The sequence below is a fragment of the Myotis daubentonii genome, chromosome 3 (assembly GCF_963259705.1).
Source record: "Myotis daubentonii chromosome 3, mMyoDau2.1, whole genome shotgun sequence".
Taxonomy (NCBI): domain Eukaryota; kingdom Metazoa; phylum Chordata; class Mammalia; order Chiroptera; family Vespertilionidae; genus Myotis; species Myotis daubentonii.
In genome coordinates this window covers 205,225,782-205,360,781 of record NC_081842.1, presented here as the reverse complement: position 1 = coordinate 205,360,781, position 135,000 = coordinate 205,225,782, and the positions used below count along the sequence as shown (strand labels likewise).

Genomic DNA, 135,000 nt, shown 5'->3' with positions numbered 1-135,000 from the left:
GTGCACATGAGAGATACACGTTAATAAAGTTATATTTCTTCATCTCTTGTTAATCTGTCTCATATCACAGAGCCCCAGCTGAGTACTTAAAATAGATATAGGAAAAAAAAAATTTTTTTCCCTCTACCCAACATCTGAAATCCACAATGTGGTATTTGAATCACACAAGCACAAAATGATATTTGCCTGCTCTTGCTTTATTGAACATTCTTCTGAATTTATTGAGACATATATTTTATGCTCTAAATCTTTCATGACTTAGATTTTAAAATTCAACACCCTCCCCCTTCTCTCTCACTTTTCTTTTTTCAAATATGGTCTCACCATAAATTTCAAACACCCTCCCCCTTCTCTCTCACTTTTCTTTTTTCAAATATGGTCTCACCATAAATTTCAAACTCAGAAGGACTCTCTTTGTTCTGCCGTATCTTCCATGGCTTCCTGGGAGGGTGCGCTTCACATGTCCTAGCTGCTTCCTGAGGAGGGGGAGGATTCAGGAGCAAAATCCACATTGGTGACGTTGTGAAATAGTATCCTGCACATGGTTACAGCTGTCTGTTTGTTTTTGTTTTTGTTCTGTTTGTTTTGTTCATCCTTACCCAAGGATACCTTTCCCATTGTTTTTTCTTTTCTTTTCTTTTCTTTTCTTTTTTTTTTTTTTTAGAGAGAGTGGAAGGGAGAGGGAGAGAGAAAGAGAGAAACATTGATATGTGAGAGACATATTGATTGTTGCCTCCAGCACGCACCCTGAAGGGGCCCCGGGATCAAGCCTGCAACCCAGGTATGTGACCTTGACTGGACACAAACCCAAGACCCTTCAGTCCGAGCGCCGCTGCACTAACCACCGACCCAAACCAGCTGGGGCTATAGCTGTTTATTTACATAGGCCTGGGAGCCCACAGTGGAACAACTTGAACTTTGCTCTCATCTGGGGATAGAATTTACTTGAGCATATTTGGTGAGGGGAGTAGGGTGGGATGGGTGTGGGGAGGGTGGATCCTTCCAAGCGCAAATGTAGGTGGATTGTGTTCCAGGGAGGAGCGACAGTGGGGAAGAAGGAATCTGGCCACTGTGAGCTCAGACACGGGGACTTGGGTGGGATGTGAGCAGTGGCTCTCTCAGTGGGTGAGGCTGTAACTGGGACGCCGTGATGGTGGCTCGTGGTTACCCTGGGGAAGGAGCATGCTCTGGGCACAAAAGCTGAGAGTTGTGGCTTCTGGAGCCCAAGCAACAGAGACAGTTGAGTCCTTCCCCTGTGTCAATATAAGAAACATTCAAACAAGGAGGGGATTTGTGGTCTCCACCCTGGTGCATTGGCTGTGCCCTTGAAGGGCCTGGAAAAAAGGGAAGTTACCCTGACTTTCCAAAGGTATGTTATTGTAGATGCAAAAAGACAATAGGCTCGCCGAAACCGGTTTGGCTCAGTGGATAGAGCGTCGGCCTGCAGACTGAAAGGTCCCGGGTTCGATTCCGGTCAAGGGCATGTAACTGGGTTGCGTACACATTCCCAGTGGGAGATGTGCAGGAGGCAGCTGATCGATGTTTCTAACTCTCTATTTCTCTCCCTTCCTCTCTGTAAAAAATCAATAAAATATATTTAAAAAAACAAACAAAGAAACAAAGAAACAAACAAACAAACAAACAAAAAGACAATAGGCTCAATGAAGGTGAGAGTTGACCTTTGTCAGGGAAAATTCTAGCCTAGGACATGACTACCCACCATAAACTGCTTTTGGTTAATCCTTTGTGGTTGCTTTAGGTCTCTGAGTTTGTAAGGCCACTCTGCAGGCCTCCCCTGAGCTTGTCAGGGTTAGTATGTGACTCTTTTCATCCAGACCTGCCAACAACAGACAGGGGAGCATCGGAGTCAGATATATAAGTGGCAAGTCATGGTGGTGCCATTGGCTGCTGGTGGGAAAGCGTAGAGGTTGGCGGCAAGTAGGCAAGTAGTGGAGGTAAGCTCAGTAGCTCAAGGGTGAGGATCTGGGTGATGGGTAGTGAGAATTGCAAGAACTCCGGGCACTTGACACTCCATTGAAACCCCTGCACTGAGAGACTTGACCCACCCTACCATGGCTTCTAGCAGTGTAAGGCGGTGGCCCTGGGAACACCCAGCCCCTTTTTGAGTTCTAATCTTCTAAAGCTCAGGGTTGTCAAAAGAATGTACTGTTTGTTCTAGCCAACAGTTGACAGAGGCTCTGACTTCTTTCCCTTAGATCAGCGGTTCTCACCCTGTGAGCCGAGACCCCTTTGGGGGTCGCCTAAGACCATTGAAAAACACATGTATAATTACACTAGAGGCCCATTGCATGAAGAGATTCGTGCAATAGGCCTTCCTTTCCCCTGGCTGCTGGCACTGGTTTTCCTCCGGCACCCAGGACCCAGGCCTTCACTCTGGCTGGGCTCCGGCCGGAGCTGTGAGGCTTTGCTGCTCTGGCGGCCCCGGGGCCATCAGGCTTCACTCCACTGCTTGGAGCCTATGTATGCAAATTAACCACCATCTTTGTTAGGTTAATTTGCATACTCTCCTGATTGGCTGGTTAGTGTAGTGAAGATACAGTCAATTTACATGTTTGTCTATTATTAGGTAAGACTAGAGGCCCGTTGCACAAAAATTTGTGCACTCGGGGATAGGGGGTTCCTCAGCCCGGCCTGTGCCCTCTCGCAGTCTGGGACCCCTTGGGGGATGACCACTTGCTGGCTTAGGCCCGCTCCCCGGGAGATTGGGCCTAAACTGGCAATCAGACATCCCTCTGGCAGCCCGGCAGCCCTTGGGGGATGCCCACTTGCCAGCAGGGAGCAGACCTAAGCTGCAGTCGGACATCCTTAGTGCTGCTGAGGAGGCAGGGGAGGCTCCCACCACCACCGCTGTACTGGCAGCCATCAGCCTGGCTTGTGGCTGAGCAGAGCTCCCCGCTGTGAGAGCGACTGACCACCAGAGGGTAGCTCCTGCATTGAGGGTCTTCCCCCTGGTGGTCAGTGTGTGTCATAGTGACCAGTCATTCCCGGTCTTTCTGCTGTTAGGGTCAGTTTGCATATTATCCTTTTACTATATAGGATAGAGGCATGGTGCATGTGTGGGGTATGGCTGGTTTGCCCTGAAGGGTGATCTGGATCAGGGTGGGGGTCCCACTTGGGTGCCTGGCCAGCCTGGATGATGGGCTGATGGCTGTTTGCAGCTGGTCATACCCCCTTCAGGGTGGGGGTCTCCACTTGGGTGCCTGGCCAGTCTGGGTGAGGGGCTGAGGGCTGTTTTCAGGCTGGTGGGCGACTGAAGCTCCCAGCCTCTCCTTTTTTCTTTTTTTTTGTTCTGGGATTTATTTACCTTCTATAGCTGTCACTGGAGCTGAGAGCCGGCTCCAGCTCTGAGGCTGTGGCTGGCTGAAAGCAGGTATCTGGATTTGTTTAGCTTCTATAATTGAAACTCTGTTGCCATCACTGGTACTCTAAGCTCTGAGCCTGCTGGCGGCTGAAAGCAGGTTTCTGGATTTGTTTAGCTTCTATAATTGCAACATTGTTGCATCTGGAGCTCAGAGCTGGGCTGCGGCAGGCGGGGAACCTTGGCTTTCTCCGTCACTGGAGCAAGCAAGCCTCCTGTTCGCTTCAGCTGCGTGGCTGCTGGCCACCATCTTGGTTGGCAGTTAATTTGTATATCTTGCTGATTAGCCAATGGGAAGGGTAGCGAAGTTACGGTTAATTACCATGTTTCTCTATTATTAGGATGTTGTTTTGTGATTCATCACTATGCTTTAATTATGTTCAATTTGTAACAATGAAAATACATTCTGCATATCAGATATTTACATTATGATTCATAACAGTAGCAATATTACAGTTATGAAGTAGCAACAAAAATAATTTCATGGTTGGGGGTCATCACAACATGAGGAACTGTATTAAAGGGTCGAGGCATTAGGAAGGTTGAGAACCACCGCCTTAGAGCATTTACTAGAAAAGGCTTACTGCCCCTTCCCCTGTCCCTTTGGGATTTACATACACCTGCAACTCAGGGGGGTCTTTCCCAAGGACCCGAGAGCCGTCAGGAAGGACAGGGCCAAGGTCTCCCAGTTTCTTCCTTGCCCTGCTCTCTCATTCTCCTTTAAAATTGCCCTTTACAAATTGTAATGGAACTCAGCAATTTCCTAACCATCAGTAGTTACTGAGTAAGATCTATTTTTGCTGTTTTAAATCATGTCCAGCTTTGTTTATCTTTGAGAGTTGCTAAGGAGTTGGCCTCGGGGAGCTACTCAAAGCTGCAGCCTGGACGAGGGGCAAGCACAGTGAGCTGTGTGTCCAAATATGTGATGATGACTGCACTGGGGGAGGAGAGGTAGCCAATGGGACCGGTGCCTTGCGGCAAGAGTGGTTTGAGAAGCACTTGAAGGTACATAGTGTGGACAAAAGGGGCCACATGCTAACCTGACAAGCTCAGGGAAGGCCTGCATGACTGTCTTGCAAACTCAGAGACCTAAAGTAACCACAAAGGATGGTCTGAAATTAAACTTTAACTAAAAGCAGTTATGCTGGGTAGTCACCTCCTAGGCCGGTATCTTCTCAGACAAGGGCAATCTTTACCTTAACTGAGCTTATTGTCTTTTTGCATCTTCTAAGATAACATACCTGTGAAATGTCACAGTAACTTATAACTTCTCTCCCATCCCACCCCTGGGGCAAAACCAAATGCACCTGGGTGCCAAGACAGAGACATAAATTCATTCACAGTTATTGTTATCATGTTAATTGTTGGCTGTTAACTATCCTGCACCCCCCCCCCTAAGTAAAAGAAGTGTGTCTATCCCTGACTGGTTTGGCTTATAGTGGGTAGAGCATTGGCCTGCGGACTCAAGGGTCCCAGGTTTGATTCTGGTCAAGGGCATGTACCTTGGTTGCGGGCACATCCCCAGCAGGAGGCAGCTGATCGATGTTTCTAACTCTCTCTTCCTCTCTGTAAAAAAAATCAAATATATATATAAAAGAAAGAAGTATGTGTCTATCATTTTACTTTTTATCCAATCCCAGAGGTTCCCCCACTTTGCTTTCTCCCGCCTCCCTAATCTATCACCAATGGATTTCTTGTAGCCCACTTATGTCTTCTCCTTTGATTGTAATGTATAAAAATAGGTAAAAACAGAAACAAAAATAAAAAGGCTATTCTTTGGAGCATTATCCCAATCCATTGAGATTCTGCTTTCCAGCAATTGTCGACAGTTTGGCGCAAATAAACTCACAACAATTCTTTACAGGTTTGAATGGTTTTTTTTTTTGCGTTAACAATAGAGACCACTACAGGGTCACAGGGGGCTTTGGTCCAAAGGGGCAACAAAATGCATAGTCCGGGCAGAGAACATGGGAGACTCCCCTCTTGTCACTGTTGTCATTAGCTAGTTATTAATATTAACAATAGGAAGAAGGCAAGGGGAGGCCAGGCATTCTAAGCATGGTCATCTTGTTACAGAAGAGCAAAGAAATGCCAAGCCTGCTTCCTAGAGAAAGGGAGGGACCCATTTATTAACACCAGTGACTAGTGGACTCCAGGAATAATTTCCAAATCAGAGTGAGTAACATACAGAGGCTTCGCTTTTTATAATCTTCTGGGGTCTTTGTCTTGCAGATATGGTTTCTCGCCTTGTGGGCTTACAGGAAGGCCCCCAGGTGTTGGGGGTTCCCAGGTCATATCCGATGATCTTCCTGGGGCCAGCGATAACACCCCCCCCACCCCCCTCCCCCTCCAGCAGTGCATTGTTCAGTTTTTATGTCCTGACAGGCCTTGCAAGACCAGTTTCCTCCTCAATCTGGGCAGCTTTGCCAGGAAGCTGCAAGTTTCACACCGCCCAGGGATCCACCGGTCCCTTCCCTGCCAATCACAGGGGAAAGGGATCAAACAAAGGGGAAGGTGGGTGCATGAACAGTGAGCCCGGGGGGACGCAGAGAAGGTGCTTTCCTGTCGGTCCGGCCTGGGGAACAAAGATCATTGAAGAACAGCTGGACCACCTACAAGAAGCCTGTGTCTATCATTTTACTTTTACCCAATCCCAGAGGTTTCCCCTCTTTGCTTCCTCCCACCTCCCCAATCTATCACCAGTGTCCCAGCAGCCCGGGCGCAATAACCCAGGCCCTCCCACCCTCCACCCTGCGGGCTCGGCCCGGGAGCCATGGTATATGTAGGTCGCTGTGCAGGTGGCCGGCGTGACCGAGTTACCGAGCTGGGGCTGCGGGCCAGGTCCCTGTGTCTCCCTACCTGTGGGGACAAGACAGAGCCCTCCCCGATGCTGCCGCTTCCACACCCACCTCGGGGTGCAGCACCTGCTCCCAGCCCAGCCCAGTGCCTCTGGCCTTTGCACGGTGTGCCCATGTGTTGGGTGAGAAATGGAGTGTCAGTTTCAGTTGCATTCGTGTTGTTGGGAACGACAAGGAGCCACTGGACTGTGTGTTCTTGGAAGAATGAGCCCGACCTCTCGTCCAACATCCACCGGAACACCCAGCACCAGCTTTGGGAGGCGCCTAGTGAGACCCATCGCATACCGCCCTCCCCTCCCTCCCCTCCGCCTCGGTGGCTCCCTCTGGAGGAGGAGGAAGCACACAGCACGGGAGACCCGCTGAGGCCGGCTTACCTGCTCCGGTTTGGTGTCTGATGGGGTGGCCCAGGGGGCTTGGCCGATGCCAGCGTGAGCTAGTCAGCCTGAGCCACGGCGATCCTATGGGCGCCGTCTCAGCACCCGGGCCCCTCCCCGCCCAGGCCGGTGTCCCTCTCCTCTGAGCGGGGTATCGTGGGCGCCTGCCAGGCCGTGTAGACCCTGGAACCTTCGTGTGGCCCCAACCTCAGCCCCTGTGCTCACCACCACCTTTGTCATCTCAGAGGTGACCTCGCGCAGGGCGCACGCTGCCTCCGCTGTCGGAAGCCGGTGGCTGAGGGTTGGAAATACACAGACATTTTTAATGGAAGCAAAATTGGGCAAGGGCGTCCCGGCCATCCGGGATGGAGCTCAGGTGAGGCAGGGCGGGCGCTGTGCCCATGTCATGGCAGCCACAGCAGCCTGGAGGCAGGTGGGCGGCCTGGCCATGGGAGGCCTGCGAGGGGCCCAGGCTGCCAGCTTCATCCCTGGGCAGGAGCAGGGGCTCTGGCCCAGCTGGTTCTGTGAACACCCCAAGGGCGGGCACCTAGCAGCACCCAGAGCCTCCTCAGCTGCACCTAGCGGCTCCCAGAGCCTGGTCAGCTGACTTACTTAATCACACACCGCGAGTCCTCAATCACCAGCCAGTATTTAACCAAGCACAGCCCGGCCCTGGGAGCGGGGCGAGCCGGGGAGGCTTGGGGCGAGCGCGGGGAGGCTTGGGGGCTGCTGACGGATGTTTCTCACTCTCTATCCCTCTCCTTTACTCTCTGTAAAAAAATCAATGAAAAATATATATTTTATTTATTTATTTATTATTATTATTATTATTATTATTTTTTAACTTTTAAACTAAAAGCAGTTTATGGCAGGTAGTCATGTCTTAGGCTAGAAGAAAAATATATATTTTAAAAATACAAACAAACCAACAAACAAAGACCACAGAAAACCCTAGAAAATCATCGAGGCTGTCCAGGGTGCAATTATTTTTTTCCCCTGGATGGACTGAAGTCAGGGGTCTGGATTTTGCACCCCTTCCGGTCCCAGCCTTGCAAAGGGAGGCTGTGGCTGCTGCAGTGACATGGGGAAGCTGTGCGTTCACTAATTCAGTCCGTAACCTCGAGGCTGCCATTATTGAGCAGTCAGTCCTGGGGAGGCCGCCAGGACCGGACAGGTCACCTTTACTGAGGCAGCCAGTCGGCTGGAGGCCGTTGTGATTGCGGCAGCCAGTCCCGTGGATGGCACCATTATGGAGGCAGCCAGTCTGTCCAGCGAGGTGCAGGGGTATCGGGAGAAGGTGTTATTCCCACTAGACTCAGCGGCCTCTGGAGAGGCCTCCTTTACTGAGGCACCCAGTATCCTGGAGGCTGCAATGATCGATGCAATCAGTAGCCGAGAGGTGGGTATTAGTGAGGCAGTCCTTACCCTGTAGGCTGCTATTATTGATGCAGTCAGTACCAGGGAGGCTGTCGTTGTTGATGGCACCTCCAGATGCAGGGTTATCATGGGAATGTGTTAGTACCACGAGAAAAAAATTCACTGTAAAGTTTTTGTTGAAACACAGTGAGTTTTTTAAAACTATTTTTTTAAAATTGATTTTAGAGATGAAGGGAGAGGAAAGGAAGGAGGGAGGGAGGGAGGAAGGGAGGGAGATGGAAACATCAATTATGAGAGAGAATCATGGATCAGCTGCCTCCTGTCCCCCCGCCCCCGCCCCCCCCCCCCCCCCCCCCCGGGGATTGAGCCCACAAGCAGGGCATGTGCCCTGATTGGGACTTGAACCAGGGACCTTTCATTTCTTAGGCCGTCGCTCTACTCACAGCGGCCAGGACTACAGTGTGTTTTTTAGAAATATATATTTGTTCTATTTAAGAAAGGAAGAGAGAAACATGAATGATGAGTGATCATCATAGATTGACTGCCTTCCTTCTGCGAGAAGAAAGAGTGACATGTGTTCTCATCTGCTAAGAGGAAGGAATAGGCCCTGGCCAGTGTTGCTCGCTGGTTAGAAGTTCAGATGCCCAGGGAAGGGTCTCTGGTGGTATTCCTGGTCCAGAGCACATACCTGGGATGCATGTTTCATCGCCTGCCCGGGTCTGGGCTCCTGTGGGAGCCCACGATCCATGTGTCTGTTGCACACTCATGTTTGCTTGTTTTCTCTCTCTCCTCCCCCTCTCTCCCTTCCACGCTCTCTAAAAAAATGAATGGGAAAAAGATATCCTGTGTAAAGAATTAATGAAAACATACACACGAAAAAAGTACAAAGAAGGAAAAGATTTGGAGGGTGTGAGAAAGCAGCATACCCGTAAAGAAAGGCACCATGATGAGCAGAGCATCTAGCTACGCTGTTTTTCCATGCGGTGTGTCTATAAGACAAAAATGGAATGTCCGAGTGTCCCTCAGCTGCCAAGTTCCTGACACAACAGGACGAGGCCACTCTAGCATGGTCTGGGCAGGGTCTCCCAAGCCATCATGTCAGGGGCGAGGCTCTGGGGGGCGAGGCTGGGAGGAGCAGGGGAAAGCGAGGTGTGAAGGAGGTGGGAAATGGACAGAGGAGGGTCCTGCATGTGCCCCCCTACTGCCTTGCGTCGCAGCTCCGAGAGTAACCCCCACTGAGAAGATGCGAGTGTACTTAGCTGGTGTCGGTGACCAAGGGACACACAGACCTAGGGACACACAGACGGAGGGCCAGACACACCATGGAGGCCACAGAGGCCTGGAGAGGTGACATCCGGGAACCTGTGGCCAGGGTCCTGGTTCCTTGTATCCTCCCCGAGGTACCTTGTCAGTGATTTTTGACTCCCGAAGCCTGTATTGCATTTCCACACGTAGCACCTACTTCATGGTGACTCTGTGTAAGACATAAGATCTCTTTGGACAACCATGCACACGACAGTTGTTTGGAAAGTGATGTCAAACTTGTTCTATGTAGTTATCATCTGAAAAACAACTCATAGCCAAGCAGTTATCTGTTTGATGTTTAATACATCTGTATTATACATCCACTGTATTTTAGGAAATGACATTTCTCGTACAAAGTTGCCTTCCAAAGTGTCATTAAATGAGCATGTTAAAAAGTTAAAAAAAAAAGAAGAAGAACAGCTGGACCTCAGATGAGGGCACCCAGCTCTGATTCTGCATGTTCCTGCCACATCATCCGCTCAGCAAAGATTGTGTTGAGCGGACGCAGAGCCGGTGAATCATTGGGATGTGTCATAAAAACGAAACAAAACACCACAACCATTACGTGATAATGATTTCTTGTAAGGCATCGACATTCCCATTCATTGTAATTAGGGCGGCTGAAAAATAACAGGCTGTATAAATTGCCTGCAAAAGAGGAGCTTCGTGCTCGCTTGTTTGTGTCTAATGTCCTTGACTAATTGCTGGATATGGAACTAAAATGACTCCAGATGAAAAGTCAGCTGAGGACTGGTTTCCCATGGAGTCTTTAAAATGATCTATTATTTTTAAAATTTCAAATGTAAACAAAAGTAGAGAGAATGGTAGTCTGAACCCCCATCCATCCACCACTCAGCTTCAAGAATTATCCATATTTTGCTAACTTATTCATTTATCTCCCTCCTATCCCCCCCCCCCCCTCCCCAACGGGAGTATTTTAAAGCAAATGCAAAGACTCATTTCACCATGAACACTTCTATAAACGGAATGAAAAGACTTCTGTGTGGCCCGGAGTTTCTCTTTCCTCAGATCTGCCGGCACAGGAAGCGATGATATAAAAGTCAGCCCGGGGGCGCAGGGCTTTCTGGGAGGCCAGAAGAGGAGAGGCACATCCCTTGCCGGCTGTGCAATTTGTTTTGCTCTCAACCCAGGCCACTTCTTGGCTGAAACTCCTCTGGCCTCGGGATTTACACTTTTCTCAAATACTGGAAGGCAAAAACCTGGCTTCCTTCCTCTAGCTAGAGACAGCTGGGGAGTGCTGCTTCTGAAACTATTTTTGGCACGAACATGTCACCCAAGTTGTTTGAAATGAGTTGGAAATTTTAAGGTATGGAAAGCATCTGACTAGAGCTCGGCTGAGGCTGAGTGGATAGAGGTTATTACACAGGCCAGTCATTTTCCATCAGGGTTCCTGCTTCTTATATTTCCCCTATTTCCTGCTCTCCATGCTTTACGCCAGTGACGGCGAACCTATGACACGTGAACTCATTTTTTTGGTTGATTTTTCTTTTTTTTAAAAAAAATATATTTTATTGATATTTTACAGAGAGGAAGGGAGAGGGATAGAGAGCCAGAAACATCAATGAGAGAGAAACATCGATCAGCTGCCTCCTGCACACCCCCCACTGGGGATGTGCCCGCAACCCGGGTACATGCCCTTGACCGGAATCGAACCTGGGACCCTTCAGTTCGCAGGCCGACGCTCTATCCACTGAGCCAAACTGGTTAGGGCTGGTTGATTTTTCTTTGTTAAATGGCATTTAAATATATAAAATAAATATCAAAAATATAAGTCTTTGTTTTACTATGGTTGCAAATATCAAAAAATTTCTATATGTGACACGGCACCAGAGTTAAGTTAGGGTTTTTCAAAATGCTGACACGCCGAGCTCAAAAGGTTCGCCATCGCTGCTTTAGGCTAAGGATTGCAGGTATTTGAAAGGGGCTGGTCTCTGAAAGTGGCAGAAGGGTGTCGGGGAGGAGTGGCCGGTGGTGTGATACAGGAGGAAGCCACTGGCTGTCTGTCCTTCCTTCAGCCTGCACACCCTACCTGGCTCCCTGGAGTCCGGCGTGCCCGGAGGTCCATGGAGGGTTCCTGCAGAATGTTGGGACTGTGTGTTTGCTCCACTAGGTAAGGGAGACAAAGTTCCTGACCTTCTGAGTTCCATGCAGGGTGCCAGGGGTCAGGCTAGCCCCACTGAGACGTTTCCCAGGGCGAGCCAGGAGAAGAATGATACAGGAGCAATTGGGAGTTATAGCTAGGCAGGAGCCAGAGGGGCCCAGCAAGCCGGGTGCTGGGAGTGGGGAGGCCATGGGCAGGAGTGGAGGCCATCGGGAACGGGTTGGGAAGAGGAGAATAATGTGAAGGGTGGCAGGTCAAGCTGTAGAGTGTGAATGAGGTGAAGCTGCGGAGTCTGGCTTCATTGGGTGATAATGGCGGGCCAGCGCCACCTACCCTGGGCTCAGGAGATAGAGTAGGTGAGATGGGGGAGACCCCCACGGGAAGGTGGTTGAGTGACAACTCTGAACCTGTGCTGGTTCACAGCACTTCTGACATCAAATGTGTGGGTTTTCCCACACCAACAACCAGTTCTCCAAATCCCCAGATGCTAATTGGGTGCCCTACTACGTAATTTAATTCTGACACTAACTACCCAGAGTTAAGTGTCCCGATTCCCCAGGTTTAAGGGCTCAACCCCCACAAGATCGCCCTCACTTCAGACACCAGTCGCAAGTCCCAGCTTGCCCCCTGTACTTCTGACCAACCAACTATAAATTGAGGGTTCCCATGACTTCCTCCTCAGACTCGATAATTTGCTAGAACAGCTCACAAAACTCAGGTAAACATTTTAATTCCATTGACTGGTTTATTATAAAGAATACAGGTGAATGGCCAAGGGAAGAGGTGCATAGGGCAAGAATATGTGTGTCGTTGCCATACCCTCTCTGGGTGTACCACCCTCCCAGCACTTTGATGTGTCCACAAACCCGGAATCTCATCATTAGGGGTTTAAGGAAGTTTCATTACTGTGGCATGATTGATCAAACCATTGGCCATTGGTGATTAAGTCGATCTCCTGTCCTTCTCCCCTCCCTGGAAGTTAGAGGGTGGGACAGAAAGTCCCAACCCTATGAGCATGCCTTGGGCTTTCTGGAGACAGGCGCCCACCCTAAAGCTATCTAAGAGCTCCAGTAAGAAGTCATCTCATTAGCATGCAAAAGACACTCTTAGCACCCTGAGACTCCATAGGTCAGGAGCTGTGTGTCAGGAACCAAGGATAAAGACCAAATATTTATTTATCCTATAGAGTAAAAGGCTAATATGCAAATCAACCAAACAGTGGAACGACTGGCTGCTATGATGCACACTGACTACCAGGGGGCAGACGCTCAATGCAGGAGCTGCCCTCTGGTGGTCAGAGCACCCCCACAAGGGGAGCGCCACTCAGCCAGAAGCTGGGCTCACAGCTGGCTAGCGCAGTGGTGGTAGCGGGAGCCTCTCCTGCCTCTGCGGCAGCGCTAAGGATGTCCAACTGACGGCTTAGGCCCGCTCCCGGACTGTGAGAGGGCACAGGCCAGGCTGAGGGACCGCCCCCCCCTCCAGTGTACGAATCTCGTGCACCAGGCCTCTAGTTTTATTATATCACAATATCCGTTAGCAAGGTTCGTTCCCCTTTCTCCCATCTGAGTGGACTGAGGTTTCATTGGGATTAAGTGGGACGAACTGAGAGAGAACAATGAAAGGTCTACTTCCATCCCCATTGCCCCACTCTTGGGACCTGCCCTGTCCACAGTCTTCCTGGGTGGGACGCCAATGGAGAAACCAGCTGCGCCTGGGCTCCGTGAGATGGAAGCAGGAAAAAGAGCAGAGCACACAAGGGTGATGGGGATCCCAGTCTGCAGGAAGCCTGCTCAAGGATGCTGCTCTGAGGACTCTATCCAGGGAGATTGGACAAAGACAGACTGTCCATATACAGCACAACAGGGCTCAGCTCTAGTTCCCCAACTATTTGTTACCAAATCACAGTTCACAGCCCCAGGATGCAAGGCTTCTGAGCTTCTTAGCATGCAATCCCGCTCCCCACCAACAGGGGGCCCTGCTCCATCAGGGCCAACAGGAGGGATAAATGTTACTCAGAGAACAACTCATGACAAATTGCTCTGGACCACGGTCCCCACCCAGCCCCACTCCTTCCATGGAGAAAATGTTATCCTTCTGGACAATGGCGACTTCCACTTACACATCTGCTCACTGATTTGCTCATTCACTACTTTGGCAATTCTCACGTGTTTATTAAGAACTATCATTGCTTCACCTCTGGGCTCCATATACCGGTCTGCTCGGCTCAGGGGCAAATGTGGCAGAGCAGAATGTCTCTGAACCAGGATCCAGGGACCCTTGTTCTTGTCCTTGACCTGACCCTGCCACTTACCATTTAGATCCTCAACTGCCATATCTGTAAAAAGGGGGCCCCTGATGCCATCCCATTGAACTGATGAACTCTGCGGTATGAGAATGCTTTAAAACCTCCTAAGTGTTGTGCCTCTGTGATATATTGTCGTCATCAAGACCTCTGCCTACCTCCCTGTGTTCGGTGACGATCACGTGAAGGAGAGGGAGGGTGCTGTGTGTGAAGATGAAGTACATATGGATGCATATCCGGACTGCTGCTAGGGATAGGGTGCATGGGTACTGTGCTGATTTTTTTGAAATTGGTGACATTTTTCATTGACACGTGTAAGAAGCCAAGTCTCTCCTCTGAGATGCCAAGTACGAGAGTGGGAGGGAGGGTGGGGATGGGCCTTTTTCTTCATCAGATCATCATGAGACCAGAAAAGCAGAGGAGGATTGAGTTTTGGGAAGTAATATCAGTGTCAGCTGAAAGGGCCCTCAAAAATGATCTTTCAGTCTTCCTTTTTTTTTCTTTTAAATTCTCATCCGATGATATTTTTTCCATTGATGTGGGGAGAGAGAGCAAGAGAAACATTGATATGAGACACATGGATTGGTTGCCTCCTGCCCCTGCCCCCAATCAGGGTGAGGGATCAAACCTGTGACTGAGGTACATGCCCTTGACTGGGAATTAAACCTGAGACCCTTCAGTCTGCGGGCTGATGCTCAACCACTTAGCAAATGGGCCAGGGCAGCATTCTTTCTGTTTGTTTGTTTGTTTTTATAGGTGGTAAATCAAGGCCCAGAGAAAGGAAAAGAATTGCCCAAAATGTGTTTGCCTCCAAGACCTGCACAATTCCCCATACTCATTCCTGGCCAGGGCATGTTCAAGTCCTCCTGCCCCTCCCCTCCCCTGAACACCTGGCATGACTGAACCATGAGCCCAGAACCTGGGCTGGGGGATATGTTACCCACCATTCCTGATGCATGTGCAGGTGGTAGATGTAGGAATGATTCATTTTATCCTTAAGTTCAGAAGTCATTTCAGAAAACAGAGGTGAGTTATCTTCTGGTGTTGGAATTATAGGTGATTTTTATTTTCTTTTTTATAATTTTCACTAGAGGCCCTGTGCATGAAATTCGTGCACTTGGGGGGGGGGTCCCTCAGCCTGGCCTGTACCCTCTTGCAGTCTGGGAGCCCTCAGGGGATGTCTGACTGACGGCTTAGGCTGTCAGTTGGACATCCTTAGCGCTGCTGCGGAGGCAGGAGAGGCTTCTGCCACCACTGCTGTGCTCGCCAGCCATGAGCCCAGCTCAGGGCTTCTGGCTGAGCAGCGCTCCCTCTGTGGGAGCACACTGACCACCCAGGGGCAGTTCCTGTGTTGAGCATCTGCCCCCCTGGTGGTCAGTGCACGTCATAGCAAGCAGTTGGGTGGCCTTAGCATATCATTAGCATATTACTCCTTGATTGGTTGAACGGACACTTAGCATATTAGGCTTTTATTATATAGGATGGTTTTCTAAATTTTTACAACAAACATCTATAACCTTATAAACCCCACCCAATCCAAATCTTATTTTTAAAAAGAAGCCCTAGCCAGTTTTTCTCAGTGGATAGAGCATCGGCCCATGGGCTGAAGAGTCACGGGTTCGATTGCAGCCCAGAGCACATACCTTGGTTGCAGAAACCATCTCCAGCCCTGGTCAGGGCATGTGCATGAGGCAACCAATCGATGTGATGTGTCTCTCTCACATTGATGCTTCTCTCTGTCTCCCCTCCTCCCCTCACTCTCTCTAAAAATCAGTGGAAAAAATAAGGAAATTGGAGAGTGGTGAAATGCCCAGCTCTGACTTGAGGTCCATCAAGCAAGGCCAACTGGTATCCGTCATAGCAGGTAGAGCCCTGAGCTTGAAGACGTCCTGAAGGTCATCCAGCTCACCAGCCTGGCATCCAATGCCATCCAGGCAGCATCACCCACCTCCTCGCCTTTGCTCCCACCACGACCCACTCCTGAAATGTCCTCCTCACATCACCACCACCAAATTGGACTCATGTTTCAGGGTCCAACACAATTCTGCTAGTTCCGTGAAGATGTCTGAAAGCCCCCCTTCTCCAATTGGGACGGACGTCTGTCTCTCTCCTTTGACCATGAGTGGCACTTTACTTGCACTTTTATAATCTTATCATCTGCCTTGTCCTGGTGTCATTTGTACCCGGGTCTGACTCTCCCCAATGGACTGAAGCCTCCTGGCAGCAGGGCCTGAATAGTATTTATCTTTATGCTCCCAATGCCATCCTCAGCCTGGCACATGCTAGACTTCAAATGAATGTTTGTTGAACTTACGTGAATAGAAAATATAGTATCCTAGAAGAGGGATATTGTGACATATCACTTTATGGCAGGGCTAGCCAACCTTGGCACCATTGACATTTGGGGTTGAATAATTCCATGTGGTGTGGAGCTATGGTGCTTAGCAACACCCTGACCTTTACCGATAGACACTTTTTCCAATAGACACCTCCAGTTGTGACAACCAAAAACTTGGACATTGTCTTTTGTGGAGGACCACTGGTATCTATATATATAAAAGCCTAATATGCTAAGTGTCCGACTGAATGGTCGACTGCTCGACCAGACGCTATGACACATACCACCAGGGGTCAGACACTCTGACCCGTAGGTTAGCTTGCTGCTGGGGTCCGGCCGATTGGGACTGGGTGAGACAGGCCAGACATGCCCAGGAGCCAATCTCCCGCGGTCCCTCCCCGGCCTCTAAAATATTTCTTCTAATTAATTTCCTTTCAATGTGCACGAGTTTGTGCACTGGGCCTCTAGCATGGTTTATAAAAGGGTTTTCATAAACAATCCCTAGGAGTAGGAATTCCTGTTTGATTGACGAGAAAGGCAAGGCTGATGGAGACTGTAGAGCTGAAATTGGGTCTTGCTCAGAGGTGTCTTTTTCCAAGTCCAGGGCTGATCCTACTCTCCTGGAGGGGACCCCACCCTGGTCTTTGTTGCTCCACCCTGGTGTATCCACCCACCCCACCCGCTCTCCTGGCTGTGTCTGATCACTTCTTCTCCAGCACCTTGAGCTCCTCCCCGTGCTTGAACACGCTGATGGTGACCTGGCCTGTCTCGGAGCCATACTTGTTCTTGACAAAGACGCCGTAGCGCCCGCTGTCCTCACTGTTGACCCTCTCGATGGTGATGGTGACCTCTGACCCCCTAACCTCCATGTGGTAGCGGTCAAGGAAGGTGACAGGCTGGTCATTTTTCAGCCAAGAAATTTCAGGGGCGGGGTCTCCTGAGATGACGCAGGTCAGGCACAGGGTCTGGAAAGACAGGAAGGGAACGCTTGATCAGCTCCTTGTAGTAACCCCGGGCATTTGCCGTCACTCCCCCAGAGAGCTCCCGGCGCAAGTTGCTCCTTGTGATAAATTCATTCTGTGCATTTTAGTGTATCACTAAAGGGATAACATTAAAGGGAGAGACATTTTACTTTAACCCCACGTCCTCCATCCTCAACTTTCCTTCATCCTCCACTTTTCCACAAGAATAATTACTAGTTAGGCAGCGGTTCTCAACCTGTGGGTCGCGACCCCTTTGGCGGTCGAACAACCCTTTCACAGGGGTCGCCTAAGACCATCCCGCATATCAGATATTTACATGATGATTCATGACAGTAGCAACATTACAGTTATGAAGTAGCAACGACAATAATTTTTTTTTTTTTTTTTTTTTGCAACGAAAATAATTTTATGGTTGGGTCACAACATGAGGAACTGTATTTAAAGGGCCAGAAGGTTGAGAACCACTGAGTTAGGGTTTTAGATCATTATTCTGCCAATTATCTGCCCCAGAACGGCCTGAACTCTGCTTTATTGCTTTTTGTGCTATATATGTCACTATGACATATGCAAATAAGGCTATCTTGCTTTAATACAAAGATTTATAAATTGCGTTTGAAAATTCTTAAATAAGCTCTGAATCAGAGCCGTATAATGTGATGGTCAAACACTCAGCTCTGCCCCTTCAAGCTGTGTGACCTTAGGCGAGTCCTTTAACCTCTCTGGGCCTCAGTTTTCTCAGCTATAAAGTGTGACTAGTAATAATATCCCATTCCATGTGGTTGCCTTGATGGTTAAGCAAGCTAAAATATGTAACACATATGCAATAGTGCCTGGCACAGAGTAAGCACCGTAATAACAGTGCTGTCATTTTCTAGAATACTAGACTTGCATAACTGCAGCCCTGGAAGGGCTTTTAGGGGTCATCTAACTGAACTCCGAAAGGAAACTGAAGTTCACAGAGGAAGTTCATGACACCCAGGGCCGGTAGAGCGAGCTGGCAGAGCTGGGGCGAGCACCCCCGTGGGTCTGACCCCAGGCTTAGACGCTTCCTTTATACTACATGTGGCCATGAGGTGGTGTCACTCGGCCAGGCGCTGGAATCCACAGTGCTACAGGGTGTCTTGATTTTTGTTGTTGTTAATCCTCACCCATGGATATTTTTTCCATTGATTTTTAGAAGTGGAAAGGAGGGAGGGAGGGAGTGAGGGAGAGAAACATTGATGGGAGAGAGACACATCCATTGGTGGCCTTGTGCACACGCCCTGACCAGGGCCAGAGATTGAACCTGAAACCGAGGTATGTGCCCTTGACTGGGAATTGAAACTGTGACCCTTCGGTATGTGGGCCAACGCTCTAATCACTGAGCCACACCGGCCAGGGCTGTGCCATGATTTTTGATGGACACGTGAGGGAACACAGCATGGGACTGCTGGCCCTGGGCTGGGGACGGTCTGTACCTTATCCTCCATGATGGTGGCCACATCTGGCAGGCCCCTCACCACTTTGGCACGATCTGCAAGGAAAAAGGGAGACCCCGGTGATGAATGTTTTCCTGCAGATGGCGTCCCAGAAGCAAGTTTCCATAGAGCTGAGCTATGCTCCTGTTTTCTATTTTCATCATTTCAGGGACGGAAATCTTTAAATTTGTATCACGTGTTTCCTTGCCTTTATAAACAGAAAGTAGGGGACATAATGTGTTTCTGTTATTGACTTGAAGTCTTCGTCGTGATTGGTGGTACCTGGAGGGGGCAATGGGATGCCCCTCCCTCAAGAACTGGGAAAGACGGTACATAAGATGGCTCTGAGCCTTAAACTGGCAAAAGCACACAGTAGGTGTTGATGAACCAGAGACTGGGGGGGGGGGGGGGGGGGCGGGGGGAGGGGAGGGAGGGGGCACAAGGAAAAATGGGACAAAAGCTTTTGGGACACTGGCTCTGGTCAAGGAGGGGACCTGGTGGCCATTGTGGGTGGGCAAGGGGAGTGGTTGCACACCCCTCAGCAGGAAATATATATTCCTTAGGCTGCAGGTGAGGCTGTGGGAGCAGGAGGGGTGGGAGCGTGGGCCCTAGAGCACGGACCAGGATGTGCAAAGAGCCTGAGTGGCGGGTGTCAGTCCGATGGCTGTCAGGGGAGCAGGACCCTGGATCGGGGTGGGGGAGAAGGCCCCAGAGATGGATGCTGTGGAACGGTGGCCAGGCCCTTCACAGCTGGTGAAAGGGTCCACTTCCCTGGACTCTGGATTCCACAAGCCCAGCAACCGTGTGTGGCGAATTCAGCTCCCTCTGTTAGTGTCCCGGACGGGTGTCCTGCCCAGGGACACGCATCCCAGGATGGGAGGGATGCTCGTGCTGGGTCAGTGAGTGGATGGCGGTGTGACGGGCTTGCGAGCCTCCTGATCATGGCGGCACCTCCTGGCAAGGCGCAGGCTGAGGGGGGTCTCGGGCTGCACTCTCGCCACCTAAGAGGCCACGCCCCTGAAGGACTCCCCACTGCCTGGCCACGGGGACCCCCACTTCCCAGTTACCTTAATGAATGCTGAGGCCCGCACTTCCCGCCAAGTGGGGAGACTCAGGGACAATGTCCCTATGGAGGGAGAATCCCCTCTCCCACCGGTGACCCCAGCTAGCAGTTTTGAGCTCTCGCTTCTGTTTCTCAGAGTCATTCAGTTTCTTCCCTGGTTGTCGCGTTGTCGGGGGCTGCTTTATGAGGCCACCAGAAGTCTTTTCCTCACTGAAATTCCTACTCTGATCTGCCGGGTCAGTGGGACCACACAGGCAGCCTCCTAGAACGGGGTGGTCCAGCCCTGGCTGGGGCAGACCTGACGAAGTTCAGGTGCATGGACCAGGGGGTGGACGCCCCAGGCAGCACAGACACGGCGCCACCTCCCTCTGGGTTTGGGGCTGGGCCCTCATGAGATGAGGCTCCAGAACCAGCCAGAACCAGCTTCAGCTCTAAAGTCTCCCCCTCCCTACACCGCACGTGGAGAAAGCCAGCCCAGCCTGTTCTTGTCTGTCCCCTATCTGTCGGGTTCCACCTGACCTTGCACTTGACATTGCCCATGGGCTTGCTGGGCACTTGGTCCATGCTGGGCGCCTCCACGCCCACAGTCTCAGGGACCCTCAGAGTCCTTACCCATCTGTCTTCACGCCGTCACCGCCCAGGTGTCCCTGGCAGCTCCATGACAGCTCAGAGCCACGCAGACCCCACTGGGACCTGCACAGCCTCGCAGGGGCCATAAGCTCCCTAGAAGCGCCCCAACCCCGGAAATGAAAACAATGGAAATGTCGGTGGACTTACTCTTCTCGATGATGGCCAAGGCTCTGAAACACAGAAATGGGAAAAGGCTCAGGGCTCCACTTGCTAACGGACAGGGTGCGCGGGTGGGGGTGAGGGGCGAGGAGTGAAAGGAAGAGCTGGCCGGCTCCCAGAAAGGGGTCCTGTGCACAGTTCATGCAGGACCCTCGGGGCTGTGATTTTCACAGAAACACACAGGAACTTACTTCAGTCTCTGGTGCTCAGCCATGGCGTCGTCAAAAGCTTGAGAAGGAAATAGGGAAGGGGAAGGGGGTGTGAGGGCGCCTGCCCCTGTGACCCGCAGGTGCAGGGCTCGGGCGCCACCAGCCCTCCACCCTTTCCCCTACCAGACCATTTTCTCTTGGGGCAATGCCAGGCTGGGTGGGGATGGGCACCCCCCCCCCAAAGACCATGGGGCTGTCACTGGGGACAGACAGGCGGGCAGCTCACCTTGCCCCGATAGGTCGGTTGAGAGCTGCCGGACTTCCTTCCCGGCTGCTATCTCCAGGGTGTACCTGCCCTTGTCTGAGTCTTTGGGATCCAGGATGTGGAGCCAGATCTCATCCAGCGTGGTGCCAGCCCTCGCCCGGTCCCCACTCTCCAGGCGCTTCTCTCTGAATGTGGGGCAGAGGAATGGTCAACACGGCGCAGCCCACCCGTGCTGCTCAGGACAGGCTTCTGTCTGCAGGTCTACAGACTCCCCCAGCCCCAAACCCTCTCCCGGGGTTTTGTTTCCAGATTCCTGAGCTGAAGGTGGTGAGCATCCATGAGACATTCCATAACTGTTCATCCACCCATCCATCATCCATCCATCCATCCATCATCCACCCATCCATCCATCATCCACCCACCCATCCATCATCCATCCATCATCCATCCATCATCCATCCATCATCCATCCATCCATCCATCCATCCAACCATCATCCACCCATCCATCCATCATCCATCCATCCATCCATCATCCAGCCACCCATCCACCCATCCATCCATCATCCACCCACCCATCCATCATCCATCCATCATCCACCCACCCACCCATCTTCCACCCATCCATTCATCATCCACCCATCCATCCATCATCCACCCACCCATCCATCATCCATCCATCATCCACCCACCCATCTTCCACCCATCCATCCATCATCCACCCATCCATCCATCATCCACCCACCCATCCATCATCCATCCATCATCCATCCATCATCCATCCATCCATCCATCAACCACCCATCCAACCATCATCCACCCATCTATCCATCATCCATCCATCCATCCATCATCCAGCCACCCATCCACCCATCCATCCATCATCCACCCACCCATCCATCATCCATCCATCATCCATCCATCCATCATCCATCCACCCATCCATCCATCATCCACCCATCCATCATCCATCCATCCATCCATCATCCATCCACCCATCCATCCATCATCCACCCATCCATCATCCATCCATCCATCCACCATCCATCCACCCATCCATCCATCATCCATCCATCCATCATCCACCCATCCATCATCCATCCATCCATCCATCATCCATCCACCCATCCATCCATCATCCACCCATCCATCATCCATCCATCCATCCATCCATCCATCATCCACCCATCCATCATCCATCCATTAAACCCTGTGGCACATCAACTATGTGCCACTGCTGAGTGTGTTGTGCCATGTCCTGCAGGCTGGGAATCGGAGGAAGTAGTGCTTCAGGTCAGTGACCACCAGTCACTCCCTCGCCTCTTCATTCTCCTCCTCTTTAATCCTCCCAGGGCTTTTTCCACAATCACTCTCCCCTCGCCCTTAGGAAGAAACCATTTAAACTTCTTTTTGTTGCTGTTTTTTTTGTTTTGTTAATCCTCACCCAAGGATATTTTTTTCATTGATTTTTAGAGAGAGCAGAAGGGATGGAGGGGGAGAGACAGAGAGAGAGAAACATCTATTGGTTGCCTCCCAAACACAACCTGACCTGAGCTGGGGATTGGCCTGCAACTCAGGTTCATGCCCTTGACTGGGAATTGAACCCACAACCCTTAGGTGTGTAGGCCAACAATGCAACTACTGAGACACATTGGATTGGCCAGGGCTAAACTTTTATTAAAAAAATATTTTTATTGATTTCAGAGAGGAAGAGAGAGGGGAAGAGAGAGATAGAAACATCAATAATGAGAGAGAATCATTGATGGGCTTGCCCCCTATTGGGGATCAAGCCCGTAACCTGGGCACATACCCTTGAATGGAATTGAAACCAGACCGTTCAGTCCACAGGCCAATGCTCTATCCACGGAGCCAAACTGGCTAGGGCTAACCTTTTTTTGTTTTTGTTTTTAACTTAAAATTCATCCTGAAAACACCTGGCCCATGTCCCAGTGTTGTGTTGCAGAAGTTGTGTTCCTAATTCCTGTGTCTGGGCTTAGTCACAGGGCTTAGAAACGCTAGAGTAGGACCTCCATTATCCTGGAATTCAACTTGGCCTCAGCTCTCACTCATTTGACAAACCTGACCACGTCGGTATAGTCTTCCTCACAGAAATGGTGCAGCAATGTCTGCTCCACAAGGCTGAGGAGTGCAAATGACGAGACGCGCCAGAAAAATTCTGCTCTCATACAATCTGGGGTTACTTAGTTCGCAGTCAAATCTTCGTGGATACCTTATCTGTCCTACCTTCAAGCCCTGGCCCTCAGTTAGCTGTCAGCCCCACAGGCCCTTCTGCTTGCGCCTGAGTTTGCTAAGGCTGCAGAGACCCACAAGGGCACCATGACCCCCTCCTCCACCTGGCTGTCTGCTTTGCCCTGGTTCCTGCACCCTTCCCTCCCTCAGTTCCAGAGGCTGCCCTAAGCTGGTCCTACCACCAGGCTACCCAGCTGCCCTGGGGGGATGATCTCCCTTCTGCTCCCAATTCCTGACTCCCTCTGTGGACAACAGGACCAGTGGGAGACCCTGTCTGCCGACCCCTGGGGACTGGGCTAGGGCTCCAGGGTAAAGCCGACCTACTTGTGGAACCAGGTGGTTTTCATGTACTCCCCGTTGTAGTACTTGACCTTGCTGAAGATCCGGATCCCCTCTTCCGTCCCCTGGACTTCCAGCGGGGTGGCAGAGAGCACTGGGGAGGAGAGGAGAGGCCTGAGTCTCCCCCGAGCTCCTTCGGGCAGCACATTTTGGGGCCCGCCAGCTTGTCCCTGCTCTCGGGGTGCGGGGGGAGGATGCAGTGGTGTGAGGAGGCAGGAGCTTCTCCCCCCTCCGGCCCCTGTCCTTGGGTTTGGAGACTAAGCCCGCCCCCAGGGGCCAAGGCTGGTTGCAGCTCCCTGGAGGTGACTTGGCATCAGGGAGGGTGGGGCAGAGAGGGGCCTACTTACCACCAATCCTGCCCAGCTCCGTGAAGACGGCGTCCAGGGCTGGGGGAGACAGAGAGAGCGGTCAGCGGATGTCCGACTCCCCCGTGGATGCACCAGGAGGGGGACATCCTTAGAAAGGCTGGAGGAGCTCACGAGCAGCTCTCGGGGCACAGGGAGCCCTGCAGGATGCCTGCCACAGTCAGGCGGGAGGGAGCCTGGGGCACTCAGTGACGGATAAGGCAGGGGCACCACGGGTGGAGGCCAACTGGGCTGATCTGACAATGCTCTTGCCAGCTGCGCCAACAGCTGGACGAGGAGCCAGGGGCCCCTGTGGGGCGGAGGAGTGAACCTGGGCTGGGAGTCTTGAAGCCTGGGCTCACTGTGGAATGTTTCAGTGAACATGGGCATCAGTGTCACGCAGACCAGGCCCCTGCCACTGACTAGCTGTGCAGCTTTGGGCCCGTCGCTTAACCTCTCTGGGCCTCAGTTGCCCCAAGTGCTATGGGGCTCCAGACCACTGTCTCTTGGTTCAGTGTGCTCTCCCCCTGGCCCTCCTGGCCCACCTCCAACATCGCCTGTGAGCTCCTACCTTCCCCTGTGAGGTCCAGTATGGTGTCATCCTGCCCTCGGTCATCAGAAACCACCGCTCTGTAAATTCCCATGTCCTCCTTGGACAGCTGGAAAGAAGTGAGTGAAGGCAGGGTCAGCTGGGCTCCAGGCCGGGCCTCGCTCTCTGTGTGATCTCAGGCAAGACCCATCTCCTCCCCGGGACTCAGTTTACCCATCTGGAATGGGTGCGCTCTAAGGCTCCCTCCAGCTCCAGAGCCCCCTGATTCCAACTCAGGGCTGGTCTGGGCCTGAGGGTGTGGTGGGCAGACAGTCGAGAGCAGCTGCTCCAAGCAGAGCGAGTGGCCCTTCCCTGTGGAGCCTGTCCCAGCACCATTCCCCCCCCCCCCCACCCGGCTGCCTGCTTCCGGGGGCCCTGGAAGGAGGGATCCCTGCAGCTCTCAGAAGGAAGTGTGTTCCTTCCCTCAGGAATAGGGGGTCCTCTCTGGCACATGCTCATTAACCCCAAAATGAAGCCTGAAGCAACACATAAGTAAACCATTAACTTGTGTGGATATATATATATATATATATATATATATATATATATATATATATATATATTTGATTTCAGAGAAGAAAGGAGAGGGAGAGAGAGATAGAAACATCAATAATGAGAGGGAATCATGGATTGGCTGCCTGCTGCAAGCCCCACACTAGGGATCGAGCCCGAAACCCAGGCACATGCCCTGACCAGGAATTGAACCATGACCTCCTGGTTCATAGGTCAATGGTCAACCACTGAGCCACACTGGCCTGGCTGGGTAGTACTTTTTAAAAAAATATTTTTATTGATTTCAGAGAAGAAGGGAAAGAGACAGAGAGATAGAAACATCAATGATGAGAGAGAGTCATTGATTGGCTGCCTCCGGCACACTCCCTACTGGGGTGGGGTGGGGGGGTGGGGGGGTGGGGGGGGTGGGGGGGGTGGGATCTAGCCTGCATCCCAGGCATGTGCCCTTGGCTGGAATGGAACCTTGGACCCTTTAGTCCGCAGGTTGATGCTGTATCCACTGAGCCAAACCGGCCAGGGCTGAGTGGTACTTTTCAAACAAGGTCCACAGGTCAGATGGGACTTCTCATTACCCAGCATCTCCCTCAGGGCCTGGGGAGCGATGTTTGCCTCCCTGTCCCCTCAGCCCCACCATTTCTACATCGTGTGCTGTGAGGCAGCGGCCAAGGCAGAGGCAGCTCCTCACCTGGGGGCCAAAGGGCCAAACCCCAAGAGTCCTCTCCTAGCCCTTCCCTCCCCCCGCCCCCCAAGTGAAGGCTTCACAGCCCCCGCCCCCCACTCACCGGGGAAGGTGACTGCAGTGACTTCTGACCCTGTCTAGCCTTGGGCCTTTGCACTTAAACCCTCTGAGCCTCGGTTTACTCATCTAAGACGGTGGCAGAATCCTGGCCTGGCTCTGTGGTGGCCGTGCTGTGAGGAGCAGGGAGGTACCTCTTCGGAAGCCAGAAAGTTTTGCACTAAGGGGGCTGGATGATTATAAGACTCAGTAGCTATTAAGCATCTACTCAGTGCCAAGCCCTGTGTGAGGAGCTTGCACCATGAGGACAAAGGCCAACTTGGCATCGTCCCGGCCGGGATGTGGGCAAAGACCCTGAATCATCATTTCCTTCCTTGCCAGCAGGTGCGTGCTGCTCCAGGCCCCCTGGGCACCCAGTGCAGCCGCAGGAATCAGCAGCAGGGCAGAAACACACGTGTGGGGTGCGGGTACGGTGTTTTGGCCCGGTTCAAGCCTCGGACTAATGAAAGGACAGGGTCCTCTCATTGCCACGTGCAAGTCCCAGCTGGAGGGCAGGGCCTCCCAGCACAATCATAGCCAACGGCTGTGGCTGTAAGCTTGAACCTATGGTCCGAACACGTAGCCCAGGGGTGGGCAAACTTTTTGACTCGAGGGCCACAATGGGTTCTTAAACTGGACCGGAGGGCCGGAACAAAATCATGGATGGAGTGTTTGTGTGAACTAATATAAATTCAAAGTAAACATCATTACATAAAAGGGTACGGTCTTTTTTTTTTTAGTTTTATTCATTTCAAACGGGCGGATCCGGCCAGCAGGCCGTAGTTTGCCCACGGCTGACGTAGCCCCACGTGCCTTGTGCTAGAGTTCAGGTGCATGTAGTTGAGTGAGGTTGAAACTCACGAGAAGGCTGTAAACAACGTGATCACGCCCCTACTTTGCCTCGTGGCATCTGCTATAAAATAAAGACACGGCTTGTGGGCGCTGGCGCCTCATCAGGGAGCAGCGTCCCACCGAGACCCAGCTTTCATTCTCTTGTCTGTCTTTTCTCAATCCTTTCACCCCCCGACTCAGGTCACTGAACCAGGCTGAGCTGGCCTGGCACATAAGGCGCCCTGGGGCTGAGTATGCCATGGCCGTGCCGGTTCCCCCCACACACGAATGTTTGAGAACAAGACTTGCGTTTCTATCTTAACCAGGTCACCTCCTCAGAGGCCACGGGGGACGTGGGTGGGTGAACTGAGTCCTGGGCCTGGTGCCCGGCCTTCACACCCTAAAACCCTAGCCTGTCAGGGCAGGAAGGAATCTGAGAGAGCATCCCTTCCCACCATGAAAACTGAGGTCAGAGGGGAACAGTGACTAGCCCAAGGCCACACAGGGGCAGGGCCAGGACTGGAGTCCACACAAAAGGGAAAATCAGTATTACTGATCCTCTCTTTATTTAAAATCTTGGTATTGTTTCCCCCATGCCTCCCCTGGCCCCATTATTTGTATTTTAAAAAATATTGTATGAAATATCTATCTTTTGTTGTTAATCCTCACTGGAGGATATTTTTTCTACGGATTTTTAGAGAGAATGGAAGGCAGGGGAAGAGAGAGAGAGAGAGAGAGAGAGAGAGAGAGAGAGAGAGAGAGAGAGAGAGAGAGAGAGAGAGAGAGACACGTTGATGTGAGAGAGACACATCGATTGGTTGCCTCCTGAACGTGCCCTGCCCAGGGCTGGGGAGGAGCCTGCAACCGAGGTATGTGTCCTTGACTGGAATTGAACCCAGGACCCTTCAGCCCGTGGGCCGATGCCCTATCCACTGAGTCAAACCGGCAAGGGCTGAAATACTATTTATCTTGATTACTGAGTTTTAGTGCCCCCTTACATTTGTACCTGTGGCGACTGGCTCACCGGCCTCACCCTAGCCCTGGCCTGCTCCTGACTCGGCACCCGGAGCTCCTGGCACTGCCCGGAGCTGCACTTACCTCCTCGATGCAGAGGAGCCCTGCTCCGGTCTGCGGGTCGTACTGACCGTCCGGCGTCTCCTTGTTCCGGAAGAGCCACTGGAAGCGGGTTTCATTCTTGGTGTTGGTCACCTGGGGAAAGTGGAGGCTGGCTCCATCAGGCTTCCTCTTTTTAAGTAAAAACTCAGCTCAGCAGAACTTTTTCTTTTTCTTTCTTTTTTTTTTTTTTTTTTATAAATGTGACAATTTCCCCTGCACACACACCCCCTCACGGTAAGTCCCAGCCACCTTCTTCCTCACACCCATGTCTCTGCTGGCTTCTGGACTCAGGACTTTTGCTAATGCTGTTCCCTCTGCCTCTCGATCCCTTTGCTGCTCTATTTTCCTTGTAAACACCCCTGCATCTTAGCCTTGTCAATTGTCACCTCCCTCAGGAAGCCTTCCTTGAAGCCCCCCAGCATGCACACGAGTCTTGGTCACAGCTGGAGACACGCTGTTTTCCAAGGATCCTGATTCAGACCGTGGGCTCCTAAGGAGGCCACTTCTTCCTCCTTGTGTGCCCAGTGCCTTGCAGAGTGTCTGGCGCACAGCAGGTGCTTTGAGTTTGCTGAACGGATAGGCTCTGGGAGAGTACCCCCCCCCCCCAGCTCCCTAAAGAGGCCGCAGGGTGCTGGGAAGGAGCACCACTCGGAGTCAGACAGACTCTCGGCTCCACCTGTTGATTTTGAGTGACTTCCCTGTTTGCTTTCCCAGGGGGTGAAAGTGGGGGTGGTAATGCCTAACTCACAGATGCTCGTGAGGCAGATGAAATAAAATCATGCTCTGAAGCACCAAGCAGAGCGTCTGGCAAGGCGGCCGGTAGATACCAGGGAACCTGCTCAACGCATAGACCCCTCACTTGCTCTCAGACCCCAGGCCCCAAAGAACCCCTACCCTGTGCAGCTTGGAGACCTAGTTCCAGGCTGACCCAACTCACCCTACTTCTGCTCCCTGGGCTCTGCGAAGGGCGGCTTTGCTTTCTGGTTAAATGCAGTCTCCCTGGGCTACTTTGCAGGTGTGGGATCAACCAGGCACAGGGGATGGATTTTGTGGGAGCAGAGCAAATGCAGCCACCAGGCTTGGGGACAAGCCACAGATAGAGGCCCAGGGGGCCTCGGGGCAGGGCTGGAGGCAGGGGCAGGGACTTGCCTTGCACGTCAGCAACACTTGGCAGTCCTCCGTGACCTTCCACTGTAAGAACTCCTCAAAGTAGGGACCTGCAAGTGCAAAACAAACACGCCCACCCGTCAGAGCTCCAGGCTCGGCCAGGGCGCCACCTGGTGGCGAGACCAGGGAAGCCAGCTGGGGTCGGGGCAGCTAGCGACCACGGGTCCCCTTAGATTCTGCCCCCACCAGAACGGCAGAGGCTAGGGTGAGGCAAGGGAGGTGCCTAGGGTGCAAAATTTAAGGAGGGCTCACTCTCCTCGTGGGGAAAGCGCTGTTTCGTTCTGGCACAGGGACAGAGCTGGACTGAATTGCAGTGGCCTCCCTGGGGGCCCAGCAGGGCTGAGGGATCTATTCACCTAATAGTCCAGAGTTCCCCAGTCCTGACCCCTGGCCCCGTGGCCGAGGCCTTTGAAATTCACCCCAGTAACTCTTACCCTGTTTTCTCTTCCAGTCTCTTCTCTTAGCATCTGCCTTCCTCAGAAGTTTGTCAAAATCTGTGAACACATAGGGAGGGGCTGGCATGAGCCGAGAGGAACACCGGTCCACAGAGGGGCATCAGGGTGGACAGAAGACCCCAGAGCTGCGAGCTGAGGCCGGGTGCATGGGCGGGGTGGGCAGGGCGCGGCTGACCGTCGTCCACCAGGGCCAGGGTGATCTGGTTTTTGGCTTTTCCGTCTTGGAGCTGAGCTGTGTACGACCCTTTGTCCTCCTCACACAAGTTCTGGATGATCACTTCCACCAGGCCCTTCTCTCGCTCAAAATTGATTTTGCGGTCCTGGGGAGAACAAACCCGAGAATCACCTTTGCCCTTTTCCAGTCGCAGGGCATTTGCATTATGGGCACATACGTGCAGTTAGACCTGGAGAGAGGGATGTGCAGAGTAGACGCTGTCAGAGATGGGGAGGGAGCCCTGGATAACCCTCTACTGCTTATGGTGTGGGGTTCTCCCCCCACTCAGCCTCCAAGAACACCCCTGAGGTCTGGCAGGCACAGGGATGAGTCTTGGTGCTTGAATTAATTGCAATTAATAATAAGCTCCAACCCCTATTGTGCCATTTTTTTTTTCTTTTTTACTTCTTTTACAATTCTCCACAAAAGTATAAAGGATAATATTTAAAAAACCTGTGCACTTGCTATCCAGAATTAACACTCGTTTGTATTTTGTCATATTCTAACAGTTTTAAAAGTTTTCTTTTCCACATTTATTTTATTTTTTAATGTATTTTTATTGATTTCAGAGAGGAAGAGAGAGAGAGGAACATCAATGATGAGAGAGAAACATTGATCGGCTGCCTCCTGCATGCCCCACACTGGGGATTGAGACCGTAACCCAGGCATGTGCCCTGACTGGGAATCGAACCGTGACCTCATTCATAGGTCGACGCTCAACTGATGAGCCACGCAGGCTGGGTTCTTTTCCACATTTAGAACCTCATTCCCTCTGGTCTTATTTGTATGTGTGGTTTGAGGGAGCCATCCAGTTTTATTTTATATTTCTAGCAGGGCCAGTGATAGTCTAGACTTTGTGACACTTCCTCTGCCATGTGCCAAGTTCATACTTGATCGTTAAGCAGAACATTCAAACCTATTTCCTCATTTGCTCCTCCTGATGCTGGGACAACCAGCCCCATTGCACAGATGCGGAAACAGAGGCATATAGAGGGGAAGGGTCTTGTCCAAGGGCACACAACCGATGGGGATGATATATGAGTCCTGTGACATCTAACCCTGAGCTCTTTCTCGTCTCTCTACAACACATAGTTTCTGGTGGTGATAAAATTCACAAATAATATGATCTCATAATTAAATCTGCCATGAGATTGAAATTGTCTTTGTAAGTAAAAACAGTTGAATATGGGCAACTCGTGTGTCAACTATAAAAGGCAATGGAATACTACAAGTGCAATAGGAAGAAGAAATAAAAGCAATTTCAGGAAATAAAAGTAATATCAGGTACACTCTCATGCTGCACTGATTTATAATGAATTGGTTTGAACTTAAGAAAAGCAAAAAGATACAAAATTATTCTGTCCAAGAACAGGAAAATGAATGAAAGGGCATATGTGAAGTGTCTACTTGAATAAAAACTCTATTCAGTGTATGTTAAAACTGTGAAAATTCTCTGTATATCTCAGAGTTAGGTCTAGGCTTGGATCATTATCAGTATGAATGTGGGTTTTTCATCTGAAGAATGTCTGGCGGGACATTCAAATGTTGTAGGGGGTGTGGGGAATGCTTTGTGGGATTTGCATTGGCGGGCATCTACCATCCCTGCCATCGGCCCTCCAGGTACTGAAAACCAGGTGTCCCCATCCCCACCCCACCACTGTGACCGTTTCCGATATGTCCGCTAGGGGGCGCTGCCGACCAGTGGGAGCCACTGCCAGGGGAAGCCAGGAGCTGGGCAGGGGACCTCAGTGAGGAAGGAATCTGAGTTCCAGTTACCGGTGAGCTGAAGATCTCCTTCTCGTTGAAGATCAGATGCAGCTCAGCGGCCGGAGATAACTTTTCCACTTCTAGCCAAAGCCGCACCTCTCCTCGCTCGAGGATGTCAATGTTCCAGCCCGAGATCAGCTTGATCACTGCGAGGCAGGCAGAAGGCAGGACGGAGTGGGGTGGGCCTGGGCCCCTCCTCCCCTCCCTACTCGGCACCAGCCCCACCCTGAGCATGTTGCGTACTGCGCTTGCGTGTCTGAAGGAGACACACTGGGGTGGGGCTCGCTCTAGAGTGAGCTCATTTTAAGGAAGTGTTTCCTCTTCCCACACCTCGGAGGCTGTGCCTCTCACCCTGGCGGACCCCAAGGACTTTCAGAAACATCAATGTCCAGGCTCTGATTGTCTGGGGCGTGGCCTGGGCATTGGGATTTTGCAAAGCTCCTGGGGTGATTCCAATGTGCACCCAAGTGTATGACCCTGCTCGCTACTAGCCAGCGGAGGTAAGCAGAGGTTCCCATGATGCAAAACCCACCTCAGAAGAAACATCCCCCCTGCCCTCCTTGCACTCCCTTTCTACCTGGCTTCCACTGCTGACACCCCAGGTCTCTGCCCTCCAGCCCCATGATGCCCCCATCCCCTGCCCACCCCCCACCACTAGTTTTTTGCTTTTGCTGATCCAACTCTGCTCCAAATACCCCAGGAGGTGCCTGAGGATTGCTTACCTGGGTTTCTGATCTCATGGCTCAACTTCTTCAGCTTGTCCAGCTCTGGGACAGGGAAGAGCAAGGAAGAAATCAAAGAGAATGAGATACTGGGACCAGTGGGTCCAGGGCAGCCATCCTAGGGCCCCTGCTGGGTGAAAGTCCCAGAGAAACACCCCTCAACCTGGGGTCACTTGCCACACAGGCGTTGAAGATGAGCACTGTGGGTCTTAGCCCTGGGGCAACAGAGGGGGATGCAGAGGGCGATGCGGGTCACCTTGAGATCAAGTACCACCTCCCTTGAGAAGTGCCTACTATGTGCCGGGTGCTTTTATCTCAGAGGTCCTCACACACTGCTGTGGGGTGAGCATTATTGTCCACCTCTGACCGCTCCAGGCCCACTGGGTTCTGAGCCCTGTTCTTAACCCCCTGTGATATGCTGCCCTGGTCTCTGAGGGCTGTCTGGCCCCAACACAGCACTTCAGTCTAGAAGTCTCCAGGGCAGCTCTGCCGAGTGCTGCCTCATTTGCTAACTGCCTCTTTGTTAGGCTTTCTCTCCTGCAAAGCAGAGCTCTGAGTCTACATGAGTGTCTGCCACACAGTAGGTACCTAATAAACATGTGTCGCATGATGACTTGGCAGCGGCAGAGCCCAGTCTCCTTTCCCCTTGTGAGCTCCAGAGACTTCAGCATGAGTCTGGACTCACAGCAAGAATACTGTGAGAACAAAACATAACGAAAAGCCCATCCCTTTTGTTGATGGCTTTAGTTTGCATAGAATCATCTAAATGTTTCTGCATGACATTGTTTCAGTTGCGGCCCCGAGAGGTGACATGACTTGCTCAAGTCAAACAGCCAGAAAACTGTGGAATTGTAATTGGGTCTGTCTGGCTTCTGCTTCTTAACAAAATCAAAGGACCTCCTGTGCCATCAACAGGGCTGTCCCCCAGTTGCTATGGAGACAGAAGAGAGTGAGTCTTATCTGTCATTAGCACTGATTTCAGTTCTGTTTTTATTTATTTATTTATATTTTTATTGATTTCAGAGAGGAAGGAAGAGGCAGAGCGATAGAAACATCAATGATGAGAGAGAATCATTGATTCGCTGCCTCCTGTACACCCCCTATTGGGGATTGAGCCTGCAACTCGGGCATGTTTCCTTGATCAGAATCAAACCCGGGACCCTTCAGTCTGTAGGCTGAGGCTCTCTCCACTGAGCCAAACCGGCCAGGGCTCAGTTCTGTTTAAATCATCCAACATGGATGACCTTTCTATTCTCCGGGTTGTCATAGTCCCCACTGCTCCCTATTGCTATTCTCATTTCTCTGACGAAATGTTTTGTGTGTGTGTGTGTGTGTGTGTGTGTGTGCTTTTTAAGGCTATAGAAGGAAGGGAAATAATTCTAGTACCTTTGCTTATATCCAAATTAGAAAAAGGAAAGAGAGACAAGAAGAATACGAACTCCACCAGGCAGGGATTTTTGCCCGTTGAGTTCACGGATATAATCCTAGGACAGTACCTGGCGTATGGAAGGTGCTCACTAGATATTTACTAGTTGACTGGCTGACTGACTGGGTGGGTGAGGACCCACTTCTCTGGAAATCGCTGCTTTACAAACTTTTGTTGCTTTTTGCCGGCCTCTGAGGGACTTGATCTGGGCCTGTCTCTCTGGGCAGGTGGCAGGGGAGCAGGGACTTACCTGCCTCAGTCAGCGTGTGGCTCGCTGAGAGGTCTTCATCGGCATCGGTGACCACCACCGAGTAGGTGCCCAAGTCCTCGAGGCCAGGGTCTCTCAGGATGACCTTGGACCTGGCAGAGAGAAGAGAGCAGGTGCTCCACGCGGGGCCTGGCGCACTAGAGGCCTGGGGGCTGGAGAGCCTCGGTGAGCTTTGGAGACTTGCAGCCCAACTGCAGACCCCGGCCAGGCTGGGGAGCAGGGTGGCTGCCTCCTCACACTTGGTCCTCTGCCCAGGGCAGCTCAGGCCTGGCACCTTCAGTGGCCCCCGTTAGAGGGCTGGCCGGCACAGGGTCTCACTGGTTGCATGGCCCAACTCCCCCTATAGGGCTCAAGTCATCAGCATTACCTCCTGCTGGACAGGGCCGAGGCCACGAGCTGCTGGGGTGGAGGCATTTGACAGGGACATTTGGTCATCTGTTCCCAACCCCTCTTTTTATTTATTTATTTGTTTACTTATTTATTTATTTATATTTCAGAGAGGAAGGGGGGGGGGAGAGATAGAGAGAGGGAGAGAGAGAGAGAGAGAGAGAGAGAGAGAGAGAGAGAGAAACATCAATGCCTCCTGCTTGCCCCCTACTGGGGATCGAGCCAACAACTCGGGCATGTGCCCTTGACTGGAATTGAACATAGGACCCTTCAGTCCAACCGCTGACGCTCTATCCACTGAGGCAAACTGGCTAGGGCCCAACCCCTCTTTTTTACAAATGAGATGACACGGAGCCCAGAGATGCTCCAAGAACAAGTCACTGGCTCCCAGGATAGAAAGGGAGTCCTGTGCAGTTGCTTACAGAAAAACGCTCCAAATGAATGCTGTCATTTCAGCCTTAAATGCCCTGTTCCTCCATTTCTCCCTAAGGTGGCAGTCAGCATCCTTAGTGAGAGACAAGCATCCCTTCTCAGGCCCATTCACTCATTCATTCATTCATTCATTCATTCATTATCTGTGGGTCCTGCTGGGGGGTCTCAGCCAGGAGCTTCTGCCAACTCATTTGACAACACGCGGGACCCATGGGCTAGCTGTGCCACCCTTCCCCTCACTCACTTGTTAGCTTCCTCCTCGATCTTGACCCTCTGGGGGTCCGGCGGGCCCTTGTAGTCCTTGGACCACTGGAACTCTGAGTCGTCGGGGGCCCCGGGGGCTTCGAAAGCCAAGTAGATGAAGCCCTCCTCATCCACACCAACCTTGATCTCCGGGGCATCTGAGGGCGGGGTCCAACAGAGGGCGCCGATGTTTACAAATAATAACCAGGTCACAACCCCCCCTGCTAAACCCTCCAATGGCTGCCTATTGCACTTGCATAAAACAACAACCCCGGACTCCTGCTGTGGCCTCCAAGGCCTTGCAAATGTCACCTCCTCAGAGAGGCCCTCCCTGCGCACCCCGTTAAAGTGACCCTCACCCCGCCATATCACCCCGTTGCATTTCCCTTATAGCATTTATCGCTGTCTCCTTCACGGAACTGGATCTTGTTTACCATCCATCTGTGCTGTTGACCTCCCCCCTAGCCCCCCCCCCCCACACACACACACTAGAGCGGGGACCTTGCTTTCTCATCCCTGCTGTACCCCCAGTGTGATGTGGGAGTCACCAAATATTTGCTGAATGAGTGAATAATTAAAAGATGGAAGGAGATATGCCTTATAGAGAGGAGAGCTGAGTGACTCCGTCATGTCCTAGCTGTGCGACCTGATCATTTCACCTCTCGGAGCTACAATAACTTCCATTCTAAACTGGTTCCTGGGGTGGCTGGTTGGGAGGGCCAGGGCAGGGTAAGAACCTGGCACAGCGTGGGAGGGGACCTCAGGAGCTGTGACTGCAGGATAGGCAAAGCCTCGCGTGGCACCTGAAATAATACTTGGGCCTGGAGTTGGGTGTTATTTCCAGTCTCCATGAAGCGTTGTGTGAGTTTATGAACGTGGCATGTGAAAGCACGGGAGATCCCTTCAAACAGAAGATGTGCTCATAACTTGGGATTCCACAGAAATAGACGGAATGGGGGATGGAGAGAGAAACAGCAGGAAGAAGGAACGCTGGAAGAAGTGTGGAGTGCTGGGGGGCTGGGGTGGGGGTGGGAGGGTTGGACAGAAGTCCTGTCCTGCAATTCCACATGCTCCTCCCGACCCCCCTCTGAGCCCCTCCTCGACGGCCCAGCCCATCCCTCCGCCTGCCCTCACCTGGCCTGTCCTCCAGGAGCACGGGGTCGGTGGGCATGGACGGCTGCCCAGGACCAGCTGAATTCACAGCCTGTACCTGGAACGCGTACCGCTTCCCCGGCTGCAAGTCAGAAATCTGGGGGTGGGAGTGGGGGAGGGAGGCGAGAGTGAGCACCAAGGACAGCAAAGACCACCCTTCCCGAAACCACGGCCACGGGGTCCTGGGAACCTCGCATGTGTGGAACCCCGGGAAGGCACAGGCTGCCCTGGGGGTGGGGACGGGCGGGCTAGGAGCACATCGCTCTCCTGACTTCCAGTTTTTAGTAGGTTCCCCAGTGGGATGATCTCCATGCCCGTGGCACCTGAAACCCCATTGGCTCGCAGCTTAACTCATCATCCATCTCCCTGTGAGGATCCCTCTCCCTTCCTGCACCCTGTCTCTCCTCCATGTATTGCCCCAGGGAGCAGCCTTCAACACCTTTTTCTTAAGACCCACACATGCGATCACCAAGCCCCCATTTCATTTCCCCAGCGTGTCTCCACTGCGGCCGTGTTCCTCCAACAGCGCCCCCAGTGGCATCTCCGCCCAGACCCACTTCCCGGCCTATCTTTCCTCTGCCCGTCTCTCCAGGATGCCAGTCGGATTATGCTTAGATCTGTCAGTGGTCTTCAGGGTCAAGTTCAGATTTTGAGGTTTAGTACCGAGACTCCCCCTAATGTGACCTTGGCCCCTGTCCTCTTCTCCTCTCTGTGCCCCCTTCATTCCATGACCCTTCAGGGGCCCCGCGTTTGTCAAGTCCTTTCATGCCTTCCTGACTGCCTCCACCGAGCCCTCTGCTTGGAGCTCTCCCCCACCCCCTTTCCCAGCTCATCCTTGACCTCCCAGATCTCAGAATCCCTCAGACACCCCTCTGTTGTACAATACACAGTATTGTAATTGCCTGTCACCCAAGGATGGCTCCATGTAGGACCTGCTTCCAGATCTGGCACTAAGTAGGTGTCAAGAAGTATTTAGTGAATGAAGAAATGGTGCCAAGTCACTGAGGCCTGCCCACTCTGTCCTGGGCCAACTTATGGGCGGGGGCGGGGGGGGGTGACGCAGAGAGACCATCCATTTCGAGTGGCTCTCGGGCCAGCTGTCCAGCACTGGCCGACTCTACGCAGGGAGCTGGCCTCGTGGAGGCGGCGACTGCAGTCTAGAGCCTTCCCCAGGCCGGGCTTGTCCCCCTGACTCTGTCTTAGGTGGCCTTAATGTTATTTTTTCAAATAAAAGTATTTTTTTTTCTGGTTACAAAAGAAACACACTTGTTAGGGAAAATATTAAAGCAATTGAGAATATAAAAGGAAGGATTAAAACTCTCCCAGCGGTCCCATCCCCAGAGACAACCAGAATCAAGTTTTGTAATAATCCGTTTAGCCTTTAAATGCACACCATTCGTGTAGAAACATGACATGCGCCGTTTTGGTTTTTTTACTGTCTTATTCTTTCCACTCTGTGTTGGCTCCTTCAGCCTGTCTTTCCTCCTGGTGCTAACGAACCGAATGCTTATGTGTGGACTTGAAAGCCCCACCCTCCTGCCTGCTGGTGAAAGACACCTTCAGGAAAGTGAGTTGGAGAAAATACCCCTCTTTCCCGAGACCCAGAAAAAAACCCTAATCCACATCCCAGAACTGTGCCTTAAACAAGGGAGGCCTGTGAGACCTGCAGCTTCAGAGCTGGCGGCTGTGACCCAGGGGCCTGGAGTCTGGGGTTCTCCATGATTGTCTAAGTCGCTCACTTGTGTCTGTGAAGAATGCTTCCATGGACGCCTGAGTTTCCTCACCTGCAAAATAGCTGTGAAGTGTCTTTGTTATGCTGGGGGATTGTTCGTGCTTTCCTTTCTCCTACAACCACCACAGGTGAATACAGCCACTGATTCTGCCAGAGTTCTCGTTTATCCAAAGAGTTTTTGTTCCTCATTCAAATGAAAAAACATACATCTGCATATCTGTTTGTTAATATCTAATATGTGTACTATGATATACAGATGGTACTTAATGTATGTATGTATGTCCTACTCTGAATTCTGCTTTTCTTCCTTAGCCACATATGATGGCTATATTTTCATGTCAACACGCACATGTATGTCTACCTCTTTCTTTGTCCTATCGCCACTCCTTGAACCACCCAGTCTTCATGCTCCCTGCACAGGATTCCACCTAAAGATACACTCTGACTTATTTATGCAAACCCCCTGAGGGACAGCTAAGTTGTTCCCAACCTTTGCCTTTGTAAACTATGCAACAGTGAGCATCGTCATCCTCAGATCTTTGCACACTTGCTTAATTATTTCTCGGCACTTCAGCCCTTGAAGCAGAATTCCTGGTTCCAGGGATGAGCATGTCCACATGCTGATACGCCTCACCGATTATAAGTGTATTTTTAGGGAGGAGTCTGCTCAGAGTGGAGCAGCTTGTCTACCAGCCAGCCAGCTAACCTACTACCAATTCCTGTGTGACCCTGCGTCAGTCACTCCCCCTCTCTGGTCCTCTGCTGCCATTAAGTGAGGACAGTACTCCCTGAGGGTCCTTCCAGCTCTGACGCTCTGTAGTCCTGCCTTGTCCAGTGGCAGGGAAGGCTCAGGTGGGCCAGCGGATGGAGGGGCAGGGACTCACCCTCAGGTGGGTGCCAGAGATGGGGTCTGGGGTGAGTGGCTTCCACTGCTCGGAGCTTTCCTCCTGGAAGCTGATGAGGTAGCCTGTGACCGGCCCGGCCCCCGTGTATAGCGGGGGCTCCCACTGCAGCACCAGGGAGGTGGCCCGCACCTCGAATGCTCGCACGTCATACGGGGGACCTGTGGGAGACGGGGTAGAGAAGGAGCTGGGCGGCCAGGCAACCAGCCAGACAGCCCAATGGCCAGCCAGATAGCCAGGTACTGAGCAAGCTTGTCAATCCGTCAGTCACGACCAAGCCTGGAAGCCCCTGTTCTGGGCATGGTGGGGACCTGGCTGGCCGCGGCTTCATGACAAAGCTTGTCCTGGGCCTGAAGTAGGGCTAGAGACTCCATTCCCTGTGCCAGTCAGCATGAATCCTTCTAATGTCTTTGCCATTTCCGTGTTTAGTGGGGGGGCCACGGGTGTGGCCTCCCGAGTCAGATCATCAGGGCTCTCGGCCCAGCTCTACCCTTGCAGGCTGTGGAGACTCTAGGCAAGTTACTTAGCCTCGATGTTCCTGCTTTCTCATCTGTAAAATGGGGATAATAATAGTTCTTACAATATAGTGCTGTTGTGAGCATTAATGACATAATTTATGGAACGTGTAAGTACATAGTAAATACCCAGTAACTATTAGTTGTTTATCATTATTGTTGGCTAAAGCATCACACATAGTAATTACCTGCCATTCAGGTAAAGGTTTTGTGTAGAAAACAGAACCGAGCTGCACAGAATGATGGAGGGTCGTGATCCTTCCTTCCTGGGGGGAGGTGAGGGGCTCATTTGTGAGGAAACTAACAAGCCTGGGGGAGTGGTGTGCAGGTGACCAGGCCTCCTTGTTGGTCTAGGACAGTGATGGCGAACCTTTTGAGCTCGGCGTGTCAGCATTTTGAAAAACCCTAACTTAACTCTGGTGCCGTGTCACATATAGAAATTTTTTGATATTTGTGACCATAGTAAAACAAAGATTTATATTTTTGATATTTATTTTATATATTTAAATGCCATTTAACAAAGAAAAATCAACCAAAAAAATGAGTTCGCGTGTCACCTCTGACACGCGTGTCATAGGTTCGCCATCACTGGTCTAGGACTTTCAGCGGTAAAACCAAACTGGGCAAACTGGGACGAGTCAGTCACCCTAGCAGAGTGCCTTTGAGGCTAGTCTGTGGCGGGAACCAGAGGCCGAGGATGTGCTGAGCTAGAGGACAGTTTGTGCTGGGGTACAGGGCCAGCTGACGGTCAAGGTCAGGGGTCCTGCAAGGCAGGGTGAAGACCGTCTGTGTCAGCGATTACAGGGTGTGTTGGTGGAAGGGCCAGGGGTCTGGTGTCTGGAACCCACAGCGGGAACATGGATGCCCAGAGAGCTCGGAGCGGTCCTTGCATTGGTTGGATTTGGGGAGGGGGGTGCCCTCTCACCTGGCTGGGGCATCGTCCACTCTTTGCACTCAAACAAGCTGCTGGGCGCCGACAGCTCGCCGACACCTGCCAAGTTTGCGGCCCGGGCACGGAACTCATAGAAGTGGCCTTCACGAAGGTTGCTGACCTTGAAGAGCAGAAACACAGACTGAGAGCCGAGGCTGGGGCCGGGGGCGGTGGTGGAGGAGGAGCAGCAGGAACGTGGGGAGAGGTTCAGAGCAGGGAGTCCTTGGGGCTTTAACAAGATTGGTCACGTGGGTCTGCACGTGGAGGCCAGGGAACCCAAGGCCCCTCTCAGCCTCAGGACCTCCACCAGCGACTCACCCGCACAAGCCGGGACGCCAGGCGGGCGGCCACACTCCAGCCTTACCTGGCAGACCTGGGTGGGGACCGGCTGCTGGTTGACCGGGTGCCAGTCCAGCTCCTCCGAGTCGTGCTGGTCCAGGAAGTAGCCCAGGATCTTGCAACCTCCACGACGCTTGGGCGGTTTCCACCCAATGACCATATCATTTTTCCCACAGTTCAGGAGGATGAAATCATAGGGGGCAGACGGCGTAGCTACGGGGAGGCAGGAGGGGAGGCCAGGGGCAGTCACCAAGCCTCCCCAGTGGGTGCCCACCCTGCTCTGGGGGTACCAACTTAGCCAGAGATGCCTGCTAGTAACCTTGACTTTGCCCCTGGGAGGGCACCTGGTCAGGCGTCACTGCATGGCCTCAGGCCACGGGTGCTTCCTTCCCAAAGGAAAGGGTGGTCGGGGAGGGGACACTCCCGCTCCCCTCAGGGGCTTGTCCCCACTGGCCTCTGGGATGGACCCTCCAAGATGTGGTGTGTAAGCCCTGCTCCCTGCCTGGCCCTGAGCTGCCCCGAGGACTTACCCAGAGCCTGCTTGACCCTGATGGGTTCAGTGGCCGCTGAGCTCTCTCCTACCCCAGCCTCGCTCACTGATCTGACACAAAATTCATATTCCTTCCCCGTCTTTAGCCCGGGAACCGTGAACCTGGGAGAGAAATGTGCGGCGCTCAGGGATGGCCTCCAGCTCGCAGACAACCCCAAACTTTCCAGAACAACCCTGGGGGATGAGTGGTAGCCCGCGTGGCAGGATTCCAGGGTCTTACCTAGAGGTACTGCCCTTGCCCCCAAAGTGATGCACACACCTGCAGGGTGAAGTCCTTAATTAAAGGTTGGAGGAAGGTGGTCAAAGGGATGCACTTCCGACCTATGAACCTGGAGGTCACGGTTTGATTCCCGGTCAGGGCACATGCCCGGGTTGCAGGCTTAATCCTCAGTGTGGGGCAGGCGGAAGGCGACCGATCAATGATTCTCTCTCATCACTGATGTTTCTATCTCTCTCTCCCTCTCCCTTCCTCTCTGAAATCAATAAAATTATCTTTAAAAAAAAGGTACAAACTCCCAGTTATAAGATCAGTAAGTACCAGGGAAGTAATGTCCAACCTGATAACTATCGTTACCTCTCCTGGTTGCTACACGGGAAAGTTGTTATGAGAGCTCTCATCACAAGGAGGATTTTTTTTCCCTTTTCTTGTACTTGTATCTGTATGAGATAACGGATGCTAACTAAACCTGTCATGGTCATCATGTCACAGTGTCTGTAACTTAAACCATCATGTTGTACACGTTATACAGTGACACAAGCCAATTATTTCTCAATAAAACGCTCCTAGAGCCCACCGCTGGGGAAGGTACTGTTGGAGGCCCAGGTAGCTAACCGCTGAACTGTGCTCCCTGGTACATCTCTGGGACTTTGTCCTTGAAACACAAGTGGCTTTTATTATCTGCACGGATGCTGATTCTAAAACACGGAGTCCCTTTAAAGACCCCCAGAGAGAACTGTCATCCAGAAACATACAGGTTCACTCAGGGTTGGAGAAAAATGTCCTTCTCATGCTGCCCTTTCTTGATAAAACCCAAATTGTGGACTTCTTTCTCCCTTTCCATTTATCAACATTTCCCTCTAGCAAATCTTGTTCTACAGGGAGTTTGACCTTGAGGAGCCCCAAGGACTTAAATCAAGGTTGATGGTCGATATGGCATCAAGTTCTCTGCGCAGGGACACCCACCTCTAGCGGGCAATATGCCTTTAAGAGAGAATGAAGCACTGCAGGGATGATGGGCAGGCAGCCTGGGCAGGTGAGGCTGGGGTGACTCTGGACCAGCCCCTGCTGACAATGAATGACAACAGTGACAATAACGCACGCTTGTCTAGCACCCAGTTTCTGCTGGGTCTGTGTAAACTCAAGGCACTTGTCCGAATGCCCTCTGTTACTTACCCCTGTTTGAAGATGAGGATGAAGTTGAAAGCTGGAGGGGACCTTATGGATCACACTGTCCAGTCCCTTCACTTTATAGGTTGGAAAAGCCCCCCCAGAAGGAAAGAGGTGTGCCAAGGGTACACAGCCGATTGGGAACACAGCTGAGTCCCAGCACAGCACCATTATGCCCATTCATTCATTCATTCAGACACTTTTGAGCACCTCCTATGAGCCAGGTTCTGTGGGGCCCAGCAACATGGCACTGAATTGACCACCACAGCCTCATGGAGTTGCCTTCATGCCGTCACCCAGGCAGCTCTCCTGGGCAGCACGTCCAGCCTCTTTCCAGCCATGAGACATGTAACCTATGACATGCTCATGTGTGATGAGCTCCTGGACATACCAGAGGAGCATGCCACCCTCCCATGTGTGACACATCCCCCAGGCATGTCACACCCTTTATGTGACTCCCCTTCAGCCCCTGCCCCTCCTCTGGAAAGTACACTCAGTGCAAGTGGGGGGAGAGGTGCTATTCTAGGAATAACTCGGACTCAGAGCTAATGTGTCAAACACCCAGTTTTCCTCCAATTTGGACACTTCAGCAGTAACCAATCATGAGTGACCACCGCAGCGGACTGGGAGGTGCCGGAGACCAGAGGGACAAGCTCCTGTAACTTTTTCAGGGTATGATGATCTCGGGGTCTGGGGCCCAGGTGAGAGGAGCACAGCCAGGGGTGCTCAGGGCCTGCCCAGGTCACCACCTGAGCCCATACCCCACAGAGCCTCTAAATTGAGCAAAGTCATGAGCCCAGAAGCCTCAAGGCTCACGGAGCCTGCAGGACCAGCCTCGGAGAGAGGAGGGTCCTCAGAGGGGAGTGGGAGCTGGAAAGGCAAGAGGACTGGAGTCTGAGCTGAGGCTGAGAGAGGACCAGTCCCTGACCAGGCAAGTGAGGGGTGGGGGTGGAGTCTGAACCCAGGCCTCCCTGGTCCTGGAGCCACTGGCTGCCCTGCACCCTCTGCTCTCTGTATCTCTAAGCTCCTGGAAGGATGAGACCTAATGAGTCACCTCTGTCTGCAAACACGAAGCCTTCCTCGTGTGTTTGCTGAAGAAGAGGCCATCTGGGTCAAGTCCTAGTTCCTCCATTTGCTAGATAAGGGAATTCTGGCAAGTCACTTGACCACCCGGTGCCTCAGTTTCTTCACCTGTCCAGTGATAATAAAGATAATAGTCCTAGGATTATAGGATTGCAGTTAGGACTAAATGACCTAATATCTGAAAAGAGCTCAGAGCAGTGCCTGGCACCCAGCACCGTGTTGTGAAATGGGCGGTGGGTGCCCTGGTGCAGGAAGGGGTGTGGCAAACTCACTTGTCGCCCTGGATGGGTTTGTTGTTAACTGTTTGCCACTCGGACGATCCTGCCTCCCGGGAGTAGATGTAATACCCCAGGAGCTCTGGGCTTTCTTTCACGGGATCCCAGGTCAGGGAGACAGAGGTCTGCGTGTCTCGGAGAGCTTGAACTTGAGCTGGAGGAGGCAGGGTCGCTAAAGACGGAAACATGGACTGAGTAAGGATGCTGAGTTACATGGTACTAACACGACGGGGAGTGGTGGGCTGTGGGTTCCAATGTGCCCCGGGGCTTTGGGCAGCTCTTTCCTAGTCCCAGAGGCGTGCCCCAGACTCATGTATTCCCAAAGTCCTCTTTCCTCTTACCTCCAAACATCCCCACTTCCTCACTAGGGCTCCAGTCAACAATCCTTACAATCTTCCTCACTTAGAAGTCACCAGGTCTGCAGTTTTCCTCAGTGTTTATCTTCAATCGCTAGAAAACTTGATTTTCTTTCCTTGAAATTTCTCTATTGACTTTCATGGCTCCCTGAGACTATGCTCCTTGAAGTATGGACTGCCCTGATTTGTTAAATGGACAGATGGATGGATGGATGGATGGATGGATGGATGGATGGATGGATAGATGGATAGATGAACAGATGAACAAATGGAAGGGTGGATGGATGGAAAAATGGATGGATGGATGAATAGACAAATGGATGGATGAATGCATAGGTGAACGGATGAGTGAATATGGCTGGTGCAGGAGCTTCCTTCTCTTTCTACTTCTCAAACTCCTTATATATCTTTTGGGGATCCCCATCTTTTTTCTCCCCAAATGTGGGACTTCTCCAACTTCTGTTCCTTGACTTGCTCTATTTTTCTTCTCTCCTCTCATCTATTCCTATGCCTTCAACCCTCACCTCTCTGCAGGTGACTCCCCAGGCTTAACTCCAGCCCTGCCCTCTCCCCTGAGTTCTAGAGCTCATCTTCCCTTCTCCCCAGACACTTTCCCTTGTGTTCTGGTGGTGCCACAAAGTCACCACAAAGGAAAAGGCTGAACTCAGCATCCATCCAACATAAATCCAGTTTTCACCCAGTGCCTACGCTGAGCCAGGCTCTGCACTCGGCACAGGGGATGTACTGAGAGATGGACTTGAGGTCCTGGGCACAGGAAGGTCCTGTCAACAACTTCAGCCTCTCGGGCTGAAGACGGTGTGGCAGCGGATGAAGCCTGGATGGAGGGGAGAGGCTGGAAGGAGACCACCCAGGGACCCCATGTGCACAAGAGACCTGATTCTACCCAAAGGCAAGAACTTGAGCGGAGGGTTCCATGGCATCGAGTAGTCCTCAGACATTAAAATCAGGACCTCAAGGAGGATTTCATGACCCGAGGAAATGTTTGCAACATAATGTTTACTTTTAAAAGCAGAATGCAAAGCTCTACTATGGTTTGATCAGACTTTGAAAAAGATGCATTGATTTGTGTGCGGTCAGAGGGCCAGAAACCCAGGCATCCAGATACTGGGCAGTGGAATCATGGTGGGGGAGGACTCTTTTCTTTCTGTTTATCAGTTTCTCAATTTATTCCTCTTTCCCTTCCTTCCTCTCTCACTCTTTTGCTTTTGGGGGGTACTTTCCCATTTTAACATAATTTTACGTCTGGAATACAAGTCAATAGCTTTTCTTTTTCCTTCCCTCCTCCCCCATCTTTTCCTCTCCCTTCCTTTTTTGAACTGTGCTGGAACCTTGCCCTCAGGCTAGTGGTCCAGAGACAGCCCACACTGTCTCTCTGGCCACTCACTGGCCAGGCCCCAAATCAGGCCTAAACCTTCACTGGACCAGAATGAAAGAAAAACTCTACTGGCCCACCAACCATTCACATTTATTGGAAATACTAGAGGCCTGATGCATGAAATTCGTGTAAGAGTAGGCTTCCCTCCAGCACCCAGGATCCGGGACCTGGGCTTCCCTTGCAGTCCCAGCTTTGTCCAGAAGGTTGTCTGGAAGGACGTCTGGAAGGATGTCTGGCCTAATTAGCATATTATGCTATTATTATTATAGATGTACACTCATTTGGCAGGTGAGGACACCAGGTCTGTAGCTCTGAGATGACGTGCCCAGGCCCATGCCGTGCTGAAGATGAGAGCTCCCTAGCAGGTGAGCCAGGGCTCAAGTGGGACAGCTGAGCCCGCACCAGGAGGCCTGCTCAGGAAGCAGGAGTGGGTGCTGGTTGGAGACCTTTAGAACTAAGGGGCCACTTGGTCACACTCAGCACCTATGCTGGACCCAGCTGGATGCTGCAAACTGTGAACTGTGGTTTGGAAAGAAAAGCCTGTACGTCCATGAGCCCTCTGCCCAGAGAAATGTGATTGCTGATGTCCTGACACTTCCCAGGCTGAGGTCATGCTGCTTTTCAGCTCCGTGGAGGTAGAGGCGGTCAGAGACAGGGAAATGGGCCTGGCCCTGGCCCTGTGGCCTGGGGTCTCACAGCCCTGAATGCTGACAGCCCACCACCTGGGCCCGGCCTGCCCCGCCCCCACCCACCCTCTGCACCACACAGGTACCTGGCTTTCCCCGCAAGGCGATGGGCTCGCTGGGCTCCGAGGGGTCGCTTATGCCATACTGGTTCATCGCTCGCACCCTGAAGACATACGACTTCCCTTTCTCCAGATCCAACAGTGCGAATCTCGGGGATTTCACGGGAGTTTCTGTGCTGATGGCCTCCCAGGTGCCACTTCCTATGACCGACTGACAAAGGAGAGAAACTCGCGTTGGTTAAGCAGTTGCCGAGCTTCTCTGTGCTGCCCACTTCCCACACATGCTCTCACTAACGTTTATCCTGGCCAAGGCTGCCCCTGAACGCCGAGCTCTGGATCCACCTGCCTCCTCGCCATCTCTACCTGGATGCCCACTGAGCATCTCACCTGCAACATGTCCAGAACTCGACCCTGGAGCGTGCCCCAAACCGAAGCTGCCCACATGGGTTAGGTTTTGCTCAGGCCCAAACCTTTGGAGCGGTCCAGGACTCCTGCCCTCTTTCCCGCACCCCCCAAATATGCTCCACCCCCAAATGCAGTCGGCTCTACCTTCAAAATGTATCCAGACTCCAATTATGACTTACCACCCGCAGGTCCCCTGCCACAACCTTGATCCAAGCCACCATTGTCTCTCAGATCTGAGTTATTTTAATGGCCTCCTAGCTGGTCTGCCTGTTTCTACCTTTAATTCCCTTCAGCCTTTTTCTCTCCAAATGATGGTCTGAGGCCTTCTTCTACAACACGGGTCAGGGGGTGTGCTGATCTGCTCAGAACCCTCCCCAGCCCCACATCTCTCTTAGAGCAAAAGCTTTTCTAGGGTCTGGCCCTGGCCACCTGTCTGGCCGCATGTCATGCTCCCTTCGTCCACCCGCCATGGCTCTGTGCCCCCTGCTGCTCCTTGATTGTGCCAGGCCCAACCCCTGCCTCGGGGCCTTTGCACTTGCTGGTCTCTACCCGCCCCCTCCTCTCCCCCCTCCGCCCCCCCCCCCCGCCGCCGCCCCCCAATGTTCTTCCCTCAGAAATCTCTTGGCTGGCTCCTCATCTCCTTTAGGCCTTTATTCAGCACTCACCGTCCTGGGGAGGACTCCCCAGCCCTTCCACCTATGTCAGCAGCCCTCCCCTCCCTGCCTTATGTCTTCCTCCTCAGGGCTACCACTAGCTAATGTGCTAAATGTGTTACTCATCTGTCTTGTTTATCATGCGTCTCCACTCCCTACTTGAATGCCAGCTTCAGAGGCAGGGTTTTGTCTGTACCTGGGGCCGGTGACAGTACCGGCACACGGGAGGTGCTCCATCTATGTTTGTGGGATAAATACTCAATGAATAAGTGGATGGTAGGTGTTAATTTCCCCACCGATGGGAAACACAGGTTCAGGGAGTTTTGGTAACTGGGGAGAAAGTCATGCATCTAATAGCTTGTGTATTTGGTATTTAAGCTCAGGCGTGGGTGCCCCCAAACCTGCTCACTCTCCACAGCGCCAGGGGCCCCAAAGGCAGCCATAAGTTCTGCGTCTCTGGGCAGATAGAGGGTGAAGAGCTGAGGGGGATGCAGGCTGGCGAGGCACCCAGAGGCCACTCTGCTGAGTCTGGGTATGAGACTTAAAGCTGAGAAGCACCAGGGGACCCCTGACCCTGCCTTCCTTATGCTCCCCCACCACCTCCACCCCAAGGCCCACCCAGCTGGTGGTGGCCTAGAGCCCAGCGAGGCAAGAAATCGCCAGAAAACCAGTGAACGTTTCTGAACACTGGTGCGCCGGATTCTGTTTTAAGGCTTACAGGCTTTAATTAACTTGATCCTCGTATTGACCCTATAAAGTGTGTACAATGATTACCTCTATTATATAGGAGAGAAACTGAGGCACAGGGAGACTAAATAACCTGCCCAAGGTCACACAACTAGTAAGTAGCAGAGACAGGATTTGAACCCAGGCAGTCTGACTCCATGGTCTAACCGCCAGTGGTTCTCAACCTTCCTAATGCCGCGACCCTTTAATGCAGTTCCTCATGTTGTGGGGACCCCCAATTTCATTGTTACAAATTGAACATAATTAAAGCATAGTGATTAGTCACAAAAACAATATGTAATTATATGTGTTTTCTGATGGTCTTAGGCGACCCCTGTTAAAGGGTCGTTCGACCACCAAAGGGGTCGCGACCCACAGGTTGAGAACCGCTGCATTGGACAGACTCCACAGCCTCGCAAAACAAATCCTCAGTCTTGGAATTGCTTTCCTATGTCGGAGAAATAGGTCACCCGTGAGTGTGTGAAGAGAGGCCCATTTGGGCAACCAGAGGCAGAGACGCCACTCTGGAACCTTTTACTCATTGATCCACTAATCCTGTGCTGTCCGCCTACTATGCGCCAGGGTCTCTAGACTCTAGAGCATCTCCTCGGGAAGTGTTCACGGGCCCATGGCTGCTGGCCTGGGCTGAGTGCTGCGTCTTATTTCACCCTCACGGGGGAGAATGTCAGTCTATGCTGGAGGAAATGAGGTTCAGAGAATTAGGAAACGGGCTCACGCAGCACAAGTCAGATTGGAATGATCTGTCGCCACACTGCTCTTCTCCACTGTGACATCCACTCCACAAAGCTGCCCCCTCCCAGACACCTGCTCCCACCCTACCCCGGTGAGAACGGCCTCCTCTACACCCCCGCCCCGTGCCCTGTGAGTGCTGCCGCCATGACCCCGGCTGGCGCAGGCCCGCCTGGCTTCCCTCCCGTCATGGCTCTGGCCAAGAGGAGTTGTGTGGCCTGATGCATGGCCCGATGCCAGCCAGACTGGGGGCAGGGATTTTACTGTTGTATTGTCTGTGTCTCTTAATTTTGTGTGTTTCTATGAATAGCCTCAGGCACCGCCATCAGAAACTGCCTCTAGGGCTGGAGGAAACCTCAAAGGGCCATTTACCTGCCTGCTCCTGTGAAGGGCCAGCTCAGGGACCACTCTTCCCTGCTCTGAAGGCCTCCCCAGGGGACACGGCCTTGCCAGGGGCTCTCGGCACTTCCCTGACTCCCCACAACCTGCTCCCACAGCAAGTCTATTTCTCAGGCCTTGGGGTCTCCTACCTTCTCCAGGGAGTATGTCAGCGGAGCTCTGCCCCGGGGTCTGGGCTCCTCCCAGCCCAGGACTGCGTAGGCCTCACGGATCTCGCTGGCATGGACATTGGTTGGAGGCGAGGGGATGGTCACGAAGCCTAGAATCAGAGTCATCCAGGGCAGAGATGAGTGGGCCCTTAGAGACCCCTAATCTCAGCCCCTCATTTCGTAGAGGAGGATACTGGGGCCCAGAGAGGGGCAGGAACTGGCTCCAAGCCACCCAGCAAGGCCGGCAGAGCTGGGGCCAGAAGGCGGGCTTCCCAATGTCCTGCCTAGGACTTCCCACCCCGTCCACGAGGGGCACAGCCAGACGGGCCACCCTCACCTGAGAACTCTGGCTCTTCCAACTAAAACCCTCCCTCACACCCCCCACCCTCCAGGGACAGCTTCCGTCTCTCTGCCGTTCGTGGACCAGTTTCCAGAACCATAAAGGGGGCTGGAGTCTTGAGGCAAAGGATCAGGAGGTTCCCACGTACCTTCCAAATCATCTGAGCTGATCACGATCTTGTTCCCCAGGTCAAAGGGGATCTCTAGGATGGAGAATGGAGCAAGTTGGGGGAGAAGTAGGGGTGCAGGGTATGTGGGGGCTGGGTCAGGAGGGTCTGGGCAGGACCTGCCCTGCTCAGGGGTGCCGATTCCTCCCGCTGTTCCTGGCCGTGGCCTTTCATTGTGTGACCTCAGGGAGGTCCTCTCTGGGCCCCAGTATTCCCAGGGGTCCAAAGTGGAGCACTGCTGCTCTAGAGCTTGAGGGATGCTCTGTCCTCTCGGGAAAACGAGGACCGAGAGGAGGCGTGATGTGCCTGGGGTCAGAGACCTTCTGTGTCCCCTCCCTTCCCCCGGGGCCCCGAGGCGGGGCTGTTTCCTCCTTCCGATCGAGAGCATCTGTAGGGTGCTGTGGTCCTCCCCCAGCCTAGCATCTCCTATGGACGGGTTCGTGCTTCCTCCATCAGACCCCCTGTGCCCCCCCCTCAGGCCGGGGGTTCCTAAGGACGCACTGTGTTTCTTCCAACCGACTAGAGGCTCCTGAGGCCCTGTCTCCTCCATCGGATTAGAGTCCCTGAGGGCTGGGCTCGCCCTTGGATCAGGGTTTGCAGTGGGCTGTGCCACCCGTCTCCTGGGTGAGTCAGTCCCTCAGGGCCTTGCACCCACCTGTCTTCCTCTGAGCTTCGTCGGGGTCGCCCATGACAACCGGTTCTGAGGCCTTGGAGGGGAGGCTGCTGCCCCCCTTGCTGACGGCTCTCACCCGGAACCGATAGCTCTGGCCTTTGACGAGACCTTGGATTGGGCACCTGCAGGTCCCGCCGGGGGCCTCATGGCAGGGCACCCATTGCCCAGACTCGCCCTGGCACCTGTGGGGGAGACGCCAGCTTCAGCCCCTGCCTGTGACTCACGCCTTCCCTGTGTGAGCCTCTACCAGGGCCGTCTCCCTGTCCGAGGCTGCCTGCGAATTAAAGTCCTGCTCCCCATTCAAACGCCTGGCTCCAACCTCGGGCCCCCAGGAGGTGGGGGTCATCCTCCACCTCCCGTGATGGAACTTTCCATGCCGTTCATGGAGCTGCCCCAGGTGGCTGGAGCCGTGCTGTGCCCTCCACACCCATCAGCTCATTGAATCCCAACAGTCCGCGAGTCAGGTGTGATGACTGTCGCTCTATAGCCAGGGATGCACAGCTCAGAGAGGGAGAGGACCTGCCCAAGGCCCACAGCGCGTGAGTGGTGGAGTTAGGCTTTCACCCGAGGGCTGTCTGCGCCCGAAGTCGTGTGTGGTCCAGATTGACCCTCAGAGCTGGGCACCGTGCCCTCAGGTCACTTCACAGCAACATTATGGGTGGGATGGGGCAGTGGTCACCTGACTCCACGCTAATGAGCAATGTGACTTTGGGCAACGTCATCACCCCATGTATCTGTTTCCTTATCTGTAGATTGGGGCCCCCAGGAGCCCCCTGCCCCTTAGGTGGGGGGGTTGGAAGGACGCAGTGATCAGGCGCGAAGCCCCAGGTACATGGTCCTCGAGCCCGTCAGAGACAGGCCTGCGTGTTGCGTCAGGCTTGGGCCTCAGAGCTGGCGGCGCTAAGGAGGCGGGTGTCCCGGGGCCTCCCCTGCCTGGTGTGCCCCTCCCTCTGGGGTCACAGCCACTCTGTCTGTCACTCAGGAAGGGAAACAGTCAACACGGGCACATGTGTCGGGTTTCAGGCACTTAATGTCCCCCCCGCCCTCCCCCACTTTCCTCACCCCCACCCCCTTACTGTAAACAATCCAGAGGCCAGCGGCTGACTCCAGGGTAGAGTTTCACCGAACACCCTTTTATTGCCCCTAAAGTGAGCAGCACAGTCGACCTTCTGCCCTGTTCTGAGACTAGGCATGGGGCTCCCTCACCCGTGGCCCCATTCTTGTCCTCACCGAAAGGCAGAGGGCGACCCTCCCTGCCAGGGACTCTCCACTCAGGTGGCTGACTCACTGCTCAATGGAGTAGCCGGTGATGGGGCTGCCCCGCGTGTCACTGGGCGGGGTCCAGGTCAGGATGAGGCAGTCTCTGTTCACATCCAGGCACAGGACGTTCAGGGGGGAGCCCGGGGCCCCCATGTTCTCTGCTGCAGCATCTGAAACCCGGGTGGGGTGAGAGGGCGGACGGGGAGAGAGGGGATGGGGAGGTTCTTCCAGTCCATGTCCACTGGGCAGCGGCTCCCTCCCATGCCCGCCCAACATCCTCTCCCATTCCCCGTCCAGGGGCTCAGAGCTGATCTTGAAGACCAGGACCTGAACAATAGCGTCCTCCTCCCAAACCACAGCATCTGGGTGGGGGGACTACTGGGGGCCACTCTACACCTCGCATGTGGACAATTGGTCTCTGGGCGTCAGCGGTCCCTCTGCCCCGCCCCCACTCACCTCTCACAAACACGTAGGTGCTCTGCTCCCGGCGCCCCAGGGCAGAAGGCACCTGGATTGTGTAGAGCCCCTCGTCCTCCTTGTAGGCGCAGGACACCTGCAGGGACGCCTGGCGGTCTGCATAGAGGGTCTGCCGGCGTCCTGAGGACCTCATCCGCCTCCCTGATGAGGAGAGGGGTCCCATGTGAGCTCATGGGGGATCCTGGCCTCACCTGGGAGCCTGCAGATGCCCTGCGGGGGGGCGGGGGGGGGGTCCAGGCAGAGGTGGGGCTGGCGTGGTGATAGCCTGAGGCTCAGCTGGGGAGTCTGGGAGGGGGAGGTGGCCTCCAGGGCTTTGCTAAGGTGGCCACTGAGCTCTCCAGAAGGCTTGGGGGTGGGGCAGGGCCCAGGGAAGGGGTTTGGGACCTCAACCAGGGGAATGAGGATTTAGGGTAACGGCTGGGTGGGTGGCTCAGTGAGTAGCTGGAGGTTCTGTGAGAAAGTGAAAACAAGAGATGGGGCCTGTGTGAGGGTCAGGGGCTCTGTGAGGGGACCGGGGACCCACTGAAGGGGCTGGGGCTCTAGGAAGGGGTGGGAGCTCAGTGAGGGGGGATAGTGACTGAATGAAGGGAGTGAGGGCTTGTTGAGGGGGGTTCAGAAAAGGGGTGGGGCTCATTGAGAGAGCTGGGGTGGCAGTGAGGAGGGTAGGGGGTTCACTGGGGGGTAGGGGTCATCGAGGAGAATGGGGACTCAGTGGGTGGGACCTTAGGGAGAGGAATGCGGACTGAGGAAGGGGCTCTGGGACTCAGGGCGTGGGCCCTGCCCCAGGGCCACGCTGTTGGGCCGTCCTGCTCTTTATCCCACTCCCAGGCCCCTCCCTCCTGTCGGCACCTCTATTCTGGAGGACCCACGGGCTGGGAAAGCATCTACACTGGTTATTGCAGCTGTTCCTCGGGGCTCCTCGTGGCCCCTCCCCTCCTCCGCCCCCCCTGTTCTGGCAGGTGCAGCCTGCCCGGCTCAGAGCTGCCGTGCTGGGGTGGGGTGGGGGCGGCTGTATTCCTTGTCCTTTGGCTGTGGGCCTGGTCACAGGTGGGGAGGAGGTCCAGCCGTCCTCCTCCCAGGCCGGGCACCTCTCTGCCGTATCTGACCAGCTTTCTGCAGCCTTGCCTGTGCCACCCGGGTCTTTCAGCTCCGGGTGGTGTTTATTCACCAGCACCCACCCCCGGACTCTGCAAAGCCCTGTATGACTGTCACAAGCTGCCCTGAACCCCCTCGTGCCCTACTGCCCCCTGGCCTTGGCCTCTGTTCCCAGGGCTGTGGGTGCCATCGCTCACTCTTAGGGCTGAGCCAGGGCCTGACCATGGCAGGCTCTCCGCGGGCAGTGCTTCCTCCCTCCTCCCAGGCCGAGGGCCCCTGAACGCCTGGGCCTCCCCCTGCCCTGCCACACGGATGCTCGGGGCCCAGGGTTGGCCATGGAGCCAGGGCTGCAGTCCCTCTTCCACGTCTGCCTCTGAAGGCTGGGGCCCGGGACGGGGGTCCTACCGTCTCGGAACCACTGAATGTTCTGCTCCGCGTCTAATACGTCTTCTGAAAATGAGCATGTCAGGGAGAAGGGTTCCTTCTCGCGGGCGAAGACCGGTTTCAGCACCGAGGTGAAGTCCACGTTGGGGCCGAACGTCAGTCCTAAGAGGGTCCGACATTGAGGACAGAAGTCTCCTGAGGCCGCCAGCCCGGCCTGGGGCTTGGGTGGGAGCAAGGACCCTTCTGGGGTGTCCCACTCTCTAGTCACAGTTCTTGAGGTGCTTTTAATGAGGAGGGGGGCCTGGTCCTGGGGTGGGGGAGAGATGATCTAGGTGGGACCAGATGAGCCGAAAGAGCAACTGCCCAAAGGTCACGTCCATTTGTCTTTTTGCCTTTGCCCTTTTCGCTCCGTTTTGGCCACTGGGCAACTCAGCAGCTGCCTTGGGACCCCCAGAAACCAGCCTGCAAATGTTAACAGCTCAGAGGCAAACCCATGGGGACATTCCTTAGTGGGCAATGGACGGCTGTATTCTAAAGGGGGGCTGTGGGCGGCCTGAAGAGAAGTCCCAGACCCCCTCCCCCCCAAGGCTCGGCCCTCCCCCAGCCTCCTTACTTTTAAAGATCTCCGAGTCGAAGCCGGCATCCTTCCCCAGGTAAGCTGAAAAGCAGAGCACGCGGAGTCTGAGGCGGTTCAGACCCACGTTCCTGCTAGATTGAGGCAGCATGGCCCTGGTGTGGGTTTGAGTCCTGCTCAACAGAGGGGCTCCCCTTGGGCTCTGGGAAAGCTCCTTCACCCTCTGTGCCTCAGTTTCTACCTCGGTAAAATGGGGACTGCGATTCTGACCTGGTGGTGGTGGGGTTCTGAACAAGTGAATTCACGTGAACAAAGCCCTCAGCCAGAGGCACTCAATAAAGGGTTTCCTGCCCAGCTGGCGTGGCTCAGTGGTTGAGCGTCCACTTATGAACCAGGAACTCACGGTTCAATTCCTGGTCAGGGCACATGCCTGGGTTGCAGGCTCCATCCCCAGGAGGAGGCAACGTCAATGATTCTCTCTCTCTCCCTCTCTGAAATCAATAAAATTTTTAAATAAGTAAATAAATAAATGGCTTCCTTCCCTTGCCCGACTCACGGCCAGGATCACATAGTCTTCATAGAGGTAGAGCCTGGTCAGACCAGGGTTTCGGGGTGGGGTCGGGGGTTAGGGGATGGGCAGTGCTAAGGAGCCATCAGGGGGCTTAAGGGTGAAATCCAAAGAGATATTGGCACAGACACCAGAGAATAGTAAGAACGCTTCTGGTCACATAGAAAGTACCACGTGCCACATATTAACTTAATTCCACAATAGGCCTGCGGGTTGGTGCCCTTATAACCCCCTCAGACAGATGAGCAAACTGAGGTATAATCGCCCAGCCAGCCGGAAGCTGTCATGTGGCATTGGTCCCAGGAAGAGGTCCAGGACCTGCTGCCCGAGGTCACAGAGTCAGTGGAAGACTCAGGATGAGAACATAGAGCGCCTGCCTCCCAGCCCAAGGCCTCCCGCGAGGACCCCCCCAGATGCTATGGAGGTGAGAGCAGGGGCGGGGTGGGGTGGCAGGCAGTGGGTGGTCTTAGTGAGAACCTGGCTGGAGTCTGGGGGCCAAGAAGAAGCCTGGTGGATCCGAAGTTGCTGGCCTTGATGGAGAGGGAAGCAAGATCTGGAGGAAGTGAGGGGAGGATGGGCGGGCAGAGGGGGCGGGGCCTGAAGTCTGACCTTGGTCTTGATTCTGGGCACAGCCAAATGGGGCAGTGGAGTCAGGGGGGAGTTGGTAGGGTTTGGCCTTCGTCCCTGAAGACCCCTCAGCAGGGCAGGCGGGGCCAGGTCACCCTCAGAGGCCCTGAGCTGGACCTGGACCCAAGCCCAGCCCGGCAGCACAAGCGCTCTTCGGAGACAGCTGCCTAGGTTGTGCAGGCTGAGGGCAGGGACTCTCACTTGCTCCAAAGAACCCAGAGAAGCAAGCATCTCCTTGGCTGCCCTGGTCACCTGATCCCAGGCCGAACACCCCTGCGCCGGGGCCCTTTCTGGAGCCTGACCGCAGACTCAGGTCCTCATCTGCTCATCCTGGGTGTGCTGTGGGCCGGCCTGGCCTGTTGGGGGCGGGAGGACTTACTGCGGACAAGGACTTTGGCGAAGGAGGAGGCCTGGCCGTAGGCGTTCTTCACCTTCACCGTGTAGGTGCCTGTGTCCTCCATGGTGCACCTGAGGGGGAGAGAGGGAGAGGTGCCCCCCAAGACTGCTGGGCTCCCTGGGAAACCCAAGTCCCCAGCTGCGGGTGCGAAAGGTGGGGCTTAACGGGAGACCTGGGGCTGGGGAGACTTCAGGCTCTGGCTCGGCTCCACCTCTGAAACGCCGTGTGCCTGTGGGCTGGCCCCTGCCCCCTCCGTGCCATGTCCACCTCTGGGAACTGGGGAGCTGCCAGCACCTAACCCCTCTCAGGTGACAGTGCTCTGGAGCGATGATGGTTATTGCTGACTCAGCAGGAATAGAGAGGTTGGGTGCCGAGCCCAGAGTCACACAGCAACTGGAATTCAACCAGCTTTAGGGCCCTCTCCCAGGCATGGCCTCCCCCATCAACACCTGCAGATCAGAGGCCTGGAGCAGGCTCCGGGCACAGGCTTGCCGAGACACGCTGCCAGCCCGTGGCAGAACTGGGCCCGATGCCCAGGTGTTCTCAATCTCAGGCCCAGGTCTCCCCACCACCCAGGCCAACCCTGTCATGCTCGCAGTGGAGGCCTGGGCCAGCTCCATCCCAGAGGCACCTAGTGACAGAGTAGTTGGCAGGATGTGGCCCATCTGGCACCCATCAGCCAGCAGAGAGGCCCCTCGGTGTCCCCTCTCCCCCCGCTGGCAGCTCAGGGTAGGAATCCCTCTTGTTTTGAGGGCCAGTCCCACCTGCCTCTACAAGCACCCCCACCCCCCACCCCCAGGCCTGCCTGCCTTCCCTGGCTTCGCAGCCCAGGGACACCTCCCTCTGTAGCATTGTACGGCCAGGTGTTGATCCATGTGCCCCTCCATTGCTTTGGAGGGTAGGATCAGCGTCCGGCTCACACCCGTGTCTCTGAAGCCCCAGCTGGTTGAAGTAGAGCAGAGGTCCTCAAACTTTTTAAACAGGGGGCCAGATCACTGTCCCTCAGACATTCCACACATGTGCACTGAGGGCCCGGGACGAGCCAGCAGCTAATCAGGACAGGCAGTGGCGACATAAACACCCGGCGGGCCGGATAAATGTTTTCGGCGGGGCGCATGTGGCCCGCGGGCCGTAGTTTGAGGACCCCTGAAGTAGAGGGTTTGGTGTATGGGGAGGAACCCAGATGGAGGGACTCGCTCAAACCCCGGGCCTGCCCTGTGAAAGCTGTGCAAGACCCTGACCTCTCGCAGCCTCTGTCTCCTCACCTGCCACAGGCTTCCCTGCAAGAACAGTGGTGGGCGCTGCCCCTGACTGTGCAGCACCGAGCACAGGGCTTGGCGCTGGGAGGAATCAACATGTGGCAGCCCATGAGTCATGCATACTTGGGGACGGCTTACGTGCCTTCCCCCACACACGTGGCCTCTTCCTGCAAAACCTTCCTTTAGACTCACCATCTCCCGAAAGGCCTAACTCTCCCTTCCAACTGCTTCCCCAGGCACGTGTGTGTGTGAGTGCATGCACGTGTGTGTGTGTGAGTGCATGCACGTGTGTGTGTAAGGATTTGTGGTTTCTCTCCCCCAGCAAGGAGCTCTCCCAACTTGCCTCGCTCAGCATTCAGTCCTTGCTACTAGCCTCTGGCCCACGTTTCTCGTTGTGTATTCCAAGGCATTGGAACCCCATGGGGGTGCGCGTTACATACTGATTCCTGGGCCCCACTCCACACCTACTTCATCTGAATCTCTGGGGGTGAGAGGAGAGTCCTTCCACGAATTGGTGTTTTAACAAGCACCCCAGACACTTCTGAAGATGCTGCGCGCTCAGGAAACAGCTCCCAGGAAGGGTTGGGAATCCTGCTTCAGGGGTATGGGGCCTGGGGCTCATGGCTCTGTCTCACCTCCTAATCTCCAGGGTCAGCAGCCCATAGTTGTTGGTGATTCGGTACTTTCCAGGGGGGAAGAGGCGGGGATCGATTTGCATGTCATTTTTGTACCTGTGGAGACACAGTGCATCGAGCTGTGGCGGGCAGTGTGGTTCCGAGAGAGCGGGAAGGATTTGGAGTCTCTCGGACCTGGGTTCCAACCTCAACGTTGTGCTGCTTACTCACTTGTGTGATCCTGGGCAGCACTTTCATTGATCTGAACCTCGGTTGTTCTCATCTGAGAAATGGGTGTAAGCAAGGCAACGAACTTTGAAGGGTTGTTACACTGATTAAATGGGATAAGATGTAGAAAGCTTTTTCCAGCGCCCTGAACATTATAGATGCTCTCGAGTTCATTCCTCTACTGCGGGGCAGAGAACAGAGAAGAGGGGGCCTGTAACTAGGGATAGCTGCTCCTCCCCATATCGGGGTACCTCCAGGGAATGGGCCCTAGATTTTCTCTCCTCTGAGGCGGGTGGCCAAGGAAGGAACCCCCATCCCTCCCTCCCTCCCTGCCGACCCCTCAGAACAGCGGCTCTTTATCTTGATTCTTGAAACACTAAAGGCAACTTTAAAAATCTCCATGCCCAGATTTGAAACATAAGAATTTGGGAATTTGCATCAGAAACTACTTATTATTCTCCTACAGACATTCTCCTCTGATTCTAAAGGGACAGAAATGACCCCTGAGCCTCTAACTATATAGCATCTTTCCTAGCCTCTTTTTCTGGTAGGTGTAGCCATGTGACTAAGTCTTGTCACAGAAAGGAAAACAGGTGTCATGTGGCTGCTCCCGCCCCTTTCTGTGTCATCTCCCTTCCACCCCGAGGCAGACTGTGGCCGGGATGACTGCCGTCTGGCAGAGGGAAGACCAGGCCTGATCCCTGAGTAACCCGGGAGCCGAGTTGCCACGGCAGCCCCACCCTGTCTACATCAGACACTTTTATGGAAGAAAAATAAACTATCTATTTAAACCATTAAAAAACTTGCCCTGACCGGTTTGGCTCAGTGGATAGAGCGTCGGCCTGCAGACTGAAGGGTCCCAGGTTCGATTCCGGTCAAGGGCATGTACTTTGGTTGCGGGCACATCCCCAGTAGGGGGTGTGCAGGAGGCAGCTGTTCGATGTTTCTCTCTCATCGATGTTTCTAACTCTCTATCCCTCTCCCTTCCTCTCTGTAAAAAATCAATAAAATATATTAAAAACAAAACAAAAAACTCTCCATGCCCAGGCTGCATCCCAGAATTAAAATCAGAATTTCTGGAGGTGGGACCTGGGCATCGGTGTGTTTGAAACTCTCAGGTGATTCCCAAGGGTGGCCCAGCGGGTCCCCTCTGCCCCTGGATGCCGCTACTTGTCTCCTGCGCACACTGGGTCCTGCTCTCCCTTCCGAGGTGATGGCCCTGCCTGTCCATAGGCCATTGCGGGAGGTCTGGAGCCTGAGTCAGGGCTGGTGGATGAAAGTCTGTGAAGGTTATGAGGCCTTGACACATATTGCTGTGTGACCTCGGGCAAGTCAGTCCCCCTCTCTGGTCCTCTCTGAGACCATGAGGCTGTTGCATGGACAGTCTGCCCCAGTGGTGGTTGCAGTTAACAGCAGGCCTCAGCCGAGAGAGGGCACCCTGGCCTCAGTGTGTTGCCTTCCTTGGACCTGGCTCTCCCACGCCTTGCCCTGTTTGTCTCCATCGCAACCAAACAGTGCCCTGCCCACGCTCTACCACATAAACCACAGGCTACACCCTCTTCTGAAAGGAACCCAACTAGGTCTTCTGTGGGGAGGTGGTGCCTCTTCTGCGTGCCCAGTCTCTCCACCTCTCCCAGGCTTGGGGGCCAAGGTCAGCCCCCCCCTCTCCCCCGCCCCCCCCCCCCCCCATCGGAACATTCCAGACACCTCGGCCTGGCCAGCTCTGGGAATGACCTGGACCGCCAGGGACCTCGGTGCTCATCTCGCCCTCTCTCTGGGCTTCTCCTGCCTGTACAGTGGGCCCTCGTTGGCATGGGCTGTGCTGATGATCACAAGTGGCAGCCAATCATAAAACAGCATTAAATGAGACAGTGAGGGCAGACGCCCAGCCCAGAGCCTGGCTTAGAGATGGCCACATAAAAGAGTTATCGAAGTTTATATTTTTCTTTACATATTTGGTGTTAGAGTTTAATTTTTAAGGCTGCTAGGCCTAGGACAGTGATGGCGAACCTATGACACGCATGTCAGAGGTGACACGTGAACTCATTTTTTTGGTTGATTTTTCTTTGTTAAATGGCATTTAAATATATAAAATAAATATCAAAAATATAAGTCTTTGTTTTACTATGGTTGCAAATATAAAAAAATTTCTATATGTGACACGGCACCAGAGTTAAGTTAGGGTTTTCCAAAATGCTGACACGCCGAGCTCAAAAGGTTCGCCACCACTGGCCTAGGAGACTGATTCTGGAATCTGGTAGAATCATGTCCAGGGCCCGCTTCTGCAGCATTAACATGGCCGGACGGGGGCCTTGCCTACCCTGCCCTGTTGTTGGCCCTGCATTCAGGAAGTGCTCAATAATTGCTGAACAAGGACTCTCCTGACAGGCCTGGTGGGCCAGGATCTTCCTCCTGGCCTGGGGGCTGGGTCTCTCCTGGGGCCTGGACAGAGCTCTGGAGGCCAATCCCAGGATGACGTGTGGCCCTGTGGGAGGTGATTGATGATGGAAAACCAGCCCCCGAAGCCAGGAGCCACAGAGGCCACCTGAGTCCCTGCAGCGGGAGGTGGGCCTGGCCTGGCTCCCACCCCTTACAAACAAGGAATGCTGTTGTGGCAACGTCGCCCTGCTGTGGCAACAGTGCTGGCAGGGGTAGAAACGAGCCCCTTGTCGAGAGGCTCCCACAGAATGTCTTCGAGGTGGGCCTCAGTGCCAGGGCGGGCAGGGCAGGGCTGGCTGCCGGGCCAGGACAGCTGAGGCCTGACCCCCACTTGGCCCAGCCCAGCTGTCGGACGCGGTCCTCCTACGGGACCAGAAACTTGCAGGCAGGCACTGCTTTGGACCCCACAGCATTCCAGTGCCCTGCATGGTGCCTGGCACACCTGTTTGAATGAATGCCGCCTGGCAATGGCCTGCCCCAGTGTCAACACCCTCAAGATGCCTTTCTTGAGTGCTCCTGGCCTAAGCGCTCTCTATTTCTCTGACTTCTAAAGCACTGTGTGTGCTTTAAAGAAAAAAAAAAAAAAAGAACTATAATTATGACGTTCCTACTCTCTCAGCTGTGGAAAGAGCTATGGGCTGGAAGGCAAAAGACCTGAATTTGAATCCTAGGACACACGGCCTCTCTGAGCCTTGATATCTTCATCTATGAAATGGGGACAATAGTCCCTCCCTCATGGGTGGCCTCGAGGCTCAAATGAGAGAAAAGTGCTGAGTCAACGTAAAGCGGGTTCAAGTATTAGATGTTGCTTTTTCTTTTGTGACCTCGTTTTTTGTGTGCTTATCTTCTCTCTCCTACTAGACCATGGTCTGTTCACCCTCTAGATCTGGCTTATGTGGCACCTCCTCCGAGAAGCCTTCCTGGATCCTCCAGGTGGAGGTAGCCACTTCCTCCTCTTCACCTTCACGCTTTTAGCTCAAATGTCACTCATGAATTCATTTCTCTGTGTGTCAATGTTTCTCTTCTGGGCTGAGAGTTCCCCCAGGGGAGGCCGTGTCTGAGTCATTTCTATACCACGGTGCCCGAGACAGGGCCTGGGACAGAGTATGCTTGTAAATATTGGCTGAAAACCCTTACTCATCTTCCAGTGTGAGTGATAATGGGCCTTAGATGCAGGGGAACTCAGGAAGCAGTGGGCTCAGCTGTGTGAAGGACACGCCTCCTTCAGTCGTAGAACCGAGACCCCGAAAGTGGCCATGCCCACTCCCATCTCCACCAGCTTGTTCAGGAGACACCTGCCACCCCCCAGGAATGACATCTCCTGCTTTTCGAGCACCTTTCAAGTTCTGAGAGCTTCCACATTGTTGTGGCATTAGATCCTCAGCACATGCAAGCTGGACAGGAGGTCTTCAACCCATTTTACAGAATAGAAAACTGAGGCAGGACTGGAGAGATTAAGAGATGTAGCTAAGATCACACAGTGAGTTAGTAGAGGGAGAGAGAGCTAGGCCTGGAGTGTAGGGTTCCCACTCCAGGCCTGAGTTCCTCCTTGTAGGGCCCCTGCCCTCCCTGCCTCCTCCCCTGCTCCCCTGCCCCCTTCCCTGCCTCCTGCCATCATCCTCTAATCCTGTAGATCCCCAGCTGGGAGCAGCTGCCTTCTCATGCCACCAGAATCGTATTTTTACAAGTGCTGGCTCCCTGGTGGCTCAGTCTTCCAGCCCCAGGCTGGCTGTGAGGCAGCTAAGAATACCCCCTTCTGAGCCTCCCCAACAACTGCTGCTCTGTTTGGGGCGGGGGGTGGGGGGGAGGTTGGGCAGGGCTGCAGCTTTTCTAAGGCAGCGGGAACTGCTGCGGGAGGGACTGGGCTCCTGGAGGATGTTGGGAGTAAGGAACTCACACTCACGTAACCATAGAGATGAGGCGAGGGCCCTTCTCTCCGGCCTCAGTGTCTTACCAGGTGACTTGGGGTGCCGGCGAGGCCTGGATGGTGCAGGTCAGCAGGACCGTGGTGCGCTCCCAGACGGCGTGGGAGCGAAGCGGGATCCAGAACCAGGGCCCGCGGCCGGAACACAGCTCCCTCAGCTCTTTGGCCTCCCGAACCTTCTCCTCTGTCTGGAGGCAGGAGCAGGTCTGTGACCGCTCTGAGCCTGGGCACCAACTCCCCCCCATCTTCACGGCCACCTCTCCCGACACCCGGCTCTGGAGTCAGACCCACGGGAGCTGGAGCGTTCAGCAGCATCGGAGAGGCAGTGCGGCCCATGACCTGTGGACCCAGCGGGCCGGGGTCACGGCCAACCTCTGCCACTTCCTCGCTGTGAGACCATAGGCAAGTCCTCAGGTTCCTCTTCTGCAAAATGGCTGATAATAACATTCCCCCGCCCTCCTGTGGGGCTGGAGCGAGGATCCAATGAGTTAATATGTGAAAACCATGGGCATTGCTCTCCTGCCCAGGGAGGGGGTACAGAGTGGGACTTCAACCCCTGACATTCCTCAGGAATAGATTTCCCGAGGGCCTGCTGAGTTCTGGGCCCTGGGAAAGTGACGTTAGAAGCTCAGTCTCATTTACTTCACATCTCAGCACGGGGCTGGTACAACCACAGACATCTATTTTGCAGACAAGAAAGCCTCAGGAGGAATCAGTGCCTTGTCTAAGGTCACACAGCTGGGGATGGGGCACCGGGGTTCAAACCCAGGTCCACGTCCAGGGCCGGGGTTCTTTCCTGATGTCCAGCTGCTTCTTGAGAAGGGGGTAGAGAGCCCAGCCGGTGTGGCTCAGTGGTTGAGCACCAACCTATGAACCAGGAGGTCACGGTTTGATTCCCGGTCAGGGCACATGCCTGGGTTGCGGGCTCGATCCCCAGTAGGGTGTGTGCAGGAGGCAGCTGATTAGTGATTCTCTCTCACCATTGATGTTTCTCTCTCTCCCTCTCCCTTCCTCTCTGAAATCAGTAAAATATATTTTAGAAAAAGAGAGACAAGGGGGTAGAGTGAGGTGGGTGGCATGTGATGGGTCCCAGGCCTCAGGCACCTGGGTTCCCCAGCCCATCCCCTTACCCGCCGTCTCAGCGCCTTCCGGTCGCGGCTCTGGCGCAGCAGCCACTGGGTCCGGAGGAAGGCGATGTCCGTCCTCTCCAGGTCATTGCCGAAGCCCACGCGCCTCTGTCCTCGCTCCTCCAGCTCCACGGTGGAGGTTTGGCGCCTCAGCTGGGCCTCCCTGTGGCGACAGAGGACTCAGTGGCTGAGGACCCAGCATTGGGGAAGGGCAGTGCCATCCCCACGCCCAGCATTGCCACCTGTATTTTACGCTCCTTGAGGACAAGAGCAACTTTTAATCCTCTCTTGCCTCCAAAATACCGTGCATGGGCCCTGCTTACAGAAGGTGCATAATAGCTGCTCTCAATATGGTTTGCTAGGCCCTTTCAGAAACCGTTGTCCCTCCTGTTTTCACTGCAACTAAGTGGACAGGCATTAGTCTTGCCATTTTATTTTATTTATTTCTTTTTAATATATTTTATTGATTTCAGAGAGGAAGGGAGTGGGAGAGGAAGAAACATCAATGATGAGAGAGAATTATCAATCGGCTGCCTCCGGCAGGCCCCCTCCTGGGGACTGAGCCTCAACCCGGCAGCTGCTGCTCTGTTTGCGGGTGGGCATGTGCCTGGGCTGGGAATCGAACCACAACCTCCTGGCTCATAGTTCGACGCTCAACCACTGAGACACACCGGCCGGGCTAGTCTCGCCATTCGACAGGACAGACACTTGCGGCTCAGTGACTTGCTTCAGGTCAGCCAGGACCAGGACCCAGGCCTCCCAGCCCAGGGCACGGCCCCCTGATGTTCTCACACTCAGAGGCCTTTCCAGTCTTGGGACTCATATCTGAAACTTGGGGGCTCCTTTACATGCTCCTCCACTCCCCAGCCCCTCCCGCACCATGTGCAGCCGGCTGGGGAAGGGTGGATCCCCACCCTCTCTCTCTGGGATGGTCCCTCACGACTGCCTGTGGACTCAGGGTGGCGAGGTGGGCTTTGTGGTCAGACATCCTGGGCTTTGACCTTGGTCTCGCTAGCCCCTTTAGTCTAGATGTGTCACTCTGGGCAGCTTTAAGCGCAGAGTGGGAGCCCAGGAGGGAGGCGGGGTCTGGATGGGATGGCCCCTTTGAGCCCATGGCTCTCTGGAAAGGTTGCTTCACTTACCAAGACATCTCGGAGGAGGCTGTGAGGGCCAAGGCGGCTGCGAGGGCATGGTCTGCGGCGCTGAACTGGTACTCTTCCTCACTGACCCGGGAAAGAGAGGCAATGGCGGGGGTCTGGCTGGGGCTCCCCGAGTTTAGGGCTGCAGCTACCCACCTCCACCCCAGCAACCAGGAGGCATGGCTGTGCCTTCCCCCTCAGACTGGAGCCTCTCCCTCAGACTAGGGACCCCAGGGGTAGGGCAGTGGCCGGGGCGGGGTCCCTGATGCTCCCACCTGCTGCGGAAGGTCCGCCTCTGCACCGAGGAGCCCATGTGCAGGCTGTGCTGCCGCTGCTCCTTCTGCTCCTCCTCCTGGCGGCGTTCCACCCTGTGGACCTCCACAGCCTGGGGGGGCTGGGGCTCCCCCACATTTCCAGGGCTGTGGGGCAGAGTCATGGCTGCGAAAACGACAACCTGCCAAGCCAAGGCCGCAGGGTCACTCCACCAGGCGTGGGCCCATCCCTTCCCCACGTGGTCCCAGAATCTCGGGGAGGTTGGTGGGTGGCGGGGTGGGAGGTTCTCTCTCCAGTGGGCAGGCAGGGGAACGGAGGCCTGAGAGGGAGAGGGACTCGCCCAAGGTGACGGAGGCAGACTTTGTGCCCCGAGCCTGGCTTATCCGCCACCCCCCCGCGTTCCCCAGCTGAGTGAGTAGAGCCCCGCTTTGGGGATCAGGCTTCCAGTCGCAACTCTGTCCTTGCCTCGTTGTGTGACCTGGGGCAAGACCTTGCCTTCCCTGGGCCCCAGCTTCCCAGATGATTGATGGCTGTGATGTCCAAGGGGTGTTCTAGACCCAGGATGGGCAGCTGTCCTTGCTCTGCTCTCCCTGCTTTCGCCACACGCAGTCCTACCCCGCAGCCTTCACTGGTTTCCTCACTTGGAGCATCTTCTCCTCCTGCTGTTTTTTCAGTCACACTTCAAAGCCCAACCCGAGCATGCGAGCATGCGTAAGTGAGCGTCAGTGAGCAGGAAGGCTGAGTGTGGAGACTCTGGGGCCAGCCCGCCCCCCCCCCCCGCCCCGCTCCCCACTGTGATCACAGCTTCTCATAACAGTTTACAAGTGTGTGACCTTGGGCAAGACTCTATGACAGTGTTTCTCAATCTTCTGGCCCTTTAAATACAGTTCCTCATGTTGTGACCCAAGCATAAAATTATTTTCCTTGCTACTTCATAACTGTAACGTTGCTACTGTTATGAATCGTAATGTAAATATCTGCTATGCAGGATGGTCTTAGGCGACCCCTGTGAAAGGGTCGTTCGACCGCCAAAGGGGTCGCGACCCACAGGTTGAGAACTGCGGCTCTATGACTTGGTTCCTCATCTATAAAATGGGTCTATCGACCTCTCAGGTGGTTGTAGAGGTTTGATGAGTGGCCGGCGCATAGTGGGTACTTATAAGTGATAGACATTGACGTTATTTTTTCTAAGCGCTGCTGAAAAACTGCAGGCCACTTAGAACAGTGGTCGCCAACCGGTGGTCCGTGGACACTGGTGGTCCATGAGGTCCGAAAGGTTGGCGACCGCTGGCTTAGACTTCCCCTCCTCTAATTCCTTTTGTACTTTGTATCTGGACTTGACAAGTTAGCTCTGATTAAAAAAATGCCTCCTCTCACCATTTAATTACTTCCTATCTGTGCACCTTGACCTTCAACAAGGTTGTAAATGAATTAAAAGTCACCACAGCACGTGCTCACTGTGGGCCAGGCCGCATGTTACGCGTTTTCAGATGCATCGATCCCGGTCCCTCAACAATCCAAATCACACGGTGGCACTGCCATCAGCCACTTTACTTGTGAGGAGGGGAGGTGCTTGCCCAAGGCCACTCAGCAGGCAGTGGTGGGGCCACGACTGGCACCGGGTCTGCCCCACTCAGCTCTCCCGACCTCCAGGCCACATATCGACTCAGGGCCAGGCCTGGGCCGAGGCTGGGGACACAGTGGGCCACATGGCCTTTCTTCTTGTAAGGGGGTCACAATGGAGTGGGGTCCCCCTTGTATTCCCGAGGCTCAGGTCTGGGCCCCAGGTGGTGCCCAGTGGGGTTGGATCAAATTGGTCTGAAAGAGGCTCAGGGATCAGGGAGCGAATCCAAGAGAGGTGAGGAGGCCCTGCGCTGAGGCCGTGCCCCCCTGAGGCCCCTCTGAGGCCGAGGCTCTGGGATGCTTGGAGAGTTCCCTGAACGGCTTTGACATGCTCTCCAGGTGGAGGCTCTGGGGGGCAGGCCTCTGACCTGGGAGGGTCCTTGCCCGGCTTGGACCTGATGCAGACCTTGGACAGGAAGAAGCAAGCAGACGAGGCTAACACTTCAGCCTGGTGCTGCCTGCTTCCACGAGGCCCAGCTTTGGGGGTCCTGGCCCCGCCCCCCCAGGGGTGTGCGTGTGTGTGTGTGTGTGTGTGTGTGTGTGTGTGTGTGTTCTGACCTGGTGTGAACAGGGCACCTGAGTGACCACATCTCTAAGTTCATGGCAGGAGGGCCCACTGGCCTCCCCGGGACCCTGGGCCTGAGGCCTGTGTGGGGTGTCAGGGGCTCAGGCGCCAAAGGCCACCCCTGGTGGGCACTCACTGAGGCCTCCCAGTTCCTGAAGGTTTGTTCCTTTTGTGTGTCCACAAAGAGCCCCCAAGAGGGACTGGACCACGGAGGGGTGTTGCTGGGGCCACGGCTGCCCCGGAGCTTCCTCGGCCTCATGCCCTGACCTCGGCTGAACGTAACAGGGCAGCACCCGTGGGTTCCCATCCGGTCGCCCCGAGGAAGAGGGTCTGCCTCACCCAGAGAACGGCTGTCTCCTGCTCTCTGCTCCTCACAGCCGAGAGGAGAGCTGTAGGTACCACCTGGGGGTGGGGGTGGGGGTGGGGGGGCGGCTTTCCCGGGACACCGTGGCCCTGGCCCCAGCCGCTGCGGTTTCACGTTCCCTGGCGTCAGTGGCTGGCTCCCTTCCCCATGCTCCGTCCCAATTAGCACAGCGGGTGGGCCTGGCCCCCATCCCTGACCTCCTGGGCCTCCCCGAAACCAGATGCCCGCTTTAGCGGATGAGCCATCGGTGCTTTTTAAAGCGCTGACTGAGCTCAGGATTAAGCATCAGGAGCACAGCCTCCCCTGCCCTCTTCCCAGGTGCTGTGTGTGCCTGGCGGGGAGGGGTCTGTGGGGTGAGGGCTGGTGAGAAACACCCCCTGCCACCCTCTGGTGGGGGGGGGGCAAAGCTGGGGCTAGAGGTCCTGCACATGGCCACTTGCCTCCCAAGCCTCAGCCTGCTTTTGCACGGCCCTCTGAGGGGCAAGGCGCCTCTCCCCGTCCTCAGGAGGGGAGGAGAGGTGTTGGGGGGAGGAGTGGGGGGGAGGGGGTGCAGCTTTGTGTGGGCCCTGCTGGCGGAGCAGAGACAGCCTGTCAGTCCTCCTGCCCTGGCTCCACCAGCGTCTCAGAGGCAGGAACTCTGACCTTGCTCTGAGCAACGGAGACCATTTCTGCCCTCTCTGGGCCTCAGTTTCCTGCCAGGGAACCAGGCTGGGTGAGCGCCCTCTGGCCTGTGGCTTGGGCCCAGCGGGCTGGCTCTCACTGTCGCCGGGGCTGTCATGCAGGACCGGGCACGGCCTAGGTTTGCTGGGCCTGCAGCCCCCCTGCCCCTGCCATGCAGGCGCCTCACCCCCAGGCACCCCCAGGGGCCTTTTGTTTCTCAGCTTTCGCATCACAGGGGCTCAGCTCAGAAGACCCCGACGCACAGCAGGGGGGGAGGGAGATGTCTAGGCTCCCCTCCCCCTTTCACTGGGTGCTGCCTAAGCACATGTCTCCCTCTCTTTCCACATCTCCCAGCAGCTCCTTCTCCAGCACACACACACACACACATACCACGCCACGCACATCATATACACACCACACCCCACACACCCCACACACATCACACACACCCCACACACACCCCACACACATGCCACACATCACACACACCCCACACACACCCCACACACATCACACACACCCCACACACACCCCACACACACCCCACACACATCACACACATCACACACACACACACACACACACACACACCACGCCACACACATCATATACACACCACACACCACACACCCCACACACATCACACACACCCCACACACATCACACACACCCCACACACACCCCACACACACCCCACACACATCACACACATCACACACACACACACACATCACACACACACACACACACCACGCCACGCACATCATATACACACCACACACCACACACCCCACACTCCACACACCACACACCCCACACACATCACACACATCACACACGCACCACACACCCCACATCACATACATCACACACATCACACCCCACACACCCCACCCCCCACCCCCCACACCCCATACACCACTTCCCAGTGAGAAGTGAGGGCCTGGCTCCCTGGAGGGTCCCTCCCACCCTGTCCCTGGAGGTGCTTACAGCGGCAGCCTGTCCACTTGGGCGTCTCTGGGGAGGAGAGTCCAGAGGACGGAGGATGCCTGGTGTCTTCTTGCCCTGGGCTCAGTGGGGACGGGAGGAGAGTGTGATCCTGGAGCCGGCACGGCCTTAAATATAGCAGCTGAGACAGCGATGACAATGGACGGGGACTGTGAGGGACGGGCTGCTCCCTCCGGCCAGCATTGCTCAGGCAGCGGCAACAGGTGGAGCTGTCCCCACCCACCCGGCCTCCCCAGTGGCTCCTCCTGCTCGGCTGGGTCCGGGCTGGGTCCCGGCTGGGTCCCTCCGGCCCAACTCCAGCCCCCATGAGAGTGGAAGGAGGGAACAGCTCAGGCTGGTTGTATGGAGAGCGGATCAGGGGAGTTTCCCAGCTGCCGGGAGTTCTGATCTGAATTCTCCCCCCGCTGACCAGGGCCTTGGGGAAGACACCAGCCCCTCTGATCTAATTCCCTCCTAAAAAACAAGGACAGTGAGATGGGCACCCTCACTTCACGAAGACAGTGGAAGGCATGTGCTCAGAGTTATCACTGGCTAAAATGGAAGTATGTGGCTTTTTTTTTTTTAATATATTGATTTCAGAGAGGAAGGGAGAGACAAAGAGAGACAGAAACATCAATGATGAGAGAGAATCATTGATCGGCTGCCTCCTGCACTCCCTGTACTGGGGATCAAGCCCACACCCCAGGCATGTGCCCTGACCAGGAATTGAGCCATGACCTCCTGGTTCATAGGTTGACGCTCAACCACTGAGCTACACCAGCCGTGGTGTGTGGCTTCTTGTCTCTCTACCACCCCCAGCAGCTACTCACCCAGCGCCTGTGTGGTCACGGTCATGTGTGTGGGGGGACGTGGCACAGGCAGAAGGGAGTGGGGACGCCACATCTTCTTCACTGTCCAAATTCCTCAGGACCCTTCCTCCCAACCTTCCTACACCCTCCCCCTCTCAATCCTTTTCCCTCACAGTGGTCATACCTGCCCTATGCCAGGCCTGGTGGCCACTGAGAAGGCAGATGTGAGTAAGATAAGACCATGATGTGGAGGCATCTAGATGGAGACAGGCAGCTACAACAGGGGAGATCAGGGAGGTACCCCTGAGCCAGGTCTAGGGGATGACCAGGTCTGGGGAAGGCTGTCCCTGGCCCCGTCCTGGGCCTCAGGGGCCCAGCAACACTGTGCCTGTCACTCTTTCTGGTGCCTTGGGGCCTCTCATTGGGGGGTGGGGGGAGCGAGAGAAAGAGAGAGAGAGAACACAAGTGATTTCTCAGCCAAAATCTCAGTTTCCTGCCCATTTCTTTCTTTTCTTTTTTTTTTTTTTACTTTTTATACTATTTTATTTGTATGCTGCTGCCAGTGTATCTATATTAATAAAAGGGTAATATGCTAATTAGACCAGACATCTTCCGGACATCCTTCCAGACAAAGCCATGGTGGTGGGGGCCAAGGCAGAGGCGGTAAGGGGGGATCAGGCCAGCAGGGGAGAGCAGTTAGGGGGCAATCAGGCCGGCAGGGGAGGGCAGTTAGGGGGTGATCAGGCTGGCAGGGGAGGACAGTTAGGGGGTGATCAGGCTGGCAGGCAGAGACTGTTAGGGGCGATCAGGCAGGCAGGCAGGTGAGCAGTTAGTAGTCCTGGATTGGAGAGGGTTGCAGGCCAGGCTAAGGGACCCCCTCCCCCATGCACAAATTTCATTCACCCCGGCCTCTAGTATAAAATAATCATTGTTGTGAAATAGAAATTCATGAAAATTCAGAGAGATAGGTGTTAAGGACTGACAAAAGCAGAAGTTTGTATAGTATGGCACATGTTATAGGATAAGCTTTTTGTACAGGCTTCAGCTTTAGCTCTCTTTGAATATTCACTGATTCAAGAAAAGTGGTTTAGCCCTAACCGATTTGGCTCAGCGGATGGAGCATCTGCCTGTGGACCGAAGGGTCCCGGGTTTGATTCCGGTCAAGGGCACATGCCGGTTGTGGGCTCGATCCCCAGTCGGGGATGTGCAGGAGGCAGCCAATCCATGATTCTCTCTCATCATGGATGTTCCTATCTCTCTCTCCCTCTCCCTTCCTGTCTGAAATCAATAAACATATATTATAAAAAAATAATAAATAAATAAATAAATAAAAGAAAAGAAACGTGGTTTAGACACCTTCACAGTTCATTTCACTACAGAAAGGAACAAGCTTTCTGGGCCTGAAGGGATTGGTATTCGAAGATACTCCCATCAGCAGGGGGTCACGTTGAGCATTCTGCAGACAGAATTGTTTCAGATTGTCAGCTGCCCGGGAAACCTCACGGTTGAACCACTTCCTTCATAGCGGTGACGCTGGAGGAACCAGACACGGTGCACACGAGTCCCGGGCAGATTGGTCAGTAGCGGGTCACCAGTCCTGAGTCCGCGGGGCCAGACAGCGGGGCAGCAACGCGAGGCCGAAATCCCCTTTCTAGGCATTCTCCCTCCCCCCTGGTGCAGTGTTAAGAGCATCTTTTGGGGGGAACACTTGGCAGCTCTCTCCCATCTTGTATTGAGCCAACCTAAGGGCTTCCCGAGACCCACATCTACACATTCACTGGGAGGGTGGATGTGACGGTGTACACACAGCAAAGAGGAGCGCGGGCTTCCCATCCAGCAGGAGACAAGCATTTGGACTGGTCCTGCAACCCTCCCCCCGAGGCAGCCTGGTGGGCGGGCCACCACTTGCTCGCTGTGTGGCCGCGGGAAGTCGCTAACCATATCTGTGCAGTGGGGTCAGTGACTCCTGCCTTGCAATCTGATTGCAAAGATTCATTTAGGAAACCTGAAGCCTGCAGCGCAGGGCCTGCACCCAGGAGACAGGTGTCTGCTAATGAGAGCCCCACCGACACCTGCATGACCCCAGGGCCGCTGAGAGCCTTCTCCTACCCACCCGTCTGCTGACCACACCCCTCCTCACAGGCCGGCCCTGATGTGCCTTATTGTGAACACAGCCAACCCTTAGGTCAGGAGGCTATGCAAAGGTTAGACTTGAAGTCATGCAAATCTTGGTTTTTAAATCCCAATTCTGGTACCTGTACCCACAGACCTGGGCCTTGTGTTTGTGTGTTTTGTTTTTACAAATATGTTTTTATTGATTTCAGAGAGGGAGAGGGAGAGAGATAGAAACATCAATGATGAAAGAGAATCATTGATCGGTTGCCTCCTACACGCCCCCTACTGGGGATCAAGCCTGAAACACGGGCATGTGCCCTGACCGGGAATCGAACTGTGACCTCCCGGTTCATAGGTAGACACTCAACCACAAGCCACACTGGCCGGGCAAGGGCTTTGTTTTTTTAATGGGTAAATTGGAGATAAGATCTAAGACAACAGGGAACTTGCCTGCCTGTCTTATTCGCTATATCCTTAACCCCAAGAACAGTGGCTGGCATACAGCTGGGCCCTCGGTGTCTGCCTGTTTAACAATGAATGGATGAATGAATGAACAAATACTTATCTTGCAGAATGAGTATGAGGTTACAATGTGTAAAATGTCTGCTATAGTATGTGACTCAAGGCTAATTTACTCTTCAAAGTATTTCCTTCTTCCTCCCCCTTCCTCTCTTCTTTTCCCTTCTATTGCCTTCCCTGGGCCTATGGACATGTAGGACAGTCCTTTGACCCCCCACTTCACCTACCAACCACCCTGAACCTCCTCACCATTTTCCCAGACAGCTGACGGCTCTCCTGTGGCCATGTGGAGAGCTGTCCGGCCAGTGCTTCTCCCCCCACCCCCCGACCTTCCTTATCCCGCACTCCCTCTATCATTCCTGCACTTCAGGTTATTCCCGATCACTGTTCTCCTCGCACTTACAGGTCAAAACGGGTCTTCCTCGTGCCCCTCCATCGCAGAGTGGGAAGGGAACATGGGGGATGAGCAGGGGGCTGGGCCTCAGAGCTGTGTGTCCTGCCAGATCGGCACCAGCAGGCGAGGCCGGGTTGTCTGTATCTGTCCATCCGTTCCTGCCTCAGCTTGTTTTTGTCTATCCCACTTTCTGGAAGGCAGGGCAGGGACAGCAACAGGGACAAGCCTTGGTGTTGACATCTGGCCACAGCTTCCTGGTCCAGGCTGACACTCAGACTGGGAGGGGCCAGAGGGACCTGGTCTCCCGGGGACCTGGGAGGAGCTCCAGGCCATCAGCCCCTCTTCTGTGGCTGAAAACTCAGGCAAACAACCCCTCTGTGTTCCTGGGGTCCAGGGCTTGGGAGGCGGCGGGTCTGCAGGCGGCACAGACTGAAATACCACCCAAGTAGCCCTACCCCCATCCAGGGGGTATAATGGGGGTGACTCTAGGGAGGTGATTCGAGGCCATGAACAGGGAGACTGTTGGTATAAGGGCACTATTCCCTCAACATGTCTGAGGTGAATCGCTAAAAACGCTTGTTAAAAACTCAGATTCCCCAGGAGCCATGGATTTAGCAGGAAGGTGTGTGTGTGTGTGTGTGTGTGTGTGTGTGTGTGTGTGTGTGCCGGGGCGGGGGTGGGGGGTGGGGGCTAAGGAAGTTGTATTTTTATGAAGCTCCCAGGGGATTCTCAGGATGAGGCAAGTTTAGGAAACAACCTGGGCCAGTCACCTCCCCGAGCAACATTTCCTCCTTTGCAAATATCAATAATACAAAAGGAGTCATCGCCCACTGAAACCGCGGGGCCACGTGCCTGAGTTCCTCCTCATCTCCGACTGCTTCTGTTCCTTTCCTCCTGGGCTGGGCTCTGCCGGGCCTGGAGGCAGGTGGCAGCTCCTGCTAATGGGTTCAGGGCCTGGGTCACTCAGGAACGCCCAGGTCCCAGCCCTGCTCCCGGGCCCAGGACACTGCCCTCTATTGGTTGTGGCTGTAACTGCAGGCCTGGGCTGCCTGCCTAGGAGACCGGAGACCTGCCGGGGTGCAGCCTGCCGCCTGTCCTGGGAGGAGTCCGGCCTGACCAGGGTCACAGTACTCGGTCAGCCGTTCACCTCCCTCCGCAGGCACTCAGACTCCACCCTCAAGAGTCACGGAGTCCTTGGTACATCTGTCACTCGGAGGAGCTTAGAGAGCCTGTGGCCCTGTGAAGTGGAAGAGAGGTTTATGGCTTTTAATAAAAAAAACTCCTGTGTTGCCTGGTCCCAACCGCCTGGTGAGAGAAGTCCAGCTGTGAAGCTGTTGTTCATTACTTAACAAGTTCATCCCAAGTGACAGGAAGCAGCCTTGTTTGCAGAGTGGGGAGAGGGGGAGCATTCATTAACGCCAACTTAGTGGCTGCTAGGAGGAGAATGGGCCTGGGGTGCTTGGGAGGGCGGCCCACCCTCTCTTATGGAGCTATTGGGCCTAAACCGGCAACCCTGAAATGTTAAATATTAATTGCAAACAGATAAGAGCAACACCACCTGGTGCTTGTCGCAGGGAGGGGAGGGAGGGCATATCTGGGTTCAGGGGACGGAGGACACTGTACTCTCTCCTGTGTGGAGAGCGGCTACAGTGTTTGGACAGGTTCAAGCCTCGGACTAATGAGAGGGCACAGTCCTCTCATGGCAAAGCCACGTGCAAGTCCCAGCTCGGAGGGCAGAGCCCGCCCAGCACCATTATAGCCAAAGGCTATGGTTGTAAGCTTGACCCTACGGTCCGACCTGTGGTCCCACGTGGCTGAGTCATGTGGGCTTGATAGAGTTCAGGTGCATGTAATTGAGCAGATTCGAAACCCACGAGAATGTTGTAAACATCTTGACCACGCCCTTACTTTGCCTTGTGGAATCTGGCTACAAAATAAAGACACGGCTGGTAGTCCATGACGCTGTCGCTAGCTCTCCATTAGAGAGGACAGCGTCGCGTCCAGACCCAGCTTTCATTCTCTTGTCTGTCTTTTCTCAATCCTTCACCACCACCACCCTCCCCCCTCAGGCTCACCCTCGGCTGTGCTGGCACGGAACACTCCAGAAGGCCACATCAAGGCAGCAGGACATCGTCCTGTTTCTCAGAGATGTTCAGATCGGCTTTGGGACAGGAAGGTGACGGGGACCCCATGGGGGCCCTCCCCTCCTCATGTCTCATCCTCCGAGAATCCAAACTGGTGTGCAAAGTCCTTTCTCTTGATGAGAACAAAAAGCACTAGGTTCGAGCTCCGACCGCGTCATGGGCTCAATGGGGCCCCTGGGTGAGTCCCTTCTCCGCTCGGGGCCTCAGTTTTCTCATCTGAGATGCAAATGGCACAAAGGGTGTACCGACACCCCGAAAGCACAGAGCAAGGCCCTTTCCCTGCGTGAGCAGACATGCGGGTGAGGGGGCAGGCCTGGGGGCTCCCCGCAAAGGGGCCACCTGAGCATGCCGACACCCCGAAACAGCTCCCACTTACAACCTCGGGAAGAAGGCTCCACTTGCCCCTGGTCCCTGCTTCCGGGAGGCCCTGTGACTCCATCCCTGGCTTCCTCCACCAGACAGACTAGCCTAGCTCCCTGGCCTGGCCTGGAGCAATCCTGGGGAAAGCAGGATCATCTGAGAAAATGCCTGGTCTGAAGCCAACCGGAACTGGGGCAGTGGGTCTTGTGCTGCCTGTTTTAAAAAAAAAAAATCACAACAGGAAGTAGCTACCATGTATTGGGCACTGCCCTGAGCCAGACAACTCACACACTTTACAGACGTTGTTTAATTTCACCCTCACCACTACCCGGCGAGGTAGGGGCTCTCACACCCATTTACCAAGGAGGAAACTGCGGTTCTGAGCGCTGATTCATTTGCTTGAAGTCACACGGGTGGTAAGTGGTGAGGCTGGAATTTGCCCCAGATGGGCTCAACCCAAGGCTGAGTTTCCACAGTCGTGAAGTCAGTGCTGGTGTTGGTTGTGTCTCCTTCAGGGGCCACGTGGGCCCATTTCCTTCCAAACCCTGCTCTCAGGATGGGGTCTGAAACTCCCTCCACGGAAAGGCCCTCCCTCCCTGGTGGACCTGCATTTCCCTGGGGGCGCAGCCTCCAGCTGAGGAGTGGAGTTGGAATGCTGCGACTTCAGGCAGCAGCCCTGGTTGGGAATGAGCCCCAGGCCGCACCCCTCCCTGGAGCCTGGCCATGGCGCTGCTTCTCACCTCGGCAGCAGCGCAGGTTGCTCTGGTTCTGCCCAGCCTGCTACGAGGCATCCTTTCCCCAGCTCCTTCTCTCACCTGGGGAGTCACAGAGGAGGCAGACCTCCCTCTCCGTGGAACTAGATTATGAAACTGGCCAGGAGCGGGGCGAGGAGGCTAGGTTCCTAGAGAACCTTGTGCCCAGCGTATTAGGAGCTTGGGCCCCAGCCTTGGAAGTCCCCCTACGTTAGTTACCTCCCCGCACTGACGGTCCCGCCTTCCCTGCAGAGCTCTGCGCACGCACTCACTGGCACACACTCATTGGCACAGGATGCGTGCCCATCACTCCCCATCTGATGTCCTCATCGAGTCTTCCTGCTCCCGCCCTGGGAAGGCCCAACGCCACCTGCCCTTCGTCTGGTTCCCTCAGGGCCCCCACGGAGGCGGGCGGGCTGTGTGCACGGCATGATGGGTTGGAAGTGACAGCAGCGGATGTGAGGTTGGGCTGGGGGTGAGGGGGAAGCCCCAGGCCGTCCTGCCGTCCACTCAGGACTCCCACCGCACGGTCAGCGCCAGGCCTCTGAAGAGGGAGTCCAGCTCTGCGGGCTGCTCCAGGGCTGAGGCCCCAGGGGCCTCAGGCTCGGACCCGGGACCATCATCCTTAGGACACACGAGGGACTCCAGCAGCCCCCCGGGACGTGAGCCCTGGTCCATGGGACAACATGGGAGGGAAGGAGTGTGCAGAGGGAGGGACCCCGGGTGGCCCTCGATCTGGACAGAGGAGAGGAGGGGCAGCTGGCCCTTCAGGTACCCCGGTGTCCCTGGCTCCCCCTTGTGCAGCACAGTCGCGTCGGGTGCTCTGTCCGGGTCAACGCACAGGTGCTGGGGGAAGGGTTTGGCCTCTTGGGGCTCCTCCGTGGCCCCGGAAGCCAACCCCTGCAGGGCGAGGTCGGCGGCTGGTGGCTCTTTCTGGAGCTGACCCTCAGTCCTGAGGGGTCTGGGACCAGAGGGTGTCCCCGGAGGGGAGCCTTTGCCAGACCCCCCGATGCACAGCCCGTAGGACGGGGGCCAGCTGTCCGGAGCGGCCTGGGGGGCGTAGGAAGAGACGGCCTGCGGAGTGTAGGGTGGGGCTTTAGCCTCGGGGGTGACCTGAGGTGTGTAGGCTGGGGGCCCGGCCTCAGGGGCAGCCTGGGGAGCGTAGGACGGCGGGGAGCCTGCCTGGGGGGGCGCCGCCCGGGAGGGCTGCAGGATGGAGAGGTCCGGCTGCCCGAGGTAGGTGATCTCAGACCGGCTGTGCAGCGGGGGGGCTCCCGGGGGCTCCTTGGGCGCAGAGACCATGACTTGGGAGTACTGGACAGGCTGGGCCAGGCTGCTGGGGCCGCTGAGGTCCAGGACGGGGATCAGCACGTGCTCCTGGATGAACCGCAGCGGCTGGAAGGTCAGTACACGCTGGACGTCCTGCTCGGGGACAACAACAGCCCCGTGAGGACCCGTTCCCAGCTCCCCGAGGGCGCCGGGGGTGAGGTCCTCCGTGGGGAGGCAGAGGCCATCGGGGGCTTTTCAAGTGCATATCCCACAGGTCCCTTCGCCGCTCCGAGGTTCCGCTAAATGCGGCCCCCCACCCCCCACAAGGGCAGGGCTGCCGGCCTGGAGCTGAGGCCTCTCCTGGGGGGCTCTCTCAGAGGGAGGGTCCCACTACGGTTTCTCCGGGAGGTAGATAGTCCAGGAGGTAGATGACTTAGATTTGGGGTGGCCTGGGGGTACGCTCTGGAGGTGGTGGCCCACACTGCTTCTTGCTCAGGGGTTTCTAAGGGCCAATGTGGGGGGCAAGGTGGGAAGGGATGGGGGGCAGGGGAGACCAGGAGAGTTTCATAGGAAATGGCTCATCTGGGCTGTGACAGTGAGTGCACTGTCCTTGAGCCCCTCAGATGGGCGAGAGGCCCCCCCCCCCCCCCCCCCGAGCGCCGGGCCTGGGCTGCGGCCTGTGGGAGGGCCTTTAGCGGATGCAGTGCTGGTGGCCAGACGGGGGCTGCAATGGGACATGTGTGGTTTACTTGAAAATTGAGAGATTTCACATTATCATCTGCAATTCTGACTTCTCTTGAAAAAATATGCTAAGATCTGGCCCGTGCTCCCAGGGGGTGGAACTGGCTGCTGTTGAGACAGGGCTGAGCTCGGGGACCCCCAGCGCCCACCGCTCTGCGGCCCTGCAGGGGCCAGCTCTCGGGTCCCACTCCGCCTGCCTGGACGTGGATGCTCCAGGCTGCGTGGTTCTCTCTTTCAAGCCCGCTCTTCCCGACTCCCACCCTTCAGGCGCCCCTGCCAAGCCTGGCCTCTCACAGTGCCAGGGGCCTGGCATGGCTAGGACGCCCCAGCCCACCTGACCAAGCTCTTCATGTCGGAGGGAGAACCGAGGCCTGCCTTTCTGCTTTGTGCTCTGACCCCTGCACTTCAGGGAGAGCCAGGGATCCCCGGGCCTACGCCCTCGGCTGCTGGGGGTCCTCCCACACCTCCCCCTCCTGCGCCAGGTGGGGTGCTCACCAGGGAGTGGGGAGGCTTAGGCGGCTTGGTGATGTATCTGTAGCTCAGGTAACAGAGCCCTGCGACCAGGAAGCCCATGGAGAACAGGAAGGCCCCGGAGAAGGAGTAGGTCCATGTCCGGTCTGCGTGAGCAAAGAGACCAGAACAGGGAGGGTGAGGCCCTGGAGGGTGAGTCCATCCGAGGGTTTCCCCACCCTCCTCAGACCTGGCCTGGGAGCCGCTGCTACTGGAAGGGTGGCAAGAGCACAAACAAAGAGTCTCCTCCTCCTTTCCCTCCCCCCGCCCCACCCCATCTAAACATTCAGAATTTGTCAATCCTGTTTCACGCTGTTTGTAAATATGGTCTATGCTCCCACCTTGACAGATGGGCTTTTCATAACAAGCTGGGAGGCCTGGTTTGAATTCTGTTCACAGGCTCCTTGGGGAACTGTGCCAAGGCCCCTGCCCACTGGCTGCAGCTCACAATGCCAGGGCCTCGCACGTGGCCCCAGCCCACGTGGCCAAGCTCATCCAGGCCCCCAATCAATAGCCAGCTAAGGGGACCCTCTGGGCCGAAGGTCTGCACGCCAACGGAGTGTCTCCCCTTAGGACAGCGGTTCTCAACCTGTGGGTCGCGACCCCTTTGGGAGTCGAATGACCCTTTCACAGGGTCGCCTAAGACCATCGGAAAACACATATATAATTACATATTGTTTTTGTGATTAATCACTATGCTTTAATTATGTTCCATTTGTAACAAGGAAAATACATCCTGCATATCAGATATTTACATTACGATTCATAACAGTAGCAAAATTACAGTTATGAAGTAGCAATGAAAATAATTTTATGGTTGGGGGTCACCACAACATGAGGAACCGTATTAAAGGGTCGCGGCATTAGGAAGGTTGAGAACCACTGCCTTAGGAGGAAGAACTCGAGAGATCTGCCCGGAGTGGACACAGGCGGGGCATTTCCATTGGGGACTTCGGGGTCCAGGGTACTCAGCGTGGGGGTGGAGGGGGGCCTTCTGAAGCGCCCCCTCTCTCCCTGCTCTGAGGACAGCCTGCCTCCCTGGCAGGGCTGTGGGGGGGGGGAGTGACAAAAGGAGGGGCTGTCCCCCCCTTCCAAGCAAAGGCCTGGGTATCGGGGACCACCTTGCTCAGGAGGCAGGGGAGGCACTGCCCTTTCTAAAAGGGAAGGAAACAGATGCCCGAGGGCTTTGGTGTGCTCCCTCTCCCGGTGGTCCCGGCTCTGGGATGGGCACAGCCAGGCATGTCACACTTCCTGTCACCAACCCAGGGGGGACTGGTGAGGGGCTGGGGAGGAAGAAGTCATTGGAGCTTTTTGTTTAAAACTGGGGATTGGTATCATCCAGGGGTCTTGACTCTCCAAAGCACCCTCCTGTTCCCCGCCCGGCGGCTTCAGCTGGAGTTGCCGTGCACCAGCTGCCAATGACCTTGGCATTCACCGTGAACGCTGTGGACCGGAGCCTCGACATCTCGCCCACCCCTCGCTCCTCCCCCGGCCCTGAGCTCGGGCCATACCCTGCCCCTGCCACACGACACTCCCAGCATGCTCCAGGGAGAAGATATGACCCGACTGTCTGTACGTGACAGACCGCATGGAAAACCACTCTCCTTGTGCCAGGACAGGACAGGGACGCGGAACTTTCCATGCGCCATTTCACCCACGAGGAGACAGGAAGAAATAGTAGAAGCAGCGCTCGCGAGTGGGGGGTTAGATGTCTGGCTCGGCCCCTGATCCTCCTCTCGGTTGCACATCCTCCTCTCTGTTGCACAACCCTCTCTGCTCTACCGCGTATGAATGACAGCAGCCAGTGATTACTGAATTCTTAAGATGTGCCTTGCCCTGTGTGGGTGCTCTACTTGTGTCACCTCATCAGACACAGAGAGCCAGGGACACGCCCTGCTTACGTCGAATGAAGCTGAGTCTCAGAGAGGGTAAGCGACCTGACCAAGGTCACCCAGCAACTCAGTGGAAAAGTCAGAATGGACATGCGTAACTCCAAAGCTCATCCTCATAGACCCAACATCAGGATGCCTCAGTTTACTCATCTGTAAAAGTCAGACATGGAGTGAGGTGACCCCTAGAGTCCTTTCCAGCATCAAGATACTAGGATGTTGCTCTGTGACCGTCCCAGATATCCTGAGAGGTAGATCCAGTGGAGATTCTAGGCTCTGGGGATAAGACAGGCTCCAGGAGACAGGGTCAAGGGCAGGACTTATCACTCTGAAACGGCAGGAAGGGGAGTAAGAGAGCAGTGGGGGCGATTAGCTGTAAACAAAATAGCAAAGGGGTGGTTAGAGCTCAGGCTTCAGGATCAGATGAACCTAATGAGGCTTGCTGACCAGCTGTGTGGTCACCTTCAAGTTGCTTAACCTCTCTGAGCCAGAGTCCCTCCTCTGAAATGGGGATGAGGCTACCCATCTTGCAGGATTGTTATATAAACCAAATGGGATCATGTACGTAAAGCATTTAACACAGTGCTTGGCAATAGAGTAGGCATTTAATAAATGGTAGGAATTGTTATTAACATACTTTATTTTCGAGAATACAGTGCCTTCTGTATGCCAGCAGGAAATAGCCAACAAGAAGTGTGATTTATATAAAAGCGGCATCACATCATGAGCTAGAACCAGCGGTTCTCAACCTGTGGGTCGCGACCCCTTTGGGGGTCAAACGACCCTTTCACAGGGGTCGCCTAAGACCATCGGAAAACACATATATAATTACATATTGTTTTCGTGATGAATCACTATGCTTTAATTATGTTCAGTTTGTAACAATGAAATTGGGGGTCACCACAACATGAGGAAATGTATGAAAGGGTCGCGGCATTAGGAAGGTTGAGAACCACTGAGCTAGATTAAGAAAGAACAAGCCAATGGAAGGATGCGGGAGGAGTGGTCCGCCGGCTGTCAAAAAGCAGGGTAGGGGCGGGGCGGGCCAGGAATGGGTGAGATTTGTCTAGTTTGGGCTGGGGGAGAGGGTCACCGGCCATCTATACGCTCCCAGCTTAGCGCCTGTAACACTGGTTTCCTTCCTCTAGTTTTCCTCTTGCCAAATTCTATTCTGGTCTCCTGAGTGGCCCTGTCCCCAGGGCGGGCCTGCCCCGGGCACGTGGCCAGTGCTGGCTGTCCCATCGGACAGGCGTCCCCCGACACGAATGCACTGTGGGGGAGAAAGCCGGCCCCTGTAGGCTCTTGGGGCAAATGGTGAGTTGAGTTTCCGAACAAAACGGAGGACTAGCACCGATCCCGCTGCAGTTATACCCGAGGGCCCGCGCACCCAGCCGCCTCTCCTCTGCGCATTAGGACAGAACTCACCGGCTGACCTCATTCATCCAAACCAGATGACTAAGGTGGAGTCCGGCTCTCCAAATCCAACCCACTGCTATCCCTTTCACCCTCCAAACTCGCTGCTCTGAGCATTACATTCCCATCTGTCTGTGAAAATAAACACCAATAAAAAACGTCACCCGGCTCATGAAGAGAGTCGAGTTCCAAGGTGCCAGAGGAAGAGAGCACCGAGCCAGTGACTCAAAGCTATTTCTGCAGCAGCACAACGGGGAGGGCGTGGCCTCCAGCATGGGGCCCGGTTCTATCCCCCACCACCTGTGTGATCTCGGGCAAGTGACCGAGCCACTCTGACCCTGCCTCCTCATCTGTCAAATGAAGGTGATAATAGGGTTGCGCTCAGTCGTGCCTGGTCCCTGGTTAGCACCGCACAGATGCTAGCTCTCATTGCTCTTGTTATTAATTGACCCTGGGAGATATTGAGGGATCTTTTTATCTCCTCTGCTCCCCCCCTGCAGATAATCTCCCAGTGTCTGTCACCTGGGTTAATATTAAGGTGCAGTTGCTTTGCCGGGGTGCACCCTAAGCAGGCCAGAGAGAGGAAATCCGGACCCAGGCTGGAGGGTGGAGATTAAACATGTGCTATGATTACCCATCAGCTACTGTGTTTGTGGATAAGCAAAGATTGACTTTAATAATCACCCTTCGCAGTTTCTGAGAGCACTGCCCAGCCTCGCCTTGGCTACAGGGAGGAAAGCGCACAGTCGAGACTGGAGCTCAGGCGTCCCACCTCCCTCCGCTTCGGCCACACTTACCTGGCAGTGTCCTCACGCGGCACGTGTAGGGGGCACTCTCTTTGGAGTAGGTTGGAACAAAAATTGTGATGGTCCCAAGGAACTCCGTGTCGGGGGTCAGGCCAATGAACTCGTATTCTCTCTGCTTGCCTCCAAGGTGCTGAAATTGGCAGAGAACCCAGAGTGACTCCTCTTATACCCCGACCTCCACGCGGAGCCCAGGTCGCCTACACCTCTCACACCTCTGCCTGGGTGACTGCACTTGGTGCAAGGGCACCACCAGCTCCCAAACCAGAAATGGGCGGTCAGTCTGTAGGGCTCCGTCCCCATCCCCCTGCCTATCCCCAAATCTAGTCAGTCACTAAGCCTCACGTACTCTCACTTAGAAGAGTGTCTGGTACATAGTAAGCACTCAGTACATACTAGCTGCTGTTACCACCACTACCATCACCACCACCACCACTATCATCACCATCACTGCTACCACTACCACCATCATCACTACTATAACTACCACCACCATCACTGCTACCACCATTACCATGACCACCACCACCACCAGCATCAGCACCATCACTGCTACCACTACCACCATCACCACCACTGTAACAACCACCACCACCACCACCATCACTGCTACCACCACTACCATGACCACCACCACCACCATCATCACCATCACTGCTACCACTACCACCATCACCACCACTATAACATCCACCACCACCACCACCATCACTGCTACCACCACCACCACCATCATCACCATCACTGCTACCACTACCACCATCACTATTGTAACAACCACCACCACCACCACCACCACCATCACTGCTACCACCACTACCATGACCACCACCACCACCACCATCATCACCATCACTGCTACCACTACCACCATCATCACCACTATAACATCCACCACCACCACCACCATCACTGCTACCACCACCACCACCATCATCACCATCACTGCTACCACTACCACCATCACTACTGTAACCACCACCACCACCACCACCACCATCACCACCACTACCTTGAGTGCAGAAATAGTCAATGGAATTATGAGTTAGTGGCACATACTGGGGGGAAATACCACATATTTTCTGAATACAAAAGGAAATCACTTGTATATTGTTTGACAATTCATGCCCTTGCCTTCCATCTCTCATTATTACAGATCTTTTTTTTTTTTTAAATATATTTTATTGATTTTTTTTTTTTAGAGAGAGGAAGGGAGAGGGATAGAGAGCCAGAAACATCGATGAGAGAGAAACATCGATCAGCTGCCTCCCACACCTCCCACTGGGGATGTGCCCGCAACCAAGGTACATGCCCTTGACCGGAATCAAACCCAGGACCCCTCAGTCTGCAGGCTGACGCTCTATCCACTGAGCCAAACCAGTCAGGGCCATTATTACAGATCTTAAGACACTGCCTGAATCCAGTTCCCACAAATAGTGGAGAACCAGCCAGAAGAAATTTCCTGAAGTGGACACCAGAGGATGTTAATAGAGGTTGTTCCCCAGAATGTTAGAAGACATTAGGCAAAAAATTAAGAAAACCAATATTGTACAAAATAAAAGGTCAAATACATTTGGGAGAAGTTGCGTCAAACACAAATTGGGACTGGGGTCTTGGGTGTGCAGGACTTGTCAGAGGCTTTAGCGTGCTCTTGTGTATGTGACTCCACTCGGGAGAGGCTGGGGACATGTGTTGGGAGATGCTAATTTATGTAACACATCTCCTTCCTACTTAAAGCAATGCAGATCTAACTGAGGGGGAAGTGGGTGTCCCAGGCAGGGAAGGACCAGGGTGGCATATGTAGTTGCCATTTATTTACCATTTGGTAGGTTTGGTTGATGTGGAGGTCCAAGCGGTAGAACAGGTCATGGAAGATGTCCTCCAGGGTCAGCCGGAGGGGCGTGGAGGTGGGATGGACTATCATCTGGATGGATCTCACCGTGGGGATACAGGTCACATCAGGTGGCTTGATGGTAGCTGGGAAAAGGAAGAGAGAGGAAAGAAAAGAAAGAGATCGGAACCAGCCAGTAGTGTGTGAGGCTGCCCTGGACCACGCCAGCCCCTGCTCTGCGTGACCTCCTGCCTCATAGGTTGATGCCCAAACAGGCGAGAAAAGAGCAGTTCTGCAAGCAACCGGTGTTTGGGTTTAAGGATGGCAAAGGGGTGACCAAGAGTGAGTAGGAAGATCTCAGGGAGAGGGACGCTGGCCCCTAGGTGGTTGATCATGCCTTTGGCTCAGCCCCCCTACATCCTGGGCCCTTCACCCCACCTTGAGTCTGCCTGGAGCGCCCTTCGCCCTAGCCTCCTGGCAGACAGCTTTCGGGACTGATGATGGTTCATCGACATGTTTGGGGTGCCCGTTATTATTGATTCAGCCTCAGTGGCCAGGCCTAAGAGTTTAGTCTTTCTTCAGACAGACTTTCTAAACAGCCAAATGACCTTGACTGGCTTACAGACCCCCCTGGCCACTGAATGAATGCGATGGTTCTTCTCTCCTCTAAAATGTACATATGCAAAAATCTCGCCCTCAATTTCAGGGATTCACGAGCCCCACTTCCCCTGAAGCTAATTTATGAAAGCCCTCAAGGGTCCATTGGTCTCCAAGATGAAAAACATCGGAGCTAAAACAAAGTTCACTTCAGTGTTTATAAAACTGAAAAACTGAGCTAAATGTTTTCAAAAGTGAATTAGGGAAGCAAGTTAGGGTACCTGTATAGAATGGATCCTTTTCTAAAAAGTGTATTTTTTATTGATTTCAGAGAGGAAGGAAGAGAAAGACAGAGATAGAAACATCAATGATGACAGAGAACCATTGATTGGCTGCCTCCTGCACGCTTCCCACTGGGGATCAAGCCCACAACCCAGGCATGTGTCCTAACTGGGAATCAAATTGTGACCTCCCGGTTCATAGGTTGACCCTCAACCCCTGAGCAACACCAGGCCTAGAACGGACCATTTTTAGCAGTGAAATATCATGCTCTGAAAAAATATTTAATGGGCATGAGCAAATAAATGCCCAGGATACCACTATATGAAAAACAAACAGCCAGATTACAAAGGAGTAGATACAGTTGTGTTAAAATGTTCAGATTCTTTGGGGTTACTGTTATGTTTCTTTGTGTATTTCTATAATTGAACAAGACAAGAAAAGAATAAAATAGCTTGTTTAATTTTTTATTTTCTTAAAAAAACCACATGTGGTTGTGGAGTTAGTGAACATTATCACCTGCTTAACTAGTGTGGGGAATTTGGCAATGCATATTCCTTCCTTCCTTCCTTCATTTATTCCTTCCTTCTTTCATCAGTTACAAATGGAGCATCTCCTATGTACCAGGCACCATGCTAAAGTCTGGGAATACGGTGAATTCCACACCCACACATGCCCTCACGGCGTTCACGTGTCAGCGGTGGAGGCCAGCGATACACAGGTAAGCAAAAAGGGATTGAAGACTGGGATATGAGCTATGGAGACGATGAACAGCTAATTTTGATAAAGAATACCAGGTGGCCCTGACCAGTTTGGCTCAGCGGATAGAGCGTCGGCCTGCGGACTCAAGGGTCCTAGGTTCGATTCTGGTCAAGGGCATGTACCTTGGTTGCGGGCACATCCCCAGTGGGGAGTGTGCAGGGGGCAGCTGATCGATGTTTCTCTCTCTATCCCTCTCCCTTCCTCTCTGTAAAAAAATCAATAAAATATATTAAAAAAAAAAAAAAAGAATACCAGGTGGTGACCTTGTAAAATCAGGTTGGGGGCAGGGAGTGGGGATGCTCACATAGGAGGTAATGTGGGAGCTGAGATCAGACTCAGGATTGGAACAGAGTCAAAGGAGGAGTGTGTGTGTGTGTGTGTGTGTGTGTGTGCGTGTGTGGCGGGGGGGAGAGGGGGGCGGGGGGAACAGTTCAGAGGCCTGGCGTGTAGTCGAGCAAAGATGAAGGTGGCCTGAACCAGGGGGTGTGGGATGGAGATGAGGATGAACAACCACCGGAAGACGTCCTCCAGGGTCAGCCGGTGGCCTTCCCTAAAAGCCACATCCCTAGCAGCCCCGCTCCCCACCCATGAAGGCAGAGCCCTTCTGCCCCCACCCCCCTTTTCTCCCCCCGTAATAAGAGGGGCTCCTACTCACTGTGTTGCCGAGGGCTGAACCGGTCGGTCATCTTGGTGGCTGACCGGCCTCCCGCGCTGGTGGCGGTCACCCTGGCGTAGTAGAGCTTCTCGAGGCTGCCCGTCTCCGTGGTCAGGTTGCAGAATTTCCGGGTGATCCGCTGGCAGCCCTTCTTTGCCAGCCACCCTACCTCTCCGTACCTGCAGGCCAGGGAGGGGCCGAGCACACGGTGCATGAATAGGCCTGGTGTCAGGCCTGTGGTTTATTAAGAATGATAACAATATCTAATATTTACTCAGCATGTTCTGTGTTCCAGGACTTTTATGTGGATGACTTGTGAGTCCTCACATTGATCCTGTGAGATTAAGACATTATTCTCACTCCTTTTCAAATAAGGAAGCTGAGGCTTAGGAGTAAATTATGCCCAGGTGTTTGAAGCATGCCTGGGGGGGGGCCAGGATTTGAACCCAGCCAGTCTGAGTCCACATTCTGGGCTCATTGTCGCCATAACCCTTCGAGGTAGGCGCTATTACCCCACTTTACAGATGAGGGAACTGAGGCTCAGAGAGGGGGAGTGACTTGCCACAGGATGAAGTGGCAGGACCAGGAATGAAAGCTGGGTTTGCAGACCCCTGAGCCCATGCCAGCCTGCCTTCCCTGCGGGGGACCGAGGGCATAGGTGCAAAGGGGTGGGCACAAGTTTGTGTTGGCTTAGTCTCGCCAACAACAATAAAACAATTGTTTGCGGGGCGCCAGTGCCCATGACTACCCACCTAACAAACGTATGATGAAGGCACTATCGCTATTCTTACTTTATGGATGGGAAAACTGAGGCTTGGTGTGGCTACCCGATTGACCGAGGTTATGTAGGTGAGGGCTGGCATTCAAGCCAGACCCATACTTTTAACCATTATTTCATCTTCCCTCTGCAAAAGAATCAAAAAGCAGAGCTACACTGGGGGGTGGAACACCAGTCAGGGTGGGGGGCACGTGGAAGGGGGCGTTTTCTTGGAGGGGCTGGTTTCAGAGCAGAGTCAGAAGAGGCCGTGTTGGGAGGGAAGCCTACGTCTTATACTCGACGCTGTAGACCGTGTCTGGGGCGCTCTCCAGCCCGCTGTCCCAGGTCAGGATGTTTTCGAAGTTGCTGGACTGGAATGTCACGTGCTGAAGCAGATCCGAGGTGTCCTCGGCAATGCGAGCTGCTGGAAGGGGGAGCAGGGTGAGCAGAGGCCCGTCCACCCCGCCCCCAGCACACAGTGTCCAAGGAGGGGGAGTGAGAAACAGCACCCGCCCCCTCACCAGAGACTGTGCTCCCCGACCATCGCTGCTCTCCTTCACGTCTCAGTGTCCCTTTTTATTGAGCTACAATTCACATTCCATAGAAGTCACCATTTAAAGCGCACAAGTCAGTGGTTTTTTCAAGTATATTACAAAACTGTGCAACCATTACCACTATTAATGCCAACCATTACCGCTATCACATCACCCTGTGTCCATTGTCAGTCTACCCTCCATTCTTCCCCTTTCCCATGCTTAGGCTACCACTAACCCGCCTTCTGTCTCTATGGATTTGCTGTTTGGACTTTTTATATAAATAGTTGTACAGCATGTGGCCTTCGTGTCTGGCTTCTTTCACTTAGCACAATGTCTTCCAGGTTCATCCATGCTGTAGCATGAATGAGTGCTGAGTAATATGCCATTGTATGGCTGTACCATATTTTGTTTGTCCATTCACCAGCCGATGGACGTTTGTGTTGTTTCCATTTTTTGGTTTTTGTGACTAATGCTGCTGTGAACATTTGTATACACATTTTCAAATGGACATATGTGTTTAGTTCTCTTGGGTTTTCAGCTAGAAGTGGAATAGCTGGGTCGTATGGTAACTCTATGTTTAAGTTTTTGAAGAACTGCCAACCTGTTTTCCAAAGTGGCTGCACACCATCTTACATTCCCACCAGGAATGTCTGAGTGGTCCAATTATTCCACATCCTTTCCGACACTTGTTGTTGTCTCTCATCCACTTCTTTTTTTAAAACATTTTTTTATTGATTTCAGAGAGGAAGGGAAGAGGGAGGGGCAGAAACATAAACAAGGAGAAAGAATCATTGATCGTCTGCCTCCTGCATACCCCTTATTGGGATTAAGCCCGCAACCAAGGCATGTGCCCTGACTGGGAATTGAACTCAGGACCCTTTGGTCCACAGGCCGATGCTCTATCCACTGAGCCAAACTAGCTAGGGTGCTCTCTTTTGCTTCATACCCCACCTGAAGTTGGTATCCTCACTCATATTTTAGAGATAGTCAACTAAGATGTCTAAGAAGTAACTTGCCCAAAGTCAGTAATTTCAATCAAAGATAAAGAACATGTTTGTAAATTCCTGCCTCTCTGCCAGCCAAACCAAGCCCTGTCCACCTACTATGTGCCTTCTCGGGAAGGCAAAGGCTCTGCTTGAGGTCAGAACAGAATATGGCTTCCAGTGGGGTGCTAAGGTCAAGGGCAGGAGAGAGAGAGGTTGGGATTTGAGAGAAGGGCAAGGTCTGTTGGGGGTGCGGGGTCGGGGGGTTTAGCCCTCCGTAGCGAAGGGGTACGGTCTGCAGTGGGAAGATGACTCCTTGGGGTCCGTATCCTGTGGGCTGTGGGGGTTGAGGGAAGGCAGGTGGCTGAGGCTGGGACATGCTCAGGAGGCAATGGCCCCGGTTGGGTGGAGTTCCCACCGCTCAGGAGGGAACTGAAGTTGGCTCCCTGAAATGGGGTGGCTGGACCTTGGCCGGGCCCCCTCTTTTAGGAGGTGTCAAGGGCTAACAATTCTCCCCTCTCCTCCCACCCCCACTCATTTCTTTTCCTCCTCACATGCATCATCCGTTCCTCAGCCTGGGTCATGTCTACACTTCCCGGATGAAAGTCTACATTGTGAAATCCCGGGAAAACGTGTGTCTTGCAGAGACTGACACACTGTAGACTTTATAAAAGAAAGTTTGCACATTTTTATGAATACATAATTTTACGTCAACCAGATGGGAAGCTGAGGACAAACAAACAAACAAACAAAGGCAATTCCACATGCTCTGGAATCAGCCCGAGAAAGCTGGGGTGAGCGAACCCGGGTCCCTGAGTGACCTTACCAACCGCCCAGGGACTGCGACCGCTGAGTTCCCTGTCTTAAAGGGCCAGGGGCCTCCATGGCTCCCAACCAGAACGGGTGGGGGTCTAAAGGAACACGTCTTGGTGTCTCTTGAGGATGCGTATCTTCCTAGCTTATCAAAGCCCCCAGGGGGTTGGGCCTGGTGTGACGGCAGGGAGAGAGGAGACTGGAGGGGCCTGGGCAGCAGCTGGAAACATGGGGGGTCCAGTCGGCACTGGCCGGGAAGCTCTGCCCCTTCATGGGCTCATCCTGCTCTTGACCTGCAAGGCCTTGCCCAGGCCATCCCCCCTCTCCAGCAAGGACTATACTTTTACTTCCTGAGAAAGGTCCCTGAATCTTATTAAGCTTCTTAGAGAGCAGACACAACCTAGGATCTCACGCATCTGCCAGAAACTTCTCCTTAATGATGCATCAAAGCATCCAGCAGCCCCGCCCGGCGGCTCACTTGGCCGGAGAGTCGTCCTGTGCACCAAAAAGGGTTGCAGGTTCAATTCCCAGTCAGGGCACAGACTTAGGTTGTGGGTTTGATCCCCGGTTGAGGCACCTATGGGAGGCAACCGATCAATGCTTCTCTCTCACACTGATGTTTCTCTCTCTCTCCTTCTCCCTTCTTCTCTCTCTCAAATCAATGAAAACATATCCTTGGGTGAGGATTAAAAAAAGTCCACCTAATTGAATTTGAAAACTATGCCCTCTCATCCCCTTTGGAAAGGGCCAGGTGCGTTAGGACCTCTTCAGGCTGCACATTTGGCCACTGTGGGAGAAAATGCCCTTTCAGGTCTCGCAAGAAGGACTGGAAGAGGCCCCCCAGGGTGTGGAGGGAGCAGGGTTTGCCCACCCCGCCGCAGTGTGCAGCTCAGTCCCAGCAGAGGAGAAACTGAAACCGGCTGTCCTGGGCCAGGCAGGGTGCAGGGAGATGTCCTGGGCCAGGCAGGGTGCAGGGAGATGCCCCTGCGCACTGGCTCCCGGGAAGGTGGGCACTCACCGGCCAGGGATCCCGCAGCCAGGATGGTCAGTAGCGTCCTCATCGGGCCACTGGGCACACAACCCTCTTGGCCTCCCCTCCGGTCCAAGCGCCGGGCGAGGGAGGCTGGGAAGCTTTGCCGCCTTGGCAGCTGGCTCCACCCGGGCTCAGGGCTCAGGGCGGGGCCAGTGGGGAGGGCGGGACCTGAGCCGTGGGGCCGGGTACAAAGGTGCCTGGTGCGGGTGCTTCGGCATTCCAGGTCCTGGGTGGGAGTGGAGGGAGTTCCTTTCCTAGATGCAGAAAGTAGCCATAGTGACGGGCCAGCCTGTTTATCTGGTCTGGTGGCTGATTCATCCCAAGGCTCTTCAGCGGTTATCAGGGAGCTGGGAGCAGGAGAGGCAACGAGGATCCACACCATACGGCCTTATCAGAGAGCAATTTGGCACCGGGTAGCAAAAGCCTGGAGCTCGTGCATGCTGCCCCAGTAGTTCCATCCCCAGGGGTTTTCCCTGAGGAAAAGAACTGGACCAGGGAGCAGAAAACATATTCCAGAATGTTCCTTGTGGCAAAGGAAAAGCTGAGACTCCTTGGCTTTGCTCTGGCAGGAGGAGGTAGAGGCTGTCCGCTGCCCCCTGTGCCCCATGGAAAGCAGGTCCCCATGCTGGAGAGCCTTCCTCCTAGGCCCTAGGACCTAGGGGGCTGCTGGCACTTGAGCCTTTAAGGTCTGGGACCTGCTGGAGGTTGGGGAGGAAAGTACGAATCTCAAACTTCCGGGACTGCCTACTGGGCTAACGATGGGGGCAAAATTCATGAGTGGGCCTCTAGTTCGGGACAATGAAGATTCAAACCGCTCACCCAAACCATCATTCTCCCAGGAGCTGTATCCATGGGGATTAACGTGAAGTTCGTTGGGATGGGTGTTTAGGAAATAATTCTCTAAATAATTTAGGAAATATCTTCTCCTTCTCACTGGACCTCAGGGAACATTGAAGGGGCCTGGACTCTGGTTAGGGTGGACATGGCCATAGCTCTCCGGCCCTGGGGAGCGTTTGGCTGACCCGAGGGACCCGGCAGGCTGAGTGAGGCCAGTAGCAGGAGAGCTGGCTCCTAAGGGCCTGCCTTTCGGACGTACAGTGGGGCCTTGACTTACGAGTTTAATTCGTTCCGAGACCGAGCTCATTAAAGAGCTCGTTAACTCAAATTACTCTATCAAGTCAATGCAAAAAATCGGCCTAGAGACAGCTGGTATCTCAAAAAACTCGTTAGTCGGGACACTCGTAAGTCAAGGCCCCACTGTGGTAGGCTGTGATAGCCAGGGATCTGTAGTTAACTTTTCCTTTTCTGTGTTGTAATTGCTTTCTATCAGCCCTCAGTTTTCAGTAAAGTTTGTTTGACAGAACAGCCACATTTGAGCTGTGCTTTGGGAGAACTGAGGGTTGGCTTGTGCTAGTCATGTCCTGTAATTGTAGGAAACTACATTTCCCAGACTCCTTTGTCAACAGCTTCCTGGTAGGTTTGACCAATGGGACACGTGAAAGAGCTGGAGGAGAGAAGTCAGGGTCCTTCTTCCCCTCTTTCTTTGCTTTGAGTGGCATCCCAGCAATGGCTGTGTGTCCTCTGGAGCTGGGGCTCCCTCCAGCCAGGCAGCCACCAACGTCTTTCCGTCAGGTGGCCAGCGCCTGGTCATAACATCTGTCTCCTCCCTCTCCCCCAATTTTGCCCTTTAGCTCCAAGGGCGGAGCAATTTCCTCCTTGGTTCATCAGCTCTTCCATCATCTGGGTAACCAACTCCCTGGTTTTAAAGTCCCTGGGTTTGGAAGACTTGAGAGGTTTCTGTGCTCCTGAATGGACCATGATGGGTGCAGGGCCTCTGATGGCTTCAGGGACAAGGTGTGTGGGGAGATCATGGCCAGAGAAACAGGTTACAAAGGGAGGGGAGCAGTCGCCAGAGCCACCCTGGCTTCTTTGCAGAGAGGACAGATCTGTGGGGCATGAAACCTTCCTCGGGGACCCTCAGAAGCAGTGGAGGGAGGAACTTGATGGTAGAACCAGCCTTCCGGTCGTCTGAGGGACTTTGGTTATGTAGGAATGAATGGGAAGGGGGACACCTGAATTGTTAAAGAACTTGGGGATACACAGACTTCATTTCTTTTTTTAAAAATATATTTTTATTGATTTCTGAGAGGAAGGGAGAAGGAGAGATAGAAACACCAGTGATGAGAGAGAATCATTGATCGGCTGCTTCCTGCACGCCCCTCCCCCCGCCCCCACTGGGGATCAAGCCCGAAACCTGGGCATATGCCATTGACCAGAATCAAACTTGGGACCCTTCAGTCTGCAGGCTGACGCTCTATCTACTGAGCCAAAGCAGCTAGTGCCAACTTCATTTCTAATAGTAAAAACACAAAACCAGTCTCCATGTCCAACGACAGGGGTTTGGCTAAATGAATAATGGTCTGTCCACCCAATGCGAGATGAATGCAGCCTTCAAGGTAATGCGGGAGAAAAGTGTCCTGTGTCCTGGTAAACATTCACTACGTTTCGCCAAATGACAGGAAGTGCGGCATAGATTACATATAGTACATGCCTGGTTAAAGCACATACTTACACAGGTAGAGAGAAAAGTCTTGAAAGATCTAATATGAACATATCAATGGAGTTATCTCTGGGTGGTAGTAGAATTGCAGGTGATTTTTATTTCCTTTCCTGGGCTCATCTGCATTTTCTGAAGTTTTTCTAGGAAATATTTTGTATTAAGGAAGAGCAAGATCAATGAACAAAACAAACAGCCATTGAAGAAGAGCCTTTGTGAAGTGTACGATTGTCTGGTCACTGAGCTGTTCACAGAAACTAATACAAAATAACACTGAAGCCCTGGCCGGTTTGGCTCAGTGGATAGAGTGTTGGCCCGCAGACTGAAAGGTCCCCGGTTCGATTCTGATCAAGGGCACATGCCTGGGTTGCTGGCTTGATCCCCAGTAGGGGGAGTGGAAGAGGCAGCTAATCAATGATTCTCTTTCATCATTGATGTTTTCATCTCTCTCTCCTCTCCCTTCCTCTCTGAAATCAATGGAGATTATCAACACTAATAAAAGAGAAAAATGGTAATTGGCGTACGAGCTACCCTTTTCATTGGCTAATCAGGGCTATATGCAAATTAACTGCCAACTAAGATTGGCAGTTAACTGCCAACAAGATGGCAATTAATTTGCATATGTAGGCACAATGCAGGGAGGCAAAAGGGAAAGCAGGAAGAAGCCCCCTGCCACTGACAGTGATTGGAAACCCAGGGGGGAGCTAAGAGCTGGGGGGCAGGGCAAAGGCGGCCCTGGGGCCGCCTTTGCCCTGCCCCCCCACCATGATCGGAGAATCAGGTGCCTTTTCCGCCCTGGCCAGTGATACCAGGAAGTAGGGGTGGAGCCAGCGATGAGTAACTAGTAGATATTCACGCTATTACTTTTTATCAGTCGAAGCTAGCAGTCCCAGGAGCTAGGGGTCCCTTGCCTGGGCCTAAAGCGGAGCCCACGATCACGGGGCTGCTGCAGCTGCGGGTCCCTGCTGCCCTGGCCTGACGCCTCAGCCAGAGGCGTCCTGCAGGGGCAGGGGCGGAGCCCACGCGATCGCGGCACCCCCCGCTGCCATTGTAGGTCCCCGCTGCCCGGGCCGGACGCCTAGGCCAGAGGCGTCAGGCCTGGGCAAGGGGCCGATCCTGTGATTGGAGGGTGATGGGGGTCAATGCCTGAGGGCTCCCAGTGTGAGAGGGGGCAGGCTGGGCTGAGGGACACTCGCCCCCACACACACCCAGTGCACGAATTTCGTGCACCGGGCCCCTAGTGTGTATATATATATATATATATATATATATATATATATATATATATATGAATGTGAACTGTAATATAAAAAAAACACGTGCCTTTGCATGGGCTGCACCCCGCTCCTGGAATACCATTTCCTCTCCCTTAGCCAAACTCCCTCTCTTTCGAAGTCCCTGGGGATGGGTTCTCTTGCTGCAAGGTGCTGTGACAACTCCAGGCACCACACTGTCACTTTAAAAATCCTTCTAGAACTCTAATCCACCGCACCTTCAGCATTTCCCAATGTTATTCCTCAGTTGTGCTCCTGTTTAAGATTGGAAAGGAGAGACTCGGGTCAGGGCAAGGTGGGACAAGAGGACCATCTTCAAATACCAGAGGGGCTGTTGCAGGGAGAAGGGTCTCGTCCCCCTCTGGGTAACCACCTCTAAACAGGAAAACCAGGGGGACTGGGAGGGGACAAACGAAGAGGCACATTTCCTTGGATTTAAGGAAATAGCTCTTGCTCTGATGGTGTGGCTGACTTGAAGATGGGCTGCTCTTGGTTGCTGGGGGTATTCAGGGAGAGGCCGTGACACTGGGAGATGGTCCCTAGACCACTTTATTCTCTGGTCTCCAAAATGCAACGGTGCTTGTCTCCCCGGTGAGAGAGAAAATGTTCTGCGTGCGAAGAGCACCCCTTGTGTTTCTCTGTGTCCTCCACGTGGCTGCGCATACAGAACTTACAGCATCGACATGTGGAATTGGCCTTTATAGCGGCAGATGCACCTGCTGATTCTCTCTGGCTGGACTGCCGGGGAAATGCACCTGTTTTCTCTCGGACAAATTTCTCCAACACGCATTGCACGGTCTTGCCTCCGAGCCTTTGTACAAGCTGTACCCACTGCACAGAATAGCCTCTCCGCCTCCTGTTTTGCCACCTCATTCTTGTTCCTTCTTCAGAACTCTTCTCAGATTCGCTTCCTCCAGGAAGCCTGGCCTATGTGAGCCACTCCCCTGGGTGGGTTAGGAGCCCCAGCTCTGTGCTCCCATAGCCTCCATCCCTCCCTCATCCTAGTGTGTGTTGCACCATATTATCTCCCCCCCACCCCCCTCATTGGTTATGGGGACAAAGTATATAACTTGCTTTCCTTGACATCTCAGCACCCACCATGAGCTGGCACAGAGCAGGGACCTGGTCATGTCTGTTGGCTGGGTGAGTGAGCTGGGGTGAGCTGGCCAGCTTCCATCTTGGCTGTAGAAAAAGCACATCCTAAAACGACAGATGCTCAGGAATGTGACCTGCTTCCGTCCCTTCTTTCAACACCCAGGGACTCCAGAACCTGCTCTGCAGAAGCAAGAACATCACTAGCCCGTGGGTGTGCTTTGGGGGCAGGGGACAGCTCTGCTGTCTCTGTGGTCGCGGCCCAGCAGTGAGAGAGCTGAAGGCGGTCCCTGGTCGTTCACGGGTGGGAAGAGCAAGGAGCGAAGCTTTGGCAGCCCACCCCATAGCCTCTTTTTGGAGACAAGCCTGAGAACCGGACTCACTTTGGAGTCTCCGAGCCTGGGCTGGGTCATCAGGGACACTGGCCTGGTTGCTCCAGGTTGGGGTCCTAGGTCTTGTCCTTACCCTGCACCTGACTCCAGGAGACCTTGAATAGGTCTTGCCGCCTCTCTGGGCCTTTGTTTCTCTGTCTGAAAAGGCGGCTTGGCCTGGAAGTCCTCTAAGGGCCCTTGGAACTTGAACGGCCTCTGCTTCTATGTCACTTGGGATGAAAACCTCCCCTGACATCGCGGAGTTCCCTTCGTGGCTGTTGTCGACGACACAAACGCAAACTCACTCAGCAGTTACTGACTCTGCGTACAATTTCAGCTCTCTCAGGGAAAGAATTCTCGAAGCTTATTCCATGCTTATAAGACCATGCTTCCTAAAAACATTAAGAAGGTCCTGGTCTCACGCCAGGATTGGGGGAGCCGTTTCACGGGGCCCCTGCGAGCCAGGAAGTGGGCAGACAGACCCAGCTTTGAATCCTAGCTCTGCCACTCACTTGCCCACAGTGTGTAGGTCGCTTAACCTTTCACTCTCAGCTTTCTCATCCACAAAAGGGAAGTGATCGTCCGCTCAGGGCTGCTGGGAGGGTTAAACTAGCTGATGTGTCGGAGGACACTTCCTGAGTCTCCTGTTACAACACGAGGACGAGAACTAGGACCAAGAGAGGTCCCTTGAAAGCTTCGCAAAACCCCAGACTCCTGGCTGTGGGGATGGGGACAGCGGGAGGGGCCAGTGAGGGCAGTGATAAATGTTCCCTTAGAAGTTCCAGTCGGCATCAGTGTCTGAGGCCGAATTCCGGGACAGAGGAGTGCGGCACGGCCTCCAGTTTAGGCTGGAGGTTGGCTAAGGGTCATTCAGAGGAGGGGCAGCCCACGAAGCCTCAGAGATGGGCGTGGGGTGGGATTCTGAGCCCTGTTGGAACCCGGCTTCCAAGATGATCCATTTAGTGGCCTGAGGTTTGGGGAGGGGGGAACGCAGAGGAAAAAACCCCATGAGACACCCTGGAGGCGTTGACCTCGGAGGGGGCCTCCCACTACCAGCTGGCGGTTTTTCCCACCGCAACAGTGTACCCTGAGACATTCCTACCTGGGATCACCCCTTCTCCTCCAAACCCACTAGAGAGGTGGCGGGGGCGGGGGGGGGAGACTTGACAATTAATAGGGAGCCGTCACCTCTGTATCCTGTGTCATCACGTAACAAGAGGTGGGGCTCCCTGGGCTGGAATGGCTCCTGGTGCCAACCAGTATCTCTTGAGTAACTGACTCATGGAACTGACTCACCCATTTAAATATAGATGTAACTTCTGGCCTGTCTCCCCCCTCCCCCACCTTCTCTCATATTGTGCGCACAGCAATGAGCTCAGGGAAGAGGGAAGCAAGCAGCCAGTGGCCAAGTGCTAAATCAAACGGGAAACAGAGTTACATCAGGGGATTAGGTGCTGTCCCGCTCCTGCCCCCTCCCTCACCATTTTCCTCCCTGAGCAGCACTGATCCCCTCACCTGGCACCAGAAGCCGGGTTGAGGAAGAGCAGTCATCCACATGCAACAGGAATTTGAGATCTGGGATGGGATCATCTCATGCAAGATCCCTGGCCCTCTTATCATTCCAGTCAGTCATATAGCAATGTAAGTTAGCCATGGCCAGCTCCTTAGGGACTCCAATTCTTAGTCCCTTCCTTCCTTCCTCCCTCCCTCCCTTCCTTCCTTCCTACCCAAGCTTCCACCCCGGCCAGGTGCTGTGCCAGGAGCAAAACAGTCCCTCCCTAAAGGAGTTCTCAGGATGTGGCATCCATTATCCAAACCAGCTGCCCTGTGCAATCGGCAGCCCTTGCCCCCCTCGCTGACCAGCAGCTGACCACCAACGGGCCCAGAGAAGCTCAAAGGTGACCTGGCATCAGAGGGCAGGGGGGAGGCAGGTGGGGGTCACCTGAAGAGGAGTTCTGCCCTGTTTTCTGGAAAGGACCTACTGCGCGCGCATCCATTCAAGGGGGCAATGCCCCAACAAGACCACAAGCTGCAAAATGCACGTAATGTGAATTGGCAAGGGTGTTTGGTTGTCAGTCATAGAAGGTCCTGGGAGATGGCTTAACACTAGGAGGCAGGGAAGTCGATGAGGACGGACGGGGCTGCCACTGGGCCGCAGGAATGGATCAGAACCAGGGCTTATCATCTCATCTCGGCAGCTGGCGTGGCGGCCTCATTCTTGTGTCTTCTGCACACTGGATTTTCCCGTTTCTCGGAATGGAAAGTGGGGCAGCAGTAGGCTGGAGCCTGTTTCAGGGCCAGCCCAGCTTGGGTCTAGCGCCTGTAAAAGGTGACAACCTGTAAGACCATGCCGGGCAGTTACAGGTGGCCTGACAGAAGGCCACAGGCCGGGAGAACCTCATCAGCCATCTGCTGAGGCTGTTCTGTATCCTTCCATGGACCAGAGTTGCAAACGGGTGAGCTGTGAGGGTGTGGGCACAGCTCCGGCCTCACTGTAGCAGGTGATGTGGGTGTCCCACCCCCTCCCCCATGGCATTCACCTTGATGGATTCCAACTGCAAGTACCTGCAACTCTCGGGAGGGAGTCTGTAGATAAATTCCCCAGCTCCTGCCCCTGGTAGACAGACCTGCAGGGTGCACACTGAACTCCCAACGCCCCTCAGGGGGACTGGTCCCCAGTGCCCGGGGCAGGGACCTATTGGGTTATGCACCAGGACTGGCTGCCCTTCTTCGGTCTGGCTTCCCATCACCCCTAAGGATGCTTTCTGGGATGACAGCAGAGCTTTGTACCCCGAAATCTTGGTCTCTGGGTCAGCGGCTGGGGACCCAACCCACGACCCTTGTAGCCCAAACAACTAGATGAGGGGCCTTTGAGAAATAAGAACACACGTTTTTCTATTCAATTCTGCCTTTTTCTCCAAAAAATAGAGCTCTTTATTTAAAACAGGATACTAAAAAGCATTAAGACCTTATTTAAATATGATATAAACATAGAAAATTAGAAATAAATACAAAAATCTAAGAATAATATATAAGCTCAGTACAGGTGACCCTTGAACAACACAAGTTTGAACAGCACGGGTCCATTTACACAGATTTTTTTTTTCCAATAAATACAATTGTGAGTCCGCAAAACACAGGATTTGCTCTTGTATTATTATTTATTGCATTGCCCGGTAACCCTACGTTTGCCCACCCCTGTATACAATCGGCCCTCCCTATCCCTGGGTTTTGCACCCACAGATTCAACCAAAGCTGGACGGAAAACAGTATTTTTGATCCATGGTTGGGAATTCACGGGTGCGGAGGGCCAACTATACACATTGTTCTATTATCAGGGGTTAGAACATGTGTGGATTTTGGTATCCGTGTGTGTGTGGGGGGGGGGGGGGTGTCCTGGAACCAATCCCCCATGGATTCTGAGGTATGACTGAAGTTTTGGGGGATTCACTCCTTCAAGAGCCAAGGCTGGCATGCCAACCCATGAACCAGGAGGTCACAGTTGATTCCTGGTCAGGGCACATGCCAGGTTGCAGGCTCGATCCCCGGTAGGGGGCGTGCAGGAGGTATCCAATCAATGATTCTCTCTCATCATTGATGTTACTCTCTCCCTGCCTCTTCCTTCCTCTCTGAAATCAATAAAAATATATTTTTTAAAAAATGAATGTCATGGTCAATATATACTTTTAAAAGTCAACCGTGCTCTGAAGGATGGTGATGCTGCTTTCACCCAAGGCGTCGGCCTTCTTTGCCTGCTGCCCCTTGAGCGAGCCCTGGGCTGTGTATGGGAAAGGGCTTTGCAAACAGTGAAGTGCTGAGCACACCTGACAGGTTACTATATTGTTTATCATGCTCTTTCCTAATGTTTCCCACAGTTTTTAATGATTTAATGTCTAAAAGGAGCTGACATTTAGAATTACTAAAAAACTCAGCTTATCTCTGAAATTAAACTTTGAGGAAAAAAAAGCTTAAAAACCAAGGTTTAATAATGGAGATAAAGTAATTCCTACACCAGAGTGATCATAGCTCTTAGTTTTTTTTAAAAAAACACACACAAAACACTTCATGAAGTTTTCCTTCATGAAGTGGCTCCACTGGGTTGGAAAAACATCAGAATTGATCGGAGATTAAAAACGGTGGCGGAGGAAGTGGGCCAAACTGGAAATATAACTAAACTACAGAAAAACCAAGGAGAGAAAGTGGAGACCGCATAGAGTGACAGGAGGGGCGGAGAAGCGAGAGGGCTGGCCGGGCGCCCACAGACAGCAGCTGAAGTTCCGGGGGGATGTCTCAGCTGTGGGGGGCTCCCACTGAGAGCGCTGGGGTCTAAGCCCCAAGCTGGGCTCCCCAGCCCAGAGCACCTGAACTGAGAAAGGTGCCCACATAACACCTGGCTGTGAAAGGCGACTGGAAATGCAGGCACCCTCTTAAGACTCTGAGAATAACAATCAGACTGCAGACAGAGGAGGATGTCCGGAGGCTTTGAGTCTTTGCCTGATCTTCTTCGGGCCAGGGGCTAGGAAAAGCAGACCTTGGTGCACATCTCGGTCCTTTCCAAAGGCACCCAGCCCCAGCAGAGGGAGCCACAGGCTGTGGATTGCTGATAGCTCCAAACGGGACTCAGGGCCAGTCAGAAACAGCGTCTGACGTTGTCCTGCACTAGAGATTGGGAGTCATAGCAGATCCACCTAATACACAGACACAAACCCAAACAGGCAGCCAAAATGGGGAGACAAAAAATCAACCCCCAAATGAAAGAACAAGAGCATTCTCCAGAAGAGCTAAATGAAACGGAGGTAAGAAATGTATCAGATATAGAGTTTAGAATAATGATGGCAAAGATGCTCAACAGCACGAGAAAAGATATGGTAACGACGGGAAAAGACCAGTCGGAAATAAAGAATGACAGAGCGCTAATAAAGAACACACTGGAAGGAACACACAGCAGATTAGGGGAAGCTGGGGATCGGATCAGTGAATCAGAAAGAACATCAGCCTTAGTCTGGGCATTTGCCTGGGAACTGGCCCTGAGTCCAGCCTCGCCCAGCAACAGGGCTTCAGTTTATTCTCCCGCCTCTGTGCTCAGCACGGTGGACAAGCTTCCACCCCACAGAAATGCACGCACGTGTGCACGCGTGTGTGTATGTGGGCGAGTCCCAGCAGTGAAGGCCTCTTGCCAGCTTCGTGCCCCTTGGAAATCCTGGATGTGACCTCAGCACTTTGCCGACATGGCCAAGATAACAGGGGTTGGACCAGCTGGCCAGACACCAAAGATCTCACCCTTGGGGACAAACACAGTAAGTCAACATTTCAGCTTCTTCTAACAAAATCTTGTTCCCTCTGGGTGAATACTCAGCCATGCTCATCCATATACTGCTGGGTGTCAGTTAACAAAGTGAACACCCATCACTACCCCCAGTAACAACCTGTTTCCAGAAGGTTCTCCCTAACTAGAAGGAAAATGGGACTTGTTGTAACCACAATGGTCACCAAAGTGCTGTCCACAACAGGGATCACAGCCCACGAGGCCAACTCCCTGCCAGGTTGCTGCCCCACCCTAACAAATCAGACCCCCTGGAAGATGGAACACTTGGCTTTTTACTGGGCAGAGGGAGGTCCTCCTTGGCTGGCTTCTGGCTTCTGAGAACTCCATTCCCTGACCTGGCGGTGGAGACAGTGAAGGTGGAAGACATGAGGTAGATGAGAGGTTGGACAAGCTAAGAGGTGAAGGCTCCCAGGTGCTCTGAGTCCAAGGGTCGCAGGTGGGAGGTGCCCAGAGGTCTCAGAGCCTGGGCAGATGGAGAGTCCCCCATCCACCGAGAAGAGAGAGCGCCACCGTGTTGCACACCTCGCTTTCAGGACCCCCACACCCCAAGTGGGAGTCGTCGATGAGGAATCCAGGAGAAGGAGAGCGGCTTACTCAAGGTCACACAACCAGGAAGTGGCAGAACCGGGATTTGGACCCTGGTCTGCCTGACGGTAAGCCTAGAGCATTCTCCACAGCTGGAGCCTGGGATGTGAATGACGGCTGCCCTTTCCCTTCCCCTCCAACACCCTCTGCCAACTGGACTTTTCCTCTTGGGGGCCCGCCCCAGGGGGGACTCATGAGTCAGGAGGCCAAGCCTCGGGGAGGAAGGCGCCAGAGGAAGGCAGGAGGCTCTGACACAGCTGAGCCTCCGAATGTCCTCTCCCAAGCCCAGATGGCCCTGGTGGTGTCAGCCCTTGATGCCCCCTGACCTGGTCTCACCTGTTTCGTGTTGTCCAGGGACAGCGGGGTGACCTGACTTGAGCCCATCCTTTTCTCCAGTGCCCTTGTGGCTCAGCCCAGGGCAGGTGGGCCACAGGATGGGGTGGCTTCTTACTGCTCAGGCCGATTGACAGCCTCTAGCTGGGGTTCTGGAAGTGCTGCAAGAACAATGGCTGCCCCAAGACCATGCTCCCAGGCCTCAAGTCTCTGTGCCGTCTTGGGCCCCTGGGAAGCTCAGCAGCACTGGATTCGGCAGGAAGCTGGGGGACAGCTCACCTGGCCATGTAATGCCCCAGCGTCCTACTCCTGGCTCCGGTCCTCTGGAGGCTGTCGGCCCCCCAGCTCCCAGCACCACTGTCCTCAATTTCTGATTCCTCTCCATCCTCTTCCTCCTCCTCCTCCTCCTCCTCGTTCTCCTCCTCCTCCTCGGCATTGCTGTCCCAGGCGACGGTCAGTGTCCGAAGAGAAACTGGAGGCTCCCCGGGGACCAGATCCGGCCTCGGTGAGGAGGAGCCCCAGCTGGCCCAGGAGATGCTGTTTCTCTGGAGCTCTTCCAGGGAACCCAAGTCCTTGGAGAATTTGGGGCCTGGAAGAGGCTCCGGACACCGGCTCCTACCCAGCCCTCGGCCTGGCCCCTTCTTGGCCAAATAGCCAGAGGACCCAGCCTCCTCCAGGAGGGAGGAGCCACCAGTGCTGGCCCAGCTTCCGTCTGAAGAATCGCAAGCAGGACAGCCTTCGACCTGGACCCCTGCCTCCGAGTGCCCCAGGGTCTGGGGCTCCGGCTGCAGGAAACCGCGGGGCACAATGTAGGGCTGGACGGTGACACTGTCGTCTGCGTCGTCGTCCTCCTCCTCCTCATCGTCGTCCTCTGATCCGGCCTGAATGCTGGCTGGGGCCCTGACTCTAGGGGTCAGTCTGACCCTTCTGGTCAGTTCCTTTTGGGGACAGAGGGTCAAGTCCTCCAGGGACTCTGGGCCACTGGGCTGAAAGGTTGCCACGGGGTATCTGTGTCCAGAAAAGTCCTGATTTGGGGGAGGGGAGACAAGAGCAGAAGGTCAGGCTTTCCCGAAGCATGACTGCTCTAACCGGGATGGACCCTGAGACAAGGGTGCCCATGGATATCGTTTCTCTGGGAAGAGACCCCAGGAAAGGCCAACAGGGAGTGGGCATGATAGACACGGGTGGGATAACGATGGGTGTTACCAGGCAGGTGACATCTCAGGCAGCTGCAGCTTAACCCTGCTGGGACTCAGGCAGCCAGTGCAGTGCCATGAGGTGAGGGTGGGAGGGGTGGAGGCAGTGCCACCTCCCTGGCACTTGCAGCCTGCCACGTGCATGGGCTGAGTAGACACCAGAGGCGAGAGACAGCCCCCAGGATGCAGGTGCTAGCTGCTGGAAGGAACTTTAGAAATACTCCCTCCCTGCTCTGGCCGGCATTGCTCAGTGGTTAGAGCATTGGCTTGCACACCGGAGAGTCACAGGTGTGATTCCTGGTGAGGGCACCTACCTGGGTTGTAGGTTTGATCCCCACCCCTAGTCAGGGCACATGTGGGAGGCAACCAATTGATGTGTCTCTCTCACATCGATGTTTTTCTCTCTCTCTCCCTTCTCCCTCCCTTCCACTCTCTCTAAAAATTAATGGGAAAATATCCTTACTCCTCAGGTGAGGATTAAAAACTAGTCTCTCCCACATGGTAGGGACACTCAGAATTCATCCTCAAAGCTCCCACCAGCCCAGTGCCCACTGAGCCTCACGTATGGCCCAGCTTCCCGCATGAGTCAGACCCACCTGACCTCTGCAGGCTTCCCCTGCCTGCGTGGCCTCCACATGCGAAGGGAGTGAGCCAGCAGACAGTGAGGGGACTCCAGGGTCGGCCTGGGCCAGACTCACCTGGGGTAGACTGTGAACTAGGCGTTGGGACCCTTCTAAGTCTTGCCCTTTTGACACCTCTCCCCCCACCTTTTTTGGGCATCTCTCCTGAATCTCAAGGCTGGGGGTTCTGCTCTCGGCACCTGACAAATCCTGAGCAGAGATGCAACTACTTAACTCACAGGGACTGTAGACACTTCTCCCTCCCAGGTATTTGAATTTGGCGCCAAAGGAAATTTCTACTAATAGTAGAAATTTAGATACGAAGGAAGGATGTTCTGCAGTCTGGGCCACCTTGCTCATCCGTCTGAACTACCGCTAAGTCTAGCCCCACTCCCTTGCTCTTCAACAACCCTCCCCCTCAGGTGCACATCCCCGGATTTGCCGTACCAGAGCCTGTGGCATCTTTGCCCGCTGAAACCAGGGGTTCCCTCTGAAGCTCCTCCAGATCACACAGCCCGTGGCAATAACCAACAGCAGCGGCAGCAGAAGTGGTAGTAGCACCAGGAATGCCCAGTGGACTCCTAGGAAGAATAATCAGGATAAAGAAGCAACAACAGCTCCAGTTTACCGACTGCATCCGTCCTGGGGGCATCACTTACACACACACAATCCTATTTATTTATTTTTTCATACCTCATCCGAGTCTCAGTCCTCATAAGAATAAACCCATGCTCCTGACTGTGGAAACCAAGATTCAGAGAGGTTAGGGAAGCTGCCCAAAGACACACAGTGAGTGTGGTAGGGCCGGGGTTTTAATCGAGGTGAGCCTGTCTGACACATGCTCCTAACCACCACATTATGAAGATCCTGGCTCCGGGAAAGTCCTCGAGGCTGTACCACGCTGCACCCACCTGGGATCCCCAGGGAGAAGCAGGTGGGCTTGGAGAACTCGCTGTATTTAGGGTCCCCGCAGGTGTAGATGGTTCTGGCGCTGAGGCAGTGGTATCCACCGGCATCTGCCTGGAGGGGGATCTGGACTGGCTGGCCATGGGGAGTGGCTGGAAATCGGGTCTGTTTGGAGAAAGAAGCAGAGGTGAGCAGGCCTGTTGTGGGAACCGGCTCTGCACAGCCAGGATGGGGTGGGGTTGGCAGCTGGGATCTTGCAACTTCTTTTCCTGCAATCAAGTTCAAGTGTTCAAGAAGCACTTCCCAGAACTATCTGGCTTATTTTCTGCTGAGTTTCGAGGTAGAGATGGTCTGGGTTCAAAAGCACCCCTGCCATTCAGGGTCACTCCCTGTCCCCGACCCTCAGCCCCCTGCCCAGGGACTGCTGGCCTTCACTTTGAGGGGCATATCCCTCAGACTTCCTGCCCCAAGGGCATCCCAACTTATTTAGGGGGCATCATTCTGCCATCACAGACACAGAAAACTCTTGAGTGCCCATCCAATGCAGTAGCCACTGGCCACATGTGGCTCCTGAGCACCTGAAGTGTGGCCAGTCCAAACTGGGATGGACTCTGAGTATAAAATACACATCAGCTCTCCAAGACTAAAGGAAGAAGAATGTCAAATATCTCAATAACTTTTATATTAATTACATGTTGAAACAATAACATTCTATTGGATGAATTAAAGTATATAATGAAAATTAAATTCACCTGTTTCTTTTTATTTAATTTAACAAGGAACATTTAAAATTACACATTAGGCTTGCATTACATTTCTTTTAAAAAATATATTTTTATTGATTTTTGAGATAGGGGAGAGGGAGAGAAACATCAATGCGAGAGTGGAACATCTATGGGCTGCCTCCTGCACACCCTCTACCAGGGATAGAGCCCATAATCCAGACATGTGGCCCGACAGGAATTGACTGGCGACCTTTTGGTGCATGGGATGATGCCCAACCACCTGAGCCACACCGGCCAGGGCTGCATTACATTTCTATTGGAGAGTACCGGTCTAGGCCAGTGGTCGGCAAGCTCATTAGTCAACAGAGCCAAATATCAACAGGACAACGATTGACATTTCTGTTGAGAGCCAAATGTTTAAACTGAAACTATATAGGTAGGTACATTGTTATTAACTTAATGAGGGTACTCTTAAGCTGGCCTTTGCTAAAAACGTCCTCAATCTGATTGAGGTACGTTCGCTGAGGTCGACCCCTCCCAACTCTCCCATCCACACTCGTCTCGTATACTTGTTTCGTCTGTCTCCTTTCCGAAAACCGACTTCTGCGCAGGGGCCATGAAGTTTCAATCGCACTGTACGTGCGCGCCCGCACATGGTATTTTGTGGAAGAGCCACACTCAAGGGGCCAAAGAGCCGCATGTGGCTCGCGAGCCGCGGTTTGCCGGCCACTGGTCCAGGGTATTTGTAAGGTTCTTGACGGCATGGACCACATCAGGTGGTGTACATCCTGGGAACCAGAGGAGCCAGGAGAGTGACTGCTGGTTCAGTGAAAGAAAAACTGAGTAAGGACGGGGTCAGTCAGCTATACAGCCTGTGGGCAGACCTGGCTGCCAGCTTTTTAAAAAGTGACACTGGAAATCACCTAAGCCTGTGCATTTACATATTGTCTCTGGTTCCTTTTGTGTTACAGATGCAGAGCCAAGTAGCGGTGACAGACTGGAGCAGCGGTCGCCAACTGGTGGTCCGTGAGGTCCGAAAGGTTGACGACCGCTGGGCTACAGGGTCTGCAAAGCCACAAATGTTTACATCTGGCCCTTTACAAAAAAAGTTTGCCAACCCTGCCATAAATAAATACAGACAGACAGACACACGTGCACCCACAGAAAACAAGTCTGAAACTGGATAGATACCAAAGACTTATTTGTGGTCATCTCTGATACTTTCGGTTTTCCCTGTAGAGCTCATGTGTATTTTCTGACTTTTCTATAATGAATCCAGTGGCTGGGCAAGCAGGCCTCCTGTAGCTCACCATAGTTCAATCAGATTTTATTATAAAAAAAAAACAAAAAAAACCCAAAAAAAACCCCAACAGGTTTCATAATTAAAAAAATATATTAGTTAGAAAATGCCTGTGCTGTTAGCACCTATAAGGCACAGGGACAGGATGCCCTGTACTTGGCCTCTTAGGTGGAGAAGGGCAGGGATATGCCAAGAGTGAAGGGTATGTGGGAAGGCTTCCTGGAGGAGGCGTGCAGGTAGGAGGCTGGGAGGGTGAGGAGCACCGAGGTTTGGTAGGGCTGTGGAGGAAGGGGGCACAAGTAGGGGGCAGGAAAGGGGCACCTACCTTGTTCCCAGTCCCCTCCTTCCAGAAATCCACCTCATACTTCAGATCTGACAGAGGCATGCAGGGGGGCAGCTGGTAGGTAGCATTGACCTTCAGGACCTCCTCTGTCTGAGTGACTTCCAGGACGGGTGGGGCTGGCTCCACTGCAGAAACAGAACAGGACTTGTCAGGACCCTCTGGGGCCACGGTGCGCCCATTGCCCCGCCTCCAGGTGCGCCTGCTCCTCGCCCAGCCCAGAGAGCTGTCCTGGAAAGGGGAACCGGGAATCAGGAGCCTCCCGGCCATTTTATTTAAGCCCTGGAGGGGATATCACTAGTCCCATTTTAAAGAAGGGAAAACTGAGGCTTAGAGAGGTGAAATGACCAGGCCAAGCTCACAGTGAACCTGCCTTTATTCATGTTGTCCCTTGTACCCTCACATACCACTGGCCTGCCAGAATCCTGCCCTTATGTATCAGTTTTCTATGGCTGCTCTAACACAGCACCACACACTTAGTGGTTTAAAACAACCCACATCCATTATCTCACAGTGCTGCAGGTCAGAGTCTAGGGCAGTGATGGCGAACCTATGACACGCGTGTCAGAGGTGACACGTGAACTCACTTTTTTGGTTGATTTTTCTTTGTTAAATGGCATTTAAATATATAAAATAAATATCAAAAATATAAGTCTTTGTTTTACTATGGTTGCAAATATCAAAAAATTTCTATATGTGACACGGCACCAGAGTTAAGTTAGGGTTTTTCTTTTTCTTCTTTTTAAAAATATTTTTATTGATTTTTTACAGAGAGGAAGGGAGAGGGATCGAGAGCTAGAAACATCGATGAGAGAGAAACATCGATCAGCTGCCTCCTGCACACCTCCCACTGGGGATGTGCCCGCAACCAAGGCACATGCCCTTGACCGGAATCGAACCCGGGACCCTTCAGTCCACAGGCCGACGCTCCATCCACTGAGCCAAACTGGCCAGGGCAAGTTAGGGTTTTTCAAAATGCTGACACACAGAGCTCAAAAGGTTCGCCATCACTGGTCTAGGGTATAGTGACTATGTACTATGCTTGGGCAAGGAGCTGAGGGGAACAGGGAGATGAGGCCTCCATGGGTCCTGCCCTGCAGTAACTGAAAGGAATTAGGGGGAAATGAAATATGAAAACTACCAAAACTGAAGAGAGAAAGTGACCAGGGCCACAGTGGAGGGCAGAACAAGGCAGGAAGGGCCTTTCGGGCTTAGGGTGTGCTGAAGGAAAATCAGGAGTGCTTCAGGGAGGAGGAAGCAAAAAAGTAACTAAAAAAAAACGGCCATCTCCTCTCTGAATCGTTCCCTCCATCTCTATCTATCCAGCCATTCAGTGGTTCATCCGTCGTTCTTCTAGCACAGTGGTTCTCAACCTTGGCTGCCCATTAGAACCACCTGGGAATCTTTTTAAAATCCTGATTTCTGGGCCTCATCCTCCGGAAATTCTGTTTCTTTGTTATGGGGTGGGGCCACAACATCAGTAACAAAGAAACAGAATTTCCGGAGGAGGAGGCCCGGAAATCAGGATTTTAAAAAGATTCCCGGGTGGTTCTAACGTGCAGCCGAGGTTGGGAACCCCTGTTCTAGCAGAACAGCCCCTGTTCCTGCCTCCCCATCTTTCCTTCCCAGACAACATTCTTCCTTCCCATCCACCCTTTCTAGCCAATCAGCCTACTTTTCCACTCACCCATCCATCCTTCTTTCCTTCCCAGATATCTTTCCTTCTTGATTTTTCTTCCTTCATTTGTTTGTTTACTTCTCCTCCCCCTCCCCTTCCTTCCAGCCCTCCCTACGCAGCCAGCCTTGATTCTGTGCTAACCACTGACTCACCCATCTGCCTTTCCTTCTTGTCCTCCCTCTCTCCAAACCCACTTGCTTCCTTCTAGTATAATAAATGCCTGTATGGTTCATGATCAAGGCTGTGCTCCATAGAAGATCATAAATATCATAGTAGGAGGTACCGGCTGAACTGTGGCGTTGTGGTACTCCCCTAACTCCCTGCCATGAAATCAGGCTGCTTGGACCCGGGCCGTGGCCAGGGCGCTGCCCGACAGGGGAAGTGGGAGACAGACGGTTGCACAGCAGTGCCACTGAGCCAAGTTCTTGGCCAGAGAACCTTCCACTCAGTCCCTTACCCACAGACCTACCTTCAAAAAGGTACTCCAGGTACTTGGACTCCACCCAGGGGGACTTGGCGTTGGGAGAGACCGCCCGCACACGGCCCTTGAACTTGTTGAACAGGTCCTGCTTCTCCAGGCACATCAGAGAACACGTGAGCTCCTTGGTTCTTGCGCACTTTCCCACTTTTCGCCACCGTTCAGGGGCTGCTAGAAAGCTGAGGGAAGAAACAGACAGAGGAGCATTGGGCCATGGACTCAACTTCCTGGGACCCGGGGACTTACAGAACAAGTGATGACTCATCTTTCACCCGTGCATCCACCCATCTGTCCTCCGTCCGTCCATCTCTCCAGCTCAGGCTCTGGAGAGACACATGTGGGTGGGAACTGTGGCTCCGGCCCTCACCAGCTTTGGGACCCTGTGCAGGTAACAGCCCTGAGCCCAGGCTCCTCCCGTCGTGTGTTATGGTGGCTGCTATTGCTATTGCTATTCCACACACATGTTTATTCGTGCAGGCACGTGTGGACCGACCATCTGCTGTGTGGATGTCAGAGGGGGACACGCAGGCCCACGACTCCAACCTCCTGAGAACGCTGAGGTCCACAGAAGGGACCTGGGCTCTGGGCATTCTTCCTGGGGAACGAGCAAGGCATGACAGACAAGGCCCTGAACAAAATAATTATGGAAGTTGGTCTAATGAACATGTATAGAACAAACTGAGCAAACTGCTTAAGCCACACTGTTGAAGCCCTAACCCCCAACCTGTATAGTAGTCCCCCCTTATCTGAGGGGGCATATGTTCCAAGACCCCCAGTAGATGCCTGAAACTGCTGATAGTATCAAACCCTATATATGTCTTTTTTCCTATACATACATATCTTTGATAAAGTTTAATTTACAAATTAGGAACAGTAAGAGAGTAACAATAACTAATAATAAAGTAAGACAACTCTAACAATACATGATAATAAAAGTTATGTGAATGTGGTCTCTCCAGCTCTGATAACCAAACTGATCATTGTGACGGTCACTAAGTGATTGACAGGTGGGTAGCGCAGACAGCATGGATATGCTGGATCAGGGGTGATTCATGTCCCGGAATGGAGTGGGATGGTGCCAGATTTCATCACGCTCCTCAGAATGGCATGCCATTGAACACTTGGGAATTGTTCATTTTTGGAATTTTCCATTAAATATTTTTGAACCTTGGTTGACTTCGGGTAACTGAAACCACCAGAAAGCAAAACCATGAATAAGGTAAGGCTACTGTATTTGGAAACAGGCCCTTTACAGATGGTATTAATGTTAAATTGTGTCATAAGGTTGGGGTCCTAAATCAGGAAGACTGGTATTCTTAAAAGAAGAGGGAGGGACCTCAGGGAAAAGGCCAGGGGGGAGGTGGCCATCTGCAAGCCGAGGAGAGAGGCCTCAGAAAGCAGACACACCAGCATCTGGATCTTGGACTGCCAGCCTCCGGAACTGTGAGACACGAATTCCCGTTGTGTAAGCCTCGCCCCCACCCCAGTTTATGATATTTTGTTCTGGCAGCCCCAGCAAACCAAGTTAAACGCACTCAGATTTTGGTACCATAGTGGGGTGCTAACGTAACAAACAGTGAAAAATGTGGAAGTGGTTTTGCTACTGGGTCATGGGTAGAGGCTGGAAGAGTTTTGAGGTGCACGTTGGAAAAAGTCGAGACTGCCTTGAAAAGACTGTTGGTAGGAATGTGGGTGTTCCAGGTGATTCTGGGGAGATCTCAGGTGGGAAGGAGGAACGTCTTATTGGAAACTGAAGGGAAGGTGATCCTTGGTATAAAGAGGCAAAGAATTGCAAAACCACAGAACTGTCATCCACCTATGAAAATTACTAAACATTCCATGTCAGTATTCAGTCTGGGTTCAGATTTCCCCACTGTCCCTTACATGTCTTTTTATAAATAACTAGTTTGGATCAAAAGCCTGTAGAAATCCCCATGTAGGAAAAAAAAAAAAAAAAAAAAAGAGGAGAGGCAAAGACCATGGTTGAATCTCGTTCTAGTGTTTTTCGGAAAGTAGAAGTTAAAAGTGATGAACTTGGGTATTTAGCTGAGGAGATTTCAATGTAAAGTGTTAGAGATGTAATCTGGTTTCTCCTTTCTGCTTAGAGTAAAATGAGGAGAGAGAGGAGCAATAAATAGAAGAAACTGTTAAAAATTGAAGATTTGAAAAATTCTCAGCGCATGCAGGTTGCAGGAAGCGAGAAAGCACATTCTGGAGAGAATACAAGAGTGGGGCTGAAAACCTTCTGATAAAGAGGGCTTGGTTGTGACTGATTTCAGGCTTTAGGTTAGGAATGGTGCAAACGAGCCTGGAACATCTTGTCATAACAATAAAGTCAACTGGGTCAAGTTCAAAGGACTCAGGAGCCAACCTGAAGAGCCGTTCGCTGGCCAAAGATGGGACAATTCAAGCTTCACTGAGGAGAATAAGTTGCAACAGATTGAAACCATCGGACACCTTCAAATACTTGAGTTCATAATAATAATAAAAAGATAAGTGAATCAACCACCATTTGGGAGGTGACAGAGAACCAAATCATTATCTTGAAAACTGGCAAATAAAGGGGGGAAAAGAATCAAGCATGGATCCTGTCTTGCCGATTTGAAAAGTACCTCTGAAGATCAAATACTATAAAGAAAGCATCTCTTTATAAAATAATTCCCACTACAAAATAAGAAATAGTACCATTAGAATAGTACCGTTTTGCACTTCTCGCAGGTGTTTAAACAGTGTAACGAGAAGGACACTATTGTAAAGGTCCAGAGGGTGGCCTTGGAGCTCTTCAATCCATGTATCCCGCCCCACGGTTTCCAGCCGTGCGACCCTGAGCAAAAGGCACGCGTGGTGCCTGTCTCCTCACTGCCTCCTTCCTCAAAGGACCGTGCGAGATTAAATACGGTTAATGCATTGCCTCAGGGCGGACCTAACAGCACACACACACGGTACATGTGAGGTGCTCTCTGCCTCCCGACACAGTTCTTTCTTTCGAAAGCTCTCTCGCAGCCTGTCCTCCAAGCCAGGCCCCCATCACTCCCATCTGGGTGCTATGGGTAGAGGAATGGTGACGGAATAGGAAGAGCACAAACTCTGGGGGCAGACAGGACTGGCATTTTCTTCTGGCTCCATCGCCAGCTTCCTCGGGCAAATCATGGCAGCTCTCCGAGCTGTTTCCTCACCTCACCAGCGCCTGCCTGGTGATACTGGGAGGAAGAAGCGAAATACTCATGCGAGGCTCAGCCGGCAGGCGGAAGGGGTCCTGAGTCCAGAGCAGCTTGCTCCCCTTCCTGGGTCCTCCGCCTCCTCACCGATTCTAGATCCATCCTCCTGAGCGTGTGCTTTTATCAGCTTACTCTCCCACTAGAGGCCCTGCCATGATTCCCGTCTGTGTGCAGAGATGGTGAAGCCGTTGGCATTTTCAGGTACCTCTGGGTGGGTAGTGGCTGCCTGGCCTGCCAGGCTGGGAAGGACGCTGGCGAGGAGGCTCCGTGGGGAAAAGGGTGATCATCTACTGATGCCCAGCACGGGCTCTGCAGGAGACCCACTTGCCCTCCCCCACCTGCCCGAACAACCCCAAGCCCTGAATCCGGGCCCCCACCAATTCCATCGCTGGCCCTCAACGCTCCACCCAAGCCCTGCTCCGACTTTTCTCAAAGATCCACCCTCACCCCTGGCAGGCCTATCACCTGTGCACGGCTCTCCACTCAGCACCATTCCCACCTCCAGACCTTTATCAAGTGCCCTCTCCAAGCACCTGCCACGTGCCATCTCCCCAGGGACCCAGAGAGCTGGCAAATGCTGCCCACGCGGAAAGCAGCTTTCCCAAGAGGCCCCTCCCACCCCTGCCACCTCCTCAGCCTCCCAGCCACAGCCTGGAGGCTCCCCGTTACCTCTGATAGGCCACACGATAGGTCACGTTCTGGGGGTTGCCGGGCCCGGGGAGCCAGGTGAGGTACGCACCGAAGTTCCGGGAGAGCAGCGTCACGTTCTGGGGCGGGGCCAGGCGGGGCCTCCCTGTGGGGGAGAAAGAGGCCATGAAGCCTGGAGCTCCTGGCTCATCTTGACGTGGGCCTTTCGGAGCTGAAGGGTGGCGTGGCAGGCAGTTTGAGGAACCGGGAGCCTCTGGGTGGCTGAAGCGCGGGGGACGTGGTGGAGGCTGGGGACCAGGATCCCTGTGACAGTCACACCAGAATGGCTGTATTGCAGCCTCGTGCCCTCCCCAGGCCTAGCAGCCCACCTGCCCCTCAGAGGAAGCACCTGCCCACTCTGACACCTGATGGCTCCAGCAGACCACAGAGCAGGACCATCTGGGTCTCCTGGACGACAGGAGGGAACAGCCCCAGGGTCTCAATGAGCAGGGGCTCTGTCTGGTTCTCAGCCACGTCCCCAGAGCCCGCCTGCAATGGTCCCTGCACATAGTAGATGCACAATAAATATCTGAATAAATCCTATCTAATAAAAGGCAAATATGCAAATTATACCCTCGGGAGTTCGACTAACCAGGAGTTTGACGGCTTGCTTTGACGTGTGCTGACCACCAGGGGGCAGCGCAGATTGAATGAAGGCCCCGGCCAGCAGATGGCAGCTAGGGGAAGCAAGGCCCAGGCCGGCCCTATCAATGCACAAATTTCGTGCCCCAGGGCCTCTAGTACTGTGATAACTTGGATTATTCTGAAGACCTTCTACCTGGTCTCCCTGCTTCCAACCTTGTCTCCACACAACAGCAGAAGTTCAGATGAAAGTCAGATCATGTCACTCTCTGAACCACTCCTCTGCCCCTTGCTTCCTCTTCTCCAGCCACACTGGCCTTTTTGCTGTTCCTGAGGAATGCCAGGCATGCTCTGGGAACAGCCATGAACAGCAAGCATTACTGTCTCGGTGACACTTCCCCTCCTTCCCACTGATAACCCTCTTCTGACACATGCACCTGATTACACAACTGCCCAGTTCCGTGCCCTTCCCTTGCCTGCAGAATAAAGTCCACAGTCCTTATCATAGTACATGGGGCCCTGCCCAGCTTGGCCTGGTCTGGCCATCTAGCCGACCTCTTCCCCACAGGTTTTAGGCTGCGCCAATCCTCCTTCTTGACCTTCTTGAACCACTGAATTCTTGGGGATGCCTCTGAACCCAGGTATCTTTGACTGCCAGGTATTCAGCATCTAATCTTTTATTTATCTATTTTTGTTAATTCTCACCTGAGGATATTTTTTTCTATTGATTTTTAGAGAGAGTGGAAGGGAAGGAGGGAGAGACAGACAGGCAGACAGAGATAGAGAGAGAGAGACAGACACACACAGAGAGACACATTGATTGGTTGCCACCTACATGTGGCCCAACCAGGGCTGGGGATGGAACCTACAACACAGGTATGGGCCCTTGACCAGGAATCAAACCTGCAATCCTTTGGGGTGTGGGCCAACACTGTAACCACTGAGAACACTGGCCAGGGCCATCATCTAACCTTTTAAAGACTCAATTCAAATGTCACTTCCTCCAGGGAGCCTTCCTGGACATTTCTAAGAAGTGGTGATGCTAGCAGCTAATGTGTGTTGTGTCCTAACTATGTGCCAGGCACTATGTTAACTACATTGCCTTCATTTCCTCTTTCAAACTTCCCCACTCCCCTAGGCATTTGGTACTAATCGTGATCATCACATTATGGATGAGGAAACTGAGGCCCCCTCATCTAATGAACTGTAGAGTCAGAATTCAAATCGAGGCCTAGCCAACCACACAGTCTGAGCTCTTCACCACACAGCCTCCTCATGGGGCCTATTCAGCTTTATTCTTCCAACATCAATGGGCCATTATTGATCAACAATATCTATTGACGACTGTGTGCCAGAAGTTTCAAAGAAGAATACAACTCCATCCCTGCCCTTCAGGCACTCTGGTCCCATGGAGAATTCAGTGCCCTGAAGTGCCACCTGGGCCAGGACAGAAATCCATACAGATTACAGAACAGGTTACAGAACAGCATTAGGGAGAGTCAGGCCAGTTCTACTGATGGCTCAGCTGGGCTCCCTACCCCTGGCCTTTTAGGCCCCAATATGGGTGCCAGTGTCCTCAAGTCGGAAATGGATCACTGGGATGCTGGTGCTGCCACTGCTCCCAGCTCCTGGATTTTCTAGCAGACGACTGGCAGGAGGCCAGCGTCTGAGCTTGGCCACAGTGGAGAAATAGCAGCTAGAGCAACTACCCTTTTTTGAGCTTTCAACAGCTGCCAGACACAGGTTTGGCATTTTATACACAAACCTCAATCAATCCTGAGGACAAACCACCCGATGGGGTAGGTGTCATTTCCCTTTCGTGGAGGGGCACTAGGCTGGGAGACAGATGGTGAATCATTTGCTTGAGGATACACAGCTAGTTCATTGGGGAGCCAGGATTTGAACCTGGATCTAGCTCAGTGGTTCTCAACCTTCCTAATGCCACGACCCTTTAATACAGTTCCTCATGTTGTGGTAACCCCCCAATTTCATTGTTACAAATTGAACATAATTAAAGCATAGTGATTAATCACAAAACAATATGTAATTATATATGTGTTTTCCGATGGTCTTAGGCGACCCCTGTGAAAGGGTCGTTCGACCCCCAAAGGGGGTGCGACCCACAGGTTGAGAACCGCTGATCTAGCTGAACTTCACCCTGACTCATCACACCAGTTTGTGTTGCATAAATTAAAAATCCCTCGGGAGCCCAGCCGGTGTGGCCCAGTGGTTGAGCATCAACCTATGAACCAGGAGGTCATGGTTTGATTCCTAGTTAGGGTACATGCCTGGGTTTCAGGCGTGATCCACAGTAGGGGGCATGCAGGAGGCAGCCAATCAATGATTCTCTCTCATCATTGATGTTTTTATCTCTCTCCCTTCTTCTCTGAAATCAATAAAAATATATTTTAGCCCTAGTCGGTTTGGCTCAGTGGATAGAGTGTTGGCCTGCGGACTGAAGGGTCCAAGGTTTGATTCCGGTGAATGGCACATGCCCAGGTTGTGGGCTTGATCCCCAGTAGGGGGTGTGCAGGAGGCAGCCAATCAATGATTCTCTCTTATCATTGATGTTTCTCTCCCTCTCCCTTCCTCTGAAATCAATGAAGAAATATAATTAGAAAAAATATATATATTTTTTTAAATAAAATGAATAAAACTCTCTCGGGGAAAGTTCAGTTAGGTCTAGACAAGAAAGGTACTGAGTTTGACAGTGAAACTGGGAGACAGAGGACCCCTCCTCCCCTCCCTCCCACTGTCCCTCATCAGCTGCAAAGACACTCACTGCTGGAGGCACCAGGGGCTGGGGCATACCTGCGCTGACCTCAGTAGGTAGACAGCCCTGGGTCAACCACCCAACCCACAGACAGAGCCGACCATGATGGCTGCAGCCTGTCTTCCCTGTTCTGCGTCTCACCTCTGCCCTCCTTCCTTCTTGGGCAATCCCCTTAATTGCTCTGAGCCTCAGTTTTCTACAACGGAAAAGGGAGAAAATAATATCTACGTAATGGGCTGGCTGGGCTGTACAGCTTAAATAGGATAATGTGGTGCCCAGCACAAAGAACCTGCTCAATGAAAGTTGTCTCTAAATATAATTATTAGATTATGTCCAAGGGCCCGTCCAGGTCTTAAATTGTGAGTCTAATTCTAGGAAGACATTCTGGGGACAATTTCAGGACCACCTCCCTGGACTGGTTGGGACTTGGTGGTTTGGTGCTATCCCCAGGTATTTTGTCCCCGGCCACCTTGTTTACCCTCCATGGGGCTCAGCAAGAAGGCGCCCTGACAGATCACCTCGGGGCACCGGCTCACGGGGCTCCTGTCCCTCAGTCCGGGGTGGAGCACCCGACACCCCGCTGGAGAGGACTGCGGGGCGGGCAGGCGCTGGTCCGACTTCCCCACTAGGAGGCTCAAGCGCGGAATTGGCGCAGAGGGCAGGACTCCGGGGAGAAATTAACATGCACTTTATGAGCAAATGCAGCGGCTTACCGCTGTCGCTTTCCCTGCTCCCCTGCAGCCGCCCTGGCCGTTCGGAAACGGGTGGTTTTCTCCTGGGAAGGAACGTCAAAGGCTCTGATGAGCGGGCAAGGCGAACAGCGCTCCGCGGGCTCGGGCGGCCGCCGGAAGGCTCGGTCCACGCCCCTCCCTGCTCGGAGCTCGGGTCCGAGGGTGGACGCGCTCGCCCAGGGCGCCCCGCGGCCCCGCACCCTCCCGCACCCTCCCGCGCCCCTACCTTCAGCGGACGGCAGCAGGTACAGGAGCAGGAGGGCCCAGGGCCCGGCCCGGGTCATGTCGGCCCTTCTCCGGCCGCCCCGGAGGGGCCAGGTCCCGCCTCCTGGTTCACCGGCGGGCAGGTGACGCGCCTGCCAGCCAATGGGAGGCCGAGCCCAGGGACCGCCCCTTGTGGGCCGGGACGCGGCGGGGGCTTCCCCCGGGGGCGCCCGGTCGGAGACCGAGACTCGCGCTGCCGGCTCCGGGCTCCCGGCTCCCCGGCGCCTGCACTTGGCTTGTTTGGCCCGAGCCCGGGGTGCGGGTGCGGTGCGGCTCGGGGGACCGTAAATCGGTGTATGCGGGGAGGAAAAATGTTTATTATTAATAATCAACGTTAGGAATTCCAAGACGGGATTTTTAACGGGACCAAGGAGAGTTCAGGGCCAGTGTAACAACTAGCCTCGCCTCGGACACCCTTGCAGGATCTGAGCGTGTTTTATGTGCCGATACTGAGCCAAGCACTAAAACACATTATCTGCTTTAATCTCCCGACTTTCCTGCGAATCCAGGGTTGGTCCCGTTGCTTTGTGTTCCTCACGTCGGGGTGGCAACCTGGAACCAGTCCCTCCGCAGACGGTACAGTCATTAGAAAGGTTGCTGAACAGACCCAGGGATGTGTAAATGCATTCCCTCGGGAGCAAGAACTGTTAAGGGCAGAAACATAATCTTGGGAACTAGCTATTAGTTATAAGAAACAAATATTAATCATGCTCTGTTAACCATGATTGTTTTGTTCTGATTAAAGAAAGCACCTTCTAACCGGGCTGGGAGTTCCGAGAATGTCTATCATTATGGAGAGATTTACGACCTCTTGGCTGAAACAGTTGAGTCCTGGAGGCGTCTGCTCTTTACAGGCCCCAGCCCCTATTGCCCGTAATCTGGTCCCCCGGCGCCCAGAGGCACCCACCCTCTGTGACCCCTCCCCCCAGCCTACATGACTTGTAACCTGTAATGATTATACTGTGCCTACTTCCCCATGCCTGTCATTCCTACTTTCCCACGTATTCTTTGTCCTACTGCAACAGGAATTTCAGGGGTAAAATAGGACAGGTTTAGGAAATTTTATAAATTTTGGAAATTTGGGGGACCATGGAGGAAGCACAGGGCTGCAGAGCAGCAAAAGGTATATTTCCATAGAACAGGAGAAGCTGAAAAGCTGCAGCAGGTACATTTCCAGAGAATGAGGGAGCTGGGAACAGCAAAAGGTCTCTATTTACAGAATAAAGAGAAGGAAGCCCTTCATCCAGATGGAGAAGAAGAAAGCCCAGAGGGAATAAGAAAACAATAAGGAAGGCAGGGGGGGGGGGGACCTCACACGTCCCCTATGAGGTTGACCTTTGAGCCCAGGAGTTACTATAGTAACCAGTGTAAGGGAGTAGTGACTAGTCAGAGGGGATATCAAGGCACCAGGATTTGCAGCCTTTATGAGCCATAGGGAAAAGGCACTCAGTGGGACCCTTTCCCCCTCCCCACGTGGGAGTCAGTATTGTTCTTCAATAAATCTCCACCTTTGCTATACCACTTTCTGTCCGTGGATTCATTCTCCGATTCCGGCGGACAAAGAATCCGGGTTCCACTCCAAAAATTCCGTTTCACTATGAGAAGGCTTAAAAGGCTAATTCCAATGTAACCCTGATGTTTGGGGGGCTACAATCTGAGTCTGTGCAGTAGCCTCATGTACATGCTTGACCTATAACGAAGCCACTGCCCCTTTCCTCCACAATCTAGTCTTGCAAGACCTGTTACCTAAATGCTCACTTTTTACAGAGGCCATAAACCATGAACCGCCAGAGGGGCCTATCAGTGCTGGCGCCAGGACAGGCCCTTGGATATGATCTCAAGACCCCCATGCCAACCCACGGGGCTTTGAAAGGTCCGGAAATCCCCATCCACATTCGGGGGACAAAGAAACCCAAAGGGGATAAAGGAAGAGCTTCCACCCTATTGGTTTGCTCAGACTCTGGAGGCGACTCCTCTGAGACCACGGGCGTAATAAAGCTGTGTAACTCCATTTCTCTAAGTGTTGCTTGGGTTTCTTCAGTCTTCTACAGCAACTACCCAGTAGCCGCAGCTGGGTTATGGGGAGAGGCAGAGCAGATGTTTGCGGATGACCTGCTGCTCTCCCATACTGCCGGCATTATTAAATAAACACTCATATATGATTCAACCCTGTCTCTGCTTAATTGGCTGAAGTAGTGACAGGCAGTCCAGACCCCTTGGTTGTCTGGTTAGAGTACTACCAAAATATGGGCCCATTAAAAAAAAAAAGTGTGTGTCTGTAGGCATGAGTAACAGCTTTGAGAGGGTATACACCAATATGTTAGTGGTTGTTATCTCTGAGTGATGAGGACTTTAAAATTTCTTCTTTCTGCGGATGTTTATTTGAGAAGGCTAACCCCTATTTTCTTAAAACTACTATTTGAAATTCTCTGCTGTTCAGATAGTCCCTTATTCTGCAAAGTCAACTCTGCTATTTTTTTAAACAGCCCCTCATTCTGAAAAAATAACTTTGCTTTCTAGCCTGCTTGAATAATAAGGAAGATAAACTTAGCTGTCTGACCTTGTAGGCCAGAGACTAGATACGCCCATACTCTCATGCCATGCCAGATGTATTTTTTTTTTTGTATTTTTTAATTGGATAGAACTGTGTTGTTTTCAAGGCCACCAGCGAGATAACCACTAAGCTCACATAGGGCTGGCTCTTTAACAAAAAGGAAAGTTCTGCTTGTAGTTCTGCTTAGAATTTGAATTCATTTTTCTCTAAGCCCTCCGGTGTATATTAAAAAGTATAATTCCAAACTCTCTAAGTGTTGCTTGGTTTTCTTCTCTGGTCTTCTGCAACACATTTTATAAATTTTCAATCCTTTGTGTGTTGCTTTTCCAACACGGAAAGTCACTTTTATTCTAAAAATAATCATAGCTCCCCTCTATTAAATATATTCTTTCCTGTCCTTCCACAACTCTTAAAAGAGGCATTGCCTCTTCTTCCTTTTTTTTTTTTTTTTTAAACCCTCACCTGAGGATATTTTCCCATGGATTTTTAGAGAGAGTGGAAGAGAGAGGGAAAGACAGAGAGAAATATCGATGTCTGCAGTCGAACACTCTATCCACTGAGCCAAACTGGCCAGGGGCCTTTACAGATGAGGAAACTGCCGTTCTGAGAACCCAGGGAGCTTATGCAGGCGCCCGACTCTGGGTTGCACACTGCCTCTGCGACGGGCCGGGTGACCACAGTTCAGCCGTGACCAAGCTCCTGAGCTAGGACGAGACAGGCGGGCAGCAGAGAGAAATATCTGTCGCAGATGCTGGCTCTCGCTTGGGTCCCAGCAGTTCTTGGGAGAGAGAATGCACTTCACAGAACTTACTGGGTCCCAAAGTTGCCCCGAGTGTGGCCCTGGGTGCAAACATTCAGAAATGTCAGGATAGTCTTGGGGTTTGCATCATGCCTTCAGCCTAATCAGTACCTCCTCCTCACAGGGGCTCACAGGGGCCATGGTTGGACCTCAAAGGCCAGGAAAGGGGCCTCATGTGGCAGGCACACTCTTAAGTTTCTTCTGAAATTATGGCTTTGTAATAGAATAAAATAATCAATCTTTCTGACTCCATCTGGCTTGAGCCTGCCCAGTTCCCATAACATGTCCTTTAGTAACTTCCCAATCCTGCACGTCGGAGGTATGCTAATCACTAAAGGATTCTTATCTGTAGATTGTTTATTTAAAGGAATATAGGCACCTCATGACTGGTGGCCACAGTTAGTTGACCAATGCAAAGAAGTTTCACAATCTTCTTGGATCTTTCCTAAGGTCCAGATGTCTGTGGTGACCTTCTGAGCTCAAAGTCCTCCCCTGTCCCCCCTTTTCCTGACATAAACGAGCCTAAGTGCTGTACTTTCTCAAGACGGTTCTTTGGGGTTCTTTTGGGTTCTTTGCCATCTTCTTGGCTTGCTGGCTTTTCGATAACGTTGCTTTCCTTGCCTGTTCCCCATGTCATTCGACTGATGGCCGCTGTGGCAGCGAGCAGTTCCAACTCTCACTTGATTACAACTTCATTTAGCCCACTGCAGCTCTTCCAGACCCAGAACCCCCCTGGGCAGGGAGCATTTCCACGGTGGGGACTCCCCCTGCTCTGCTGGTGTGATGTTGGTCTGCATGTGGCACCTGCTCATTTCGCTCGTTCTCCCTTTCCCCCCACCCCATCATTTCACGTTAGGAAACCGTGTGTCTGGATGCCTGGGTGCAGCCATACGAGGTGGGGCAAAAGTCTGTTTCCAGTTGTGAGTATGCAAAACACGGAGTTTATATTTGTGTTGTTATTGATTATTTTCCATATGAACAACTGGAAACTGACTTTTGCCCCAGCCTGTATAAAAGGACATTTTGTGACCACAAACTTGGGCAAGTTGCATCTCTCAAAACCTTAAAAAAAAAAAGTCACCTTGGATGCAGGTCCAAGAAAATTTCAGCCAGTTCTGCGGACATAGGCCTACACATGTCCTCAATCTGCTGCGTCAGTTTCTTTCCAGCATCTCAAATACTGATAATAAGTCCACTCTGGAATAGGATGGACCCATCTCTATGGAGCTCTCTCTATCTAAAACAGCTTTCAGTAGCATTGATATTTATTGGGACTTCGTGATGCGGCAGGGACTACACTTTACTTATATTATGGTATTTAACCCTCCCAACAATCCCTCGGATTGGTACGAATAGCCCCTGTTAACAAGTGAGACTCTGAGTGGTCACGTTGCTTGCCTAAGGTCACACGCTGGTTAGCGACAGCGCTGAGTTTCAGACCTCCGTCTGGCTGTCCTCAAAACCTGTGGGTTTAAAACTTCTGCCACTCAGCCTCCAGATGGTGAAGGTCAGACAAATATAAAATTCCCCAGCCTCTTTCACTTCCTGACTTGCAAAGATCACAGCATGAAACTCTCATGAGTGGCCAGGTGTGGCGGTCACCAGAGTGGCAGCCTCCTCTAGATGAGATTATGAAGTGGAAACAGTGATGCTGGTAAATGTTTCTCAGGGAGCCTTCCTTAACTCCAGCTTTGATTTGTTTCCATACCCCATATAAGTCTCCTTGATAGTATTTAATCACTATTTCCTATAAATCATTTATGTGCCTTTTATATCGTCTGTTTCCTGGATATATCCTCAGGGCCTGGCACATAGTAGGTACTCTTTTAAGAGTAATAGCCCTAGCCAGTTAGGCTCAGTGGATAGAGCATCGGTCTGCGGACTGAAGGGTCCCAGGTTCTATTGTGGTCAAGGGCACATGCCTGAGTTGTGGGCTCAATCCCTAGTAGGGGGTGTGCAGGAGGCAGCCGATCAATGATTCTCTCTCATCATTGATGTTTCTCTCTCCCTCTTCCTTCCTCTCTGAAATCAATAAAAATATATTAAAAAATAAATAAAACCTCCTTAAAAAAAAAAAAAAGAGTAACAGTCTGGAACACAATTCCAGATGCCTAAAACAACTCAGCCACTCACTAGATGTGTACAGATGTGTACCAAGCTAAACCTGGCGTGTGACTCCTGGTTAAAAGACCTCAGTATCTTCTGAAAGTATGACTTCACAGTCACGTCTCTCTCTGCAGGTGGGAATTTACAGTCACGCCTCTTCCATCGACACTGAAAGTAAGACGTATAAAACCACATAACTATATGAGGATTCCCAGCCTGTTTCCCTCCTGCCTGGGCGGGCAAGGAGCAGCAAGGCTGGCTGGCTGGACCTTGGAAAGGCAGGAGAGGAGGGGAAAGCTAAGAGCTAACTGGGGCTGGTGCATTTGAAGAAAGGAGCGAGCCAGGGGCCAGCTGCTGTGAATATGCGCTGTATGAGGAGAGAGGTGGAGAAAAGGGATTTTAAAACCTGTTTGCTTGATATTAGGGCTGGAATTCCTCTTGGCACCCCCCCCCCCCCCCCGCAAGAGTCTAAAGTAAAGATTTTCAGTGGTTTGAAACGAGTGTTGTTTTGACTGTTAGTTTCCTTGCTGTTGTTTTAGTGCAATGCGAGAGAGCGGCAGGACCGAATACAAGAACTAGAAGGCCCGTTTTGATATGGCAATGGTGTTTCAGACTTCATTGGTAACAAGGATGGAAATCCAAACTGGCTTAAGCAAAGAAGGCACAGGGCAGTCTCACCAGATTGGAAAATTCAAGGGTGGGTGTGGCTATGAACCGGCTCCAGCAGAAAAAGATTCTGATTGGCTTGCCTTGGGTCACATGCCATTCCTTGAACCAATCAGTGTGGTCAGGGAGATGGGGGATACTCTAATTGGCCAGCCTGGGTAGTATGCCCTCCCCTGGGGTGGGAGGGGTGAATGGAGCATCCTGATTGACAGCCCCTCCAAACACAGGAGGGGGGGGGGGAAGGGTGGCTCCACAGAGGATGGGTGCTGTGGCGACAAAGAGCACACATCCACGACAGAGGGTTGCACCTGAGGACCCTCTGAGACCACCCACACCGACTTCCTACTCCGCAGGCCTCCCCTCTCCAACATCCTGGGAAGATGGGCCTCCAGGTGCTGCTCGGATCTCCCAGGGATGAGCTCTCACTATGCTTGGGGGCTGCCGGTTCTGTTTCTGAACAGTTCCAGTTAGAAATATCCCCCTTAAATGAACCTGCCTTCCAGTAACTTCCCTCAAGCATTTAGCTCTTCCCTTTGGGCCTCAGAATAAAACAAGGCCCCCCTCGCCATGTGAACCTTTCAAATATCAAGTTTTCTGGAGTCCTCTTTTCAGATGGTGTAGGGGTGACAACCAGTTTCGCGGGATAAGCGCACCCGTCTGGAAGTTAAGAGGCCTGAGTGCCAGCCTTCACCCTGCTTTTCATGCACCACAGTGACCACCCTGGGGGTAGGTGTGCCCTGTTCCCAGTTAACAGATGAGGATGCACTGACCCCCATGTTTCTATGTTGAAATCCTCACTCCCAAAGTGATGGTATTTTGAGGTGGGGCCTTTTGGGGGTAATGAGGTCATGAGGGTGGCACTCTCATGAATGGGATTAGTGCCCTTAAACATGAGAGCGGTCGCTTTTCTTTCGGGTATGTGGGGGAACAAGGAGAACACGTCTGCAATTTGCAAACCAGGAGGAGGGCTATCAGCAGGAAAAGAATCATTGACACCCTGATCTTAGACATCCCAACCTCCAGAACTGTATGACATAAATGTTATTGAAAGGGCGAGTCGTCTTGGGGCCTGACCACGCTGCTGGCGGCCTCGGGCACTGACTCCCCAGCCCACGGCGGGAGCCTGGCGCAGGCTGCCACCCGCCCGCCACCCCCAGACCGGACCAGCAGCGGCGGCAGCGGGGCGGGGCGCGTGCTCTCGCCCGAGGAGATGGAGGAGGAGGCGATCGCGACGCCCCCGGGAACGAGACGGAGGACGTGGACTTCCTGCCTGGGCTGGAACTGGTCGATCTACTGGACCCCCAGCAACCGGACTGGCCCCTGGAGCCCGGGCTCAGCTCGCCCTGGGCGGGGCTAGGACTGCACCCTCCATCTTGCCCTGGGTCCTCCATTTTGGGGGCGGCCGCCATGTGCTCAGGAGAGTGCCTTCTTCCCGGAAGCCCAGGCCCCTGCTGGCCACGCCCAGGATTTCTTTAAACTAACCAATGACAATCAAGGGACGTGCGCGCCATAGAGATGACCCAACTCGCGCCTGGCCAATCAGCGGGGCCCACAGTCCCCTCTCCTGCCCTCACTCCACCCCCCTATAAAACCCTCTGTCCCATCAGGCCTCTCTCTCTCGGCCACTGGAGCTTACCGTTGCATCGGTGAGTGTGGCAGGGGAGCCAAACGTAGGTTTGAAAATAAATGACTCTTTGCTTTTGCATCGGACTGACTGGCTCCCTGGAGGTCTTGGGAACTTTGAAATCTGGGCACAACATTATCTGAATCATCCAGTCTGTGGAATTCCATCATAGCAGCCTGGACTTGTTGTATCGCAAATCAGCGAGCTGGACAAGATGCCTTAATCAGCCAATTAGTTGGGAGTCATCTTTATTGCTCGCAGGTTCAGAGCAGATAACCTCTGTCAAATTCTGAACAAACACAGGAGGGAGTATTTCCTTTTTATATCCTTCTAGTTCTTTGTGTAAGTTATTTTGGTAGACAGCGTGTAACCGTGAGTACATATCATATCTATACAGGCACCTGGCCTCAAAGTCAGCATATCAGTTAGATGGCTAGCTTGCAAGGTCAGACAATTAAGTTTAGCTTTTCTATTCAAGCAAAAAACAAAGTTATTTTACAGTCTAAAAATAACAGAGTTGACCTACAGAATAAGAGACTAAGAATAACAGAGTAGTTCAAACGGCATTTTCAAACAGCAGTTTTCCAAAGGGGGGACCACTCTGCTTCAGACGAAGATAGATACTGAAGTAAAGGGACATGCCCACGGTCACACAGGTGGAAGTGGGAAAGCTGGAACTTGCATTCAGGACCACATCGTTACAAAGCTTTCCTTCTTTACCACGCTATGGCCTTTGAGCCAGGTGCCGCCCTCCTCTGGGCCTCAGTTTCCTCATCGATCATTTGGGAACTTTAGTTTGCATTAGTCACCTGGAGGGCTCTAAAGCACACACTGCCGGGGCCCATCCCCAGGGTCCCTGCTTCGGTGTTTCTGGGGTGAGGTCTGAGGATTTACATTTTAACAAGTTCCCAGGTCCTGGCAGCCTGGTCGCCACACTTTGAGAACCATGTAGTAGTGGTTCTGGCTCTAACATTATCTTTCCATTTGGCTTGGCCTCAGGCCTCTCTGTGCGTGTCCCTGGCCAGTGTGGCTGTTGGTTGGAGTGTCGTCCCATAAAAGTTGGTGGTTTCGATTCCTGGTCAGGGTACATACCCAGGTTTTGGGTTTCATCCCTAGTTGGGGCGTGTGGGGGAGGCAACCAATCAATATTTCTCTCTCTCTCTCTCTCTCTCCCTCTAAAGTCAATTTTTTTAAAAATTAAAAGATCTACATACTAAAAAATAACAAATGGTGTGTGTGTGTGTGTGAGAGAGAGTGTGTGAATGTGTGTGTGTATGTGTATGTGTGTGTGTGTGTGTGTGTGTGTGTGTGTGTGTGTGTGTAGTTCTCCTCCACAGTAAAGTTAATTCAAAGGAAATTCAAGATGTAGGGAAACAAGTGGGACAGTGAGGAGGAGTAGATATCCAGTTAGATTTGAAGGGAACCAAAAGGAACAGGCTGAGTCTTAAAGGTTTCCTAATTACCAACAATCCACTATTGAGCACCTACTATGCGCTAACTGCTGTCACTATTTTATCTAATTGTTACAGCCATTTGAGGTAAGTATCAACACTAATGCTTTGCCAATGGGAAGCAGGTTCAGAGAAGTTAAGAAATGGAGCTACTATGATGGAGCTGCTCTAGAAAACTGGCAGTTCCTAAAAAAAAAAAAAAAAATTAAACATTAAAAAATTTAAAAAAATTACCACATGACCCAGCAATTCCACTCCTAGGTATAGACCCAAGAGAACGGAAAACATGTCCACTCGAAAACTGTACCTGGATGTTCCTTACAGCATTATTCATAACAGTTAAAGAGCGGACGCAGCTCGATTGTCATCAGCTGTTGGACGGATAAACAAAAGGCGGCCCGTCCACAGAGTGGAATACTACTCAGCAATAAAAGGATTGAAGTACTGCACATGCGCCTACATGGATGGACTTTGAAAACATCACGTCAAGTGAAAGAAGCCCATCACAAAAGACCACACATTGCATGACTCCACTTGTAGGAAACGTGCAGAATATGCGCATCTATAGACATGAAGTGCACTGTGGTGGCCCGGGGCTGCGGGAAGGGAGGAGAACGGAGGCCTGCCTGCTCCTGGGGGCGGGATTTCTTTGTCCAGGCGATGAAAACGTTCTGGAATTGGAGAGCGATGATGGTTGCATGGCTTTGTGAATATATTAAACATTGTTCACTTCGAAAGACTTACTGGTAAGTAGATTATATCTCCAGGAAGGAGCGCTGGGAGGAAATCCCTAAGGGCACAAAGAGGGAGGGGAGAGCGGAGCTGGGATTTGAACCCCGAGCAGAGCAACCTGGAAAGAGCCACGGTGCTGACCTCCTTCCCTGCTGGCTTCAGCCTCCCCCGCTGCTCCTTTGGGCCCAGAGGATGTGGGGAGGTTCCAAGTGTGGCTCTGCCCTTAGGCGAGGGGTCCGTTGTGGGGGGGGGCACCGAGCACCTGAGTGCAGAGAGCAGGAGGAGGGGCGGCCCCCTCGCCCTCCGGGTAGGAACAGCCAGGCTCTTCCCAAACCTGCCTTTATCTGCTCCCTTCTAGCCTGGGAAGGCCCCCAGGCACTGACAGCGGTTCCCAGGCTGCTGGCGAGCAGGGACCCACGCCTCTGCCAAGACCCAGAGCCTGGGCCCCGGGCCAGGAGGCCCGCCTGCTATTTCTGGGAAAGTGCGAACCTGAGACGGGAGCCTCTGCTCCCCGCCCGAGTTTTCCAGCTCAGCGGGGTTCCTGTCTGCCTGTCCCTGACCTGGTGGGCTCGGGTGCTACATCCTCCTGGTGGTGGTGGTGGCGGGGTGGGGGTGGGGGGTCCTTCCCTGCCTCCCGCCTTCCTTCCTTCCTTCCTTCCTCCCTCCCTTCTTTCCTTCCCTCCTTCCAAAAATATTTTTATTGGTTTCAGAGAGGAAGGGAGAGATAGAAACATCAGTGATGAGAGAGAATCATTGATTGGCTGCCTCTTGCATGCCCCGCACTGGGGATCGAGCCTGAAACCGAGGCATGTGCCCTTGATCGGATTCGAACCTGGGACCCTTCAGTCTGTAGGCGGACACTCTATTTCTGAGTCTATCCACTGAGTCAAACCGGCTAGGGCCACCCCCTCTTTCTTTTTATTCATTTTCTTTGTAATAATTAGCACAGACTCACCATCCCCCCATTCTCCCTCCCCAGCCCCCCCCCATACACACACAAGGGTAACTGTTATCCCTGTTATCCGTTTGGGGGCGCCCCCTGCAGGCACTCTGAAATGCCTGGGTAAGGCGTGGTGTCCAGACGGACTCGGATGCTCACGGGTTCCCTCCAGTGGATGAATTTGCAACTCACATGTTCCTCACTGAACAGCGTTCCAAGGGGAGGCTCTGACCTCTTACCGCTCACAGCAGGTGGAGGGGAGGGCGCCAGATGGGAAGGACTTTATTATTTGTTTCCTTTATGAATAAACCTGTAGAGAAGTGAAATGTGCGCAGTATAGAAAGTGTAGAAAATTATAAAAAAATAAAAGTAAAGCATAATTCTACTCCCCAAAGACTCGCTGCCATTTGTGTCTACGTTTTGATAGATGTGTAGACAGTATTTTTAAAAATATATTTTATTTTATTGTTAATCTTCATCCAAGAACATTTTCCCATTGATTTTTAGAGAGAGTGGAAGGGCAAGGGAAAGACAGATAGAAACATCTATGTGAGAGAGACACAACAATTGGCTGCCTCCTGCATGTGCCCGGACCCAGGGCTGGGGATCGAGCTGCAACCGAGGTACGTGCCCTTGATCAGAATCGAACCCGGGACCCTTCAGTCAGAGGGCTGACACTCTATCCACTGAGCCAAACCGGCTAGGGTATAGACTATTTTTATATGTATTTTTGTACTAAATTTTCACTTAGCATTATATCATGAACATGTCATTTAAAACCTTTTTTGAAATCTTGATTTAAAAAAAAAAATAATTCTTTATTGTTGAAAGTGAAGCATGGTAATGATCCCTCCTTAGGAAAAACTGCCGTTTGAACTACTCTGTTATTCTTAGACAGTCTCATATTCTGTAGGTCAACTCTGTTATTTTTAGAGTGTAAAATAACTTTGTTTTTTGCTTGAATAGAAAAGCTAAACTTAATTGTCTGACCTTGCAAGCTAGCCATCTAAAGGGGCTGATACACTATATTAACTCACATATTCTGCCAAGTGTTTGTTCATCCAAGGTTACAGGTGTTTGATTAGATATAATATGTACTCAAAGTTACAAGTTGTCTGTATAGATATTACAGGTGTTTGATTAGATATGATATGTATTCAAGGTTACAAGCTGTCTTACACAAAGAACTAGAAGGATATAAAAAGGAAATTCTCCCTCCTGTGTTTGTTCAGAATTTGACAGAGGTAATCTGCTCTGAACCTGCACGAAATAAAGATGACTCCTAACTAATTGGCTCATTAGGCATCCTGGGGGTTCCTGGGGGAGGCAGGAAAGAGGTGATATTTGGCCAAGAAAGGGCTATGGAGTCTAAGGGGTCATCCATGTTAGACAAGATGGACCTTTTAATAAAGGCAAGGGTTTCAGTGAAGCTGTGGTTTCGAGGTAAGCTGTGGTTTTGTTGTAAGCTGATTTGCGATACAACAAAATTATTATATACTAGAGGCCTGGTGCACGATATTCATGCACTGCGGGGGAGTCCCTCAGCCCGGCCTGTGCCCTCTTACAGTCCGGGAGCCCTTGGGGGATGTTCAACTGATGGCTTAGGCCTGCTCACCAGCTGTGAGCCCGGCTCAGGGCTTCTGGCTGAGCGGCGCTCCCCCTGTGGGAGCACACTGCCCACCTGGGGGCAGCTTCTGCATTGAGCGTCTGCCCCCTGGTGGTCAGTGTGCATCATAGAGCCCGGTCGTTCTGCCGTTTGGTCAATTTGCATATTAGCCTTTTATTATATAGGATGCCCCCTTTTTTTCTTCCATTGACCCCCTCCAGCCCGCCCCCACCCCCTCACCCTAGGCCCTCGCCACCCTGTTGTCTGTGCCCATGGGCCATGCGTATATGCATACAAGATCCTTGGTTGATTAACTCCCACCCACCCACCCTCCCCTGCGATGTTTTTTACAGCTTTCAGAAAAGCTGTACCGATTTGGTTTCCCTCAAGAAAGTGTGGATGGGTAAGCTTTGAAAAGAGCAGCATGGCCCTCACCCACCTGGACGCACTCTGGGATCTAAGGGAAGGAAGGCCCGGCTGGGAGGGAGCTCCTCTGGGAGGGTAGTGGGAGTCCCCAGGCACCACCTTCAGCCTAAACGCCCACGCCCGCCCTCCAAAGTTCTTAGATCGTCAGCTGCATTTCACTAGAGTGAACACCAGAGGGCACCACACACCAAAGGAAAGTGATCTTGGCTGAGACCTAGCATTGGAGGAAGACATTTCCCCCGCCGCCACTTCCAGGCAGAGAGAAGAGATCTCTCTGGGCTTCTTTCAGGTCTTCCTTCCCTGACCTCCTGCAGCCTCTCGGCTCCTCTTCAGAGCAGGAAAGAGACGGAGGTGGGTCCTACCAACCCCACTGTGCAGATGGAACACAAGGAAGGCACATGCCCAGGCTCCCGTCACCAGGACCCGGGTCTCCCCAGCCACAGGCCAGGGTGAGTCACCTGCCCGCAGACCTCATTCATCGTCACAATCGGGCATTTCATTTGGCGTTTGGTGAGCACCTGTGAGCTTCCAGGCACTGTGCCCGGCGCTGGGCTAGAGGGAGATGGAGGACGGCCCCATACTGAGCTTCAAGACCCCCCACCCTCCCCGGGCGAGACAGCACTCACATGGGTGATGATGGTGCAGAGCTAATGTGGAAGGATGGGTAACCAGTGCTGGTCAGAAGCCCAATTTCTGGGGGCCTGTACTGCTCCTCGAAACCACAGCTTCACTGAAACCCTTGCCTTTATTAAAGGTCCATCTTGTCCAACATGGATGACTCCTCAGACTCCATCGCCCTTTCTTGGCCAAATATCACCTCTCCCCTGCCTCCCCCAGGAGCCTCCCCCCCCCCCCATACATATATACACAGACATACTCACAGTCACTGCTGCTCAGAAGAGGGCGACCTCGTGGGAAGGCCCTGGAAGAGGGCCAAGCAGCAGGAAACAGTCTCTGAGCCACTTCCTTTCTTTCCCACCCCTCCTGGGCCGCTGCCCACCACCTCATCCCCCTCTTGGCTTGGCATCCAAGGCCTAGAGAATATCTGTCCCCAGCCATTATCACGCTCCAGGTGCAACCCCGGTTTTGTGCGCAGGAGATGCCGGGACTTATCGCCTGACAAACTACAGCGTGCCCTTACCGCCCCCCTCCCCCCCATGAAATCAGCAATCTTTGGCATGCGTTTGTTAGGCAGCGTGCCACCAGGAGGGCATCAGCTGTCACTGCGAGCAAACAAGAAAAAGAAAAGCAGGAGGCTTCTCGGGGCTCTGGCGCCCCACGCCACAGTGGCATACCTGGTGGCACCGGGTCCGACCACGCACTGGCTCAGGAATGTCACATGAGTCAGTGGAGGTGGGTAGTGGTTATTATTTGGGTCGATCAAAATAATCTCTTTTTTTTCTTCACAGCAAAAGCAATCCACATTAGCCGGAGGAAAATTAGGAGCTAGAAATATTTAGATCTAACCAATAGCAAAGGTGTGCCTGCCGCCCGACCCCCTGGGAACAGCGGGGAGGCCGTGGGAGGGTGCACAGGCCACACACCTTCCTTCTTTCTTGTACAGAATGAGCTCAGGCTGCACATAGGGCTCAGAACCTGCCTTATTTATTTATTTATTTATTTATTTATTTATTTATTTATTTTTAATCCTCATCCAAGGATATGCTCCCCCTCCCCCCGCCCCCGCATTGATTCTAGAGACAGAGGAAGGGAGAAGGAGAAAGCGAGAAACATGGATGTGAGAGAAAAGCATTCATTGGTTGCCTCAGGCATGTGCCCTGACCAGGAACCTAACCCACAACCCTTCAGTGCATGGGATGATGTTCTAACCACTGAACAACCCCGGCCAAGGTGCCTTTTTTATTGGACAATATGTTGGGAGCGAAAATATCTAATGCTTATTGAGACTTATTCCATGCCAGGCACTGTACTGAGCACTTTGCATGCAGGAGCTCATGTAGCCAACCGTCTGAGGTTGATTATTTACTGTCCCCATTTTACAGATGAGAAAACCAAAGGCCGAGTGCTCGCTTGATCCTAAGAGGCGGTAAGAGATAGGCAGCGCTCGGGCCCGGAATGCAGGAGGCTGGGCTCCAGCTCTTCTCCCCCATCCAGGGACTCAGTCTTCCGGGTCTGTGAAATGGGAGAGTGGGGGGGTGGGCCAGAAGGACCTTTTCCATAGAAGGGGCTGCAGACCCCTCCCCCACTCACAGGGGCTGCCCCCTCCGAGGCCTCACTTCACCCCCATTCTCAGGCTGACTGTTATAGCCAACACTCAGACAGGCTGTTCTAAGCACTTCATTTAGCCCTCCCCAAACCCTGACAAGATAGGGTTATTTCTATTCCTCTTTACAAGTCAGGAAACTGAGGCACCGAGAGCTAAAGTAACTTACCCGATGTCACTTTAGCAGTAAGGGGCAGAGTCAAGACTCAAGCCCAGACCTGCCCCGTCCCACGGCCTGTGCTATGACCAGCAGCTTTCCAATGCTTCCCTACCCGCGGCAAGAGCTGCACTCCACTCAGCAAGCACACATCCTATATAATAAAACCCTAATATGCAAATTGACAGAACAGTGGAACGACTGGTCACTATGGCACTTGCTGACCACCAGGGGGTAGATGCTCAATGCAGGAGCTGCCCCCTGGTGGTCAGTGTGCTCCCAAGGGGCCTTACTGCTCAGCCAGAAGCCAGGCTCATGGCTGACGAGTGCATGGCGGTAAGGAGCCAGGGGTCGAGGGGTTGAGGGGTCCGGAACTGTGAGAGGGACATCCCCCGAGGGGTCCCGACTGTGAGAGGGCACAGGCCAGGCTGAGGGACAACCCCCCCCTCCCAGTGCACGAAATTTCGTGCACTAGGCCTCTAGTATATCAATAATTAACTGGAATAAAGACTGTCATGAGCTAAAAACATACCTGCACTACCTGGGAAGCTCTGTCATGTAGCTTCTCCTCGTCCATTGTGTAAAGACGCCTGCTTTTAAGCCCTGAATGGATCGGGACCTGCAGTTTGAAAATCATTGCTCATGCTGTTCCCTCTCTGCCCCAGGGAAACCCTTCTAAACGGACTCCAAGTCTTTCTCCTTTGAGCTTAGGAAGTAGCCAGCACAGCGGGGAGGGAACTGAGGACCAGCGAGGGACAGGCCAGGTCCCGCTGGGTCACCCCGAGGGCACTGGGGTCAAGGTCTAGAGACAGGCTGAGGGCAGACCCTGCCCGGCTGGCCTTCCTTGGAGGGGCTTCCAGCCTCCCGGCGCCTCCATCCAGCACCTGCTCTTTGCAGGGTGTCAGGTACCTTACAGCACAAGGTTTAGGCCGGTTCATCCCTGCAGCAACCCAGGCAGTGGGGAGGGGCGCCCCCTGTGACAGCGGAGGCAGCCAGACTCGGAGACCTGTGATGTGGCCAGGGCCACATGGCCTGTAACACGCAGGTCTGGTTTGGATCCCTGTTGTGTTCGCAGAACCAAGCTCGGGGCCTGACACGTAACAGGTGCTCAGTGAACACGTCTGTCTGGCTGACCCAAAGCCCTCCCCCTCCGCCCTGGCTCTGGGATTCCTCAGGAGCCCCCGTGCAGGGCAGCAAGGTCTGGGTTGGGAAAGGCTCCAGGGCAGTTCCGGGCTTGCTGGGGCTCTGCCCCAGGCCAGGGTCCCTGGGGGGTGAGTACTCCCTGCTGAGTTTCGGTTCCAGGTCCGTGCACGCTCACCAGGCCCTGCCCTGTCAGCTGAGAGCGAGGGAGGGAGGGGTCCAGACCGTTCCCCTGGGCTGGGTGGAGGAGCCTGGCCGGCGCCTGTGCTCAGCGGGCCTCTCCCACCCCTGCCGCTCCCTGCTCCCCGCTCCCCGCTCCCTGCTCCTGCACCCCGCTCCCCTCTCTGGGTTCTGGGGCCTCCAGTGGGGCAGGGGAACTCAGGTCCTGCCTCCGGCCTGAATCCGGTTCCCACGCTTGGGTCTCCCTTCCTCAGCTCCAGGCACCTGATTCCCGCACCTTCCCCTGGGCAAGTGTTTGGGCTGAGAGGGCTGAGCTTCAGGTGTGACCCCGGCTGAGGTCACGCTGGCCCTGGTGGGGAGGAAAGACAGAGCCTTGCAGTCCGTTTCTTTCAGGCTGTGCATTGTCGCTGCCCCAGAGGAAAGGCCGAGGGGACCCTGGAATCCTAAACGAGTGTCCCTTCCTCCAACAGAAAGGGGTTCGACACCCCCAGCAGGAAGAAAAAGAGCTGACTCAGGAGATGGTTCTGGAACTGGGAGGGGAGGAGGGGAAGAAAGAGGATTGCCAGCCAGGGCAGGGAGCCAACAGCTG

At 53.3% G+C, this 135,000-nt stretch overlaps 3 protein-coding genes across 7 annotated transcripts; all 3 read right to left on the bottom strand.

Moving 5' to 3' along the window:
• Positions 1 to 14,761: 14,761 nt before the first annotated feature.
• MYOM3 (myomesin 3) lies at positions 14,762 to 68,990 on the bottom strand. Its single transcript, XM_059690825.1, has 37 exons — positions 68,810 to 68,990; positions 64,610 to 64,788; positions 64,338 to 64,418; positions 63,199 to 63,358; positions 62,099 to 62,256; positions 57,499 to 57,594; positions 55,587 to 55,675; positions 54,052 to 54,096; positions 53,460 to 53,600; positions 51,939 to 52,100; positions 51,511 to 51,652; positions 50,205 to 50,404; positions 49,532 to 49,585; positions 49,026 to 49,153; positions 45,989 to 46,172; positions 43,462 to 43,636; positions 40,700 to 40,821; positions 40,195 to 40,382; positions 39,825 to 39,951; positions 38,367 to 38,545; positions 35,733 to 35,847; positions 34,600 to 34,756; positions 33,519 to 33,628; positions 31,843 to 31,887; positions 31,130 to 31,266; positions 29,315 to 29,459; positions 29,119 to 29,178; positions 28,667 to 28,734; positions 27,500 to 27,610; positions 24,265 to 24,352; positions 23,697 to 23,735; positions 23,335 to 23,443; positions 20,783 to 20,946; positions 20,539 to 20,575; positions 20,336 to 20,358; positions 18,496 to 18,551; positions 14,762 to 17,020 (listed from the first exon to the last, which is right to left on the bottom strand). The coding sequence occupies exons 2-37, from the start codon at positions 64,768 to 64,770 to the stop codon at positions 16,757 to 16,759; spliced, it is 4,320 nt and encodes a 1,439-aa protein (XP_059546808.1). The 5' UTR covers positions 64,771 to 64,788; positions 68,810 to 68,990; the 3' UTR covers positions 14,762 to 16,756.
• Positions 68,991 to 75,386: 6,396 nt separating this feature from the next.
• On the bottom strand, positions 75,387 to 90,914 carry IL22RA1 (interleukin 22 receptor subunit alpha 1). The gene is made up of 7 exons (XM_059690824.1): positions 90,756 to 90,914; positions 87,694 to 87,826; positions 86,649 to 86,827; positions 84,344 to 84,501; positions 82,519 to 82,657; positions 78,405 to 78,526; positions 75,387 to 77,321 (listed from the first exon to the last, which is right to left on the bottom strand). Exons 1-7 carry the CDS (start codon positions 90,796 to 90,798, stop codon positions 76,410 to 76,412), a joined length of 1,686 nt encoding a protein of 561 aa, XP_059546807.1. The 5' UTR covers positions 90,799 to 90,914; the 3' UTR covers positions 75,387 to 76,409.
• A 9,194-nt stretch (positions 90,915 to 100,108) lies between these two features.
• IFNLR1 (interferon lambda receptor 1) lies at positions 100,109 to 117,904 on the bottom strand. 5 transcript variants are annotated; one of them, XM_059690818.1, is made up of 7 exons: positions 117,769 to 117,904; positions 113,439 to 113,562; positions 109,543 to 109,730; positions 107,381 to 107,523; positions 105,036 to 105,195; positions 104,572 to 104,705; positions 100,109 to 103,333 (listed from the first exon to the last, which is right to left on the bottom strand). In XM_059690818.1, the coding sequence occupies exons 1-7, from the start codon at positions 117,824 to 117,826 to the stop codon at positions 102,584 to 102,586; spliced, it is 1,557 nt and encodes a 518-aa protein (XP_059546801.1). In that variant the 5' UTR covers positions 117,827 to 117,904; the 3' UTR covers positions 100,109 to 102,583. The 5 variants fall into 5 exon arrangements, with proteins under 5 accessions (XP_059546801.1, XP_059546802.1, XP_059546803.1 ...); XM_059690819.1 differs by lacking the exon at positions 117,769 to 117,904 and adding an exon at positions 109,824 to 109,874 and having other exon boundaries at positions 113,439 to 113,538; XM_059690820.1 differs by lacking the exon at positions 113,439 to 113,562 and having other exon boundaries at positions 117,769 to 117,878.
• Between the last annotated feature and the right edge of the window lie 17,096 nt (positions 117,905 to 135,000).

What these genes read in the sequence shown, in the direction of transcription:
- MYOM3 (XM_059690825.1), bottom strand. Translation starts at nt 64,770, where the DNA reads ATGACTCTGCCCCACAGCCCTGGAAATGTGGGGGAGCCCCAGCCCCCC. An exon ending in CGCCAAAGTCCTTGTCCGCA is followed by an intron (nt 54,097 to 55,586) that starts GTAAGTCCTCCC and finishes TCTGCTTTTCAG; the next exon opens with CTTACCTGGGGAAGGATGCC. An exon ending in CCACCATCATGGAGGATAAG is followed by an intron (nt 17,021 to 18,495) that starts GTACAGACCGTC and finishes CTGTCTTTCCAG; the next exon opens with ACCCTGTGCCTGACCTGCGT.
- IL22RA1 (XM_059690824.1), bottom strand. Translation starts at nt 90,798, where the DNA reads ATGAGGACGCTACTGACCATCCTGGCTGCGGGATCCCTGGCCG. An exon ending in TCAACCAAACCTACCAAATG is followed by an intron (nt 82,658 to 84,343) that starts GTAAATAAATGG and finishes TGCCAATTTCAG; the next exon opens with CACCTTGGAGGCAAGCAGAG. An exon ending in CCGCGTGAGGACACTGCCAG is followed by an intron (nt 78,527 to 82,518) that starts GTAAGTGTGGCC and finishes TTGCTCACGCAG; the next exon opens with ACCGGACATGGACCTACTCC.
- IFNLR1 (XM_059690818.1), bottom strand. Translation starts at nt 117,826, where the DNA reads ATGACCCGGGCCGGGCCCTGGGCCCTCCTGCTCCTGTACCTGCTGCCG. An exon ending in AGGAGGGGACTGGGAACAAG is followed by an intron (nt 105,196 to 107,380) that starts GTAGGTGCCCCT and finishes TTCTCCAAACAG; the next exon opens with ACCCGATTTCCAGCCACTCC. An exon ending in CAAAGATGCCACAGGCTCTG is followed by an intron (nt 103,334 to 104,571) that starts GTACGGCAAATC and finishes CCCCCAAATCAG; the next exon opens with GACTTTTCTGGACACAGATA.